The sequence below is a fragment of the Tiliqua scincoides genome, chromosome 12, assembly GCF_035046505.1.
Source record: "Tiliqua scincoides isolate rTilSci1 chromosome 12, rTilSci1.hap2, whole genome shotgun sequence".
NCBI classification, from domain to species: Eukaryota; Metazoa; Chordata; class Lepidosauria; order Squamata; family Scincidae; genus Tiliqua; species Tiliqua scincoides.
The window spans coordinates 17842154-17960510 of NC_089832.1; the positions used below are offsets into that span (position 1 = coordinate 17842154).

Below are 118357 nucleotides of genomic sequence, written 5' to 3' on the forward strand. Positions count from 1 at the left end.
ATAAGTGCAGGGACTCTACCGTAGAGTACAAGCAAGGGCAGGGACTGTACCACCAGCCTGCCGTAGCAGCGTCCCTGGCCCCTTCAACCTGCAGGAGCAGCGCCCAGAGGGAGCCCCTGCCAGCCACGTGGAGTGTCCTTTCCAGTGCGCGCATGCGCGTTGCCCTTCCAGGCGTCTCGGAGCCACCACTGGCCCCGCCTCTCTCCTGGCAGGATCACGTGGCCTCGCTCAAGGGGGCGGGCGGGCGCTGACGGGGCGGGGCGGGGCCGAGCCGAGCCGAGCCTGGGAGAGGGTGGCAGGTCAGTTCGCCCAGCAGGCGCCTTCTGACGGAGCGCGGAGCCAGGAGGACGCGGCGGAGCCCGGTTGCTCAGGTGAGGCCCGGGGGGGGGCACTCTGCGTATGCGCAGGAGCTCCTCCACGCCGCTCTGTGCTCAGGGGTGCCCTTCCCCCTTCTCAGGTGGGTTGCACTCTGTGCGTGCTCAGAGGTGCCCTTCCCTTCTCAGGTGGGTTGCATTCTGTGCATGCTCAGAGGTGCCCTCTCCCCCCTTTTCAGGTAGGCAGCTCTGGGAAAGCTCATTGCAAGGGGGCTTCTGGGGTCTGTTTCCAGCCCTTAATGAGCCTGGGATTTATTGTTGGATGCTTAGAGAATGTGCATAGCCTGATTTTCAGGCTGCTGCTACTTCCGTCAGTGACTTGCATAAGATACTATATACATCCACCTACATATCTATATATAAGTAAGAGTCTGTCTGTCCCTCCCTTCCTCTCCAAATTGTATTTGGGGGGGAGCTTCTATCTATATATCCCTTTCTTGCCCCCATACCTGTCTGTCTGTCTGTCTTTTCCTTCCCTTTCCTCCCATCTCCAAATTGTATTTGGGAGGGAGGCATCTATCTATCCCTTCCTTGCCCCCATATCTACCTACCTACCACTGTGGCAGTGGGAGGAAGTTGCAGCCAGGTGAAAAAGTTCAGTGCATCCCAACCAAAGATCTGAAGGAATGGAGGTGGGTTAAGGGAGAGGAGGACAGGGTGGGGTGCAGTTTGGGGCAAGGTAGGTGCTTCTCCAGTGGCTGCTGTCAGAATTGCTTTCTCCGAGAAAGGAGGACACATCTGGCCCCTTAAGAGGAGAATGAACTGGCTAGTAACTGCCTTTGCTGGCATCCTCTCCATGGGTGAATCTGTAGCTGGCTTGAGGCTGGTTTTGGCCAGACTGGCTGTGGGTAGACTCCAAAAGCAGCTTCAAGCCAGATACAGATTCGCCCAGGAAGCCTGGGATCACAGTTACCAGCCAGTTCATCCTCCTGTTAAGCAGCCAGCCTGTGTCCTCCTTTTTAGGAGAAAGAGGTCCTCTTTTTTTTGATATGTATGTACTTTATTTAACACACACAAACATACAAACATATAACATACATTTAGGAGTGCTGGTTACCATATGCCATTACTGATTAATCATATCTCCTAATCTACTTACTCATCTACTTCTACCTCTTATTGATTTATCCATTTATTTATATCATATACAATAAATTCTTCCTAATACCCTATACTATTCATTCTAAATATTCATTCCATCAAGTGTAAATTAAAATAATCTAATTACCAAGATATAACAAAATCAACAATCTCATATAATCAATTCTTTACTCCATTCTAGTGTTGTGTGTGTGTGTGTGTGTGTGTGTGTGTGTAATAATAACCACATTTAAAACAATTCTTCCATCTACTTCTAACTCTTATAATCATTTATACATTTCTTATATCATAAATTTATCATTCTCCAATCTAATTACACTTTTTCTTTGACATAATAGCGACATATAAAACAATTCTTCCACACCTTTACATTTCCAACTGTTTTTTTAAAATACATACTAATTCATGTTTATCAATTTTGTATATTTTTAAAATCAGTTTGGGTCATTATTATTAACTGAATAGATCCTCCAGTTTCTTTAACTCTCAGGTTAACCCTCAGGTTTGTTTTTCTTTCTCACTTTCCATTTTTTCTCCTGCAATATCTTTAATGATTTATCTCTATAACAGAAACTAATGGATCCACATTTTCTTATATAGGATGTATTCATTCTTCCAGTTGCCTGGGATGTATTAGGAGAAAGAGATCCTGACCGCAGCCACTGCAGAGACACATGGCTTTGTGTCCCGTCCCCCCCTTTTTTACAAAAAGAAAAAGCTGGTGCTAGATGTTAAATTCTTAAGTCTGCTAGTATAAATCCTGGAGTTCTGGTCAACTGAGAATACCTCTCTGTTTCTGGGTTCCAGGAGGGGTTGGAAATACAAATAGAAAGTGCTTTCTAGGGGGTAGGGAAATGTGCATTATCAGGTAAGGCTCCTCAAATGAGTTCACAGAGAGTTGCTATGTCAAAGTGCTGCTCACTCAGCAGTGTATCAAAGTCTGTTGCTCACTAGGAAGATTTCAGATCATGAAACATAGAACCAGAAGTGAAACTGTTAAGATATAATGAACTTAACTCTTCTTGTTGAATATGGGATAGAGAACTAATTCCTTTCTGACTTAAGATGCTATACTTATTTCCAGGGAACTTTGGAATGGGTCATCCTGGGCTCGAAGTTTGTGTGAGCTCCTGCTGAACGCCTTGGGGATGATGGTGCTTGAGAGAGAGTAAACAGAGATAATGGTATGGAACGTGGGCTTGGAGCCAGAGAACAGCCCTGTGTTCTGCAAACCACAATAGTCATGGAAACTTTGGACTTCTGTTTCTCAAACTCCAGTCCCTCAGTCCATATGACAAGCTGTCTGTTTTTGGAAGTGGAAGGAGCTATTTCAATTTTATAAAATCAAAAATCCCTGTAGGCGCCCTTAAAAGTGCTCTTTGGATCCCAGCCTTTGCATTGAGATAATTTGCAGATGATTTGTTCTTCTACCCTGCCATTGCTCTTTTTGTCTTTATTGTTCTGCTCTGCTTATTAACACTGTCCAGTGCATCTATCTATCATGAAGTATAGCGTATTTCTTAAACGTTGTACAAATGGCATGGCACCCTCAAGGTATTTTGAGACAGTCATTGAAGGAATCAGAGTAGACATGTGCTATTTTGCGTTGGAGTAGTGTTAGTAGGCAAGAGGATAGAAAAATAAAAATAGAGAAGCAAAGAAGCAATTCAGGAAAGGAGGGTGAGTGCAAGTCTTTTGCATTGCCTCAGTACACAGTCCAGGATCCAAAGAGCAATTTCAGGCAAACCCACTGGTGTGTTTGATTTCTTACCTTGTAGTAGACACGGCACCACCTGCTCCTTATCATAATCTGCTTTGGAGCAAAACAGCTTCTCATATGATTTGAGGGACTGCTGTTTTAAAACGAGAAGTCCAAAGTACTCCGGTTCTGGAGAATGTGGAAGTCGTGTGTCATTTGGTTCCTCCTGGGGAAAAAAAATACAACGGGGTACTGCGTAAAATAATGCAGCTGGGAAATTTTTCATCATAAACCTTGACATTTACTGAAGCAATTAATAGAAATATTTATAGAGCACTTTTCAAGAAAAAAAATGATTTATGCTGCAGAATGAATGAGCAGACAGCTTCATGTCCCAGCAGGTGTGCTGTCTAACAACAGATGCATTAAAAAGACTAGGAAATAGGGCTGTGCGCCCAAGTAAATAGAGAGAGTGGCTCTCCCTTTGCTAAATGTAAGAGAACCACTACTTAAAAAGGTGCCCCTTACCCAGTTTGCAGGGTTGAATTGTTAAAGCAGCGCGAACTACCACATTCCTTTCTTACTCCTGTTATCTGCCTGACAAAGGGCTTTTGTGCTTCAACTAGAGCTGGCCGTGCAACAGGAAAAAACCACCGGATTTTATATTCCCAAAGTAAGGAACACTCATTACTGTACCCCCAATGGTTGCTGTATTTTTTTCTTTTTGGGGGAAGAGGGAGATAAATGAAAGTTGGGACACTGCACTTAAGAAGCCAGTGGAGATGCTGGAGTATGTTTTTTTTTTTTCTGTATGCAGTTCAAGGTGCTTATCTTTGAAAGCCTGTCACTGTTTCTGACGTCAGAGATCCACTTCTTGCACTTTCCTGCAGCCTTTAAAATCCAGCCACGAGTGCCTTCTTGATTATGCCACTGTGACCAAGTTTAGATGGAAAGCACACGTAAAGCAATGATTGTGGGTTCCCCACAATTGTGGAACTCTCTTTTCCTGGAAGTACATCTCTAAGCTTAAGCCCAAGTATCTTCCAGAAGAGTTCTAAAGCTTTTGCAGCCCTTGTCGTAAAGGAGTTATATTTTTTAAACTGGTGTTGACAGTGGTCTTGCGGAAAGCTAGGCTAGGACTGTGCCATCTTTTCCCCCTTCCTCCCCTCCCCCCCACTGTCTTTCAGCTGAAACTGAAGGTGATACTGGAGGCCAAGTGAGACTATGAGGAATGCATGGCCAGCAACATGAAGGGGAATAATAAAAGCTTCTTCAAATATGTTAGAAGCAGGAAACCCGCCAGAGAAGCGGTTGGCCCTCTGGATGGTGAGGGAGGGAAAGGGGAGATAAAAGGAGACTTAGAGATGGCAGAGAAATTAAATGAGTTCTTTGTATCTGTCTTCACGGCAGAAGACCTCGGGCAGATACCGCTGCCCGAACGGCCCCTCCTGACAGAGGAGTTAAGTCAGATAGAGGTTAAAAGAGAAGATGTTTCAGACCTAACTGATAAATTAAAGATCAATAAGTCACCGGGCCCTAATGGCATCCACCCAAGAGTTGTTAAGGAATTGAAGAATGAAGTTGCTGATCTCTTGACTAAAATATGCAACTTGTCCCTCAAAACGGCCACAGTGCCAGAAGATTGGAGGATAGCAAATGTCATACCAATCTATAGAAAGGGAAAGAGGGGGGACCCGGGAAACTATAGGCCGGTCAGCCTAACATCTATACTGGGTAAGATGGTGGAATGCCTCATCAAAGATAGAATCTCAAAACACATAGATGAACAGGCCTTGCTGAGGGAGAATCAGCATGGCTTCTATAAGGGTAAGTCTTGCCTCACAAACCTTTTAGAATTCTTTGAAAAGGTCAGCAGGCGTGTGGATGTGGGAGAACCCGTAGACATTATATATCTGAACTTTCAGAAGACATTCGACACGATCCCTCACCAAAGGTTACTGAAAAAACTCCACAGTCAGGGAATTAGAGGACAGGTCCTCTCCTGGATTGAGAACTGGTTGAAGACCAGGAAACAGAGAGTGGGTGTCAATGGGCAATTTTCACAATGGAGAGAAGTGAAAAGCAGTGTGTCCCAAGGATCTGTCCTGGGACCGGTGCTTTTCAACCTCTTCATAAATGACCTGGAGACAGGGGTGAGCAGTGAGGTGGCAAAGTTTGCAGACGACACCAAACTTTTCTGAGTGGTGAAGACCAGACATGATTGTGAGGAGCTCCAGAAGGATCTCTCCAGACTGGCAGAATGGGCAGCAAAATGGCAGATGCGTTTCAATGTCAGTAAGTGTAAAGTCATTCACATTGAGGCAAAAAATCAAAACTTCACTTATAGGCTGATGGTGACAGATCAGGAGAGAGATCTTGGGGTGGTGGTGGACAGGTCAATGAAAGTGTCGACCCAATGTGCGGCGGCAGTGAAGAAGGCCAGTTCTATGCTTGGGATCATTAGAAAAGGTATTGAGAACAAAACGGCTAATATTATAATGCCGTTGTACAAATCTATGGTGAAACCACACCTGGAGTATTGTGTCCAGTTCTGGTCGCTACATCTAAAAAAGGACATAGTGGAAATGGAAAAGGTGCAAAAGAGAGCGACTAAGATGATTACGGGGCTGGGGCACCTTCCTTATGAGGAAAGGCTACGGCGTTTGGGCCTCTTCAGCCTAGAAAAGAGACGCCTGAGTGGGGACATGATTGAGACATACAAAATTATGCAGGGGATGGACAGAGTGGATAGAGAGATGCTCTTTACACTCTCACATAACACCAGAACCAGGGGACATCCGCTAAAATTGAGTGCTGGGAGAGTTAGGACAGACAAAAGAAAATATTTCTTTACTCAGCGTGTGGTTGGTCTGTGGAACTCCATGCCACAGGATGTGGTGCTGGCGTCTAGCCTAGATGCCTTTAAAAGGGGATTGGATAAGTTTCTGGAGGAAAAATCCATTACGGGTTACAAGCCATGATGTGTATGCGCAACCTCCTGATTTTAGAAATGGGTTATGTCAGAATGCCAGATGCAAGGGAGGGCACCAGGATGAGGTCTCTTGTTATCTGGTGTGCTCCCTGGGGCATTTGGTGGGCCGCTGTGAGATACAGGAAGCTGGACTAGATGGGCCTATGGCCTGATCCAGTGGGGCTGTTCTTATGTTCTTAAGCTCCTCTTGCTCTTCTGCAGCACAAGGAAGGTTATCACAGTGGCTTATGTGGACCTGAAGACTGGACAGAATCTTGTCCATCTGCAGTGTTTTCTAGGCTGCAATCCTGTGTGTAAGTATTGAGATCAAACCCCATTGAGCAGAGAGGGATTTATTTACTTCCCCCTAAATGCACACTGGAACAGGAATATTCTTCTAGACAAATTCGATTGACTTCTATAGATTGCTTTAGAAGCTTTTGATGGTGCAAGGATATAATGGAGGCAGTGAGCCTAGATTTGTACTGTCTGAGCAGAAAGTGTTAGTGTTCAGTGTGATTCCTACAAGTGGAAGAAACTACCTGTTCAGGTGGGAAACAGCACAAGATTTTGAAATCTTTGCATGTATATAACGAGATATCTTGGGAATGGGACCCTAGTCTTATTCATACAAGTATCTAACAGTAAAATATATGACATGCTATTAATACAGCGAAAGAATAATGTGTACAGGGTAACTAAGCAGCACACTAGAATATCTGTATCAGCTATTAAACATCAGCAACAACAAACAGCAGAGAAGAGGTTTTGGATTTTGAAGCATTTCAGGTTTTGGTTATGGGTTACTCAACCTGTACCTTCATTTTTCTAACATTTCATTATAGGGGTCGTCTTGCAAGAGTCACAAAGAAATGGTCATAGGTTTTTATAACACCTCCGGGTGAAGTCCAGAACAGATGCTTTTCAATTTTAAATACATTTATGGGGAAGACAAAGTACAAGGAGCTGCTACATGATGATACTTTCTGCAGTCAGGGTTTTCTTACCTTCACTAGGCATAAGGAGATGGAAGTCTTACAGCCCAGTCCTGACTATGTTTGGAGTACCCATAGCGTGCCTATTATTCTAACCCAAATCATTTTTACTCCCATGTTGCCTTGCTCTTTACCTGCATTCATTAAAAAAAAAAAACAACCGCAAACCGTGGGGCTAATTTTCGATTTTGTTAAAAAATGCCCCATTTAGTCTTATTTAGGGTGTGGTGCTCTAGTTTGGTCACTGAGTTCGGTCTAGTTCGGTTATACCTTACAGTAAACACCAAAAGGTCAGTTAAATTAGTTTGTCTGGTGAAATGTGGTGCAACATTCTAATTATGTACTTTCATTGTAGTAGTGAACCTGTTGGCCTGGTTTGTAAGCATGTTCTGTGGCTATGGCACTCAAGACTTAGCTTGCCAACCAACCTTTTATTCCATATGGTGTTGTCTTTATTTTATCTTAGACTCTTTGTATGTAGTTTCTTACAGCATTTTTATCACTGTATTTCACCTGATACGTGTAAAAAAATAATTCAAAATAGGTGATGGCTTGAAGAGCTTTGTTCTCTAGGCTGAATACTTCAGTAATTCCAGGTAAGGATACTTGTTAGGCTTTTCAGCCCAAAGGTCTTTAAACTCATCCTCAGTTGTCTGATGAGGTTTCAGCAGCCAGAACCCACTAAGACTGTCTCAAGCAGTTCCTTTCAGGAAATTGTACTAATTATCCCTGAGGACGAATCTTTGACTTAAAGATGTTGGGCCTCTGTGAAGAGCATAATTCGTTGTGGTTTTTCCTCTTAAGGAAACCTTAAGGTTTTTCCTCTCTTGCTCTTTGGATCAGTGCCTCCTTCACTTCCTGATTTTCTCTTAACATGGAGGCAGACTGGATGATTCAGCAATCTTGTAAGGAAGGAGTGATGAGCCCCAAGCACTCCTTCTCTTCTTCCTACATGCACCCAGTTGAGTGGAAAGCTTACTGGTTTGTTGTTCTGGTTTGTAGGGCACACTTAAACAACAAGTACCTAGTTTGGACAGCATGGGAAACTGGTTTAGCAAACTGGGAAGCTTTTCATTTGGCTAGATGTGTGGGGAGAGTATGGGCTTGTAGCTCGTTTTTCACTTATTCACAGATCAACAAACCATGGCTTGTTGAATCATCTGAAATGAGCCTGCTTTTATGTGAACAGATGTGATTCTCTCGATTGTCTGAACCAGGCAGCTCCTTTGAAAGCATACTTCTGAAAAAAGGACCCTGTGGACCTTGACTTTTTTGGTGGAGTGACAGATCATAGCATTGGATGCGGGACTGCTGCAGAGGGCATGTCTGCTTGCATTGGGGTGGCTGAAGCTGGAGGTGGGTTGATAAAACAATAGAGGTTTGGGATATGTTTTTCACAACTGGACTGCGGTGTTTGTACCTGCTGTTTGTTTCTCTGGTCTTGTACAGGCAGCTTGTTCCAGATGTGTTAGCTGGACTTTGTCATACAAAAGAGGAAATGAATCTCAAGGAAGTACAATAAAGATAAACGGACAGGACTATGTGTGAAGCCTTTCAGGTGAAACGAGCAGCTACGTTTTCTCCTTTGCACTAGCTGCTGTGGCACAACAGAGAAAGTAGCACCTGCACAAAGAAGATAAGGACAGATTTCTCCTGCTGAATGACTAAGTGGCTGCTAGATTTCTGTGCCCCCTGACCTATGTCTGATGCTGGTCATATGAACTGACCCAGAGACAGCACTGAGATTTTATTTGAATCTCCCTCCAAAAGGGGCACCCAAGGTGCCTCACAGTTATAATAAATACAATTATAGTATGCCGTCAAGCTGCAAGCATTCATGGTTTGGTTGCTCAAGGAAAGCTCTGTTTAATCAGCCAAATTGAGAAGACAGTTTTGAATAGTTGAGGATGAGAGTTGTGGGAGAATTGCTTCTTTTCTGAGGCTGTTCTGTTGTGTTTCTGTAATAAGGAGTGGCATGGCAGAAGAGACAATTTCATATATTTAGTTTTATATGCCATCCTCCTAGTGAGACATTCAGGGGGGTTCACAACAGTCGGGAAGACAGCCAATCAAATGATGGTTTTATTGGAACTACTGTAAAGACCAAGCGGGCCGCTCAGAGGCCAGGGTTTCCCACCTGTTGAGGGAAACCCTGGCCTCTGAGTGGCCCGCTTGGAGGCAGGCTGTGCAACATGGCCTTTCCCAGTTTGAAGAGACACTTGGCCAACAGTCTGAGGCTAAGAGGCAAATGAGGAACGCATGGCCGGCAACATTAAGGGGAATAATAAAAGCTTCTTCAAATATGTTAGAAGCAGGAAACCCGCCAGAGAAGCGGTTGGCCCTCTGGATGATGAGGGAGGGAAAGGGGAGATAAAAGGAGACTTAGAGATGGCAGAGAAATTAAATGAGTTCTTTGCATCTGTCTTCACGGCAGAAGACCTCGGGCAGATACCGCTGCCTGAACGGCCCCTCCTGACAGAGGAGTTAAGTCAGATAGAGGTTAAAAGAGAAGATGTTTCAGACCTAATTGATAAATTAAAGATCAATAAGTCACCGGGCCCTGATGGCATCCACCCAAGAGTTATTAAGGAATTGAAGAATGAAGTTGCTGACCTCTTGACGAAGGTATGCAACTTGTCCCTCAAAACGGCCATGGTGCCAGAAGATTGGAGGATAGCAAATGTCACACCTATTTTTAAAAAGGGAAAGAGGGGGGACCCGGGAAACTATAGGCTGGTCAGCCTAACATCTATACCGGGTAAGATGGTGGAATGCCTCATCAAAAATAGGATCTCAAAACACATAGATGAACAGGCCTTGCTGAGGGAGAGTCAGCATGGCTTCTGTAAGGGTAAGTCTTGCCTCACGAACCTTATAGAATTCTTTGAAAAGGTCAACAGGCATGTGGATTTGAGAGAACCCATGGACATTATATATCTGGACTTTCAGAAAGCGTTTGACACGGTCCCTCACTGAAAAAACTCCACAGTCAGGGAATTAGAGGACAGGTCCTCTCATGGATTGAGAACTGGTTGGAGGCCAGGAAGCAGAGAGTGGGTGTCAATGGGCAATTTTCACAATGGAGAGAGGTGAAAAGCAGTGTGCCCCAAGGATCTGTCCTGGGACCGGTGCTTTTCCACCTCTTCATAAATGACCTGGAGACAGGGTTGAGCAGTGAAGTGGCTAAGTTTGCAGACGACACCAAACTTCTCTGAGTGGTGAAGACCAGAAGTGATTGTGAGGAGCTCCAGAAGGATCTCTCCAGACTGGCAGAATGGGCAGCAAAATGGCAGATGCTCTTCAATGTCAGTAAGTGTAAAGTCATGCACATTGGGGCAAAAAATCAAAACTTTAGATATAGGCTGATGGGTTCTGAGCTGTCTATGACAGATCAGGAGAGAGATCTTGGGGTGGTGGTGGACAGATCGATGAAAGTGTCGACCCAGTGTGCGGCGGCAGTGAAGAAGGCCAATTGTATGCTTGGGATCATTAGGAAGGGTATTGAGAACAAAACGGCTAGTATTATAATGCCGTTGTACAAATCTATGGTAAGGCCACACCTGGAGTATTGTGTCCAGTTCTGGTCGCCGCATCTCAAAAAAGACGTAGTGGAAATGGAAAAGGTGCAAAAGAGAGCGACTAAGATGATTATGGGGCTGGGGCACCTTCCTTATGAGGAAAGTCTACGGCGTTTGGGCCTCTTCAGCCTAGAAAAGAGACGCCTGAGTGGGGACATGATTGAGACATACAAAATTATGCAGGGGACGGACAGAGTGGATAGGGAGATGCTCTTTACACTCTCACATAATACCAGAACCAGGGGACATCCACTAAAATTTTGTGTTGGGCAGGTTAGGACAGACAAAAGAAAATATTTCTTTACTCAGTATGTGGTTGGTCTGTGGAACTCCTTGCCACAGGATGTGGTGCTGGCGTCTAGCCTAGACGCATTTAAAAGGGGATTGGACAAGTTTCTGGAGGAAAAATCCATTACGGGGTACAAGCCATGATATGTATGCGCAACCTCCTGATTTTAGAAATGGGTTATGTCAGAATGCCAGATGCAAGGGAGGGCACCAGGATGAGGTCTCTTGTTATCTGGTGTGCTCCCTGGGGCATTTGGTGAGCCGCTGTGAGATACAGGAAGCTGGACTAGATGGGCCTATGGCCTGATCCAGTGGGGCTGTTCTTATGTTCTTAAGGGAGGCCCATAGCCAGGGAGACAGAAGGGATTGTCACTCCCGAATTGGCCTTTTCAGCCACACTAGACGCTGTTCCAGAACCACCTTTCAGAGTACGATACCATCGTCTTTCGAGACTTAAGGTTGCCAACAACATGTAAAGACCAGTTAAATACATCAATAAAAGGCATTAGAACCTCACTAGATGTCTTGAGAAAATAAAGTCCGTCTCCTGGAGCTGAAAATGCATTGTGAGGGTGCCAGGCTAGTTGTGCAGGAAAGGGAGTGCCATGAAAAGTTGTTCAGTTGCCACTCATCACATTTCAGCCAGTCAGGAATCCAGAAAGGGGCCTCTAGTATTGGAATAGGCATTCTCTCCGATGACCTTTCCTTCAAGTGAGACTGGCAGCTTGTGTGTTCCAATTGTCATTTATCTTGCCCTTCCTTTAATGCCCCCAAAATGCACCTATATTGATGAATTAGGTGACTAATAAACCAGACATTCTTTCTTTTGCGTACCAGCCTGATATGCAGGTGACTTATTAGCAAATACAGTAAGGCTATAAGATAAGCTATTTAGAAAAAGTTTTGCTCATGATAGGGGTTAAAGTGTCTCTTTAGGTTGGTGAGCTGTAGTAATTTGTACTGCTTGCTTGTGAATAGAAATACAAGTTCCCTTGACAAATATTTTTGAAACTTGTTGAATGCTGCCATTCTGTGCAGCTGCCTTTTGTTCTTTGATTGAATTTGTCCTTTGGGAAGGCAAGAGAGAAGCCAAGTCCAGGGAGCTTGTGTCTGCAGATACCTCCTAGGACAATTTTGTGTCTGTTTTTTCAGTTTTTTTGTGTTTACACTTTGCGTTTGCCTTGGCAGAAAGGCAGTGTATAAATGCAGGAAAGAAAGAACTGAGCTGCTCTCATGCAGCAATTTCGTCTGGTGTGCCACGGCACATTGGTGCGCTGCGAAAGGTCCACAGATGTGCTGGAGGAATTTGGAGCACAGCAGTTGAAAATTGCGGAAAAACTCTTCTGAGTGCTGTGGCTCTGTTTCTAGGGCAGCTGTCTGTAGTAACAAATGGTCTGTCCCTCTTTCTTCTTCATCAGCAGAGTCAGTGCGTCGGCAAAGCCAGAAGGACAGACCATTCATTACTACAGACAATTGCCCTAAAACCGAGTCACAGAACCTGGAAGAGTCTCCTGGAAGCCAGAAGTGACTTCACAAGGAAGTGACATCACAAGAGAAGAAGACCATAGAGGTCAGTGTGCCTTGAGAAGAAAAATGTTGAAAATTGCTGCTGTAATATAATGTCTCCAGTTCGTACCCCAGACCTCTTGGTATTCCAACTATGGCTGTTGCTCCTCAAGGGCTGATTCTCCCACTCCAGGTGCACGGCCACAGGGCTGATGGTAGGTGTTTGTCCCATGGTCTGGGGCTTCCTTCAGCCACCTTTTATGGAACCTAACAATAGTATTTGAACTGAGAGGATTTTTATAAGGGATTGCAAGGTATTATATGTTACGCATTTTGAACAAAACAGTACTCTTAGACTTAGTAACAATTGCAGTAGTACTGAACTGCATTTTTACCCTAAGAGCTCTTATGGACAGTGCTTCACAAATCTGGTTGCCCTTTAGAGAAGAGAGAACTTCAAGTTTTACGTCCGCCAGACATGTCAGCATGCGAATCTGATAAACTGGATATGTGTTATAAGAGTAATATTGACCTTGAAGCTGAGAATGAAATGAATTACTGTATGTATCTAAAGTACATGTAGCCAAACTTATTTTTTTGGTAGTCTTATGTCAAATGTTGAGCATTAGTAATAATTATATACCGCTTTTCAACTGGAGTTGTTCACAAAGCGGTTTACATAATAGAAATAAGTGATTCATCAATACTTTCCCGGCCCCAAAGGGCTCACAATCTAAAGAGATGCAGAAGAGAAACACCAGGAACGGCCACTGAAAAAGACCCTTTACTGGAGGGAACAGGGCTAATTGCTCATTCCATGTTAAATAGAAGAGGGCACCACTTTGACAGGTATCTCTTTACCCAGTTAGCAGTTGTGCATCTTTTACACAGATGGCCGTTTAAAATCATGCTTCTGTTTTGATTTAGAATGACACAGCTTTTCTGTCTTGCAGATAAGTTCTTCCTGTTATCAGAACAATGATTAAACTTGTAAAATTATTAACTAGTTCTTTATTGTTAGCCTAATCAATGCTGCCACTAATGGGATACCAAGTCTAACAGAAGTTGGTTTGTGAACAATGGATTTATGGACCAAGGCTGCTCTGGTGTGTTCTTGAAAACACTGTGACATTGAATGCATGTTTGAGCGTTTGGGTTGTTGACATGAGATGTGCCAGTCCAGACAGTACAGAAAACAAAGACCTGATCTAGAAGACCCCTGTGCGTCTTGTGTCCACCAGGCTGAATACAATGGACAAACCATGTATCACCTGCCAGGTGCTTGATAATGCAACTGCACCTGCAGTCCTAGGTAGGCAGGTGCTAAGGGCTGAGCAAGGCCTTGAACCTGATATGAAGAAACTGCTCCACCCTAGGAGTTATCTAAAGCACTTGCTAATCCTGGTTGTGTGTTGGCTGCACCTTTTTAACACACTTCTAAGAAGGAAATTGTAATCATGTAATCAGGGCTTGGCTGGGCTTGGCTGTTGTGGCAATCTCTAGTGCTGGGTATGACCGTCTCCCCCTCTGGGAAGTCTTTGGTGCTTCTCCCCAGCCTGAGATAACTGCATATACAGTCATGCCCTGACTGCGCATAGGTAGGAAAAAACTGACAGCCCAATCCTAGCCGCCTTGGGTCCCTTCGGGGAGAAAGGCGGGGTATAAATAAATCATATCCACTATCGTAAAATGTCTAACAATGGAGCCTGCAGTGTTCCTGTCTGATCTGTAGTCTTATTTACTTCATTCATGAAAGAACAAAGGGACAGTCTGCTGCTGTCATGAAAAGGTAGTGTGAGTGTTTGGAGAGTCTAGGCAGCATCCATTCATAATTTAAAAGGCATTGAATGAAAAAGGTTTACTCTGATCTCTTGCCCCACCCACTAAATTAAGTGTAATGTGGATACAGCTGAGGAATTCTTGATTCACAGCTGTTGGGGTCAGAAAGACTTTTCCTGATAGCCTTCCTATGTCAAAAAATTAAAATTCTTCTATTAGCAACTTGAAATGTGACATAAAAATGGTGATGATTCAGCAAGCTGCAAAACTAGTTTTATTTGCTTCTGGTGCTTTGGATTTTGGTTTCCTGAACAGCAACCCTCTGCGTCTGTTGTCAAGGCACTTTTTGAACCTTCATAGCGTTTCAAAAGTATCTGAACTTTATGGGTGTCAGTGCTTTGTCTGAGATCTGGAATTGACTCCGAAGGAGAGAAATTGAGAGTGTTAAGGCCAAGAAATGTTGAGTGGGGCCATCTAGCACAGTGATATTACTGTATCAAATTGGTGTGGTTGGTTGGCAACCTTCAGTCTTGAAAGACTATGGTATAAGCCTACAGCACCTGGTATTCCCAAGCGGTCTCCCATCCAAGTACTAACCAGGCCTGACCCTGCTTAGCTTCTGAGATCAGACAAGCTTGGGCATGTGCAGGGTAACAGCTAAGAACAAGCACCCAGCTGGATCAGGCCTTTGAGGAAGAGGAAAGGGTTGTGCTCTAAACAGGCCCAGTGACAGAGGAGGAGGTACATAAGAACATAAGAACAGCCCCACTGGATCAGGCCATAGGCCCATCTAGTCCAGCTTCCTGTATCTCACAGCGGCCCACCAAATGCCCCAGGGAGCACACCAGATAACAAGAGACCTCATCCTGGTGCCCTCCCCTACATCTGGCATTCTGACTTAACCCATTCCTATAATCAGGAGGTTGCGCATACACATCATGGCTTGTACCCCATAATGGATTTTTCCTCCAGAAACTCGTCCAATCCCCTTTTAAAGGCGTCTAGGCTAGACGCCAGCACCACATCCTGTGGCAAGGAGTTCCACAGACCGACCACGCGCTGAGTAAAGAAATATTTTCTTTTGTCTGTCCTAACCCGCCCAACACTCAATTTTAGTGGATGTCCCCTGGTTCTGGTATTATGTGAGAGTGTAAAGAGCATCTCCCTATCCACTCTGTCCATCCCCTGCATAATTTTGTATGTCTCAATCATGTCCCCCCTCAAGCGTCTCTTTTCTAGGCTGAAGAGGCCCAAACGCCGTAGCCTTTCCTCATAAGGAAGGTGCCCCAGCCCCGTAATCATCTTAGTCGCTCTCTTTTGCACCTTTTCCATTTCCACTATGTCTTTTTTGAGATGCGGCGACCAGAACTGGACACAATACTCCAGGTGTGGCCTTACCATCGATTTGTACAACGGCATTATAATACTAACCGTTTTGTTCTCAATACCCTTCCTAATTATCCCAAGCATAGAATTGGCCTTCTTCACTGCCACCGCACATTGGGTCGACACTTTCATCGACCTGTCCACCACCACCCCAAGATCTCTCTCCTGATCTGTCACAGACAGCTCAGAACCCATCAGCCTATATCTAAAGTTTTGATTTTTTGCCCCAATGTGCATGACTTTACACTTACTGACATTGAAGCGCATCTGCCATTTTGCTGCCCATTCTGCCAGTCTGGAGAGATCCTTCTGGAGCTCCTCACAATCACTTCTGGTCTTCACCACTCGGAAAAGTTTGGTGTCGTCTGCAAACTTAGCCACTTCACTGCTCAACCCTGTCTCCAGGTCATTTATGAAGAGGTTGAAAAGCACCGGTCCCAGGACAGATCCTTGGGGCACACCGCTTTTCACCTCTCTCCATTGTGAAAATTGCCCATTGACACCCACTCTCTGCTTCCTGGCCTCCAACCAGTTCTCAATCCACGAGAGGACCTGTCCTCTAATTCCCTGACTGTGGAGTTTTTTCAGCAGCCTTTGGTGAGGGACCGTGTCAAACGCCTTCTGAAAGTCCAGATATATAATGTCCACGGGTTCTCCCGCATCCACATGCCTGTTGACCTTTTCAAAGAATTCTATAAGGTTCGTGAGGCAAGACTTACCCTTACAGAAGCCATGCTGACTCTCCCTCAGCAAGGCCTGTTCGTCTATGTGTTTTGAGATCCTATCTTTGATGAGGCATTCCACCATCTTACCCGGTATAGATGTTAGGCTGACCGGCCTAACATGACCGGTACAAGTCATCTGTACATGCCATGACCACCGAATCCCATCTTGCAGATACTCTGGGACGGGCTGGAGGCAAAAGATGGTTTGTTGATGAGAATGATGACTTGTGTCTACATCCTCCCTGCTTTATTTTCATATAAATCAGACTTTGAAGAGACCTTCAAGGCAATCGAGTCCAGCCACTTGCCAGTACAGGCTGTCCACAACTATAACAGGCAACACTAATTGTTTGCAAAACATCTTCAAGTGCTCATTTCGCACTTAATCACCCAAATAAAACTTGTTTGTATCATAACAGTTTCAGGAAAGATTATTTCCCCACTGGGAGCGCAGGCACAAAATAAGAGTTTGAATTAACAGCAGGTGTAAACAAACTCTGACAAAAGATGATTTTCATATAAATAGGTCTAAAATATAAAAGGAGGAAGAGTCAGGCTGTTGTATACCCAAACCCACGGATGCATCACAATTGCTTCTTAACTTGTGCTAAACCAAGTTTGCACAGATCTTGATGTTTTAAATACAACTCCTCCTTATTAGGATAATTCATGGTTGGCATTTTTCCTGTAAATAATATTCTCTACTTAATTTTGCATAATATAACCTTCATAGCGCTAAGAGCAATGTACTACTTACTGTTAAGAATATAAACTCCTTGCTTCCTCAGTGACATAGAATTACAAGCTAAAAATATAATGAGGAAAGTTCCACTCAGAAATTTAAAAACCTGCAAACCTAGCTCTAAAAGTAAGGAAATTGTAAACTATAGTCAGAGTGAAGCCCAACGTGAAGCTTCATTAGCAGTTTGCCACTCTGCCAGCAGTGATCTGTCCCCATGAGCTGAACAGAGACTCTTGCCTAGTTCTCTCTGCTACAATAAAGTATATCATTTTGGACTGTATGAGGGGTGCATATGATGGAGTCTTTTTAGGTCTTCTGCACATTGAAAGTTGACACATCAGGGACAAGACTGGGCTAGAACTCTTCTTTCTTTTAACTAGTTTTCTGTGTGTAAGAGTAGCATTCAGTTATGTGAGTCTCTACCTCCAGTCTGTGGTAGCGTAGTCTAAACCAGTGATTTTCAATCTTTTTCATATCAAGGCACACTGACAAGGCACTAAAATGGTAAAGGCATACCATAAGGTTTTTGGTAATTGACAAGACATACCATGCTTCTAGTGGGAGGCTCACATCCCCCATTGGACCTACTAATAAATGACCTTGCCCCAAATTCCTGTGGCACACCTGTGGACCTCTCACAGTGCACCAGTGTGCCACAGCACAGAGGTTGAAAATGGCTGGTCTAAACACAGACTCATTGAGAACTATTGTATAGTCAACTGCTTGAAACATACTTCTGTGTGGGACAGCTTGGCCTCAGTGTCACCATCCTGTAAACCCTTAATCTGCCAACCTCACCTTTCCCTTTGGGGAAAGCACAACTGTTGCTTCCGGTCGGTCTTGTTTTGGGGTCGAATTGCATCTGGTTCTCTGATGAAGGGCTGGTCTCAGGTAGTCAGTCAAGCCCTATAATTTCTGGAGTCATTAAAGGAAATGAAGTTATGAAGGAAATGAAATGTCTGAAGTTATATATCTGGGGAAGTGATGTATAAATTAAAAGACGATCTGTATTTTCCTTTGCTGATATATCCAAGGCTGTAAATTACCTCTGAACGTTCTGTTTCTCGCAAGTGATCTTGGCAGGGTAATCCTGAATCAGTGGCAGGATGGAAAATAGTTCTTAAGTCTGTGGTCACTTTCTAGGGATTCTTAAATATCCATTGAATAGAACTGGGTTGGTTTGGTGCTATAGTCACAGAACTGAGAGTCACATTCCTTTACCAAAGCAAAGTTAGTTCATCTCTTTCCAGAAGACTAGCACAATATCTTTACTCAATTGTTGCTGCTGATCTCCTCCAATTTAGCAGCACCCAGCTGCTTCCATGTTCCCTAGTGGGTTGTGCGCCTGGTTTTCCTGGCAGAAGTGGCTGGGCACAGCAAACATTGGGGGAGACTGGAGGCAACAATGGCAGCCTCCCTGGTGAAATGGTAAACTCCAGTTGCACAAAGGAGCCGATTTTCAGCCTTTTCTCCAGTGTGGAGTAGACCATAGAAGTCACTGTGCTGTGAGAAGGAAAACGTTTGCTATTCTGTGTTCTTTTTAACTACACGTGTGCATGCTAAGACTTGAACTCAGTGGTGTGGGACAGAGTAACTTTTTGAGGAAGCATTGTCTGTCTGTCTGTCTAGAATATTTTGTATGCATTGTCACTGCCAAAGTTTACAAAGCAATTTACGTTGCCAAATAAATGAAAACAATTGTTCCCTATTCCCGAGGGGCTCAGTTTAAAAAGAAAAATGCACAAGAGAGACACGAGCAAACAGCTACCTGGAAGAATGCCATGAATAGGGACAGGTGCTCTCCTCTCAAATAAATATAATGGAGCCACCACTTAGGTTTCCCATTTAGCAGGAATGGTGTAAATTCAGGTGTAGAATGTAAGATACTTCAGTGACTTGATATCTTTTTCTTTTGTTTGTCTCCCCCCCCCCCCCGAAATTTAGATCTCATGATTGTGGTGTGTTTACGTTGGGGACGCACATTTCTTGGGGGGGGGCACATATGAAGATGAGAAACAGCTTTATTCTAAATCAAACCATTGGCCATCATTCTCTACTATAACTAGCAGCCTTTCCAAATAAATAAATCTTGCAGCTTGAAATCTTTTTACCTGACGGTGGCAGGATTTGAACTTGGCACATTGTTGCATGCAAGATTGTACTTCACTACAGAATTATGGCCCCTCCCACAGTGTAGAATTTGGCATGGAAATTTAGTAATGTCGAATACAGGAATTAATTGATCCAATTTGGTTGCAAACTTCTTTGTTTAATGTGGTCACAGGTGTTTTTGCAAATGGCCTACTCAGGCACGTATTGGAGATGGAAGCTTTAAATGAGTGCAGAAAGCCTATTTTCTATCCTAGAAAATAGAATATCCTGTATACACATACATTTTAAATGTTTTGCTCCTTATTTAGCATTCTGGCTTCTCCAGAATTTTGCACAAGCTGCAAGTGATGCTTTAATTGGGCTAATGAGCTGGTGCTCTCCATTTTGGAATTGTTGTAAACAAGGGCTTGGTCACATGAAATGTGGGTTGCAGAGGTGATTGTGTGATCACCATCTACTACTTGCATTGCTTAGGGAAGCCTCAGTCTTTGCACTTGTGGGTAATCAAGTGGCTGTTCTCTGAGCTCCCAGTTAATGGGTTTCTCAATCCACTAGCAGGGAACAACAAAGACTTCCTGTGGGCTAGCGCTTATATAACTTTGTTTTAGTGATGTCATCAAGTAGCTTGATTGGAGAAGTGGAACCCTCCTGGCCACTCTCTTGACCTAGATGGACAGATTTGACTGCCCAGTTGCTAAGCACATGCCAGTCCTGGTGGGGTAGTCATTCCAAATAGGAAGAAGAGCCTGTATCTAGCATATGGCAGGGGAAGAATGGTGTTTCTAAACAAAGAACAGCAATACCGCAAGAAGATTTTCCAGTAACTCTGAAAAGAAACTCAGGAAGATTTTCCAGACCACGGAACCTGTACAGGAGTCCCTTGGGAGTTCAAAATTGTCCAAAATTACAGAAAAAATGGGCAAAAAACGGCCTCTGGGGCTCTGTTGTACTTTTAAATAAATAACTTCAGTGATTTCTTCATGTGCAAAACATTTCTGTGCGTGATAGTTTTTGGTTAGTTCTCTATATAGCACTGTCAAATATGTGGCACTTCAGAGATTCAGGAAAAGAAAGGGCTCCACAGAACCCAAGTCTCAGTCTTGATCCCAGGGAGACAGCCAAGGTCTTGGCAAGAGACACATGGGAGCAAATGCAATTTTGCATCCTGGGGCTATTCGAATGTTTAACAGCTACCCTCTGTGGTTTTTGGCTAACTTCAGACAGTTGGACTGCTGTTCTTGTCAGTAGCATATCAGAGCTGTCGGCATAAAGCTGGCAGGTTTGCCATGGAGAAGTAAACTTCCTTCCGGCTTGAGCAACTTTTCACGCAGGCCAGGAAATAGCTCCACCTTACCTGACTACTCCCACTAACTTGGGTGGTTAGAAATCTACTGCTCTAGATACTGATGTGGCTAATTAAAATGTGTTGACTTCTACATAGCCGTGAAGTCCATAATAAACTCAGGAATGCTATTCCTCAGCAAATGTAATGAGCAAGAGAAAAAAATTGTGTGGTGGGGGGAACTGAAGAATTTCCTTAGCCTTCTCTTGAAGATTGAATGGCCTCACAGTGCAGTCTTGTGTATGTTTACTGAGAAATATGGCCTGCTGTGTTCAGTGGTGCTTTCTCCCAGATAAGTGTGTGTAGGATTATTACAGCCCGGGTGTGCAGCAGGCCCAAGGGCTTTCCACAGGCCACTCTCTACCTAACTTGGCGTATGTTTGTCACTCTTGGAACTCTTCATTTGTGCCATTATTTCCCTTGCTTTCTTCAGGAATGTGAAACTGTAAACAGAATGGATCCAACATCTGGAGCTAGATCAGTTGTTGTTTGTGTGGAAGGGATGACCTGCAATTCCTGCGTGCAGACCATTGAGCAGCATATTGGAAAACTTGATGGGGTTCATCACCTAAGAGTAAGTAACTGGATCTACTTAGCAGATCTGGGTCCAGGTGGGGTATAATGGAGGAAGATTTTGCTTTTAGGTACCTGGTATAATCTACCTTCTCACTTTCTGAGAAATAGGATCTCGCTGTCTACTTAGGGGGCTGGTTGTTCCCTTTTGAATACCCTAGAATGTAAAGGGCAGAGGGGAAATGATGCAGCTAATGCTGTTTCAAGAGCCTGCATTTTAGTTATCTTGCATGTAATTTCAAGTAACTCAATCAAGGGCTCCCTAACCAAAGGCAGAATGGCAGAATAGCTATTGTGCTTAAAGAGATTATGTTTGTGTAATTGGATCAGAGGGGTGCCCTCCTGGTTGTGCTTTGCCCCAGGAAACAGTGAAAGTGAAGGTAATGTAATGGGCCTGTGGATGGTATTGGTTTGGCCTTTTGGAAACTGAATTTGGGAAGAAGATTCCAGCCTGCAGGAAGCAAATCATGTTGGAGACGCTGTCCCCTTTCATCTGATATGAAAAGCAAAAGTGGTGCTTCATGTTCAGGTGACTTTCTTCTGCTTGTCATTTATAGAATCCTTCCTTTCATTTTACTTAGCACAGTCCCAAAATCTCCATCCGATTGCCTAAGAACCAGATTAATTGTCTGGCTTAAAAAAAAACCACCCTAAAACTGTTTGGAGAGGAACCAACTTTCTGACACTAATATACATGCTTATGTTTCTCAGAGGTAGCTTATCACCATTGCTGCTTTACCAGGAACAATGGATTTTGGTTAGCCAGTCAGTCTCTAGAGCAGGTGGAGGAAGAGGAAGATCTCTGTGCTGCTTAGGATGGCATCAATGCAGAAGATGTTACTGAACTCTGTTCTCATGTTGCAGTATCAAACAAGTTCCAAACTGTGTTTCTTTATTAGTAGGCATGCTAATAAAGATACTAGATACTGGACTGCACTGTATTGTTCTGTATCAAACGCTTTGACTTGCTGCTTCCTCTTGCCTTTGTCCTTTAACTGTTAATTCCACTGAATCATAACTCTTCCACAGTTCTCTTTTTCATATATCCACACTTGTTGAAACCTTTTCCTTATACCAGTGAATAATCTCCGCATTAGGGACCTCAAAATGCTTCTAAAAAGCAGAGATCTCTTGGTTTGGTTTGAAGCACCAAATGTTGGATTTTTTTTTTGCACAGTAACCAAGCCATTTAGATTTCTGTGCATAACTGCTAATCTAGGTTGTCAGGACTGTGTGTGGACTGTAATGTACACTTAAAAGTATTGAGAAAAGCACTGTGTGAGAAATGTATACTGTACTGTGTTGTTGTGTGTGGGATTCTGAAATCGCCTGGCTGCTTCCATTGTGGCTCATCTTGTAGCCAGTCATCTTGTCTTACAGATAAGTCCCAGTTAATTTGTGGTTTCATACCTTATTCATATCTTCTCGGCTGAGCAGAATCGCTGAACAAAGTGTCACAAAGACAAAGCTGCCTGCCATTAATGCCACCTTAAGGAGAATTTAATCCTGGTTTGGCAAAGTGGGCCGATACGTTTGTTTTCTCTTGGTCTGCCAGGTTTCGCTGGAAAACAAGAATGCAGCCATTATTTATAACCCCATGCAGCAAACCCCGGAATCGTTGCGGGACGCTATCGATGACATGGGGTTTGATGCTGCACTTATGGATGCAAACCCACAGCTGGTTCCACTGGACACCATTTTTCTTACAATTCCCACTCAGTCGGTTTTAACGTGCGAGCAGATCCGTGCCAGCCTCCTGAAGGCCAAAGGCGTCTTGGACGTGAAAACCTCTTCCGACAAGAAATCACTAGTTGCGACATTCGTGTCTTCCATTATCAACGGCGAGCAAATCAGCCAAATGATGCCGAGATCGAGTTCAGATAACACAGCAACACACGAGAGAGTTCGCGAAACGCATGAGGATGTGAACGTATCCCAGACAAGTGATACTGTGCTGAGGTTGAAAGTAGAGGGGATGACCTGCCATTCCTGCACAAGCACTATTGAGGGAAAGGTCGGCAAACTGCAGGGGGTCGCACGGATTAAAGGTAATCTAGAGATGATAAAAGGTGTTGAGTTTTTAACTCACCAAGGGGTTTCTGCCCATATACATTTTAAGATCATTTTCTCACAGGACTGGAGCCCTTTATTTGCCATAGCCTCCTGCAAGTCTAAGTGTATGTAAGACTAAGGGCACAATCCTGACCCCTTATGTCGGTACTTTCCAGCACTGGCGTAGCGGTGCCAATGGGACGTGTGCTGCATCCTGCAGTTGGGTGTCACTCACGGAGGCCTCCTCAAAGTAAGGGAGTGTTTGTTCCCTGACCTCAGTGCTGCATTGCCCTGATGTCAGTGCTGGAAAGCACTGACATAAGAGGTTAGGATTGCGCCCTAAGTGTATGTAACCGAACTGAATGCACATACAGTTGACCCTTCTTATCCATGATTTTCAGTATCTGTTGATGACGAACCCTCAGCTGGGAACCTCAGAGGACCTCCTGGATGTGACTGGAAGGCACTTTTGGTCGTGTTCAGGAGATCCTCTGCAGCCCAACTGCGGATTTAATTATTTGCAGAATTCAGTGTCCATGGAGGGTCCTGGAACTGATCAGCTGCAGGTACTGAGGACCTGCTGTACTTCCCCTGATCATGCTTGCCTCCATCCTCCTCCCCTAGTTTGTAAACTCCTTTGAAAAGGAACCCATCTCTCTCTTGCTGGTCTGCAAAGCATCGTTCATGTTGATGGGGCTTCAGAAGTAATGCCGTTGCATCTGAAAGCGGAAGTATGTATCAAAGACCGCATCCAACCTTCTGCCACTTCTAAATACCCAAGTAATAGAACCCAGGCAGGCTCCGTGCAGTCATAAGTAGGATTGGTTCTCAGTAGTTGAGAAACAACCAGGAAACAGCCCAAGGTTGTGCCTTGCAGAGTGGGTGGTTTGTCTGCCTTCCCCTTTAGCGGAACCCCTGCCCACTTTCCATGGCACAATTGCGTTTACATTGCCAGCAAAGGGGCAGGGTTTCCTATAGTGCCCTTCCTATTGGGACTGCTAAACTCTGCCCCAATGCATGTGACTCATTGCAAGCTATCGTAGCCGGCCTGCAGCTTTGGTTTGGCAAGTGTCTTTTCTCCTCCTAGCATTCAAGTAGCACCTGACGTTTCACAGGCTTGCAAAAGGACTTTTTTTTTTTTCCAGGCTTTGCCACTAAAAGTTATATTAGACTCTAACTTGGGGTGGGAGACTACCTTTAAACCAGCAGTTTCCAAAGTGTGGGTCGTGACCCAATTTTTTGGTGGGTCCTGTAGCACGGAGCCGAGCCTCCAACGAAAACATGGGTGAGAGAAAGATCAGATACCGAACTGCCGCAAACCCTGAGGCTATTCAAAAATCAGATAGCTTCTAGCTGCCCTGTAAAGAGCTGAGCTCCTGCAGTTTTCAAGATATCTGCTAATTGCCCTGCAAACGGTTCAGCTCTGCAGTTTGTAAGAAGCTGAGCTCCTGCAGTTTGTAAGCTTGTGTGAATGTAGGGGAATAAATGTTTGAGCATTTCTGGTTGTTGTTACTTCTAAATAAATATATTATTCCTTTCTGAATATTTTTTTAAAGTCCCATAAACCTAGATGAGTCCCAAAAAAGGGTTGTTTTAAAGAGTGCATCCCAGTGCTAAAAGGTTTGGGAACCACTGCTCTCTGGACTATTTCCATTTTTTAAAATTTTATTATACTTTGTAATAAGCATTTGGATAGTACTTGCTGAGTAAGCCAAACACTTCCCATGTATTATCTTGATGTCATCTTCACGAGAATCCTGAAATATGCGTACTATCCCCATAGCACAACTGAGAAGGAATGGCTTCCCTAAAGCCATGTAGTGAGTTTATGGCAGAGGTGAAATTCAAGCTGGGTCAGTCCCGATTCATACCTCAGTCTCTCTCCACTGTACCACACAGGTTTTAAGTAAAATATCACAGAGATGTGCCCTCAACGTATTTTTCCTTTTATCACCTAGTCTCCCTGGACAATCAGGAAGCCGTGGTGGTTTATGAGCCGCACTTGATCACATCGGAGGAAATAAAAAACCAGATTGAAGCTGCGGGTTTCACGGCCTCAATAAAGAAACAAGCTAAACCCGTCACGTTGGGCGCTATTGATACAGAGCGACTGAAGAATACGCAACCCTTGCGCTCAGAAAGAGCTCCGCTGGGCAACCCTGAGCACCTTCTCAATTTGAAGACCATCGCTTTCCGCATCGATGGCATGCACTGTAACTCATGCGTTCGCAATATTCAGAGCACCATATCAGCACTCCCCGCGGTATCTACCGTAGAGGTTTCCTTAGAGGGAAAATCTGCCATTCTAAAGTACAACCCCAGCCTAATCAGCGTCGATGCACTGAGAAGAGCCATAGAAGCCGTGTCCCCAGAGACTTTTAAAGTCAGCCTTTCTGAAGGATGTGAAAATGTGGAACTTGTAAATACTCCCAAATCTCCGGTGAAATCACCTGTCAAAGCCAACAACAGCACTGTCCACCCACTGACGCACTTCACTGTCATAAATATAGAGGGAATGACCTGTAATTCTTGTGTGCAGTCCATTGAGGGAGTTATTTCCCAAAAGCCGGGTGTGAAGTCAATCAGCGTGTCACTTCTGAAAAGAAACGGGACTATTGAATACGATCCTATGCTGATCTGTCCCGATGACTTAAAGAACTCCATTGAGGACATGGGTTTTGATGCATCCTTAGCAGGTAATATTGACCTCAGTGTTTTTCGTTCACTCTCAAGAGCAGGTGCTTCTTTAAAAATTAGTATTTTCTGGAGGAGAACGTACAGCGCTGCATAGTTCATTACTAGCTCTTTGATTCTGAGATGGGCCAGCCATGAGAAAGGTGAGGATGCTAACACAGGTTACAAGTTGGGTGCCATTAAGGGCCACAGACAGTGCTGTGAAGCTACATTTATTCTGGGAACAGGTGGCTATGGCTAAATATGATAGAAATTATTGGATATACCTTTGTTCCTTGTAGGGTAGATATTAGGATACAGGGGTGTGTGTGTGTGTGTCCCAGCTCTGCAGATCCTGTATTCACAGATACACTTATCCATGGTTCTCTGCCCCCTCCCAGCACCTATTACTTAACTGTTTTCCTTTACTGTGGCAACAAGTACTCATCTCTCTTCTTGTTGCAGAGAATGCCAGTTATAGAATGCTTGAGGAGGAACGCGAGAAGCAGCCATCCAGAGCGCTAGAGGAAGGAGACTAAGGTCACAATCCTATGCATGTCTACTCAGTTCCATTGTGTTCAGTGGGTCTTACTCCCAGGAAAGTGTGCATAGGATTGTGCTCTAAGAGAATGCTAAGAGAAAGCAGGAAGATTTCAGATGTATAGTTTTTTTTTTCTGCCTCCTCAATTTGAAGATGGCTGCACTTGGTGCTTATTTCAAAATGGGAGAGTCTGTTGACTATAATGGTGGCAACAGTTATTAATATTTTGTGATTTATTCTTTTGTGTTCCCAGCACCACCCAGCACAGAACCTGTAGTGCTCATAGCTCAGCCATCCCAGGAGAGGCCAGTAGAATCTCAGGATAATAAGTTCTCCCGGACGGAACCTCGCTCCAAGCTGTCGCCAGTCCACCAGAAGCAGGATACAGAGGCACCCTCCAAGTGTTACATTCAGGTCACTGGCATGACCTGTGCATCCTGCGTGGCGAACATTGAAAGGAACCTCAGGCGAGAAGATGGTGAGAGATGCTGTGGCACGTCTGATCTAAGGTTCCTGACAATGACTTGAGTGGCTCTTTATTGGTGGTAGTTTTGTTTTTATTTAGCCCCATTTATGTTCATGGAACTTTTCTCTCTGTGCCTCGAGAGTTTTGCAGTCTAGGTATTGGTAAAGGGAGACAACAGAGGGATGGTGAGAGAAGGTAAACAGTACACATGTCATTGTTTTGGTTGCATGTACTTTTGTGCTTATGTGTGTAAGGGATGGGGCTAAAGAGCTATAGCAAAGTCTTCATGGAAAAAGTGGGTCACCTGAATACAGTGGACCCTCCTTACCTCTGGGCTCAGCATCTGTGGATTTGAGCATCTGTGGATGCCAAACCCTTGGCTGGAGGGCCTCAGAGGACTTTCGGTCTCATCTGGGAGGCCTTCCGAGGAGGCCAGGAAGCCACGTGCCACCTCCTGAGGGCTGGGTGCAACTCCCAGGTAAGTTCTTGCACCCTCCCCCAGATTTAATTATCTGTGGATTTTGGTACCAGCAGGGGGTCCTAGAACTGATCCCCTGTGGATACCGAGGGCCCACTGTATTTAAAAACGAATCTTCAATCACTACACAGATGGGCCATTTGAGTGTTCGAACTGCAAGACTTAAAAGTCTGGCTGAATTTGTCCCCTGGGGCAAGGATGAAGGGGATGTGGAGGGAAGTGAAGCAGTGGGTTCTTTGCCCTTCTCTTTCCCAGTGGTTTTCAGACATAATGTCTTGAGCACTTGTTTTGTGGCCTGGTGCTCTCTAGTGCATGCCCCTGCAGTTCTCCTAAAGATTGAAGTGTATCAGGGCAGTTGGAAGGGGAGCATGTTCCAGATTCTTGCCACTCTTGCTCAGCGCTCATGAACATGTGCAAACAGTATAGCTCCCAGAGCAGCCTTGCAATCAACGTTTCAGGGAGCAGTCACCAGTCTCCACCTGAATCCCCTGATTGATAGCATTACTGTTAGTGGTAGAGTTTTGCACAGGGAGCCTGGTTTTGGGTCATCGCAGGAGGAAACCCACAGAAAAAGATTTCCCCGTGTTCTTGTTTGATCCAAAGAGGAAAATGTGATTTATTTAAGCTGCTCCTCATTTCTTCACCAAATGTGACAATGCTTGCCTTTGCGTTTCTAGGAATATACTCTGTCCTGGTGGCCCTCATGGCTGGGAAAGCAGAGGTGAGGTATAACCCTTCTGTCATTCAGCCGGTAGCGGTAGCAGAACTGATTCGAGAGCTGGGATTTGGAGCGACAGTCCTGGAGAACTGCGGCGAAGGGGATGGCACCCTGGAACTCGTTGTAAGCAGATCCTTTTAATAACAGTTCAACACCAGCTGAATGCAGCTATCTGTTGTCTAGGTGAACCCTTCCAATGAGTCTTTTTTACAGATACAGTTAGTGAAGATAAGTGCTGCCTGGTTGGTAATGTTGCAGGAGTCCATTTAGTCTAACTCTCAAAGCACTGAGTGAATTTAGATTGAGCACTCTTATTATTATTATTAACAGTATTTATATACCGCTTTTCAACTTCTTAAAAGTTCACAAAGCGGTTTACAGAGAAAAATCAAATAACTAATGACTCCCTGTCCCAAAAGGGCTCACAATCTAAAAAGATGCAAATGAATACCAGCAGACAGCCACTAGAACAGACAGTGCTGGGGTGAGGTGGGCCAGTTACTCTCCCCCTGCTAAAAAAAGGAGCACCCACTTGAAAAAGTGCCTCTTACCCAATTAGCAGGGGTAATTCTTCCTCCCATGCTTCCATAGTTCAGGGTGGGGTTTTCCATTCCACTTGACCAGAAGTGTAATCTCATTTTGGTTTTCATAGCGCACTATATGAAAGCATGCATAAGGTACTAAAAAGATCAGATTCTATTTTTTTAGTCATTTAGATTCCAAGTTCATTGGGGTCTTTTGGATGACTGCCCAACCTGGTGGGAGCCCCACATTCCTCTTTCAAACACATAGGTTTCTTTTCCTTCCCCCGTGTGCTTTTCCCTGCAGTGCCTGCTGCAACTTTCGCTTGCTCAAGAGGATGTGGCTGTGTGTCCCACCCAGAGCAGGGTGAGGTGGCTGACCTTGCACTCCTGCCTGGGCAGGAAGTACAGCTGCTGACAGACAGAATGAGAGAGGTTGAAATATTGGGGAAGAAGGTCAAGTGCACAAATATGCAGAGTTTTGGCCCTTATCTTTTCTGTTAAGAGAGAGTTTAGAAATGACTGGCAATGACACTAATGACCTTAACATGAGCAGAAATTTCATTTAATCCCCCCCCCCCATTCAGCCAGTCACTAGATTATCAAATGGTTGGCAACCTTCAGTCTTGAAAGACTATGGTATAAGCCTACAGCACCCAGTATTCCCAGGCGGTCTCCCATCCAAGTACTAACCAGGCCTGACCCTGCTTAGCTTCCCAGATCAAGGACATCTGCAAGAGGGATCTGAAGGCCTTAGGAGTGGACCTCAACAAGTGGGAAACCCTGGCCTCTGAGCGGCCCGCTTGGAGGCAGGCTGTGCAGCATGGCCTTTCCCAGTTTGAAGAGACACTTGGCCAACAGTCTGAGGCAAAGAAGGAAGGCCCATAGCCAGGGAGACAGGCCAGGGACACACTACACTTGCTCCCGTTGTGGAAGGGTTTGTCACTCCCGAATTGGCCTTTTCAGCCACACTAGACGCTGTTCCAGAACCACCTTTCAGAGCGCGATACCAGAGTCTTTCGAGACTGAAGGTTGCCAACATGCTGCTGCTTGCCAGATTATCAAATCTAATTCCTTATGTGTGGAAAATACGCTTGTTCTGCTTCATGCATTTCTATGGTAAACATGCACAATTTTTAAAGGCAGCATTAAATCATTATGAATTTAGTATGTGTGTCTGGTTCATAGCTGAATTGCTCAACACTGCTCTCTGTTGCCCATGTGGTCTGATTTCTTGATGCATGTGATAGTCGAAGGTTCCAGCCATTCTACAGTTCCTGTCATTCTACAGCCGTAGCTGCGGGGAGCTCACAAATTAAAACACAAGCAATTGCAGAATGAATACTGTAAAGCAGCTATAATAGTTCTTATTATCGCAACAATCAGCTGCCTTCCTTTTACCAGTTTTCTCTTGTCTCAGTTTGTTAGTATTGTGTACAGAATTATTCGTTGAGAAACCATGTTTTGCAAACAATAAATGTGTTGCTGCCCTTAACAGGTGAGAGGAATGACGTGTGCCTCCTGTGTTCACAAAATAGAGTCCACCCTTATGAAGACAAAAGGGGTTCTGTACAGCTCTGTGGCTCTTGCGACCAACAAAGCGCACATCAAGTATGACCCCGAGGTCGTTGGTCCTCGAGATGTCATACGGATTATAGAGGTGCATCTTCTCCTTTGAATATATTGGTTTGTGAATTATTATTGAATGATTAACAAAGCAAAAAGGGGGGAGGCGACATGAAGTGTGTAGTCAAAACTTGATTTGTTACATTTTCATCCTTCCCTTGGTCTAGGAAGCCCAGGGTGGCATGCACTGGTTCTCTTGCTCCCCTCATAGGGGGAAAACTTGAGGGTCCTTCACCTTTTAGAGGAGTTGCAGCAAACAGGCTCCTGCTACCAACTTACTATCTTACTAGAAGAATCATACAAACATGGTGATCAAACACTGAATAGGGCAGAAGTTTAATACAAACCTGAAGCATTGCCAAAGGCACCCAGATCTAAATACAGTAGACTTCCAGTAATCTGGCATGTTTGCGGCCTAGGTGGTGCCACATTATCAGGTGCCACAAGAGGTCTGTGGAGGAGATGGAGGCCTGTGGAGACCAAGTTGTCACCATTGTAGCTCAGCGTAATGTTGCAGCAGTTGAGAGTGACTGTCAAATTCTGTATGTTTAGGCACTCAAAATTTTAAAGACTTTATTCTGTCTTTTGAATCTACCTTTAAGATCTTTGGGAGAAGCTCTGTTCTGTGTGCCTTCATTGAGTGAGGCTCTACACGTGCAGGACAGAGCCTTCTCTGTGGTAGACCCCCAGATGTGGAACTTCCTGCCTCAGGAAATTTGGGAGGCCCTTTCTCTCTCTGCCTTTGAACAAGTGCTTAAGACACACTTGTTCTGCCAAGCTTTTGGCTTTGTATCTGCTGCTGCTGGAGTGTGGTGTTTCTGTTTTAAACGGTTGAATTTGATTTTATGTTTTTAGATGCTTGTTAGCCACCTTAGGACTATGTAGTGAAAGGTGGTATAGATAGGAATTAAGTAAATATCCTAGTTCAAAAGATTGTGCTAAAAAGTAAATCTAAGTCTTTGGCTATCTTACCAAAGGGCTATGCAAATTACTAAATGTTTGAAGTATTTTTTCTGACCAGACCTGGGGTGTGTATATATCAGCAGTTTTCGTGGCAGGATATGTGTGTGGCATTCTTATATTAACACAAGTTTGTACCTGTTTCCAGAATTTAGGGTTTAATACTGAATTGGTGAAGAAGGATAGATCTGCCAGCCACTTAGATCACAAACAGGAAATAAGACAGTACGTATTTTCTGTTCCTTCTCTCATTTGGGCTTATACGTGTTTTGTGATCCAGTGAAGGTGAAGCCACACACCTTGCAACTAACATCTACTGTCTGTTGTTCCTGGGAGCTGTGGATGTGGAGGCTGCTACAGCTTTAAGATCCAGTAGCAGCCATAGCCAGAAAAGTGATGGCAATAGTATGTAAGCCAGTTTGAGGGGCCTCGGACTGAAAGGGAGGATATAAATAAGTGGCATAATTCAACTTCTCTGTTAAAAATACAGTACTTGGGTTTGTTCTGCACACAAAGTGTGATAAGTGTGAGGTTTTGGCTGATTAGTCAAGACGTTCTATCCAGCTTTGCATAATTTCACTCACTGTGATTATTTTGTGTCTGTGTGTGCGCCCCTCCCCTGTTCTTTTACTGTTGCCTTAGATGGAGGCGGTCCTTCCTGATCAGCCTCATTTTCTGCATCCCTGTAATGGGGCTAATGATTTACATGATGGTGATGGACAGCCACATGTCGGCCATGCACAAGGGGAAAAACATGACTGAAGAAGAAATGGAAGCCTATCACTCCTCCATGTTTCTGGAGCGCCAGATCCTCCCTGGGTTGTCCATCATGAATTTGCTCTCCTTTCTTCTCTGTGTTCCTGTGCAGGCAAGTAGATACGTGCTGAATATTAGCATGATAACATTTAAACGTTGTGCCTGTGGATCAGTGCTCTGCTTAAGGACCTGTGCCAAAACTTCCATTTGCACTATACGGGCAGCTGAACTTGGTTAGGCCACTGGGAGCCTTTAAGGCAGCGATTTTCAATCTTCCTTTGCTCGCAACACACTGTCCTCTATGGTTTTCTTTATGGTCTTTGCCACTATGATGTCACTACCGGGAGACTCTTCCAGGTTCTGCAGCTCTATTTCTAAGGTTGCTGTCTGTAGTAATGAATTGTCTGTTCCTCCGCTGGGTAGAGGAAGAGGGACCAACAATTTATTACTACAGCATTTCTCCAACTGTGGGTCAGGACCCACTAAGTGGATCGTGAGCCAATTTCATGTAGCACCTAGTTCAACCACAATTAAAAATACAGAACTGAAAATGTGAGTGCCTGAGTATCTGTGTTGAGATTTGAGTCATAACTGTTGCTTTCCTTGCAGTTGTTTGGAGGCTGGTATTTCTACATCCAAGCATACAAAGCGCTGAAGCACAAGACTGCCAACATGGACGTGCTGATCGTTTTGGCAACCACCATTGCTTTTGTCTACTCCTTTGTTATCCTCCTGGTTGCAATGGTTGAGAGGGCCAAGGTCAATCCCGTGACCTTCTTTGACACGCCGCCCATGCTCTTTGTGTTCATAGCGTTGGGGCGATGGCTGGAGCATGTTGCCAAGGTGAACTGAAAAACAGCTGCTCAGATTTGACGTAGGGAGATAGAAATGGCTAAAGCACTTTCTGATGAGTTACTGATAATCTGCAAGATGCTCTTAGCAGAAATCCAAGAGTAAAGTCAGCTATTCTGTTTTACGTTGGATGGAAATAGTTCAGATGTTCACTGATGCCACTGAAAGCACACTTTCCCCCATGCTTCAGTGTCTGTCTTCATCTCACATCAAATGAGAGGGAAAACTGTATGTAGAATCGTAATTGATTCTAAACTTAAAAACAGGTTTTAAGGGTCTGGCTAACTGAACCAAGGGTCTCCCTTGGCTAGGTTGTGATCAGCATTTGTTTGAAAGGCTAGCTTGTGTTGCAGGTGGCTCTGCAGCCTGCAGTACCCTTTTGGTGCTACTTTGAATGCTAAAAGCACAACTCCATGTTTTGTAGGGTAAAACATCAGAAGCCCTTGCGAAACTAATTTCACTGCAGGCAACAGAAGCAACGATTGTAAGCTTAGGCCCAGACAACACCCTCTTGAGGTACTGTGTTTTTTCTAGTATGGTTTTTTATTAAAAATTTAAAACACTGTAAATACACTTCTGTGTATAGTGGTTTAGCTTGTGTAAAAATAGTGCCACGTGGTCCATGACATCCTACAGACTGGACCTAAGCAAGTGTCTCTCCTGAAGAGTTTACAGTTAAATGATAGATATGGAATGGGGGACAAAGGGAGGGAAGGATGAGAATGTGCCCAGACTGTGAATGTGCCCAGATTCAGGCACATGTTGTTACGTGTTGTTTTAACTGGGGCTAAGCAGTGTGTGAATTATGGGAGGAAAGGTAGAGGAATCCTTAATGAAACTTGTTCTATTCCTAGTACCTTTTTAAAAACAGTTGTGGGGGGAGGGACTGGGCCGCTTCTGTGTTCCCCTGTAATTCAAGCCCATAAAATAAGCAACTAGGCCAAAGATTCCATGGAAGAGATGGATTTGGAGGAGGACTTTGGGGAACAGGAGGATGATGGCCCAGGATCTTCAGCCTGAAGTCTTGCTTCACATTCACATCGCTGGCTTGATGGTATTTTTATGTCCACTTCTCAGCGAGGAGCAAGTTGATGTGGAGCTGGTTCAGCGAGGCGATGTTATCAAAGTGGTCCCAGGAGGGAAGTTTCCAGTGGACGGTCGTGTTCTTGAAGGTCATTCTATGGTGGACGAATCACTCATCACAGGCAAGCTCTGTTGCTTTATGTCTCTTTCTGGGAACCAGTTTGTGGCACTCGATGTATGGTCAGTAGGGATGAGGAAGTGTTGCAAGCATTGTCCCCTGATGTTTTCTTGACTTTCTGCTCGTGCAGGAGAAGCAATGCCTGTGACTAAAAAACCTGGCAGCACCGTCATTGCAGGTTCCATCAATCAGAATGGTTCGCTGCTGATCTCCGCAACCCATGTGGGGAATGACACAACCCTCTCCCAGATTGTCAAGCTTGTGGAAGAAGCACAGACCTCCAAGGTATTTTCGAGAAATAATAGTAGGGCGGAAGCAAAGGGTTTCATCCAGTGTTTGGCTGTGATTCAGCATTCATGCTATACGCATCCCAGTGGCATTAGTGCATACTGAAATTCTGTGCAGGACTGAGCTTAGGGATGGAGATTACTAGCAATTCTTAACATTCTGTCTCTCCTGTACTTCACTCCTGGCATTTGGAATGCCGTAACAAAAAAGCTTGGACTGAATATCTTCAAGTGTTGTTCCAAGAAAACACCATAAACATGGCCACCTAAATGAGTGACAGCAGCAGCTGTTACCTGCAGATCCCCAATCTCATCTGATCTCGGAAGCTAAGCAGCATCAGGCCTGGTTAGTACTTGGATGGGAGACTGCCTGGGAATACCGGGTGCTGTAGGCTTATACCATAGTCTTTCGAGACTGAAGGTTGCCAGCCAACCAAATGAGTGAGATGTGAGCATCCCTGGGGAGCCCCTGCCAGTCACAGTAGAGGGCTAGGATGGACCAATGGCCTGACTCTGCATAGGACAGCTTCATATGTTGATGTGACTGCAGAAAAAAAGCACCAGTGCAAGTTTGGCAGTGGTAGAAAAACATCAGTTATTCCAAGTTGACTGCAAGTCTGTGTGTCACCTGCCAAAGCCCAACAGGCTGGTGAAACTGATTGCTTGTGTGTTTCCCCCTCTCTCAGGCTCCAATTCAGCAATTTGCAGACAAACTGAGTGGCTACTTCGTTCCTTTCATTGTTGGCGTCTCTGCAGTTACGCTTTTTGCCTGGATCGTGATTGGATTTGTCAATTTTGACATCGTGGAAAAGTATTTCCTTGTAAGTTTCTGTTTTTATGAAATGTTTGATATAAGAATATGGAGACTTAGTGCTTTCTATACCGCCTCTGGAAGGTTCAAAGTGCTTCGCGTGAACAGTTAAAAGCTTTGTTAATTGGCATCCATGGGAAGCAGAGGCTGCTGGTTAACCAGATATGCTGATTATCAGAACTTGTGCTTAATGAAATCTTTCTGCCTGCCAGCCAATCGTCATCCCCCCGTTGCTTACTAAACAGGGCTTGGTTCTGCAGGGCTGTTCCATGCTCCTTCTTCCCTCTCAGGGTCCTCTAGGAATGGAGACCCTTGGCTTTCAAAACAGGGCCCTGGAGAGGAAGGAGTGGGGCTGCAGAGTTGAGCCGGGGCTGGCAGGTTGATTTTGTTAGCTCAGCACCTCTGCCTCAGGCAAGCAGAGATGTCGGTTAACGATGTCCTTGCAATATTGCCCTGATGCAATCTGTCCAACAGTTCTGCAAGGGCAAGTATTGTTATCATCATCATGTCCGTATAGCGGGTGGGTGGAGTTCGTGGCAGAGGTGAGATTCAGACCATCAGACGCCTAACGCACAGCACTCGTGCCCAAGAATCTGTTCGTATGATAAATTATTCCTGCTCCTTTTCTTTTTGTACCAACAGGGATACAACAAGAGCATTTCCAGAGCTGAAGTGATCATCCGCTTTGCTTTCCAAGCCTCCATCACCGTGCTCTGCATTGCCTGTCCGTGTTCGTTGGGCTTAGCCACACCAACAGCCGTCATGGTGGGGACTGGCGTGGGAGCGCAAAACGGCATCTTGATCAAAGGAGGAGAACCACTAGAGATGGCGCACAAGGTGAGAAATCCGATTTCCTTCCTGATTGGGCCGAAAGGGGAAAATCTGTCATGATCTGTTTAAAAACATCAGCCTCACCTTTTGTTTGAGCTCCTGAGTAACAAGAGGGGTGTGTGTGTGTGTGCGTTTGCAGGTTAAAGTTGTGGTGTTTGATAAGACAGGGACCATCACCCACGGGGCTCCAGTGGTCATGCAGGTGAAGATGCTCGTGGAGAGTAACCGGATGTCCCGCAACAAGATTTTGGCGCTGTTGGGAACCGCAGAGAGTAGCAGTGAGCACCCTCTGGGAGCGGCTATAACAAAATACTGCAAACAGGTGGAGTGGCAAATCTGTTAGATAAAAAAAGATAATGCTATTTGTTTTGTGGTGGGCATAAAACCATGTGAGGGATTCCATTGTCTAAATTGTTCAGACATACTGCAGAGTAGCTCCTTCACCATGCTTTTGCATGGTAGAAGCTAATCTGAAACCTAAGAGAGTGCCAGAATTCTTTTCACTGTGCACATTTGGAGTCCAGGTGAGCAACTTCCCAAAAGTCTTGTGGGGAAGGCTGAGAATTTGACTGTAGAGCTTGGAGCTCATAACCGATGCTCTTAACCACCATGGGTGCAGTAATGCAACAGTCACGGTGTTCAGAGAAGGAGAGGTATACATGCTTCAGAATGAGGCGTAGTGCTTGGTATATATTGGACCAGAAGCAGTGAGGCCTACGCTGAAAAACCCTATGGTGAAATGCGCCAAGTTGTTAAGACAGAAATGGGGAGTTTGCGCCATGTATGCAACCCTGAGATGTACAGAGGAAAGGTAGCTCACAAATCCAATACATACAATCACAAAATGTGTACCAGACAGGTGAATTATACAATTGCATTTTATGTGGATAATTCTTGCCTAGAAACAGACTTTATTGAAGTGTCTTTTAATTTAGGAAGCTGATGTGCTGCCCGGCCTTGTGTGGTGCTGTACTTTCAGCCTCCAAAATGCAATTGTGTGTATTATCATCTCCCTTTGAGTCGCAGTCTTGCATTAGGACATGTTGCTTTTCTGTAGGATAGCTTTTTAAATTCTTAGTAAAGTCAGGTTGAACTTGGCACAACCTGTGAACTTGGCACAACAGTGTCGGACTCTTTGCTTCCTCTTTAGGAATTGGACACAGAGACCCTTGGCACGTGTACGGACTTTCAGGTAGTCCCTGGTTGTGGCATTACCTGTAAAGTCACCAACATCGAAGCTCTGCTCTACAGCAGGAGTGAGTCAGTTGAAGAGAACAATGTCAGGAACGCATCCCTTGTGAAAATTGATGAAGAGCTTGAGGGATCAATGCAACCTGCCTTGATTATTGATGAGCAGCTGCCAAGTAAGTGGAGACAAACTTGTGGAATATGCTCCGTGCTCCCCTGAAGCCTGCCTTAGCCAGGGCATTGCTAGGGTAATGACAAGGAAAGAATTTACTGGAGCCTGTGAATGTGTGTGTATGCAAGGAAGAGCTGATAGGGGGGTTAAATATGTGAGAGCATTTGATTAAGGCACCAACTGTTCAAATTCACCTTTCCTAATAGAGCATTACCTCTAAAAAAGGTACATTCAGACACTGAGGGCATATTCAGACTTGTAACTCCCCTGTCTGCAGCTTGAAGTGGTATAGTCTGGCTCGAGCTTGGTTGTAGCTTGTACCATGTTTGTTGTTGTTGTTGGCAACCTTCAGTCTCGAGAGACTATGGTATTGCGCTCTGAAAGGTGGTTTTGGAACATCGTCTAGTGTGGCTGAAAAGGCCGATTCGGGAGTGACAATCCCTTCCACACCGGGAGCAAGTGCAGTCTGTCCCTGGTCTGTTTCCCTGGCTATGGGCCTTCCTTCTTTGCCTCTTTGCCTCAGACTGTTGGCCAAGTGTCTCTTCAAACTGGGAAAGGCCATGCTGCACAGCCTGCCTCCAAGCGGGCCGCTCAGAGGCCAGGGTTTCCCACCTGTTGAGGTCCACTCCTAAGGCCTTCAGATCCCTCTTGCAGATGTCCTTGTATCGCAGCTGTGGTCTACCTGTAGGGCACTTTCCTTGCACGAGTTCTCCATAGAGGAGATCCTTTGGGATCCGGCCATTATCCATTCTCACGACATGACCGAGCCAACGCAGGCGTCTCTGTTTCAGCAGTGCATACATGCTAGGGATTCCAGCACGTTCCAGGACTGTGTTGTTAGGAACTTTGTCCTGCCAGGTGATGCCGAGAATGCATCAGAGGCAGCGCATGTGGAAAGCGTTCAGTTTCCTCTCCTGTTGTGAGCGAAGAGTCCATGACTCGCTGCAGTACAGAAGTGTACTCAGGACGCAAGCTCTGTAGACCTGGATCTTGGTATGTTCCGTCAGCTTCTTGTTGGACCAGACTCTCTTTGTGAGTCTGGAAAACGTGGTAGCTGCTTTACCGATGCGTTTGTTTAGTTCGGTATCGAGAGAAAGAGTGTCAGAGATCGTTGAGCCAAGGTACACAAAGTCATGGACAACCTCCAGTTCATGCTCAGAGATTGTAATGCAGGGAGGTGAGTCTACATCCTGAACCATGACCTGTGTTTTCTTCAGGCTGATCATCAGTCCAAAATCTTGGCAGGCCTTGCTAAAACGATCCATGAGCTGCTAGAGATCTTTGGCAGAGTGGGTAGTGACAGCTGCATCGTCGGCAAAGAGGAAGTCACGCAGACATTTCATGTAGCTTGATTGAAAACACATCTGTGCACCAGACAGATGATTCTGGCGGCTCTCCTGTAATTTCTCGACACACAGTTGATCTAGCAGTGAACAGAGATTCCTGTGAATGTGGCATTCTGGGACCATTTATTTGATGTCTTGTGTTTGGATAATGATAATATCTTTTTTCTTTTACTGCTTTCCTTTCAGCAACCTGGAATCCACACAAGTATTCTGTCCTCATTGGAAACAGGGAGTGGATGACGAGAAACGGCCTTCTTGTCCGAGCTGATGTGGATAACACCATGATTGAGCATGAGCGTCGAGGTCGCACTGCTGTGCTTGTTGCAGTAGATGGTAAGATTGGTACTTGATTACTGTGGTCTTCATTGAAAGCTGAAGCAATTAAAGTGTTGAGAATATTGAAACAAACTAATTTTGTGCTTGCCGTCTCACTAGAGGGCTAGAGAAGCTAGAGGGCTAGAGAAGCAAGGGAAGAAAAGAGAGTCCTTGGTTTTCTGTGTTCTCCAGAAAATGGCAATGGGGATTAATGGAAACCTGTTCATGATCTCCGTGTAGGAGAACTGTGTGGTCTGGTTGCTATTGCTGACACCGTGAAACCCGAAGCGGAGCTGGCAGTCCGCACCTTGAAGGCCATGGGCTTAGAAGTGGTTTTGATGACTGGCGACAACAGCAAGACAGCTCGGTCGATCGCCTCTCAGGTAAGCAGCTAGGCATTCTTGTGTCAGTTTGTCTCGCATTGCTTGTGCTTCAGTAAATTTTCTAAACTTCCAGGGCTGAAGATAGTAAAACCGAAGATTAAATGAATAAACTCATTCTTTAGGAATGCACAGCAGCAAGTGAGAACTGACAGTGTAGCTGTTTCACCTCCAAGCAGCATTTGTGTTCTGTAGGCTAATAAAATTCTTTTCTTTTCTGGCCTCCAGAATTTAGTAGAATTGTGCAGTGAATTCAGTTATTCTCTCTGTGTGTGTTAACAGTTCAGTAGGCAGCATAAATGCCACTGACTGGAACGTTGTTCCTGCTGCACAGAGAATCAGCATTTCTCTTGGGTTTTGCTGCAGTATAGCATCGCTAGATCTCTGCTCATTCTCCTGCAGCCTCTATTGTGCCCTGGTGGTCTTCTGACAGAGTTCTCATCTCTCTGTTTCAGGTTGGCATCACAAAGGTGTTTGCAGAGGTGCTTCCCTCCCACAAGGTGGCCAAAGTGAAACAACTGCAGGAGGAAGGGAAGCGGGTTGCGATGGTGGGGGATGGGATCAACGACTCCCCTGCTCTTGCCATGGCCAACGTGGGCATTGCCATCGGGACCGGCACAGATGTGGCCATTGAGGCAGCCGATGTGGTTTTAATCAGGGTGAGTGAGGGGATGGAGCTGCAGGGCCTCCAGAAGGCAATTTCTCATGTGTATAAAATGCATTCAGGAAGCTGTCTGGAAGGAATCAAACTCCCTACATGCTTCTGTGCTGTAAAGGGAAAAGTGACCATGTGTAAGATGGGTGCATCCTTTTTAGTTGACACGCAGTGCATGTATTTAGCATTTTAGTACTTCAAAAAGTGAAATGAGGACTGCCCCCCAGCAGTGGGGCTGCTGTTTCCAAGCTGGTGCCGTCTCTCTCTGTGGGTGGTGGAGGAGGGGCCTTGGGTGTGACCAGTTGTATTAATAGCCTGTGAGCCCAGTATGAAGTGTGCATTTGTTGTACTTGATAAGAACTTCCACTGTGGTGTAAAATGAGCCCATTCACTGATGTGACTCTTCTTGTAAATATTCATTTGGCAGAATGATTTGCTGGATGTGGTGGCAAGCATAGATTTATCAAGGAAGACCGTGAGAAGGATACGGATCAATTTTGTCTTCGCTCTCATCTACAATCTGGTGGGAGTTCCTGTGGCTGCTGGTATGTGACTTAAGGTGACAGCAGGAAGGTGCAAAAAAATCAGTTTTTCTTGTTTGTTGTATTTGTTTGAGAGTAGGTGCCAAATTTCTGGGGGACAGATTAGAGAGGACAGTCGACCCATGGCATCAGGGTTCTGTTCCCAGAAGCCCCACAATTGCCAAAACTTGTGGATAAACAAATCCACGGGTATCAGCACCTTTAACCCTCCAGAGGAAGTGGATCTGTGCTTAGGTTGCCTCTGGAGGGTGTTCTGAGATCTTTGGGAGGTCTTAGAAGGTTACTTCTGTTTTTTTTTGGGGGGGGGGGGAAACCACTTGCTGCCTCCACAGACCTCAGAACACCTTCCAGAGGCGACCAGAGCGCAGCTCCAGTTGCCTTTGGAAGCTCCAAATCAGGCTGATCCTGCAGGTTCTGGACCCACAGAAAGTCAAATCCATGGGTCCCAAATCCACAGATAAAGAGTCCTGGCTGTAGATGCCAAATTTCTTGCATCAGGCAGTGGAATTTTGTGATTACTAAAAACACATCATACTGGAAAAGGCACACAAACAGCTACTGTTTGCCTTGGTCCTTCGGTCTAAGATGCTGCTCAAAGCAATCTTGAGAACAGCAAAGGTTTCTCAGTCCTTTTGTAAGCCACACGAAATGGTAAAATCTGTGGAACGGCATACAGACTGTGGTGGTCCACACCATCTCACATTTTACCCCCCCCCCCCGCCAGGCATTTCAGTTATGTTCACTAACCCTGCTGAGTTGGTTTAGGATTCCCTGGTGTTGTTTGTTTTGGGTTTGATTATTGTTAGGATACTTTCAATGGCTTTAATTATTTTTATATTGAGATGTATACATTGTTTTGTGTGTATGAACACCTGGGGAGGCCTTTTGGGGGCCAAATGATGGGATATCCTCGTTGGCATCTTTCAGTCTCGGAAGACTCTGGTATCGTGCTCTGAATGGTGATTCTGGAACAGTGTCTAGTGTGGTTGAAAAGGCCGATTCGGGAGTGACAATCCCTTCCACACTGGGAGCAAGTGCAGTCTGTCCCTGGTCTGTCTCCCTGGCTATGGGCCTTCCTTCTTTGCCTCTTTGCCTCAGTCTGTTGGGAAAGTGCCTCTTCAAACTGGGAAAGGCCATGCTGCGCAGCCTGCCTCCAAGCGGGACGCTCAGAGGCCAAGGTTTTCCACCTGTTGAGGTCCATTCCTAAGGCCTTCAGATCCCTCTTGCAGATGTCCTTGTATCGCAGCTGTGGTCTACCTGTAGGGCGCTTTCCCTGCACAAGTTCTCCATAGAGGAGATCCTACAGTGCCCTTCATGTCCTCATGGAAAGAACAGATGATGCTAAGGAGCCTGGGTGGACATCCAGTCTTAGGGAGAATCTTGAAGAGGCCGTCCCTGCTGACCAGGTTGAAAGCCTTCGTGAGATCTATGAAGGCTATAAAGAGTGGCTGTCTTTGTTCCCTGCATTTCTCCTGCAGCTGTCTAAGGGCGAAAAACCTTATCAGTGGTGGACCTGTTGGCTTGGAATCCGAGATATAAATCTGATATATAAATGGTGGGATATAAATCCCTAAATATGTAAATGTAAGATGCTTGGTTTCCTAGTTTATACCTCACTTTTCTTAGTGCCTTTGCTGTTCACAATCGTGTTTGAGCATTTGAAATTGGACTCTGCCTTGAGCTCCTGCGCGTTCCTTTCCTAGGGGTCTTCCTTCCCATTGGTGTGGTCCTACAGCCTTGGATGGGCTCTGCAGCAATGGCTGCTTCTTCCGTTTCTGTTGTGTTGTCTTCACTGTTGCTGAAGCTGTAAGTATGACCTGCTTGCATATTAATCCATTATCCTCCCTTTAGTGCTTCTTGGCGATTGTTAGCTGTCGAGAAAAGTCCTTGGCTTCTCAGAGGGAAAGACTAGCAACCTGTGCTCCGTTCTGCCTTTTGGGAATGCAGGCAGAACTGCCCCCTGTGTGTCTGAGTGCCCTCTCTTCTAAACTGCCACCCAAAGAAGTCCCTTTTGAAACAAATGGAAATGGCCTGGGGAAAATATCCCCTTACCCTGAGGAAACCTGTAGCTGCCTCCTAACCTGCACTGGATACAGCCCAGGCCATGCAGTCTCTCTGTGCCAGTGCAGGTTAGGATTGGCCTGTCATAGTCACAATATTACACCAACAAGCTGAACATAAAGCTATTTCCTTACTGCTCTTTCTTGCCAACTCCAACCTGATCTGTGTAGTTCTGGTGCCCCTGGGGACCGGAATTAAATACTCTGGAGACTGCCGTTGTGGACCCTGGAGCGTTTAGGAGGTTGGAAAGGTGCACAGGAGGCGAATAGGAGAATATAGAGTTACGGCATGGGAGTAATTGCATTGACTCTCTAAGACACAGGGGATAGAATGTGGTGGAGAAGGCTTCCACTGGTCCCTCCCCCTGCCCAAGAATGCCTCCCCCACCCCCTGCTGCTGCCCTCCCCATGCCCCTGCACCCACCGGCACTGAGGCTCCTGCAGTGGCAGGGATGGGCTGGTGCAGACTTCCTCGCCAGTGCCACTTACTCCAAGGGTGCCACAAGTGTACTTTGCAGCACGTCTGCAACTCCCAGAGCTGGTGGTGCGAACGTAGGATTGGACCCTTAATCAGTTAAACATTCCAGCCCAGTTTCAAACAGATGCAGAACAAAATGTTGTGTCCTTCTCCCCACACTCCTTTAGCTACAAGAAGCCTACTTGTGAGAAATATGAACGCCAAGCCACCAGCCAGATGAAGCAGAAGAGCCCTTCGGTGATCAGCGTCCACATCGGAATTGACGAAACCAGACCGGAGTCCCCGAAACTGAGCCTGATGGACCGAATTGTCAACTACAGCCGGGCCTCCATAAACTCCCTCCTCTCGGACAAACGGTCCCTCAGCAGCATCGTCCTCAACGAGCCAGACAAGCACTCTCTTCTAGTTGGGGACTCACGGGAGGAAGACGATACCGCTCTCTGAAACAGACTCCTTTGGGGTGGGGCAGGCCAGGCCTCTTTTCCTGCACTGATCTTTTCTGGACGTTCGCTGTCTGTACTGTGAGTGCTTTTTAGAATTCTTGGGATTTAAATTGCTCAGTCGAATGGGGCAATTTTCCCCCCCCAACACATTCACATCTTACTCATAAGAGAGTAAGTGTATCTGCACTGTTTTGTCAGTATTAACAAGCCAGAGCAAACGGGAAAAAAAACCCCAAGATGGAGCACACACTGGACGCCAACAAACTGAGCAATTTGGTGGAACAGTGTTTGCATCGCCTTCTGATAAGTCCCCCTAACGTTGGGCATCCTCTAGGATTAGGGCAAGGAAGCCACCAGCACTTGGATCCAGCTTTGTATGTTGCTGGTGTTTTAGAGCGTGAATGAATATGAATGGAACCAAGCTGGGAGTAGGGGTGCCTCTCCCCCCTTCAAAACAGATGTGCCTTATTACATGACTTCAGGACTTCTTTGTAATCCACTCCATATAAAAAAGGCATTCCTGGAGAACTCAAACTGCAGGTTTTTCCTTTCTCAAATGATATAAATCCTGCTGTTTCCTTCTCTCCTTTCAGACTAGTACACTCCTGCAGTGGCTGTCAACCAGTGACCACTCCGGGGTACCCAGTGTGGTGGGAATGGTCTGCTTTTGGCTCAATCTCATCATACAAAAAAGCAAGGTGTGCATGTCATGTTTTGTCCTAACTTTTCCTCCTATTTTTCTTGAAACCGCTGAAAGGTGCACATCATTATAACTTGAAAACAGGCAGATTTGAGCCAAGATCCAAGACTGTTCAGAAGTCCCAAAGATGCACCACTTCCAACTTTGCTTCCCTTTTCGCACTCTGAGTGTCCATATTAAAAAGGAGATCTGAAATTTTTCTCCATTTCTCCCTGATAGTCACAAGGTACCTTTTGTGAAGCACTAGACTGTTTTTCATGAAAATGACCTGAAATTATCCCAACTTGGTGGTGCCCTGGCTGCAGTGCTGCTTCTGCAGTTGGGTGACCATAATTTGACTGTTTGCTATTTTGTTTTGTGTCACGATAAGAATAATTAGTCGTGTCAGCACTGCTAGGATTACATAAAGACAGATGCAGGATCTGGACTTTTCTGCACTAGTGACTGTTTAAAATGAAGCTAATATTTTCTGACAGAGGCTCGTATCGGTAATATGTTTATTGCAGATTTTTGAATGCATTGAGTGGTTTAGATCATGAATTTTTAAAATGAAGACAAATTGGTACTTGGTACACCACATTTCTCACTAAAAATTTACTGAGTAGGAGGTGCTAAATTTTATCTCTTTACTATGGAGAGCTGCCTGCTCAGCATAGCGGAGGAAGTAGTACAGTGGGCTCTCCTTGTCCACGGCTCAGCATCTGCAGATCTGAGTATCTGTGTATACCGACCCTGCAGCTGGAGGGCCTCAGAAGGCTCCAAAATGTTTGTGCCAGCAACTTCAGGTTGCATCAGGGAGGTGTTCCACTGTGCTGGGAGGCCATGTGTGGCATCCCCCCACCTCGAAACCCCTCCTGGACATGATTGGAAATACTTGGCGCAAAATGCAGATGCCCTCTGGTTGCATCTATGAAGCCTTCTGAGAAGGCCAGGAGGCTGTCCATGACCTCCAGAAGGCCAGGTACAGCACCCCAGGCAAGTAATTGCTGCGCCGGTTCCCTTGGCAGATTTGATCTGTGAAATTTAATATCCGCAGGGGGTTCTGGCATGGATCCCCCAGTGATTCAAAGGACGCACTATATGTTCTGGTCTCTCTTAAGCAGATGATGGAAGCATTTATCTCATGTTTACATTACTTAAAGTAGTGAGGTAATGTCCAGCAAGCCCCGATGTTCAGGAAGTGCTGGGGGAGGGGGGTCTTGGTTTTTAACCTCTGGATGAGAGGTGAATGAGCAAATCCTCAGCATTATCCAGCCAAAGTTAAGCATTGTATGTATTTTGGATATCAGTAGGACTTGGGGTGGAACGTAGATGTTTGGCGGCAAAACAGAGGATTCCCAATTCTAATTTTGCAATCAAATGATGACCACAGCGTAGACAACTGTTGCCAGTCCAGGTCAGACTTCTATAGGGACAGCCGTAGGTGATACGATAGCTAAAGCTTGTGAAGCGCTCTCAGTCATTGATGGCATTCAGAATCATGGAATCTGTATTCGGGCATCTCCAAGCTACAACCCTGATTCAGGCAGAATATGAACTCCTCCAGGACTAACTGAACACCCACCCTTGGATTATAGAATCATAGATTTGGGCCTACTGGATTGAGGCTAAGCCCCTGCCAGTGCTGGCTGTCCACAGCTACAACATCCCTGATAGGAAGCTACGCAGCCTCTGCTTAAAGGCTTCTTCCAGTGATGGCGAATCTACCATCTTCCGAAGCAGTTGGTCCCAGTGCTGAGAAATCGGAACTGTCAGGAAGAGGAACAGAAGCCAACTGTGTGTCACTGCTGTTGTTCCAGTTTGGTTTGGAAACTGGATTCCTGGACAAATAGGAAAAAGGAGGCAAGGGGTGCAGAAGCAAAGCAGATAGCAGGTGAAGGATTGCCCCTCCCCATTCCTGCTGTTTTTGTCTTAAGTGCCCTTCCCCCCCCCCCACCAACTGCTGGAGACAAACAGTTAATCCTCTGTTAACCATCAGACATCTAGTTCCAGTCTTATAGCTTGGTATGTTCCCCAACAACTTGTGCATGTTAATCAGGTTTTTATGAAAAACTATTACTTTTACTGTCTGGCACCACATCAAGAAAACTACATACATCTAATCGTAGATCATTTGAAACTCTCCTATCATGTATCATACAGTGTGTTTCAGTTCTCCCTGTGACAGATCAGGAGAGAGATCTTGGGGTGGTGGTGGACAGGTCGATGGAAGTGTCGACCCAGTGTGCGGCGGCAGTGAAGAAGGCCAATACTATGCTTGGGATCATTAGAAAAGGTATTGAGAACAAAACGGCTAATATTATAATGCCGTTGTACAAATCTATGGTAAGGCCACACCTGGAGTATTGTGTCCAGTTCTGGTCACCGCATCTCAAAAAGGACATAGTGGAAATGGAAAAGGTGCAAAAGAGAGCGACTAAGATGATTACTGGGCTGGGGCACGTTCCTTATGAGGAAAGGCTACGGCGTTTGGGCCTCTTCAGCTTAGAAAAGAGGTGCCTGAGGGGGGACATGATTGAGACATACAAAATTATGCAGGGAATGGACAGAGTGGATAGGGAGATGCTCTTTACACTCTCACATAACACCAGAACCAGGGGACATCCACTCAAATGGAGTGTTGGGAGAGTTAGGGCAGACAAAAGAAAATATTTCTTTACTCAGTGTGTGGTTGGTCTGTGGAACTCCTTGCCGCAGGATGTGGTGATGGCGTCTGACCTGGATGCCTTTAAAAGGGGATTGGACAAGCTTCTGGAGGAAAAATCCATTATGGGGTACAAGCCATGATGTGTATGCGCAACCTCGTGATTTTAGAAATGGGCTATGTCAGAATGCCAGATGCAAGGGAGGGCACCAGGATGAGGTCTCTTGTTATCTGGTGTGCTCCCTGGGGCATTTGGTGGGCCACTGTGCGATACAGGAAGCTGGACTAGATGGGCCTGTGGCCTGATCCAGTGGGGCTGTTCCTATGTTCTGTAGAAAAATTGTAATATTTATAATCAAGACGAAAAGTTGTGGAGTTTTAAAGAAAATGATGTTTGCCTTTGCTCTACAAAACAGAAACCTTGGTGCACCTTTTCCAGTTCCCTCTTGTTCTGTTTGGATCAGTTCCCTCCCTTCTTTACTTCTACATTTTGAAGAACCAAACAACTTAACACTAGTTGAAAGGTCCTTCCTTTCTTTGAGGCTGGACAAGCATGGTTTATCTATGCATAATTATCTATGCATTTCCTCAGTTTACAAAATGCTTCTTAAACGTTTGTCATTTCTGAATAATTTTGATAAAAGCAAGTCTCTGATTCAGTTTTTACAGAACTTGGGGCTGCCTCATCCACTGCTGATTCAGATGGCACAAGTAATCATAAATCATGTGCAGGCAGCAGAATTCCTCTGCTTGTTCTCTGCCAAACCTGATCAGGATACCTTGTGGATATCATATATTCACAAAAAACATATTCTCAGCTTTAATTGGAAAAACCAAAACTGTTTTCATGCCTTGAATGTATATAGTACTCATGGAAAACGTCTATGTCCTATGCCTGTAAATATGTTTGTTTCTTTGTCTTGAGTACACTTCTTTATCAAGAGTTCTAATATATTGTCGTGTGTGTGTTTGGAACAGTCTCAAAAATCTGACTGCAGAAAATACTATGTATTGCATTTAATTGTATTTATTTTGCCATTTTTCACCATTGGATATATGTTAAGACTTTGCTTTCTGATTTGTTTAAGATACTGGACAAAACATGGTTTTGTAGGTGTGTATGTTTGTAGGTATGTATTCAATTTAGAATTCACACTTCATCCACAGTTCACACAGTTCCCTCCCCCGCCTACATTTAGTAGACAACTGGCCAGTGAACTGAATACTGTCCTCTTTTTTTAGTTTTTAAAGTGCCACATGTACACTTATTCAATTAAATACACGTTCCATCCCATTTCTGAGAGCAGAAGGCCTTTTTTAAATGTTGAAAGCATGCTTCAAGGGGAAAGTTTGGTTGGTTGGTTGGTACACTGGTGCCTTCTGCCATAAATACACAAAAACACTTTGAACTTAGACCAGAGATTGTACATTTAAACAGAACACGGTGAACACGGAGACTTCCACAGCAGTCTCACCGCTCAAATTACTCTGTGCCACCATAAGTTTAGTTTGGATTTTCCTATTGCCTTTTAAATAAAATAAATATTTTTAAACTATATTTGTGGAATTATGCTACAATTTTGCAACTGTTTTTCACAGGCCAAGACTTGGTGAAGTCTCATGACAATAGGTTCCTTTATATGCTATATGGCGTTAAATGCTCCCAGCTGGCAAGTGTAGATTTTGCAAGTTTCCATTCTGTGTGAACCCAGAGAGATTTGTAAACAGCCACTTGCTCAGTCAGTAAGAATTGCTTCCTCTGGTCTCTTCTGTGAAATGGGTTGTTCAATTTTTATTGGAAATTAACAATTGAGCTTCTTGCAAAGTCTGTTTTTGTCCCAGCCGTAAGTAAATATATATATATATTTGTTTTGATTTTCAGGAAACACTTGGAGGTTATCGAAAAGAAATATAAACACTGTGCAATATTAGTTTATAATACATTTTATTTTATATTTGTGTATGTCACAGTTATAATCCTGTCAAGAATGTGCCTTCAGGTCTGTAAATGTTATGATGTAGCATTAAAGGACAGGTTGCCTATGAGTTCCTTGTTAATCTTGTCAATTCAGTTTCACACAATGTAGAGCTATGTGGTCTCCTTCCTAAGCATAACATTATAGTATAGACTCCCCAAATTACGGCCAACTGTGTCGGGGCTTTTGTGCAAGCGCATTGCATGTGTTCCAGTGTTTATGTTTGGGTTTGATAGTGCTGGGTCAGCAAAAGCTGGCTGTTTCAACCTCTGTATGTTCCAATTTCTAGGCAGACCTTTACAACAGAACCAGTATGTATGTCACAGACTTGGTGTGTTTGTTGCACAATTAGAAAACAAATAGAGCACTCCTTCTCCACCCACAGAAAACACTCCTGTTGAAAAGCCCTTCTGAGTTGGATGCCAAGTGAATGTGGAATTCCTCGCAGGAGAGGACAATCCAGATTTACAGCCAGTACTTGTTAGGATTCTTGTGAAAAGGATGCTGGACAACGTGGCCCCCTAGTAAGAACCTCAAGGAAGAGGTCAAAGGCAGGACCTCCGCCACTGACCAGACCCGAATGTCTGAAAGCACACAGGTTGAAGAAGGAACTACTGGGAGGGAAAACTGTAAACAGCTTTTGGGAAGGACAGAGAGGCCTATTATGGACTGCCTGGACTTGTGCTCCAGCCAGTTGTCAAGGAAACCTGAGGGCTTCTTACATCTGAGAGACTTAAACTCAGTTCTGCTGGTGGGGGTGGGAAGACCACCACTGTGGGGTTCCTGCTGAAAACTCACTTTCTTTTCATTTGCAGCTAATGAGTCTCTGAGAACAAAGTGCTTATGTTTGGCCATCATCTCCTTAATGACACCACCTCCTGCTTAATTATGTCACTTCTGGTCCTCAGCAGGTACCATGAATGCTGTTTGGCCTGTTGTATGAAACGGGTTAGACACCCCTGGTCTAGCTGCATGCTGGCTTTGCACATCGGGCCCCCTGCCCCCCCCATACTGCCTTGGTCTTTCAGCTTGACAGTGAGCCTTTCTGCAGAAATCTGGTGGGTGCAACTTCCCCCTCACCTGCTAGAGCTGCACCTGAAGACTGTCTGCCTGATGCCTTTCGATAAGGCCCCCTGCTTCCTTGTAAGGCCACCTGTTACTGCAGTGGAAGTTCTGGCAGAAATGGAGCCTCATTGTTGGGCCAGCACACTGCCGAAGCCTGCAAAGTGTTGACAGCTCACCTGGCTTAAAAATAAAGGGGAGTGAGAACCTCCTAATGTGGGATGTTTGTGCTTTTCAGAGCAAGAGGGGAAAGTGCCATCAACTGTCTTTGTTTCAAACTCTCCCTTCTGGCGTTTAGTGCAGTGTTTCTCAGACGATGGGTTGGGACCCACTAGGAGGGTCATGAGCCAATTTCAGATGGGTCCCCATTCACTTCAAAATTTTATTTTTAATATATTAAGACTTGATGTGACTGCATTTAGGAAAACGTAACAAACCTGTACTTTGAACAAGCTACTATGTACATTCTTTTAACTGGTCACTAATGGAACCTACTCCTGGGTAAGTGTGGTTAGAATTGCAGCCTAGGATTGTTAAAAATGTTTCCTGCTTGGTGATGTCACTTCCTGTCATGGCGTCACTTCTGGTGGGTCCTGACAGATTCTCATTCTAAAAAGTGGGTCCCTGTGCTAAATGTGTGAGAACCACTGGTTTAGTGTCTTTAAGGTGCTCACAGCCCAATCCTACCCACACGTCCCCTGGAGTAAGCCTCACTGACTGTAATGGGGCTTACTTCTGAGTAGCTCTGCATGGGATTGGGTGCAGGCAGAGCACTTCTTTTTGCTCTTGGCTGCCTTTCCATGCAAAACCAGTGCACAGCCTACTCAGAAGCAAGCCCATTGAGTTCAGTGGTCTTACTCCCAGGAAAAGCGTGCAGGAGCTTGCAAGGAGCACACTGCAAGAGGCAGCCCGCCCTTCCCACTTTCTGGCGGGGGGTCCACCTTCCTCCTCCCCTTTCCGGGCAGCCTCCGTGCAAGACGTGACCAGCCTCCTGCAGCAGCCCGGGCACGCCTGCCCGACCCGGGCACCCGCGAGCCAATCAGGAACCGCGCCTGGGCCTGCCGCCCAATGGGGGCGCGCCTGGGGCGGGGCTTGCCCGGGCCGTCGCCGGGGTGACCCTGGTGCGGGCCGCGCGCTCGGTCTTTGCAGCCGCTGCGCCAGGAAGGAAGGAGAGCTGCAAGCCCGCTGCTCGAGCAGGACCGCGCCAGAGCCCAGCATGTCTCTCTCCAACAAGCTCACCCTCGACAAGGTGGACGTGAAGGACAAGAGGGTGGTCATGAGGTGAGCAGCAGCCCCCGGGCGCGTTTGCACCGTCTCGACCCCAGCTGCATTGCAGGCCTGCTCGCTGGCTTGCTAAGATCGCAGGCCCAGTCTCTTCCCTGGGTCTTCAGGGCACTTGGGGCCCATTCACACGTTACGCGTGCTTTGCGGGTCTGGTTTTAAGATGCACCGCAGTCTTGGTTGTGTCTACTCAGAAGTAAGTTCCATGGTTAGCCTAAAGCCTAACTCACTAGGGCTTGCTCCCAGGGAAAGTGGGGGGTTGCAGCCTTGAGCTGTGGATGAGGCTGCACTGCACGTGTGCTCCAGCCTCTTTTCTTGTCTAGATGGCCAGGGTTGCCTTTGGGGTAGAATGTGGGGTGGGAATCCCTCGCATCATGGCCTGATGTGGGCTGAGCCAGCTTGCCAGGCTGGGGCTGGAGAGACCTCATTTCAGTTCTTTACTTGACCTTGATGGTTAGGCTTTCTCAGGCTAGCCTGCCTTGCAGGGTTGTTTTGCAGATAAGACCTGTAGCCTCCCTGAGCTATTTGAAGAAAGGGCAGGCTAACTTTAGATAGCTTCAGATGCAAACTCGTTTCTGGATGGGTTTAATAAGCTGCAAGTCTTTTTTCAGTGCTCAGTGTCAGCCATAAAAAAGCCCCTGTTTTAATAAAAACACCGCTGCATTTTAACCTCAAAGCAGGTGGAAGCCGAACTGTGTGAATGCGAAGGGAATGTGTGTGAACTTCTTGTGGTAAGGTTTGCAGGGTTGTTACAGAGCTTGCTTACTTGTTTTTTTCCTTTCTTCTGCTGCAAGCCTTGCTCAGAGCCTGCTCTCTTCTGCAGCTTGTTCTTGATTTAGCATCCCACTAAGTATATTCTGAGAGTTGCACAGCCTCTGTATCTGGCACAGGATCTCTGTTCCCAGAAATTGTTGCTGCAAGCAGGCAAACACCACAAGATCAGGATTTCGGTTGCCCTTGGGGCATGTAAACTGCACAAATGATCATTAAATAGCTGTTCTTCCTGCATGATAACAAATGTCTTTAGAATTCGTTTTGAATTAGTCCAAAAAGTCTCATTTTTGTGACTGTGACTTTGATTCATTTAATGAGCTGAATCCATAGATGGAAGGAAGAGGACTCGCCTTTCAGGCCGATACTTGATTGACAAGGAAGGGTGGAAATAAGGCACTATTTCAATCCTGGCAGAGGATCCTGGGAGACGCTGCTGCTGGGGTGTGTGTTTTAGATGAGGGGTTGTAGGCTTGATGCCGGGAACCAAAACCGACCCGAGAAAATCTTGTTATGAATTAAATAACAGTTATTGTTGTGCCTGAGTAAAACCAGCCATGAGATGACCTTCTTGGCCAGGCAGAAGGCTGATTTAATTGCAGGTGTTCACTTCTGGGTCTGGAAAGATTGTTGTACAAACCTCTGTTCAGAAATGTTTACCGTTGCATGTTCTTCTGCAGCAAGTAGGTGGGCTTTGGATTGTCCAAGCCTTGCATATGTGGTTAAGTTTGCAAGGCTTCCTCAAGGTCATCTGAGTTGGGAAGGTCAGTTCATTTCTCTTATTGGAAGAGCTTCTTCTCCCTGGCTCTGCATCTGCTTTCACCATGCCTGTCAGACCTGGGGCCTTTGGTTTGATTGTCCTGTCTGCACAGATTAGAAGCATCCAGCTGTAGCCAGAATCAGACTAGGGAATACATCAGCACTGAGTTTCAGATGGGAGTCCTGAGCTGGTTAAACAGGTATCAAGGAGACACCTTCATGTGAGCAACTTGGATGGGTGCAGGGTCCTGCCTGGGTTGTAAGTTGCATGAGAAAGAAAGGCAGGGTGTGAACTGGAGGAGCTGGTCATCCTGTCCTTGCTGCCGGACGGCAATCCTCCTTCCTAAACAGAATTTCTTATTTCCCTTGCTCATTTTGTAGCCCACATTGTCACCTGATCTCATTCCCCTTGAATTTGGATGATCTTATAGCTTGGGGCCTCACAGATAGGGAAATAATTCCTAATAATAAAGCTTGTATAATAAAAAGGCACATGCAATTGTAAGAGCCTATTACCTTTTCCATCAGTGCCACATTTCCATGTTATAATTGCTCAGAACTGACTCATCTATACAAAGTCTAGAGATTCAGGAGTTCCGCAATCCTGTGAGTAAGTTTCATCCCTTTACTGTATTATTACACAACCCAACTTCCTGTCTCCTTGAGCATTGGGCATGCGCTGTAGAAATGGCTTCTGAAATTTCAGTTCCATCTGGCCTGCTACAACATGTGCCAGTTTGCTGCTGAGTAATGCTCTCCACAGCCTTGTGAGAGGAGCATTTGATAATGTAAGTCACTGTTTCGTTGAATTTGTGCTACAGAGTCCAGGAAACTCCTGCTTGGTCAATAGTGAGCTGTGTGTGATAAAACCTAACGTTGATCTGTGGTTGCTCAGGTAGAGAGCAGGGACATTTTTGCTAAAAATTTTGCTTAGGCCTTACCCTTGCCTTACCTTTCAGCTGTATCTTTCTTTCTAGATGCTCCTTGGTATTTAAGGCTGCATCCTTTAAAGCAGAGGTGTCCAAACATTTTGGCAGGAGGGCCACACCATCTCTCTGACACTGTGTTGGGGGCTGGGGAAAAAAAAAGAATTAATTTACATTTAAAATTTGAATAAATTTACATAAATGAATTTATTAGAGATGGAACTTATATGAATGAATGAAGGTCTTGCAGTAGCTCAAGGCCTATAAAAGACCTTGCATAAAGCAAGGCCAGCCTTTCCTTTGCTGCCACTGCTGCATCACAGATGTGAAACAGCAAGTAGTGGAGGAAGCCCTTGTCCCACAGCTCAGGTGAGAGGTTGAACAGTCGTCCTCGTGCTGAGAGCAGTTGCGTCGGGCCAGCACGGACTCCAGTAAGTCTCTGGAGGGCCAGAGGCTCATTGGACACTGGGGGCTTCCCGAGGGCCGGATTGGGAGCCCCTGAGGGCCACAAGTGGCCCCCGGGCCGAGGTTTGGGCACCCCTGCTTTAAGCCATAGCATCCTTAAGGTATTTAAGGCTCAATCCTTAATGTGCATCCTATGTACTTTTTCCTGGGAGTACACCCTGTTGAACACAAGGGAACTTACTTCTGAGTAGACATGCATAGGCGTGTGCTGTACGCCAGGGTTTCCCAGACCTTTACTCCCCTCCTTGTGTGCCTGCAGGAAACCCAGAAGTGTGAGACCTTTAGTTTCCGCATATGCACTGTTCCTGTAAATGAAACCAGAGTTCCCATGCTCCTGGTTTTACAGTGGTGCACAAGGAGGAGAATGATCAGCTTCTTGAGCAAATGAGCAGGAAACAGAACACTGCGGCCTGCATTGGCGACAGGTTGGAGGGTGGCAGAGTTGGCCAACTTGGGGTGAAACGCACCCAGAATCGCTGTCCCCTTGTAGTCTGCCACTGATGCAGCCCTCATCTGGTGGCTGCATGGATGGACTAGCCATGCTACTTGGTATCGATTTAGAAATTTGTATGCCCGTATGGAGAGGGAACCGTGTGGCACAAGAACCACTGCAAAAATTTTGAGAGTGGGTTGGGCAGGCGGGCGTGTGTACCTTACCACGATACAGAACGGTGGAAATTGTGATTGTGCAACATACAAGACCCTCCCCTGCAAATATAGCCTTGAATTTTTCCTTTAAAAAGATTTTACATTGTGTGTTTTTATTTTGTTTAGGGTTGATTTCAATGTCCCCATGAAGAACAACCAAATAACCAACAACCAAAGGTAAGAGACCTCCTGGAAGTTCTAGCAGGAGCTGTGGTTGAGCTCTACTTTATTTGGCTGACTGGTTTTTCCAGTGGAGTGCAACTCAGAATTATATCTACTATTATTTGTTCCCTTAAAAGTTCCAGATTTGATCCCTGGAGGGGCTGAAAACGGAGAGCTCTTCTGCATTGGTGAACCTTCTGATTCTGTCATCTGTGGCCCCTTGATTCTGTAATCGGCACGCATAATTTCTCCTTTTAAAACCTTAGTGTGCTCAGCTTAGTGCTCAGGAGAGGCCACTGTAGGAACATCCTACGCCTGAACTCCCAGATTAATCCCTTTACAACATTGCTTTTGAAGGATCAAGGCAGCTGTCCCAAGCATCAAGCACTGTTTGGACCATGGAGCCAAATCCGTGGTGCTGATGAGCCACCTGGGCAGACCTGATGGTGTCCCCATGCCCGACAAATTCTCTTTGGAACCGGTGGTTGCAGAACTCAAAACACTGCTGGGCAGGTACGGTTTGGGGACTGTTTCGGGGTGGGGTTTGCTTTAAATGGATTCCTGTGAAGTATCCTTGATATTGGTGAACTGAGGCCCTGTGTCTGGAATCCTCTCGCAGGGATATTCTGTTCCTGAAGGACTGTGTGGGCCCAGAGGTGGAGAAGGCGTGTGCCAGCCCTGCTAATGGCTCAGTCATCCTCCTGGAGAATCTCCGATTCCACGTAGAAGAGGAAGGAAAAGGGAAGGATGCGTCAGGGAACAAGGTGAGGCACCTGTCTTCTGTTCCGTTTTCTCTGTTGCCCCCTTTCTCATTCTGCCATATGAGCCACACTCGGCGCTCTTGGAAAGGCCATAGCAAGTTAGTCACTCCCAGGAAAGTGTGTACAGGATTGCAACCTAAAGGCCTACTTGAGTAGCTCTTGGGGTGGCAGTGGGGAGAGAGTGGGAGCAGGCCTTGGGCTAGCACACTGTCTCCTGCACTGTGGAGAGAAGGGGAAGAGTGAGCCAGGGAGATCTGCCTTTGTTGTGAACTAAGAAGCTGGTTTTTACTTTAACAAGAGGCAGATAATGCCCTTACACTTGGAAGTTCTTTCGTGCATTGGTCTGCCTGATCACTGCTGCAGCTCAGACCTGCAGCTAACTAACTTTTTCCTTGATGTTACCAGAGAGTCACTCTCGTCTTCTAGCATGTAGTAACGCTTGGCTCTGCTTGCCAGTTTCATGTGCAAATATGTCAAAACACGTGAATGGCATTCTACGCAGCTTGCCGTTTAGGATGGTGTTAGGACAGCTGGGCAGAGCGTGCCAGCAAAGCAGATAAGGGAGGAATAATGAAATGGTTGAATGGCAATACTGCTGGATAAGGAGGTGTTTTGTGTGGCAGAAAGTGTGCTCGGGCAAAAGAGGGCTTTTTCCTCTTTGGGGCCTGTTGCTGGTCTGATGCTCTGAGCTTCGTTGGGATTTTTCAGCCCTGTGCTCAAGTGCAGAACTCGCTTCTGCTCCAGGCAGCCGTTGGGTGTCCATGCCATTTGGTGTCTCTGACATTTTCTTGAAGGTCATCAAGAGCACTTGGTCCCAAGTGGTGTCTTTTCTTAGCCACCCTGACCCCGTTACGCCTCCAATCTTGGCTCCTGTTTGGTGCGGTGAGGGTGTAGGACACTGATACACAGTACGATGCCCTTTTCACAGGTTGATACAGAACACCGCCCATAGCAATAAAAATACGTGCAACTGAACTTCTGGAGAGAGAGAGAGGGCTTGGATTCTGGCATCTGACCCCTTGCCATGACCTTTTAGTCTTGCTCCCCAGCTGAAATGAAGCCAAATTTCCCCAGCTGAAATGAAGCCAGTCTGTAATTTGGATTCATCCTTGTCGTTTGTTACACTGTAAATTCTAATGTATGCCACTTGCTCTGAATGACTACTGAATGTGAAGAAATGGCCCTGTGCAGCCTCCTTTGGCTGAGCCTTGCACATAATTGGCTCATTATGGGTCTTGATGAAGACACACATCCATTTAGAAAAGGGATGGATGGCTGAAGCAAAGGCAACAACTGGCTGAATACGCATGAGACAAATTATTTTTTCTTCTCCCACCCCAGACAAGGGGGAGGGCTCAGGTATGATAGAAATGCGTACCCCACCCTCCCAGTGATTGAGGTCCCTTTGGAAGGGTGAGGAGAGAACAACCCTTGACAATAGCTTAGAATGCAGTGCGTTCAGGACGCAGCTCATGTCTCTCTAGAAAGAAGCGATTCCCAGACTGTGGGCCCGTGGCCCATCAGTGAGTCGCAACCCAGTTTTTGGTAGTTCATGAAACTGACAGGGTAGATTATCCTATGTGCATCAAGGGTTAAACAACCTGCAGCTTGGGGGGACGGGACACTGCTCTTCAGTCACCATTATAGCACAGAGGTTTGAACGGCTGGTAAGCGAAACTTTTTTTAGGAGGGTGCTAAAAAGTTTGGGACCCACTAGTTTAGAAAGTCTTCCCTCCGCCCCTTTTCAGAAGCATGATGCTTGTGCTCTTGTCTTGCATCTTAAGAGTCTTTGTAGGGGTTGTCTACACTCCTGGAATGCTGTTACGTTACTTTTGGGCAGCAAAGCGAAGGGCGACTGACTTGGCAGACCTGAGGCAAAAAGGGTACTTGGTTGTAAATGCCAACGAACGCTGTGGCAAGAACAAACTGGGTGTGTGTCTCAGCTAGCAGAGTGTTAGTTGCTGTTGAGAAAAAATGAAAATCTTTTGGCTTCTGCATCTTGCAGCAGAGCCTCCTCCTGGGTCCAGCAAGAGCGGTTAATCTAATTAAATAAAGCGGATTGGTTGAGGGGACTGAGAAGCAATTGACAGCATTACTGTAAACCAAGAGTAATGGAGAAGACTCATTCTACAGAACGAAAGACTTCATTGGGTCCTTGGAACCCTGTGGATATCATTCCCAGACCCTGTCGCAAATGCCAAAATCAAGCCCACTTTAAAAATGTTTTTAAAACAAACATGACCAGAAGGGCTGAAAAAGAGTTTTTGGTGGATGGGAGTAGGAGTTATTTTTCTCTTGGAAATGTTCCTTACTCTTAAGGGTGTCTCATGTTGTATGTGCACACATTTTCTCAGTGATTTGATGACTTGTAGTGCATGCTAATGAAGTAAAATAATCGTCACACACTTACGGGTTTGTATGCTCCCAGAGGCATCTGGTGGGCCACTGTGAGATCCAAGAAGCTGAACTAGATGGCCCTTGGCCTGATCCAGCAAGGCTTTCCTTGTGCTCTTACGGATGTGTGTTCTCTCTTACTATCCCCAGATCAAGGCCGATGCAGCAAATGTGGATGCTTTCAGGGCATCGCTTTCTAAACTAGGAGATGTTTATGTCAATGATGCTTTTGGAACTGCGCACAGAGCCCACAGGTCAGTTACCTCTGCTTTTGTCATTGGGGCTGGCTTCTGCCTGCCCTTGAGCCGCCCCTTGGATATGTAGGTTGGCTTAACCTGGCTGTCTTATGCTAGTGACTGCCCTTCAGAGTTCAGCAAGGAAGCTCTGTATTGGAAATACTAATTCTGTTGTAAATGAACCAGCTCAGTGCTCATCTTTGAGCCTTAGAAACTAGCATTCCATTCTCCGAAAGGCTTGATTTCCACATTTGGATCACTGCCAATATCCTGAAACAAGTTTCTCTTGCAGTAAATATAAATGAGATCTGCCTGCAGTGACAGTGTAGCATTTTCTGGCATAGAGACTGAAAAAACCACTTCTCACGTGATCACTTTAGTCTTCAGTGACTCAGCTATGCAGACTTAATTTCCCCTTCCCTGGTGTCCAGTGCAGGGCCTGAAGTGCAATTGAAATCCAGCCTAGTGGAAAATTTTGGTTTCCGTAGTACAGTAGACTGTTGAGCAGCAAAAACCCACTTGCATTTTCTTTCCAGGGGATGAGGGCGTGCTTGTTAATTGCTGCACACATTCTAAATCTCATCTGCCAAGTTGACAGGATGCCTCTCGGCCAAGGGCTCTCCAGATTCCGGCCCATGGGCCGGATCCAGCACCCTGCCTAATCCCCCCCCCCGTGTGTGGGGTGGTGTGTCGACTGCACAGGGGTGTTGCAGGATGCTTTTCTTTCAGCAGCAAGCATATGGTGTGACCCAGAAAATGACAGTAAGAGATGTAGTGAGCAGAACTCCATGCATGGGATTTTTGCTGCACAAACAGCCTGTCAGCCAGCCCAAACATCTCACCACCGTTTTCCAGGTCACGCTGTGTGCTTGTAACCCAGAAGTAAGTGGCATGTGTGTCCTTTGTAATTGCCAACTACTTCTGGGTGCTGAACTCTGCATGTGCAACACAGAGGGCAGTGTGACTATGGTAAATTTGGCAACTTCTGCCCTCTGGGATCCAAAAAATATGAACAGGGATCAATCTGTAAACTGTAGGTTACAGAGTGATTTTTTTTCTCCCTCTTCCACTGCAACAGTTCCATGGTGGGTGTCAATCTTCCTCAAAAAGCTGCTGGCTTCCTGATGAAGAAAGAACTGGACTATTTTGCTAAGGCGCTGGAGAGTCCGGAGCATCCCTTTCTAGCAATCCTTGGAGGGTAAGAACAAAACCATTTTCTCCATCAGTGCATCTTTCTGGGTTTATCTTAAAATGTCTTTGAACAGTTCATGTGTGTTTAACGATGAATGATGAACAAGGAATGATGAGATGATGATCTCTGTAAAAGCCAACTCTTTTTATAGCCTGTCTGCGAGGCCCTGTCTCAGTGATGCTGTGTTGGGCAGCTTTTAAAATTGTTTTAAAACTCCCAGGCTTGGTTGATGTATGCAGTTATGGGCCAGATTAATCAGAATAGTCTGTGTCTGACATTTCCTCCAGGGTTCAGAGTACAGAGGCCTTACTCAGCCGTTCTGTTTGTAAATTGACACTGCCTGTTATGCAACTATGGCCAAATGCAGATCTAGATCTAGATGCAGCCTTGTCTACTAGTGAGTCTTAAGGTGGATTTGCTCAATGGTGGTGACTCTTCTTTTGAAATTGAAGGAGTGGATTGCAGCCAGTTCGTTGCAACTAAAACCAGATCTGGGGATAAAAATGGCAGAAAGCCATAAAAAGGCCTGGTAGAATAAGAAAGTCTGCCTTTCAGTGAACAGGTTGAGGAAAGCACCTGTAAAAACTGCACACTTGTTTGACCCATATTTGGGTTTGGGTCTCCTAGTGATGAGCAACATTGTGGTTTGTGATGGGCAGTTCTGATAATTTGTCCGTCTTGCACACATCTAGAACATGAAAAGGAATTCTGCTAACATCCCAGAGCCCTGTCATTAATTATCTGTTTAATGATTTGCTTTTCATCTTTTCCTCTTTCCTCACTTACCCTGATTCATCAGAGCAAAAGTTCAGGATAAGATCCAGCTGATCAACAACATGCTGGATAAAGTCAACGAGATGATAATTGGAGGTGGAATGGCTTTCACTTTCCTGAAAGTACTCAACAACATGGAGGTATGCAGCCTGTGATGTCTAAATTCCTGTGTGTGCTGCCTGCAGTCTTCTTAATGAAGACATACACATTATGATTAGGCTGTTGGCAAACCGCTAAATAAAGTATTCGTGCTTGCCTTGAATTCAGGGTGCAAGTTAAGAAATCAGAGTAATTGTGTGCTGTTTAGAAGAATGACTTTCACCCCCAGAACTTCTAGGCTACTATAAGCCTTTTGGTCAATTGAAACCAACTTGGACTTTCAGAAAGCAAGCAGAAAAGGGGCTTTCTCTGACCCTCTGGGCTCATTTGCCCACAAGCAACTCCCATCAGTAAAGAGAGAATTTTAAACAGATCTTGCTTTTGAGATTCTTGGTTTGCTTCTTCCCAACCTTAGCAGGCCAATGGCTCCATCATGCACTCTCTTCTGCTTCCAGATTGGCAATTCTCTCTTTGATGAAGAAGGATCAAAAATTGTCAAGGATCTAATGGCAAAGGCCGAGAAGAATGGCGTGCGGATTACTTTGCCCGTCGACTTCATCACTGCGGACAAGTTTGATGAGAATGCACAAACTGGAGAAGCCACTGTGGCCTCCGGGATCCCTGCTGGGTGGATGGTAGGTGAAGGATGGCAGAGACGGGCGCTGCCTGGCAGAGAAGCTTTGAGGGCCCATGGCTTGTCTCATCTTACAGGTGAAGTGACAGCAGCACTTATTCCTCTTTCCGGTCTCAGGGTTTGGACTGTGGTCCTGAAAGCACCAAGAAGTTTGATGAGGCTGTGGGCAGAGCCAAGCAGATTGTGTGGAATGGCCCGGTTGGTGTGTTTGAGTGGGACAAGTTTGCCAAAGGAACCAAAGCCTTGATGGATAAAGTTGTGGAAGTCACCAGCAAAGGCTGCATCACCATCATTGGTAAGAGCTCTCTGTTCCACCTCCCTCTGCCACCTCTTGGCTGAACAAATAGGAAAATCTTAGCTCCTTTTTTATTTCAAAGGAGTGTTCCCTCATGATGATATAGAAGTCATGCTCTATTTAAAGGCAGCCATGCTGCACTTCTGCACAGGTGTGATGGCTCTGGTTTTTGTGAGGGACACTGCATTTTGTAGGCACAAAAGTGGTGGGTAAAGGAAGTACAGTACCGCAAGTCCTCACTTAAAGTTGTTGATAGGTTCTTGGAAACCGCAGCTTCCAGTGAAGTGACTTATAACACAACTGTATTGATCTATGTAAACAAGAGCCGCATTCCTACAGGATATTTCTGGTCACGAAAACATCACCAGACTTCTAATAAAGACCCAAAACACTTCTAATATGAAGCACTGAACTAAATAGGAGCTTTCTAAGCCAGAGAAAAGTCACACAGACATATTGGGGGGGGGGCATGCAATTCCACACAGATAGTGACCCCGGCCAGAAACTGATTTGTTTTCCTCATCAACTTTATAACAAAGCGACATTAAGTGAGGATTTGCTGTACTCAGTAACACTGTACTTGTGTTCCTCTCCAACTAGTACAAATGCAAATAATAACTTGTTTTAAAATACAAGTTGTAAATAGAAATGCAGCCCCATCTATGCTCCTCTAAGTCCAATTTTGTACACTACACAACAAAAAAGCATGGTTACCACAGTGTACACTCACTAAGGCATAATTTATAGAAATATTTATATCCTGTGTTTCAACCACTACAGAAACTTGTTCAAAATGTTTCCGTTGCATAAATAAATGTTTCAGGTGGAGTACAGACCTCTGGCACTTAAGCTGTACTTGCGTAAGGGAGTGTCAGTAGGTCTTTACTGAAACGTCCACGTCCAGGAGACCTTGTCTTCAGTTTGAACAGTCTGGGTCTTCACTGGCAGCAGGGTCTCGTTATGCATCCAGAGCCATCTAAAATTTCTCCACTGTGCTTTGCTGGGCAGGTGGTGGAGACACTGCTACGTGCTGTGCCAAATGGAACACCGAAGATAAAGTTAGTCATGTGAGCACAGGAGGGGGTGCCAGCTTGGAACTTCTAGAAGGTATTGTGTCTGTTCCTTCATCTTCCTTGACAATCCCCAGTATAGTGGTTTTCAGTGTTTTGCTACTTGGCCTCTTGCGATGTCACTCCCAAGAGACTTTTCTGGGTTCTGCAGCTCTGTTTCTAGGGCAATGGTCTGTAGTAACAAATAGGCTGTCCCTCTTCCTCCACCAGCATCCAGAACCTGGAAGGGTTTTTCAGTGGTTTTCTACTGCTGTGCTCCGTATTCCTGGCTCTTAAACTATTTTCAGTCCTAGCATGAGTAGAAATAGCTTTTCATGGCTAGCCACAGTGTACAGGCTAGTCATTTCCTTCAGACTTGACCAGCTCTGGGTCCATGTCTAGCAAAACAACTTAAAAGTTATTCAAAATCTTGAATAATGCCCCCCACCCATCCCCAGCAATGAACTTAATCATATTACACACACACACACCCCTGCGGATAATGAAGGAGGCCAGCATAGTGCCACAATCGTTTACCTGGGAGTCGTGCCAGGCCCTCCGGAGGTCATGTGTGTCCTCCTGGCCTCCTCAGAAGCATCCAGGATGCAACCAGAAGTCACTTCTGGCTCACACTGGCAACATCCATTTGCGTCTGGGGGGGTGGGGTACTCTGAGGCCCTCTGGCCACTGGTTCAATATCTGTGGGCTCAGAATCCACAGATTTGAGTATCTACGGATAAGGAAAGCCCACTGTAACTGACTCTCCTAAAAGAAGGTGCATATCGTATATACAGAGAGAGCTAAGTACTCTCTTAACCAGTGAGTACTTTTTGATACCATATGAAGAGCATATGTGCTTGCAGAATTTTTAAAACAGCGTTTTAAAAACCACACAAAAGGGTTCACAGCTAGCCTGCAAAGGGTATAAAGTCTGAACACCCAACACATGTAACAGCCCAATCCTATGCGTGTCTACTCAGAAGTAAGTCCCATTAGAGTCAGTGGGGCTTACTCCCAGGAAAGCATGGATAGGATTGGGCTGTTAGTTGGCTACCAGTTTTTCCCTGGAGTCTAGTTCAAGTTTCTGGTCTTGATACTTCAGAGATGAAGTCTCCCAAATACGCCTCTCTGTTGACCACTCCCAGGAAATGAAGGGCTGTTGGTGATCACTTGCAGATGCTCAGAAAGCAGGATGGTTTCTTAAAATAAGCTGATTGCTTGTGTGTGTGACTGCCTACAGGTAAAGTTCTTCCTGGTGTAGCTGCTCTGAGCAATGTGTAATGGATGGAATCTGGGATGGATCGAGACCCCTTCCCTAGAACGTTCCTCTGCACTTGGCCCCTAGAGCAGCCACTGCGACCGCCTTCTGTATCTCGGCAAGCAGCAGAATGTAAACTGGAAGCAAACAAGATGAGGATGATGGAGAAGACGGCTTCACCTTGCAGAGTCTGTAGTTTACCTGCTGCTGGTTTGTCCATGGTTACTCCAATCAGAACTACTGTAGTGCTTTAAATAGTTTTTTTTGTGACTCAAACCTGTATATATTTAAATTTTTGCCTTCTGAACGAAGCCAAGTTCGCCCCATAGTTATCGGTTTTGTCAGGACAAATTCCTCTGTTCAGCTTTAACAGTGTTTCTAGCTGCTGTTGTTTGTTACTTCACAGCCCACAAGCAAGAGGGAACCCCACAGTTGTGGATGTCAGCGGCAATGTTAGCTTTTCAGTAAATGTTTACAGTGCAAATAGAGTTGGAAGCGCCTGCGTTCTTGTTCCTTCTCATTAAGTGTATATAGTCTGTTGAACACGCAGCTTTTTAAGTTGCTTCACGTATAAGATTTGCCTTGCGCATTTATCTGTTTGTTGCAATGAGATGGATGAGAAATACTAGGGTAGTGGCTCCCAAACTTTTTAGCACCAGAATCCACTTTCTAAAATGACACTATTGTGACCCACCTGCTTTAGAATGCGTTCACCTTACCAGCTGCTCAAGCCTCTTGTTTTTTATCCTTTTTTACTTTTGTGGGGGAGGGTCAACTTCTGGAGTGTGAGTTGAGCTCCATATTCATCAAATTGAGGCACACTTGACTACTTGTGAGTAAACACGCACATCAGAAGTCCATCAAATTCCATTAGCACAAGAGAGCAGGACACGATGACAGGTTATAGTGTTTGTGCAACTTCTCATTTAGACTGGGAGATAAACCTTTGGATTCATTAGTTATCCTTCTTTGCCACAGGTCACCAATTATGTCTGCAATTCAGTCCTTCCTGGCCTGCATTGTTCTCTTGTATATTGAAATACCGGTACTATATTCCTGAATTTGTCTGGAGAACAGGCACCTTAGGCTTTTAAGATTGTTGCTCCAAAAAAAAAAAAAAATCCTTTTCCTCTAGATGCTCCATGTTTATGTGGTTGCAGCTTTGGGAAAAAAATCTATATAGTTTAAGAAGGGAGAAAGAATTCCCTATAGCTTTGGGGGATTCCACAATTTTCAACTGAAACTCAGTCACTTGCATGGTTTTGTATGTTTTAAGTTGCATAACAGGATGTAGCTGCCAGGAGTCTGTTGAAGATAATTTCCCATTCAGGAAACATAGTTATGCTTTTCATGGGTTTTTTAATGGGGAAGGGTTGAGCGTAACCACAGATTAGGCCAGCTCATGATGCAAAATACATTTTTCCCTACATAAAGGAATTCTGAATAGCCACAAGCTCTCTTCCCCTTTACCATCTCTGCTTGCACAGCCAGGAATCTTGATTTGCGAAAACCTTGGTTAATATGAAGCTGAGAATTGAGACTTAACAGGTTAGCAAGTTCACATAGGAACATCAGAAGAGTTCTGCTGGATAAAGACCAAAGGCTGATCTACTCCAGCTTCCTGGATTTCACAGTAGCCCACTAAATGCTTTGGAGCACAGGAGACAACAAGAGACCTGTATCCTGGTGCCACTCCCTTGCACCTGTCGTTCTGAGACACGCTACTTCCAAAAACAGGAGATTGTGCATACTCCTTATTGCTTGTAGCCTGTGATGGATTTTTCCTCCAGAAATCTGCCCAATCACCCTTTAAAGGCAGTAAGGCCAGATGCCATCACTGCATCCTGTGACAAGGAGTTCCAAAGATTAATTATGTGCTTCATAAATAAGTGTATTCTTTTATCCTAACTCTCCCAGCACTAAATTTTAGTGGATGACTCCTAGTTCTGGTGCGAAACCAGAGTTTGAAGTTGGTTTTTCACTTTGGCTTCTTAACTTTGGCTATCAGTTCCTGACTTCCTACAAATTGCAGTTTAAACAATACAGGATCCTCGGCCAGGTGAGTGGGAGGTGGTGGGAGATGAGAAAGGACATGTACAAAGATGTGTTCCTGTAGTGAGGAACTTCCTGCTACAGTTGCACCAGCTCAAGGTTTTGCCTTCTGACTAAATGCAAATATGCAGCTGGACTTTTGACAACAAATGGGACACAAGTAGCAATTGGGTGGAGATATGTGCAAACATTCTTTATGAAAGTAAGCAAAAGTAGTACAGGTGGTGAGTAACTGAAAGGAGCAAGGTCACAGCAGCCTTCCTCCAAGCCAGCTGCCAGGAGTCTGAATGTTAGAGGGCACAATCCTAACCAGATCTACTCAGAAGTAAGTTCTATTTTGTTCAGTGGGGCTTACTCTCAGGAAAGTGGTTAGGATTGCAGCCAGAGTTGATCAAGCCATTTCTGCACAACACTGCATATATGCAACGGACCAAATACGTACACCTGTGGGCCAGGTAAAAATTGCTTAAATCTGTCTTCAGAGGCTGTGATTCTCTGTGCTGTTCCCTGGCACTTGCTTCTAAGGAGACATGCATAGGATTCTGTGGAGATCAGTTTCATGGAGATCCAAAATATTCCACAGGCCAACACACATTTTGCTTGCTTAAACGTTACACTAATTCCTGGGTATATTTGGGGTGCCTGTTCCAAAAATGGCATCCGTTTTGCCCTCTCACGTCTAGTTTTGGCGACACGGCATAGCTTCTTTAGTGAATGGTTCAAGCAGCTTCCTCGTGAGGAAGTCTACACCATGGCTTTCTCATGAGGAAGCTGCTTGAACCATTCACTAATGAGGCTATACTGTATCTCCAAAACTAGACGCGATGAGGCAAAACGGATGCCATTTTTGGAATCTGCACCCCAAATTCATATCAAACTCCCATAAAACTTGGGGGAAACTTTTCTGACCCTCAATTTTGTAGGCCTGTGTTATTGGTGAACCTTCTCTTAGAGAGGAGATGAAGATAAATGGAGGGGAGGAGAGAAAGGAAGGGCTCTAATAACGGATGCAGAGAACCTGAAGAGGCCAAGAAACACATTCCCATTCAAAGATGTCTGCAGATTTATTATGAGGGAGTAGATGTGACACCAAAAATACCGGTTTTACCAACAAATTAAAAAAATGGCAATAGACCCTTATTGACCCTAATTAATCAAATAGACCCTATTTAAGTGGGTGGGTGGGATGTTGGCTGCACAGTGGCTGCTTCTGCTTCTTAAAAGCCATGTGTGTCTTGCCCCTCCCCCCTGCTCTGCCCACTCTTGTCACCAGCCTCCCCTGCTCTGTTCCCCCCCTCCCTTCAGGCATGGCACTCCATGTCACCATTTCATGTTGCTGCTGGCAAGGTTGCCCTTGCTCAGTGCCATACAGGTTAACACCTGAGCTGCTACATATCAGGGATTCCTACATAAAACTTTAAAACTGTCCAGCTGAGCTGCAGAGACCTAGGAAAACTAACCAAGGGACACACCTATTTTACAGGGGAGGAATACAGGTGCTGAGAGGAAGGGCCCAATCCCATCCAACTTTCTAGGACCTGTGCAGCCACAATGAAATTTGGAAGCCTCCCTGACTACTCCCCCATCACAGGATGCAGCGAACACCCCACTGGCATGGCTGCATCAGTGCTGGAAAGTGGGATAAGAACATAAGAACAGCCCCACTGGATCAGGCCATAGGCCCATCTAGTCCAGCTTCCTGTATCTCACAGCGGCCCACCAAATGCCCCAGAGAGCAGACCAGATAACAAGAGACCTCATCCTGGTGCCCTCCCTTGCATCTGGCATTCTGACATAACCCATTTCTAAAATTAGGAGGTTGCACATGCACATCATGGCTTGTAACCCGTAATGGATTTTTCCTCCAGAAACTTGTCCAATCCCCTTTTAAAGGCATCCAGGCCAGACGCCAGCACCGCATCCTGTGGCAAGGAGTTCCACAGACCAACCACACGCTGAGTAAAGAAATATTTTCTTTTGTCTGTTCTAACTCTCCCAACACTCCATTTTAGTGGATGTCCCCTGGTTCTGGTATTATGTGAGAGTGTAAAGAGCATCTCCCTATCCACTCTGTCCATCCCCTGCATAATTTTGATAGGACTGGGCCTGCAGTTAGTATGAAGCCAGCACAGGCACAGTTTTTTTTTAACTTGCCATTGTGAAACAGTTGGGAGTCAGCAACTCTGGTCGATCTCTGCCTGTCACTCAGAGAACTGCCCGAGGATTCTGACCACTGCCTTCTGCACAACTGTTTTTAAACTTTTGGGTGTTTGATGCTTTCCCCTGCCCTTCGCTGCGGTAAGTCATCTGTGCAGCCACTTATGAGCAGTAGGTGGCGCTGCTATTCCGAGCTATTTGACCTCTCCAGAGTATAGGAGTCCAAGATGTCACTGGACTCCTGCCACTATCTGAACTGTGCTTAGTGGTGTTTCTTTTCTAAAAAGTGTTTTTCTTTTCTTTTTTTTTTGGGGGGGGGGAGGTTGTGTGTAATGCTGAGCCTAAAAGTATGAAATAAAAATCTGAAACAGATTTTCAACCTTTGTCATCTCCTGGCACACTGGCAAGGCAGTAAAATGGTAGAGGCACATCATCGGTTTTTTTGGCAACTGGCAAGGCACACTGTGTGGTCAATAGGGGGCTCACATCCCCAATGGTCCTATTGGTAAATGGCCCTCTCCCAAATTCCTGTGGCACACCAGTGTGCCACGGCACAGTGGTTGAAAATGGCTGGTCTAAAACTACACTGTGTGACCGTCCCCAAAAGGGCAACTGCCTGCTCAGACTGTTTTAAGAACATCAGAAGAGCCCTGCTGCATCGGGCCCAAGGCCCACCTAGTCCAGCTTCCTGCATCTCACAGCGGCCCACCAAATGCTCCAGGGAGCACACCAGACAACCGAGGCAACCTTGTTGGCTGCATGTGCCCAGAGAGACTCTGCCTGAAGTTTCTGCACACGGAATGAGCTGATGCTTTTTCCTCACTGGAGACATTTCCCAGCAGAGCCTGGCCTGCCCCACCTGGCTGGGACAGGGACGTGGCATTCTCCGGATGCCTCCCAAGGTGTCAGCAGAGTTTTTAGTTGTGCCACCAGCCTGCAGCTGAGATTGCCCAGTTTCCCAGCAGCCGTGCCAGTGGGGTGCAGGCTGCATCCTTTGGGGGGGGGGAGGCAGGCAAGGGAACCTTTGCCCCCTTGCCTTGGGGCCTGCACTGCAGCTGGAAAGGGGGGCTGGGGCGGGCTGGGCCCCTGAGATCCTCTGGGGCTCCTGGGTCAGGCAGGAAGGACCTCTCCAGAAACTGGGGGGCTGTTCCTCGGTGCGCGCGAGCCCGGGCTGCCCGCCCCCTCCGCAGCCCTCCGGAGGTGAGTGGGGGCGGGGGACCCCGGGCCCCCCCGGGCAGGGCAGGCGGGCCGGGGGCTCCCGGGCAGCCCCGCACGTGCCGCTGCTGCTGCTGGCGCAGGGGGAAGCCTGCGGGCGGGCCGCGCCCCACCCGGAGCTCCTCCGGGGCGCAGGAAGCAGGGCAAGGGCGCCTCCGCTGGCGGTGGGCGGGCGGAGCCCCCTCCCCGCAGCAGGCTCGGCCCCCGCGCAGGCGCCGCCTCCTGCCCGGCCGCCTTTCCGGCCAGCCAGCGGGAGGAGAGCGCGGCCTCCCGTCCCTCCAGGAAGGGGCCTCGCTTCCTCGTCGGGGGCCAGGCAGGCAGGCAGGCAAGCGCCCCGCCCGGACCTCCTCGGCGCGCGCCCCGCAGGTTGGCATTCCGCTGGCGCCCCTGGGTGGGGCACGGGCCCCTCGCCACCCCCGAGGGCCGTGCGCGGAGCGGGAGGAGCTGCCCTGCCCGGCCGGGCCCCCCGTCCTGCCCCGGGGACTCTCAGTGGTCCCTGGGCGCCCCCCCCCCGCCCAGGGGGCTGGGCTGGCTTGGGGTTTCCCCCTCCTCCCTCTGCAGGGCAACCGGGCTGTGTTTCTCAAACTGGGGGTCGCCAGCCCGTTTCAAGTGGGTCCCCGTGAATTTCGGTGCTTTCGTCTTAACGCGTTAGGCTGGATGCTGGCAGGGCAGTGACTGCATCTGGGGACGTGTTGCAGGTCTGTGCTTTGAACAGGCTACTACTATGTTGATGCTTGTAGCACTGAGAGGAAAGGGGGATTTGCAGCCCAGGATTCCTGCTGGATGATGTCACTCGCGGTGGGTCCTGACAGATTCTCCTTCTAAAAAGTGGGTCCCGGTGCTCAAAGCTTGAGAACCGGTGCTTTAGGGCACTCTTTGGCCCCTGGTACGGGTTGAGTGACCCTCATCCCGGAGACAGAAAGGGGTCTGGACTGGGGATTTGCCTGGATGTCGGCACCCTGGCATCCACATAATGAGAAGTGGTTCCTCTTGTCACTGTGACCCGTCCAGGTGTCCTCCAGCCTCTGGGACGCTTTTCACCTTTGCCTGCACAGGTAGGCACCGCTGAGCAGAAAACTGCACTTACAGCCGGTCCCTGCCCTGCACGAGGGAATCATTGGTCTTCTGCTGTGCCCAGGACAGGAAGTGTTTTTTTAAAAGTCTTGGGCAAAGATGTCTTGATTTTGGAACAGTCCAGATAAGGGGGCATCAATCTGTGCCAGCCGGTGGAGGGAGCAGTGGGGGCTGTACACCTCCTTGGCTGGCGTTTCTTCTTTCTCCTGGGGCAGTCGTGTGTTGCACAAGGTGACTTGTGCAAACTGACCCCCAAAATGGCACTAAATAACAACTTTAAGCCATGCAAAAAAAAGAACAATTTGGAACTGTATTTTAAGTGTTTGGATCCTGTGAGATCATCCAAGCATCCTTTTTCTGTAGCAGCCTTGGGATGATGAGTGGTGGTCTTTTTCTGGACTGTTTCAGATTAACTTTGAGTTTGGACTCTGACTCGGGGCCCAATCCTATCCAAGTTTCCAGCACTGCTGTGGCCATGCCATCCTATGGTGGGAGGGTAGTCATGGAGTCCTCCACAAGGTAAGGGAATGTTTGCTCCCTTGCCTCGGGGATGCATTGCAGCTGTACCAGTGCTGGAAAGTTGGATAGGATTGGGCCCTTAATGGTATTTTGGATGCCTGTCGCTTCTTTCCCACTGTTGCAAGAAAGCAAAGTTGACCGGCTGCTCGGCTTTCCCTATTCTCTGTGTTGATGCTGAGTGAGAGTTCAGGCATCTGGTCTCGTGAGGCCTATTGTGTTTCTGCTGTGTTCATACACACCTCCTGTAGTTATGGAGGGGGGAAGTTGGAATCCAGTAGAACTTCACAGCTAGTTTTGATGGAGACTCTTCATGGGCTCAGATGGAAGGTGGAGGCAGTTATTTTCTGTAAGCATGTGGTCTTGTTCAGTCTGACATTAGTGCAAGAAAGCAAGTGCCCTGTTCCTTGCACAGATCTGCTTATTTCTTGTGCTAACATTTCCCACTAGTGTTGCACCTCTTTACCCATTTGGATTGTATGGGAGCCTTGTTACCTGGCCATGCAGTCCCGCCCGTCCCCCATAAACTGTGTTTCTTTTCATTCAGTGATTCCATCTTTTCTTGCTCCGGGGCCCTGTCAGAAGGCTGTGCAACAGGTATTCCACCCCTTGAACAGCTTCCGAGTTCCCACAATGGGGTGTGACACCCTTTGGCTTCTTCCAGCACAGTGAAAAATCCTTCCGGGATATGTGATAGACTTTTTGGGACTGGCCAAATGGGTGAGGCTGCTAAATGAGCATTTATTTTCACATTGTTATCCTGCCCTTCCTCCAAGGAGCTCAGGGTGGTGTATGTGGTTCCTCCCCTCCTTTTGTCCTCCCCTCCTTTTGTCCTTGTATCAACCCTGTGAGGTAGGTGAGGCTGAGAGTGACTGGCCGGCCCAGGAAGCTTCGTGGCTGTGCGGGGGTTTGAACTTCCAGGTCAAACTCCTGAACCACTGCACCATCCTGGCTCTCCACCATTCGTTGGAAGGCAGAGTGCCACTTGGCTGTGTTCTAGGTTGACTGGGAAACGTGTTCACTTCAAGACTTGGAGTCAGTTCACTTTCTCTTGTGGACAGAGAAATGGTAGTCGTGTGACCCACATTTGCTGCTGATGTTCGCTCTGGTGCCCACAACTCCGTAGTGAGTATGGTAGGTCTTCAACAGGTCTGCTTTTTTCATTGTGATTAAAGTGGAGGTTGAATGAATGGCATTGGAGGAAGTTGATGTCCGGTAAAAGTGAGGATGAACTTAATATATTTGGACTTAGAACTTCTGATTAAAGATTTGCTGGGATATATAACGATATATAAATATTTTAATAATAATCACATGCGTTTACTGGATTGGATAAAGTTGTATATAAAAATGCAGAACATAAAAACTTTAGCTGGTAAGCACCATTTAAAAAAAAGCAAAGAGCCTTTTCCCCCCCTATGTTTTTAGTTGTATTTGTTACAGCCATTGACATCCTCCCAGAAGAAATTCCCTCTAGGGAGAGTGAACAGGAAATGGTGGGGTTGCCAACTGCTGTTTTAAGTAAGCACTTGTAGACTTCGTGTGTGTGTGTGTGTGTGTGTGTGTGTGTGTGTGTGTGTCTTAGTGAAATGAAAAATGACTGTCCAGTTAATTGGGACACTCCTAACTAATGAGCTGGGCAACCTGGTTAGTCTATTAAAAATGAAGTAGAAGTTGCAGCCCTGACATAAATGAGCTTGGAGGAGGAGATGGCAGAAGCTTGTTCCAGTTTAGCATCTGAATATTACCCATGAACGTGCAGCATGTACTTGTGGATTGCAGCCTGGATTGGGCAGTGGGTTTCGGCAGTTTTTCTCCCCTAAATGAGTGAGGGAGGGGCTTCGGAACGGGATTTTGAAGACATCAGGAACCTTGTTTAAGACAGAAAGTTGCTTCCCCAACTTCTCTTCAGCTTCTTGGCTGTGCTAAAATGTGACAGGACCTTGGGAAATGATGCTGTTGGATTAATCTCGTTTAGCTGTCCAACCTTAAATGCCTGTCAGGTTTGGTAATGAAGATGGAAGATTCTGAGTTCTTTGCGAACTGAGTTCACCCCACCACCCCACACAACAGCTAGCAAGTACAGTGGGCCCTCGGTATCCACGGTGGATTTGTTCCACGACACCCCACAGATACTGAAATCCACAGGAGGGGGGCCTCGCATGGCGCAGCAAAATTTGCTGGGGGCTGGCCCTCTGGAGGTTGCACATGGCCTCTTGGCCTCCTCAGAAGCCTCCGGATCACACCGGCGACTTCTGCTCACATCTGGGAGGTTCCGTAAGGCCCTCCAGCTGTGGGCTTGGCATCTGAGGATACTCAAATTCATGAATGCTGAGCCCATGGTTAAGCAGGGCCCACTGTACTCAAATACCCATTGTCATAGTGGGAAGCCTATGTGGGGTGAGACTAGGACGCCCACTATCCCCAAACTCCACACCTCACTTTTTCCCATCAGGGCTAAAGGCAGGTACTTATTCCTAAATGCCAGTCTCATTCCCAGCCGTAGAGACTCTGCCCTGCTCCCATCGCTAGGGGCCCATCTTGTGTCTTGATCTGGCCTATCTTGGAGGAGTGTGTTGGAAAATTGAGAGCAGGGGGTGGGGTGTTGGGCACTGGCTTCTCCTTCTCTGTGTGTATGTAGCAACTCTCTCCATATCTTATCAGAATAAAACTCTCAGGCATGTAGCTGTTATCAGGAGAGAAAGAGGCGGATGAGATAGCAAGTATAGAATTAGGGGTTTGGGTAGGTTTAGTGGTGGGCTGGCTTTCCAAGCCTTAGCATATCACAGACTTTCCCCAAGTGTAATTAGGTATGTGTGTGTGCTTTAGGAGCAGTGTATTGCAATTCTGCAGTTCATTAAAATTATGGAAACTGCGCAGTGATACGCGTCCGAGTCTCTGGCACAGTTCTTTGTTTGCCAGCTCTTCTGGGAGGGGCAAGATACTCTGTGTGGTACGGTAGCCTGCACCCAACCTTTGTAAATCTTCTCCAGCCTCCCTTTTTCTGAGATTTCTGCAGGCATTAGGCTTGTGTTTTGATAAGCCGATCCTTCTTGTCCTGAGGACTAGAAACTTGCTTTTCTTTGCCAGGGAAAGCTGATTTTCTCGGAGCTCTGCAGTCAGTGCCGCATTACATGCTTGTAATGATAGCACCGTAGCTGTGCTTCCTTTAAAGCTGTAATGAATCAAGAAAAAAATTCTCAGTACATTAAACTTGCCATTTGCCTAATCCTGGCTGTCCAAATTCTTTTTGTCTTTCCTGGTCCTCTCCATTTCATTGTAATCCTACACTAATAATGTCCTATTTATTGAGATAACACTTTGTGTTAGTCTTTATAAATATCAGAGGTTTTGCTAACTTACCTTTTTTTGCCTCCTCCATTGTTCTCAGGATCATGAAACCTTCTTTACTTAAACCAAGTGTGTCTTCATTTTGTGCTTCTGTTAACTGGGGAAAGAGGCACTTTTTCAAGTGGTGCTCATCTTATATTTTGCAAGGATGGAGTAAGTGTCTCTGTTTATCCCAGTATAGAGTCTTTCCTAATGGCTGTTTGCTGGTGTTTCTTCCACATTTTTTTAGACTATAATCCCTTTGGGTGCAGGGGACCATTTTATTTATTTCATTTCACTTTGTAAATAATTTGTGAACTTTTTTGTTGAAAAGCAGTGTATAAATATTAATAATTCTGAAATTGGCATAGTCTAGCAAATTATATGTCCTTTCCTTTTTAAATGTCTTAAAACTGTGGTTTGTTTTCCTTGGTGCCTGAGGGGAGGCAATCAAGCACTTCTGTTTGCTGTTTGTTTCAAACTGCAGTTTTCTCTTACGCCCAGATGTGGGAAACTGATGTGTTCAAAACACAGTTAGTCAGGATAATAGGATCAGATCTTAATTTGTTAACTTCAAGTTTGAACAAATCAAGTTTCCTAAGCATGGAAGAAGCAAGAAACTGCAGTTTGTTATAAACTTCAAAAGGAAGATTTTTGCCATGGCGTGTATGTCCCCCCCGGTGCATGTGAGTATGAGGTTCCTGTTCTTACAGCAAGCTGTGAATTTTACTTGCATTTGAATCAAGACTCTGAGTTCTGCTTCTGAAGATCTTCTATCATATGTGGTTGTTCTGGACATTGAGAACAAGTGTGGTGTAGTGGCTAATTATGTGAGTTCCGAGTTCAAATCCAGTTTCTTCTGGCCAGCCACTATCCCTCCAGCGCACACTATCATGTGCAATGCAAGAATTAGAATATTGGGCTTCCTTAAGAGTTGGGGATAAATGAGATAATTTATTTTGTTTAAATTAGCATCTCAGTTGATAAAAGTACTCAAGGAAAAAAAGGCCTGTACAAGAATGCCTGCTTAAATACATGTGCTTATCTACGAAGGTGTGGTGCTCTGTTCTGAACTTAAAAGGCAGAAAGAACGAATGTAGATGTTCAGCTTTGAACTCTCTTCTCTTCATTGCAGCGTAACCATTTCATCCCATGAATAGGGACAAATGATTTGCCAGAAATGTTCAATCACTCTTGGTTAATTCAGATGACACTGATTTCGAGCACATGAAGATTCTCTTGTAACCTCATGTGGCTTTCATTAAGTGAGATGCTGGAGGAGAGAGGTCTGGACTGAATCAGCAAAGGAATGGCTGAACCACGTAAAGAAAGGAGAGTGACGTTGATGCATTCTTGGGATATTTGCGGGATGGGGTTGCTAACAACTGAGAACGAGAGGGCCCAGAGTGCTAGAGAACAGAGGAAAAGAAGAGACACTAATAAATAAAGGATGGATTCTGCTTTGTGTTGGAGACACCGGGTCTCCATGGGAGCTGGACCTTGCCAGTTAGGCTTTTATACTGTCTGGAACAGTGATTTTCAGTGTTTTCTTTCTCATGGCACACTGACCTCTATGGTCTTCTCTATGGTCTCTGCCTCTTGTGATATTACTTTTGGCTTCCGGGAGACTCTCCCGGGCTCTGCAGCTCTGTTTGTCTGTCCCAATTCCTCTGCCGGCACCGTGAATCCAGTTGTCTTAGACAGTTGCCCTAAAAACACCACAGACCTGGATGAGTTTTGCAGCTATATTCAACTCCTGTAGCACACCTACGGAGCTTTCACGGCACAGCAGTTGAAAATTACTGGTCTGGAACAACTTCTAGAGGAGTAGCTTTGTTAGGAAGTTTCCTTATTCTGAATCAACCAATTGATCTATCTAGCTCGATATTGTCTGCTCTGATTGATATCAGGTGCCCCGAGTTTTCCACGGGGTCTTTCCCAGCCTTGCCAAGAGATTGAACTGGGCACCTTCAGCCCACAAAGGATTCTGTTGCTCATGCAGCCATTTTAAAAAATGTACCTTTGTCTGTATTGGGTGTGCGTGGTGTTTTAAAAGGTTCCTGTTCTGGGGGAAAATGTGACCCGAGGAGTCAGCAGAAGGAGGCAAATGAAGATGGGACCAACCGGAACTGTGTGTTTCAGTTACAAGTATTTAACTTAGCTGCAGCAGGGGTGGGGTTTAAAGACTCGAGAAGTTTATAATGTCATGGATTCATGTGGACTAGATGTCCTCCATTGGCTGATGTGTATTTTACAGGTATGGGAGTGCCTGTATTGCTATGGTGAGATAAAAACATTTGAGTATTATAATTATGAGCACCCTCCCTTGTCCTAAAATTGGTACCCTGCATCCAACTCAGGCCTGAAATTGTGGAGTAACTAGGTCTTTCTCTACCACTTCTCCAAATCTGGAGCAGATCACTTGAGAAATGTGCATGAGAGAGGAGAGTAAAATCTTTACGTTCACAGTTCCACTGTACTGGTGGTGAATCCTTCCATCCCGCTCCCCGCAATAACTCCACTTCCTTTGGGTTTAAGTTACTGAAATGGTTGTCAGAAAATCCTTTTTTTTCTTTCCTTTCTCCTTCTTGGAAGCATGTTATTTTGAAGAAAGACTGCTGAGTAGTTCTTTAGAGTACTTGTCATTTGAAATCCTGTTGTTTTCAGGGACCAGTTCCACTGGCATTTGGAATACATGTCCGTTTGAGGAGATTGTCAATCTTCTGATCTTTTCTTTGACCTCTGTGTGTGGTCAGAATTGCTAGTGAGCTGTCCCCACTCCATCCTCCTGCACATTCTGTATAGCCGCGGATCCTGTTTGAAGAGGGCTACTTAATTCCGGATTCCTTTGCTTTTTTCCCACTCCCAGCAGCCCCCTTTGTACTGGTCTCTCCTTGCAGGGTTTTTGTGAAACTAAAAGCGGGAAGGAATACTGCATATATCGTCCTGAGCTCATTGAAGGGAGGCTAGGCTATTACCATCCTAATAACACTGAACAGAGCATCTCTTCCACACTGTCTGGGCCAAAGTAAGGCACTCTGCACATGCCTTAGGTGCCCCAGGCTGCAAATGTTTGCACTACTTCCCCTAAACTATTCTTCAATTGGGAAAGAGAGATATCACTTTTCCTATGAGTCAGTCCCTTGATCGCAATGGAGTTACTGCTCTGTGTGTGTGTGTGTGTGTGTGTGTGTGTGTGTGTGTGTGTGTATAGCATCTTTAAAGTAGCATGTAGGTCAGCTTGCTGAATTCTCCTAGAGAGGAAGGTCTGAGCATATAAAATGCTGGTGACAGTTGCAAAAGCGGACAACAGGTAGGATATTGGCCTGTTTTACACCAGGATCGCACCTTTTTGTCATACAAGCAGGAAACTTGGTGAAAGTGTCACTTACAGCATTATAAGCCATCTTGGATGTGAATTCTACTCCACCAAGAGTCTCCTCTTCTCCATATCTGTGAGAGAACATGGAAAGCTGCTCGTTTTGAATAAACCATGGTTTCCATTGCATCAAAACTCCAGAAGCTATGGAGTTACACAAACCAGGATCAAATTGTGGTTTCAGATCCTGATTTGTTTCTCAAGTTTGGACATAATGGAAACTGTGGTGTGTTTAAAATGAGATTGGAACTTCCAGTTTTCTTCTCTGATGAGTGAGAAAAAGGAGGGATGCGTGCAAACCGGAGGCTCACTGTGATGTGTTTTCATGACACGTAGTTGTGGTTTGCTATTATGATAAGTGTGGTCTGTAGCAGTCACATAGCTGTTTACTTGTTGTGATCTTATTTGTTCTGCAGAATGCGATATTTGGGGCTGATTAGAAAGAAAATAACTAGACCATGTTGAGTGAGACCACATTTCAGCAACAAGTTGTATGAATGCAGTGGTGTGTTGGCTGCTTCCCTTGTGCAAATCACAGAGAAGAAATGGGGGGGATGATGATTGCCTTTGTTGGCTGGGGTTTTGACTTGAGGTTCTTGTAGGTCTTCCAACCCTCTGATTCTAAAATTGCCCTTCTTCTCTGACTTGGCTTGTTTTCAGACAGGTCTTCCGTTTTCTGCCAGTGTTTGTCCATTCTTAGCATCGTGATTAAACCATGCATACCAATGAGTCTATTTAGACTTGGGAAGGGGGCTGGAGCTCAGTGCCCCTGTTTTGCATGCAGAAGGTTTGGTTCCTGGCAGCATTTACAAGTAGGACTGAAAGCTATCCTATTGGAATCCCTCACAAGATGCTGCCAATCAGAGTACATTGTGTAGGCAACCTTCAGTCTCGAAAGACTCTGGTATCGCGCTCTGAATGGTCGTTCTGGAACAGCATCTAATGTGGCTGAAAAGGCCGATTCGGGAGTTACAATCCCTTCCACACTGGGAGCAAGTGCAGTCTGTCCCTGGTCTGTCTCCCTGGCTACGGGCCTTCCTTCTTTGCCTCTTTGCCTCAGACTGTTGGCCAAGTGTCTCTTCAAACTGGGAAAGGCCATGCTGCACAGCCTGCCTCCAAGCGGGCTGCTCAGAGGCCAGGGTATCCCACCTGTTGAGGTCCACTCCTAAGGCCTTCAGATCCCTCTTGCAGATGTCCTTGTATCGCAGCTGTGCTCTACCTGTAGGGCGCTTTCCTTGCACGAGTTCTCCATAGAGGAGATCCTTTGGGATCCGGCCATCATCCATTCTCACGACATGACCGAGCCAACACAGGCGTCTCTGTTTCAGCAGTGCATACATGCTAGGGATTCCAGCTCGTTCCAGGACTGTGTTATTTGGAACTTTGTCCTGCCAGGTGATGCCGAGAATGCGTCAGAGGCAGCGCATGTGGAAAGCGTTCAGTTTCCTCTCCTGTTGTGAGCGAAGAGTCCATGACTCACTGCAGTACAGAAGTGTACTCAGGACGCAAGCTCTGTAGACCTGGATCTTGGTATGTTCCGTCAGCTTCTTGTTGGACCAGACTCTCTTTGTGAGTCTGGAAAACGTGGTAGCTGCTTTACCGATGCGCTTGTTTAGCTCGGTATCGAGAGAAAGAGTGTCGGAGATCGTTGAGCCAAGGTACACAAAGTCATGGACAACCTCCAGTTCATGCTCAGAGATTGTAATGCAGGGAGGTGAGTCCACATCCTGAACCATGACCTGTGTTTTCTTCAGGCTGATTGTCAGAGTACATTGGGCTCTTGGTATCCATGGAGGATCTTTTCCAGGATCTCCCATGGATACTGATTTAAGAACATTAGAAGAGCCCTGCTGGATCAAGCTACTGATCACTGCCCACTGTAGACAGTTCCGAACTAGATGGACTGATGGTCTGGCTTGTTATAAGGGAGTTTCCAACATTTGTTCTTTGAAATTGCAAGGGATAACTGTAGCTGTGCTTTTGTGCCAGCTCAGCTAATCCTGAGAGCAGCTCTCGGCACCGTCTCTTCCTGTAGGCTCCTTGTCTTAGAAGCCGGGAGTCTGAGCTCATGCAAATAAAATGTGTGCAACTCCCAACCAACGGATGACTTCTTGTTTCGAATGAACAGGAGGGGGTGCTTCACTCTAGCACGGGTGACTCTGTCCCTCTGGTATGAGGATGTGTAATCCTGGCCATCGCCCATTGCACCTGCTGGGTGCCACACCTGTGCGGTCACCTGAGCAAGTTGGCAAGTGTAGGCAACAGGGAAAGGGGTAGTTGAATTTAAGTACAGGAAGCACCCGCTGCTTCTGCAGTTCGTGGTCTCTCTCTTGAGTGTTCAACCAAAATGCTTCCTTAATTGGAACAAACTGTTCTTTGCTTTTCACTTTTTCAGGTGGCATTAACCATCAAAGGAAACCCTTTTTGCATTTTTCCTCAACAAACTGAAACAGGAGATTTGAAAATTGCTCTCACTTGCAAGAATACACTTTTTGCATAACTTTTTATCATGGGAAAATTTGGAAATGTATTCTGCTTCAGCAGAATGACTATTTTGCGCCTTAGGGCGCAGTCCTAACCAACTTTCCAGCATTGACATAGCTGTGCCAATGTGGTGTGCTCTGCATCCTGCAGTGGGAGATAGCTAAGGGGGGGTCTCCTCAAGGTAAGAGCATGTTTGTTACCTTAACTTGGGCCTTTATTGCGGCTAGGTCAGTGCTGGAATATTGGTTAGGATTGCGCCCTTAGTCTTCTAATCACAAACTCTACACTGATTTAATTAATGATTCTTCTCCCCCCTCCCAAGAGATGTTCATAAGGATTTTATGGGCCCAGCATCAGGTGCTGCCATGTCTCCTTAAGTTGATCCAAGGCTGTTCCACTGGAAGCATCAGTTTTCAGCCAGTGTGCCACAACGCACTGCTGTGGGACTTTGAGGGAGAGTCGCTCCCATTGCCTCCAGAGGGGGCGTCTGACATCCGCCTCCAGCCTCTGCTGGGCTCAGACTGAGCTGTAGCGCTCAGAACATGTGGAGGGCTTCCCAGGCCTTCCAATGCCCTATAAGGCTTTAAAAAGTCACTTCTGCTTTCTCCGTGAAACCGGAAGTAGCTTTTCCTCCTCCTGAGCTCAGAAGCCCTTTCGGAGGGGAGCAGAGCTTGCCTCTGGAGGTGGGGGTGCCCACTGGGACTGTGTGGATGGGTGTTCACCCATATCTGCGGTTTCAGCTGTTGGGGGGGTGGTCTTCTGGAACAGAACCCCTGTGGATAAGGGGGCACACCTGTATAGATGTAGAAAGCTTGTTGCTTTTGATTCTCTGAAAGTTGTGCAGACATTACATAGTGGATAAAATTGAAGTCATTTTGTGTCCCAAATGAAGGTCTGTCTGATTCCTACATTTCTGAGATTGAACATGAGCCTTTTGAGAGCAGGATTAACTCCCTAGCCCTCTGTTGTGGAACTAGAGCAGCAATTTTCAACTGGGGGCGGATGCTATGGCACATGGGTATGACGCGGGAGTTTGGAGAACGGCTGAAAATTGCAGAAAAACTCTTCCAAGTTCTTTGGTTGTTTCAAGGGAACTCTCTGCACCTAGAAATTGTCTGTCCTCCTTCCTCCACTGGCAGAGCTGGTGCAGAGCTTGCAGAGAAATAGGGACAGACAGCTTGTTGCCACAAGCAGCTGCCCTAAGAACAGAGCTGCAGAATCTGTATGAATGTCCCGAAAGTGACATCACAAGAAGGGAAGACCATAGAGGTCAATGTGCCGTGAGAAGGAAAGAGTTGCAAGCCACTGAACTTGAGGCTTGCCCCTCATTTTCCTTGTTTATATGGATTAGTCCCAGGAGGAAAGATGCTTACCTATACTTTTGCCCTTCCCAAGAGGAGGAAAACCTGTTCTCATTCCCATGTTTGCAGTATGACCTGATTAGACTCTTGGCTAGGCTGGTTTGCTTTCCAAGGCAGGTAGCTTCAGGTTGCACCGAATCAAGTGCCCCACTCTTTTTCGTTTTGCAATATTTGGGTTCACTTGTCCTGATTGTGGTCAGGGTGGAGCAGACTATCTGATAAATAATTGTAGTATTCCCTGCACTCTCCTTCACAAGGATTGAATGCATTGCTCAATTTATTCCTCATCTTGCAAGAAGTATCTAAGATTTAAGGTTATAAATTGGGAACTACAGTGTATGAAATGTACATGGGGAGCCTTGGAAACCAGCTGGAGAGCCACAGAATCCTCGTGAAAACCCGCCAACCTGTACATTGTATAGATTGTAGCCCTAACGGGGCACAGCAGCCAGTGGCCAGTGGAGAAAGTTTGAGAACTACTGACATAGAGAAATTGTGTATCTTAGGGTACAATCCTAACACCTTTTGTCAGTACTTTCCAGTACTGGCAATGGGACGTGTGCTGCATTCTGCAGTTGGGTGTCACTCACGGAGGCCTCAAAGTAAGTGAATGTTTGTTCCCTTACCTCAGAGCTGCATTGCCCTTATGTCAGTGCTGGAAAGCACTGACATAAGGGGTTCGGATTGCGCCCTAAGTCTTCTAGTTAGCCGCTTATAACTAGAGCAATTTGTTTCTGGTGAATGTTAGGATTGTAGCCTAAATATCACTGAACACAATGGACTTTACACCTGAGTAAAGCAAATAACACCATTTACACCTCTACCTATAACTGGGGTGTTGTTCCTTTAAGTTGTAGATGGCAAGAAGGAAAAAATGTGTGGTTGTTGGAAGGAATGGCCACTTCAGCACTTAAAACCAGTTCCTGCAATTTCCTGTTCTTTTTCAGAACTTTCTAGAGCGTGAAGGAACGATCAAGAAGCCCAGATTATAAGGGAACCAGAGACAGACACTTTTCTTTCTCAAGTTGGCAAGAACGGAGCACCTTGTCCTCATGCCTCGGAACGGTCCCTTCTGACCAAGAGAGGGCACCAAGGCGAAGAACGTTGGTGGGTTGCAATTGATGTTTGTCTTCAGCCATCAAAATATATAATCCTGTGCAGGGTGAGAAGGTATACAGAGAACTTTGAAAGGGCGTCTGTGCAATATTTCCGAGCTAGAACGTGACGGTGAAGTTTGAGGGTGCAGTTTTGCTTTTGCGGTTCCTAAATTGCTGCTGGAAAGTACATTTATACTAATTTGGTAGAGGCCATAAGATAGCCATAAAGTGACTGTTAGACGCAGGAAAAGGAGTGGCACCAGGAACTGTTTTCCTTGGAGAAAATCTGAGTTCTCCTTCCTAGACTGGGCCACTGCAGAGTACTTTTTTTCACTCAGTTGGCTTACAAAGACTGAAGGGGCAGCACTTTCCTTAGCATAAATTCTGGGAGAAGAGCAGCAATTGACTTATTCAGATTCCTGCAAGCCACACACCCGCCCATTTGGGTAGGGAGGTGTAGTGAAGCAAACCAAGGGCTGGAATAAATTAAATTTAGCCACCAGAGGGCAAGATTAAAAAGATAAGACTTTCCCTAGCACTTAAAGGAGAGTAATGAAAGGTTCCAGGTGAAACTCCCTCAAAAGGGAGGCCACCTTTAGAACCCAGCCGCAGAACAGGCTCACTGTCTGGGAGCCATCCATCTAAACTCGGAGGTGGGAGTGCTGGGAGAAGGGCCTCTGGTGACACACTCAGCAGCTGAGCAGGTTCCGTGGGGAGCAGGTGGGCAATCTGGCCCCAAGCAGTCTGTGGCTTTAGAGGTGCTTCAGGTGTGTGCCTAGAAACAGATGGGGAGAACGTATGAGCCTAAGAAGAGCCGCGCTGGATCAGGCCAAAGGCCCATGTAGTCCAGCTTCCTGACTCTCACAGTGGCCCACCAAGTGCCACAGGGAGCCCGCATAACAACAGGATGCTTGTATCCTATACTCCCTTGCATCTGGCATTCAGAGACAGCCTACTTCTCATGGCTTGTAACCTATAGTGGACTTTTCCTCCATAAATCTGTCCGATCCCCTTTTAAAGGCATCTAGGTCAGACGCCATCAGCACATCCTGTGGCAAGGAGTTCCACAAATTAATTGCACACTGGGAGCCTGCACTTACTGATGAGCTCCTGTCAGCAGCCTGGCTGCTGTCTTGGAAGATGTGGCCTGTAATGTGCATTAGGGGCGGACACCAAAATTAATAAGTTTTTTTAACACCCAATATGAGCGAATTTGTGCTGTGAAACCTGCTGAGTCAGATCACTGGTCTGACTAGCTCTGTGTTGTCCACACAGCCTGGCAGATAGACTTGGAGTTCTCCTTGGGGAGGCTGGATTGCAGTTTGGAACCATCAAGTCCTCCTTCAAGGGCTGAAGGTGCAAATGACTTAAAAAAAAATATAAGTATTTTTGTATTCCACCCCTTTGATCCTCAAATGGGGAGAGACGTGGGCTTGCAGTGGGCAGACTGATCACCTCCTCTTCCTTCCGCTTCAGGTCACGGGCAGCTTTTGCATTCCACTCGCAAGGCCTTGCAGCTGAGATGAGGAATTCCGAAGAGCAAACGGCCACGACAGTTTTACAGCGCCTGCTGCAGGAGCAGCTCCGATATGGGATCCCGAACGACAGCCGCAACCTCCTTGCTTTGCACCAGCAGGCCACGGGCAACACGCCTCCTTTTGCCAGTGGTGGGAGCCCCGGGGTTCCCAGCGAAGGGCTGAACCCCCAGGACCACCAGGGCGGGACCCATGTTGCCCGCCAGGAGCCCCAGGGCCAGGAAATCCAGATGGACAACAGCATCATGGAGAAGCAGCTCTCCCCGAGGCTCCAGAACAGTGAAGACCTCCCAACGTATGAGGAAGCCAAAGTCCAGTCTCAGTATTTCAGGGGCCAGCAGCACGCAAGCGTCGGGGCTGCTTTTTATGTGACAGGCGTCTCCAATCAGAAGATGAGGACCGAAGGGCGCCCCACAGTGCAGCGCGTCAGTCCTGGGAAAGTTCACCAGGATGAGGGACTCAAGGACCTCAAGCAAGGCCACGTGCGCTCCCTGAGCGAGCGGCTGATGCAGCTGTCCCTGGCTACCAGCGGGGTGAAGGCCCATGCGCCGGTCACAAGTGCCCCCCTTTCCCCACTCTCTTCCCAGCAGACCAACGACCTGTATAAGAGCTCTCTGCCAGCCCCTCCTCAGCCTAGCATGAAAGGGATGGAACACAGGGGGCCCCCTCCCGAGTACCCGTACAAAAACATTTCCACACCGCCCATGAGCTGTAAGCCTCAGGACCCTGGGCACTTCTATGGAGACCATCGCTTGGGCCAGCAGGGCAGAAGTGACGGGCCCATGATGAGATATCAGCACCCTCCAGATTATGGGTCAATCAGGTAAGCGGCCTGGCTCCTCGCCTCTCTCTGGGAAAGGTTCCAAAATGTCCTTCTCACACTGGCTGTAGTCTGACAGTAAGGTAGAATTTGGACAATCTCCATATTTACTGTTTTTTTTTGGGGGGGGGGGAAGCACTGGTCTGGGTCGATGATGGGAGAGGGGCATTGTGAAGAACTGGGGGTGGGGAATAGGATTAAAGAGCCCTTCTCTGCAAACTTTCAGTATCATTTTGCAGAGAAGAAGGAACTTGAAGGGTTTGAGTGAGCATGTTGGTTTTTAGACCAGCAGTTCCCAATCTTAACAGCACCACGACCCGCCTCATCCTCTGCAGTGGGCCTCAACGCTCCAGGTGGTGCTGGGGAAGCTTCTTCTGGGTCGTGCTGGGCTGGCAACCCTCTCTACTGGTCTCTGTGAGCCTTAGAATGGCCTACGGAAACCTCCAAAACCACAAACCAGAAGTAGTCTCTGAAAACTGGAAGTAGCTTTCAGAGGCTTCTGCAGGCCATTCTGAGGTTGCTGGCCTGGCGTGACCCCAGAAGAAGCCTCCAGGATGCCCAGTGCATCCGGAATGGCTCAAAATTCAAGCCATTCAGATGCAAGGGAGGGAGGGAGTTCCCAGCCTGTGAGTTACCTCACCCCTCTGGGTCGCAGCCCACACTTTAAGAAAGGCTGGATGTAGACTGAAGGCTTGGAAGCTTCCACTAAAGAGGTGGTGACTTGTCCAGATGCAGAATCCAGACCTTCTGTTCAGAATCCAGACCTTTCTAAGGGCAGCAGGTGTGGTCCAAGATGGGCTGATGGTTCTGTTGGCATACTTTAGGAATGGGCAGAGTCAGCCAACCAGGGCTCAAGGAAGAGGTGAGAGGCCCCTTTGCTGGCCTTGCCAAGCAGTGACCCGGCAAGGAGTGCCTGCATTTCCCTCCACCCAGCAGGAAGCGTCATGTCAGTCATCCCGGATGCCTTAATTTAGAACAAAAACAAAACTTAGGCATGAAAAAAGTACAAAGTAGTCATTAGTGGGGTTTTCAATGATAGGCAGAAGAAGCTTTTGAGTGTGGTTTGGGGGAATGGAGTTTGTGTTCCTCACTGACCCATTTGCTCCTCCCCATTGGAAGATCTTTTCTGATTTGGTCTGCATGCATGGCTTCATGTGGTGAAAGGCATTCTTTGATCTCTCCAAATATTGAGAGGTGCCAGGAAAGGAGAGGGTTCTTCTTGATTTTTGGCTGGAATATTCTGAATTTTGTGGCTAGCCCTTTGCTGAGAATCTTTGCATGTTTGGGGACACTTTTCCCTTGGATCCTTTTATTAGGAGAAAAGAGCTTTGTTTTCCTTGGAGCCGAGACAGCCTGCAAATGCCAAGAGGGATCTGAGTGCCAGGAATCTTGGGTGTCACCTAGATTGAACTTCTCACATGACTCATCCCAAGGGTCAAGGGGAATGACTGCAGGCTCATTATTTTCTGCCCAACCTCCTCCCATTTGTGGTACCAAAGCCAGCTTGCTTAAAATATTTGCCCTGCCTCTAGAAGATCATGATTTGTTGGGTTGAGAACACAATAGCACAAACCTCGAACTTGTCCGCTCCTGCCTTCTTCCTGTGTGAGAAGAAGAGATTTGAAAGCGTGCTGTTGTGGTTTTGAACAACTGTGAAGTTCAAATGCAAGGATTGTTCAAATCTATTTACAAATCAGGATATCAAACCACTGTTTGACCCGGTTTTAAGCCAGGCTAGAGAAGTAACCATGATTTGAATTAACCACAGTTCCCCATATTCAACTAAAATGGGAACTGTGGTTTGTTTAACCTCTCAGGAGGAAGCTTCAGTCTCCTCCCCTCCCCTCACATATATTAAAGAGAGAAAGAATTGTAGGGAGCATGCAAATTTTAGACTTTTACCAGTACATTCTTGTTTCTGCAAACCCCTGGCTCATGTTTTACTGGTAAGAGTGCCAAAGCTAGAGAAATGTGTCCCTGTGAGCCCTTGTGGTCGTGACTTGGCTCATAAAGGTCATAGTGAAATGTAGGAATAGAGACAGTTGCTTAGGAATGTAGGCTGTGGAGCAGTTTTGAGAACTCAAGTTGGCAACGTTTAGGGGGGAAAGCAACACTTCTTTTGTTTAAATGCAGCAAAGAGGTTCTGGAATGTCAAGATGGGCCTTCAGGAGATGGGACCTTTCCTCAGGAAATGGCTTCTCTATGTGCAGGGTGCTTGTGTTTTTTCTTGTTTTGGGGTTTTTTTCTGCATATTAGGCTTAAAATGTTCGTGTGTCTTTATTTTTCACATTTTTCCCCCCATCAGAATAGTTAGGGATGGTTTCCTCTGTCCCGGAAGCAGCTGAAATCTAATCTTTTGAGAACTAACAGAGCAGCTTTCTAGAAAACCTGAATAACTCCATTGTGAGGGGAACTGTGGAAAGGCCGAACAATTGGAAGACTTAAAACTCTTCAGTGCTAATCCATAAATCATGGAAGAAAGCAGCCGAAGCAAGAAGGGAGGGGGGAGAAGATGCCCTGTAATGCCCAGATCTCAGTTCATTAGCACAGTGCCAAAAAGCCAGCAGGGTGAGGGGCTGAACAGTTGGAGTCCAGAATGTTTTCCACTGTGCCAGGTGGAGGCCTTGAGAGATTGTAGGATGCCCCAAAAGCTCGGCGCCCTTTTTGCCTTTCCAGCAAGATTCAGCAGGATTGGGCTTACCAATATGTCATGTGGTTTGTGACCTATGCAAAGGAAACAGATTTTTCCTCCCTGTTGTTGAAGCTGTACCAGTTGCTTTTTGTGTCCTTTTCCTCCCCAGGGGAAAAATTCCGTGTTTGTGGAATTCCAAACCCACTGGTAGAACAGCCATTTTCTTTCCTTTGCAAAGCTGTAGGAAGTTGCTGTTTTTATTAGGACTTCACTTGTCCTTGTTTATTAGGGGTAGTGATTTGAAAACTGATTAAGCCATTTCTACCCAACATTGCATATACACAACAGGAATCAAAAGTGTACACCTGTGGGCTGGGCAGAAATGGGTTAATACAGTGGTTCTCAATACAGCCTCCCCTGATGCTTGTAGCCGTTGGCCACGGCTCCCCATTACAACACCTCACCTCAGTTACCCCCAAAATGGGGATGAAGGCGTTATAATGATACACTAGAAACAAAAAAACAGCTGCCAGCACTCTGAGGCTGCAATCCTAACCACACTTACCTGAGAGTAAGCCCCATTGAACAAAATAGGACTTGCTTCTGAGTAGACCTGGTTAGGATTGTGCTCTGAGTTTGTTAGCAGCATACCTGGAGGGTTTTGGAAAGGGAGGGGTGTGGTGATGAATTTGCTGGGGGAGGGGAAGACTTTGTTTTGTGTGTATCTGCTAATTGCAAACTGATGCAAACTGAGACCTGGAGACTGTTTGGCTGGAATCCCAACCCCACTTTCTTGGGAGTAAGTCCCATTGAACACAATAGGACTTACTTCTGAGCAGACCTAGCTAGGATTGTGCCTTTCTTCTTACAATAGCAGCCAACAGAGTACATACCCCCCCCCCAAAAGGAGGCAGGAGGAAAAGGGAATGGCTAAAAAGGAATGGGGATTTTTGTTTTTAATCAATTTTTAGAGAAAAAGCCATCAAGAGTGGCTTTTTTTCTTTTTTGAAGGGGGGGCGAGGGGGGGCGAGAAAGATGAAGATCTCCCCACCCACCTCGTTCTCAGCCTTGGAAAAGCAGCAAGTCAGGAGGCAGCCAGTGCAGCTGAGCAGAGCAGAGCAGCTGCAGCCACCTCTCTCCCGGAGATGCCTGGCGATGCCCCTGGAGGTTAGCCATGCCTCACTAGTGAGGCGGGACACACAGATTGAATACCTCAGGGTTAATATACCAGGTTCTTAGCCTTTCAGCTCATCTTACCAAGATTCCAGTTAGGAATCTGTTTTTAATTCCAGGCCTGAGCCCTAGTCTGTAGAAGAAAGACTAGCTCTGGGCTCATGCAGAGTTCTGTTTGTTTTCCACCTCAGTCTTCTCCTCTCCACACACTTGGAATACAGGAGCAGACCTGAAGATGTACAGCCTAGACCTGGGTTTACAGCCTCCTTGAGAACTAGGGATATTTGGACAGTAATTAATCCTTGGAACTCCTTGCCACAGGATGTGGTGATGGCACCTGACGTAGATGCCTTGGAAAGGGGATTGGACAGATTTCTGGAGGAAACGTCCATTACACGTTGCAAGCCGTGATGGGTACAAGCAGCCTTCTGTTTCTAGAAGTAGGCTGTCTCTGAATGCTAGGTGCAAAGGAGTGGCAACAGAATGCAGGTCTTTTGTGGTCTGGGATGCTGCCTGAGGCATCTGGTGGGCCGCTGTGAGATCCAGGAAGCTGGACTAGATGGGCTTTTGGACTGATCCAGCGAGGCTCTTCTTATGTTCTTAAATGCTCCTCAATTTATATCTCCCTACACTCAAAACCTAGCATGTCGGGGAGATTTTTTTAAACTTGGCCTTCTTCCTCACATGCTAGTTTTCTGTGTGCAGGGAGTTCGGGGGAGGGAAGCAATTCAGAGATATAGTCTTAAAAGGGTGACTTTATGCTGCATGCAGGTGTATGAGCAGCAATGGACTTGAGTACATGCCTCTGGCAGCTGGCTGCTTTTGTCAGATTGGTCCAAAGAAGCTGCTCCTGTTGTCTTGCAGGCAGAATCCAGATCTCCCACTGCAGTTCCAGCAGAGGCCTCCACACCATCACAGCCCAACATCCTCGCTGACCTCCCTGGGATCCCTGACTCTGCTGCAGTCCCTGCCACCGTCCCGCTTGTCTCCTTCTCAGCATCCGCCTCTCCTCGCTCCCAGCCAGGCAGACCCCTTCTCTCTTCCTCGGACGCAGCCACTCTTCCTGCCCAACCAGGTCCACCAGGGAGATCTTTACCAGCTGTGCCAGCCTGTCCTTGGGCACCAGCAGCACCAGCAAGGGGATTCCTACTCAGCAATGCCACGGCCACTGCCAGCCCCTTCTCCATATCAGCAGGTGCCGGTCGACCCATTTGCCATTGTCTCCAGGGCCCAGCAGATGGTGGAGATCCTCTCAGATGAAAACAGGTCTCTGCGGCAGGAGTTGGATGGGTGCTACGAGAAAGTGGCGAGGCTGCAGAAGGTGAGGGGCTTGGCTTTCTTTCTCCAGCTGGCACGAGGGAAATGCTTGTATTGCACCCTAGAACATGCCAAGACTGCATTGTATGAGGCACACCTGCAAGCCCCCCAAAATGTACCTCCTGATGGAGTTAGCATATTGCTAGGGCACGTCTACGTTGCATTAATTATTATGGCTCCTCTAAAGGAACCCTAGATAGTTGACTTTTCTCCGTGTGTTTACTCCGTGTGCATCTCTGCTATAGACCCACAATTCTTTGGGAAGAGCAGAGGGTAACCAAGAATCAGGCCTGGTCTACACATGCTACGGATTGTGGTGGCAGATGAGACTATGCCACCTGGAACTGTGGGTGCAGACTATCTGTGAATGCTCTCTGACACTGGAAAACTCTTTGCAGGTCTAAAACAAGCACTGTAGGGAGCAGGCTAGGCTGGTGCCAATCTCTTTGAACTGTGTTTTTTTTTTCCTTTTTAAATTTCAGGGAGCCTTTTTGCATGGGAGGAGTGTTTGAAAGTAGCACCTCTTCCCAGAAATCCACTTTAACACTTTCAGGTTCTACCACCTCATTCATCTGCATACGTAGACTAGACTGTGCCTATGTGGTGTTCATTTGTTACACCTCTGTTACATTCTTTTTGTCTGAAGACGCTCGTGTATTCATCATGAATATACGAGCCTTTTCTCATCTAGGTATCTTAGTGAATTGGCAGCAGTATTATTAACATTATTAACAGTATTTATATACTGCTTTTCAACTAAAAGTTCACAAAGCGGTTTACAGAGAAAAATCAAATAACTAAATGTCTCCCTGTCCCAAAAGGGCTCACAATCTAAAAGATGCAAATGAATACCAGCAGACAGCCACTAGAACAGACAGTGCTGGGGTGAGGTGGGCCAGTTGCTCTCCCCCTGCTAAAAAAAGGAGCACCCACTTGAAAAAGTGCCTCTTACCCAATTAGCCGGGGTTACAGTAGAACCACTGTTTTGTAGTCCATTGGGTCAAAAATGTGCATGCCTATTTCGGATGTGGCTGACGTATGCTTTTATCATATTAAAAAGGTGCAGGCTGTAATTTGTTCATAGGAGCTCACAGTTTATGTCTGTATTCCCTGCTGAACACTGTCTGCAGTAAAGAATTAAAATCCATATGTGTCAGCCTTGTTTGTTAAACCATTACTTATAATAGCTGGAAACAGAAATTCAGCAAGTTTCCGAGGCTTACAAAAACTTGGAGAAGTCCTCCTCAAAGAGAGAAACCCTGGAAAAGGCCATGAGGAACAAACTGGAAGGAGAAATCCGCAGGCTTCACGACTTCAACCGGGACCTTAGAGGTAGGACTTTGCCCTGTGCTCCTGTTAATTGAGCAATATGTGCCGTTGAAGTTATTGATGCACTGGAAAGTGTTCCTGCTTGTCTTAGTGTTGTTGTCTACAGCAGCAGACAACGCATATAAAAGCAGACAACAGCTTAAAGCTGAGGTTCCCAAAGTGTGTGCCATAGTGCCCAATGCCACAAGGCCTCTTCTTCCCAGCTTTTCAGATCTTGTGCTGTTCTCGTGAGATCATACAATGTCGGCATGGCAAGCCAGGAAGAAGAGGCCATGCAGCACCACTGTGAGTGCCACGGACCCGATAAGTTTAGGAACCACTGGCTTAAAGGTTTATCTGAAGAGTCAACTTTAGTCCAGTGTCTGAAAGGGTGCGGCATTGTGTTCTGGCCAGTCTGCCTAATGCACACACAGCTTTGAGGCATTCTAGCTCATCCTCAACAAGAGACTAATAACTGTGGCTTTTGGACTGTTTTGTATTGTATTAGGGTGGGGTAAAGACCTAAGACTTGTAAAGACAACTGTTACCCTGCACATGTCTGATCTCGGAAGCTAAGCAGGGTCAGGCCTGGTTAGTACTTGGATGGGAGACCACCTGGGAATACCGGGTGCTGTAGGCTTCTACCATGATCTCGGAAGCTAAGCAGGGTCAGGCCTGGTTAGTACTTGGATGGGAGACCGCCTGGGAATACCAGGTGCTGTAGGCTTATACCATAATCTTTTGAGACTGAAGGTTGCCAACCAGGGTGGGGTGTCAATATCAATGATACATGTTGACGATCCTATACCAAGAGTAGGCAATCTATGGCCCAGGGGCTGGATACCAGCCAAAATCATCCGGCCCATAATCTCCCAAAAAGAGAGATCCACCCAGCCTGTGGCGATCCTAAAGAAGAATTCAACTTTTTAATTCCATCCTTGTAAGGCTTACAGTGTAAGCAGGCCAAGGGCAGAAGTTTACTTTGAGCATCATTCTCTGTCTAGGCATGTGTCTCTCCGCACTGTTCTCTCTTAGCTCTGTGGCCTATTCTGGAGGTTCTTGCATACGTATTGAACACTCCTGCATTCTTCCTGTTGACCGATTTGATGTCTGGCCCCTGTACAGAAGTTTGCGGACTCCTACTATAGACAGTTGTATTTGATGGAGCCTACTTCTGAATAGACTTGTGTTGGATTGCACTGTTCTGAATTTTGTAAGGGCGCATATCAGGTCCATTGTCAAACCCACCTGCCTTTTTTGCAGAACGTATGGATACAGCCAACAAGCAACTTGCGGAGAAAGAATTTGAGGGCTCAGAAGACAACAGGAAAACCATCTCCCAGCTCTTTGCCCAAAGTGAGTCCAGGTTTTGATCTCATTTACAGCCATTCTGATGCAAAGGGCAATGTTGAGACCTGTTGCAGATGTGGGTTCGTGGAGAAAGCAGCACAGAAGTAACTTGTGCAAGGAGAGGGTAGTTTTGAGAATGAGTAAGCGTTGCATCAGGTGGTGATTTCCTCTTTGATTTTAAACAGAATTGTGACTCAGTTTGGGAAACTCGGATGCTTCAACTGGGCCTGTCTTGTTGCACTGTCCTTGTTTCCTTGCCCGCCACCTAGCTCTCTTTGAAGTACAGTATGAATTTCTCAGAGGATAACGGCTTCAGTCAGACATAACACTAAACTGTAAAGCCGTGTTGCCTCTGAACCTCAGCCAGCTGACAAATGGTGGTTTGAGAAGAGCGGCCAAACCTGTTGGATAACAAACCGTGGTTTGTGCTGACCATCATTTGCTGTTACATAAACTGTTGTCATACCAGAGTCGTGGCTGTCACTCCATCTCAAGAGGCTCCAGCATTCATGGTGTGGTTTCTTAATAATAATAATAATAATAATAATAATAATAAACTTTATTTCTATCCCGCCCTTCTCCCTAAAGGGACCCAGTGGTATATTAGTACATACCATTGTTTTGTGTGATGTCTGAATTAAAGTCGGTTGCACCACAATCCTGTGTGTGTTTACTTGGAAGCAGATCCCACTGTGTCCAGTAGGGTTTACTCTGGGGCAAGTGTGTGTAGGATTGCAGCCTTACTCACCCTTCTGCCAATTTTCACTATAAGCTTTGAGGATTTTGTTCCCCCTCCCACTTTATTTGAACAGACAAAGAAACTCAGAGGGAGAAGGAGAAACTTGAGGTAGAACTGGCAAATGTTCGCTCCTTGAACGAGGAGCAGCGAAGGCACATTGACATTCGCGACCAAGCTTTGAACAGTGCGCAGGCCAAGGTGGTGAAACTGGAGGAAGAGGTGAGAAGCCTTTGTCAGTCTGTTCACATGACCTCTATCTGCTGTTCGTTCACACTTGTGTTGTCATCTCAACAATGAATGTAATAGAATTATGCAAAACTAATAGAAGATAAAGGCCTTGTTGTTGTTACGCTACCGATAAATGATTAGAAGGCAGAAACCTGGACTGGTGAAATGCAGATCTACCTGTTTGGGTGCAAGGGAGTGGAAAAAGCAGACTTTGTAGCGTTCAAGACCCCTGGTCCGTCTCGGTTCATATTGTGGTCTGTGATCGACTGGCTGCTACTCTCCAGGGCCTCAGGCAAGGGCTTCTCCAAGCCCCAGCTGGAGATGCTACCAGGGGTTTGAACTAGCATCTCCTGTGTGAAAATCTGTGTTCTAATCACTGAGCAATGACTCTTTTTAAAGGGGGAGCATGTCAGGTGTTCAAGTGGTGCAAGGGGGAAGGCTTGTGGATGAAGCAAAGGGACTAACTCTCAGCTGGTGGTTCTCCCTCCACCTCCGCCCTTCGAGCCTTCCTTGAAAAAAGGACTGGACACTCTTTTCTCCCCCTCCCTGCTGTGCTGTGCTGTGCTGTTTCCTCTGTCTCTTGTGCCTATAGAAACCTTTGTCCTGAGCATGGGACTCTCAAGCTCCAGTACCCAGGCATGAGGTGCCCCTACTTTGGCCTGTTGAAATGTTGGTGTTGTGAGCCAGTCAATGCTTTTAATTTTCTTTGCAGGATCTTGGGTCTCTGCTAATTCTGACAAAGTCCACACAATTGTCTTGTATCATTTAGGGCAGCAATTTTCAATCTTTTTCCTCTACTGGCACACTAACCTCTTTAGTCTTCACTTCTTGTGATCTCACTTCTGTCTTCTGGGAGACTCTTCTGGGTTCTGTGGCTCTTTTTCTAGCACAATAATCTATCCTTCCTCCACCAGCTCTGCAGCTGGGTTCTGTAGCTCTGCTGGCAGAGGAAAAGGGACAGGCAATTTGTGACTAACAACAGTTGCCCTAGAAACACAGCTGCAGAACCCGGAGGAGATTTTTTTAAGCACTTTTTAATCACAGTGCCCCAAACTCCTGTGGCACAACTGTGAACCTTTTCTGGCACACCGATTGAAAATTGCTGATCTAGATCCAACCAGCCAGCATATTGCTGAAGGGCAGGCATTGGTCCAAATGGTTCTTTGCCAGATTGAACTCCTGCTTTTAAGAGTGGCTGCTCCATTCAAAGATGTGGCAAGCGGAGACGTAATTCACAGATCCCTTTGCCTTTGGAGAATGGAGCTCCACCACTCACAGTTGCTTGTTAAAAGCAGAATATTTTTAAGAAGGAAAAAGTTCCCTTTGCTCTCTCACACAGTTGACATATTGCAATAGTCTCAACTGTGCAGAAAGCTCTTGCATTTTTAGCCAGACCTCACTTGAGTTGGACATTCCTCAAGGGGCAAAAAGCAGTGCTTTTTCTTCCTTGCGTCAATATACTTGGAAGCTGCTCTGTGTATGGGGACCAGCTGACTTTTAGGATCAGCACTGTAAGGGAGAGGCAGGTATAGAAAGAAACGGAATTCCAGTTCCATTCTTCCTGCGTCTGTTTTACTGAAACAGTTGCTGAACTTTAAGAAATGCCGTTTTCCAGCCTAGAAAAAGATTTTGAACAACCTGCGAAGGAGAATTAAGCATCAGGGCTGTGATTTTGAGTGGTGGGCAGTGAACACGCTATTGCTGATTGATCACATTCTTTGTGTGCTTAGTCTAGATTCTTGAGCCCATCATAGCTAAGAATTTCTGAGTTAGGACTGCAAAAGAGGGTGGGTTTAACTAAGCGCTTTTTTGGCACAGGTTGCAGTCGAAGGCCTGCGTGTGCTTTGCATGCAACCGATGGTTTGGGTTTTTCTGTCTTGGCTTCTCTTCCTTGCTTAATCTTTTCCAGACTCTTTTAAAAGCAAGTTTGCATATAGTGTTTTTTAAGGCCATATTGATACAACAGGACTGCTGGTCGCTTCGTGATTTGGTTACTGACATCTGTGTGTTGAGCGAGAGCTGGGCTTGTGACTTCCTTCCTTGCTCTGTTTTGTACTCAAACAGCTAAATTAGAGGGCTGTGCAAAAACAATGATGTCATATCCCCACTACATCTTCTAGGGACTGAAGTGGTGGAGATTGGATTGATTGAATCGAATGAATTGGATCAGTTTTTAGCTCTGTTCACAGGTTTTCTCATGTGGAATAAATGCACAGCAGAGGGGCAGAACTATACCTGCCCTCCCACCCCATAACAATGGTTTCATGTTCGTTGCAGTTGGAAACACTGTGTGATTGGGGTTTCTGATCCTTTCGAGTGCTTACATGTGTACAGGCATCTGTGCCCAAGAGTCCCCTCAACACAATTCAATTGAATGCATAGATGTTGGTAGCAGGAAGATAGACAAGGGCCCTCTTTCCTCAGCCCCATATCTCTTTTGACTGGGTGCACATATGTGAGAAGGTGGCTTTCTGAAGAATGAATCTGTACACCAAAGAGCTGGCAGGATGTGCCTGTTTTTGAAGGCCTCTGTGTGTCTGTTCTGACGCAAACGTGGCTGTTTTGAGTGTGTTTTGAAAGGGCTTTCTTTAACTCTGCATTTTGGTCTGTTAACAATTTTCCAGAGGTGGTTCTTGAGGGTTAGAAATTATTTTAGAACAGGCAAGCAAAGCGGCGCTTGTTCGTAAGAAGGAAGGTTTACCAAAATTGGTTTGGCGTGAGTTGCTGCAAGGGCACAGTGGCGCCTTGTTGGAAGCCAACCCGTTTGTGCGGAGGGCTAACCAGCACCTCCTCGGAGCAAAACAATCCAGACTGTACATCTTCTAGCTCGTTGGCAGCTGTGAGCCGTGGCTGCCCGGGGAGCCACGGAAACCAGCCAGGGGAGCCACGGAATTCTCACAGAAAAAGCTTCTGCTCAGTGCAGTGTATGGGGCCGTAGCCCTATTGGCGAGCCTCAACCAGTGGCCCAGTTGGCCAAGCAAGCTGCCAGTTGGAAGTGTTTGAGAACCACTGGTCTGCAGGATTGAGCTGATCGGTTAGATAAGTCAATTAAAAGGTACTTGTGACTAATTTGACAGCAGATACTCTTTAATGATCTTCTTAACAAGAGGGGGCCTACACCAAACTGTTGCAATGTATTGGTAGCCACTAAAATGCCTGTAAGTTCAGTTAGATTAGTAGAACAGATAGGAAATGGCATTTTCTCATCTGCTTCCCATCTCTTCCCCCATTACATTTTCCCATTTTTTTCTGCCCCCACCTTTAAGGATGTGTTGATGCCCCCTCACTTGGAAGGTTTTTTTTTGAAACCTCTTTAGACACAGCCATGGAAGAATAGGGTCAACAAGCCACCGTTAGCCATGATGCCTGAATTGAACCTCCACAGTCAGGGGAAGTTTATCTGTGACTAAGGCCTGCTGGGCTGGGGATAGCAACAAGGTGATTGTTGCTGGGTGGGGAGTGGGGAGAGTGTGGGTGGGCTGCTGCTTCAGCACCATGCCGGGAGCCATCGGGTGCCCGACCCTTGCACATTCAGTGCCACTTGACGGCAGAATGATTTTCTTTCTGAATTAGCTGAAGAAGAAGCAGGTGTACGTGGACAAGGTGGAGAAGATGCAGCAGGCCTTGGTGCAGCTGCAGGCAGCCTGCGAGAAGCGGGAGCAGCTCGAGCACCGCCTGCGGACCCGCCTGGAGAGGGAGCTGGAAAACCTCCGGATGCAGCAGGTAGAGAGAGCGCAGCAAAAGCGCAGCAAAAAGCCAGCTTCGGTTTCAATTTCACAATAATAATAATAACAATAATAATAACAATAATAACAACAACAACAGGTATTTATATACCGCCTTTCTTGGTCTTTATTCAAGACTTTATTCAAGGCGGTTTACATAGGCAGGCTTTTATTTAAATCCCTTATTCAATAGGGATTTTTACAATTGAAAGAAGGTTCTTTCTTTCAAGAACCACTACATTCAGGTGTTTCTTTCTTGATCTGGCTTCACATTCTGGCCTCCATCCTCCCACGCTCAGAGCAGATGGAATAGCTCGGCTTCAGCTTGTCAGCTGCTTCAAGGTCGCACGGTGCCGGTGGCCTCGAACTGGCGACCTTGTGGATGTTATCTTCAGGCAGACAGAGGCTCTACCCTCTAGACCAGACCTCCTGCCCTCCTTCTAACACTGTAGAAGCACGAACTGCTCTTCTAGCACTGACGGCAGCCAAGGCTGGGCGTGGATTTCTGTTTCCTGGCGAGTGGTTAAAACGGCTTTGCGCTGTGTCTTCCCGTGGGTCTGTCTTGCTCGGAAATGTCTGTGCTGAATGGCAGCCTCTCCCCAGCATTTTGGATGGGGAACTTTCCCAGCTGTGCCTGGAGAAGCTGCCAGGGACTGAACCTGGGACCGCCTGCAAGCAAAGCAGGGTCTCTGTCACTGAGCTGCGGCCCCTTCCCCGCGAGTTAACTGGGGCGCTTTCTTCTCCATGCACTATTCTTGTGCCTTTCTTGTGCAGTGTGTTCACTATGCATCCATGCTCAGCAGAGCAGTTCACCGGTGCTTCTGTTGCATGACCAGAATAGGTTCCATGGTATATTGTGCCGACTGTTAAGTGCATGGAAGGCTATTTATTCGTACTTCCTGTTTAAAAAGTGGTCAATATATATTTTTAATAAGTCCTGGGTGAGAAAACCCAGGCCTTCATGGTGCACCTTCGATTTGTCAAAGGCCAGTTTCTGGACGTGTGAATTCGCAGGAAGCCACAGCGAGTGTGCCGTACGTGTCTCAGTGGGCACGCATGGTCAGAGCCCAGTTCCAGTTGATTGACTCGTGTATGTCTCACCCATTTGCTTCAGCGCCAGGGCGCATCTCAGCCTGCCAATGTCTCGGAGTACAGCGCCACATCACTCATGGAGCTGCTGCGGGAAAAGGAGGAGAGGATCCTTGCTCTGGAAGCAGACATGACTAAATGGGAGCAGAAGTACCTGGAAGAAAGTGTCATGCGGCAGTTTGCGCTGGATGCAGCTGCCACGGTTGCTGCCCAGAGGTAATGGTGTGGTGGGAAGTCGAGGCTGGTGGTGATGGGAAGACAGGCAAACGCCTCGCGCAACTGTTGTTGCTTGTATTTCAGAAGGGTCCTGGGGGTAGATTTACTGCCGCTCTTGATGGACTTGACAGCTCCACCTCAAGCTTTTCTTTTGGCCTAAGGGTTAGCCAGTAACCAGGCTGCCACACCTTTGGCTGCCACCCGTGTTGTGGCCAGAGCATACTTTGGTTGTGTTTAGCGGAGGAATCCTGGATGCCTCCACTGAGCCCAGCCAGGTTCCCCGGAGGGATATGTGCCGAGGGGGTTGTTGTGGCCATGCTCAGCTGAGGCACCCTGGCTGTCTGGTACATATTCCTAGAGGTGTGTGTTTCCAGTGAGGACAATAGGATTACAGTCCAAGTCTTACTGAACACAATGGGCTTACTTCTGAGTGAAATAATCACACCGTTTTCCAACACCTCCACATATTTCTAATGGTCATTTTAACTTTATAATGTCTCTGAAACGTTCCAGTGTTCTCTCTTTCTGTTGAAGCCACCAACTTTGCCTGGCTACATTTTAGAGAGTGTGGCTAGAACCCCCTGCACTTTAAAACTGGCGCATTGGAACCCTTCCACTTGATGGGCTGTTTTTCTGTATATAGGGAGTTCCCTTATTATATGGAGTGGGTGTACATTGTGGCTATCTTCCTTCGCACCCCCAGCCCACAGTCTGGGGCACGGTCCGCACCTTGTGATTCTGATGATAGTGTAACAAGCTTGTTGTCAAACTGGTTGAACTCCCCCTCTGTCTGTATGCAAGTGGGCATTTTCTGTTCCTTCCAGCTACTTGCCTTCCAGCTTCCGTTCCCTTCCAGCTAACAGCCCTTCTCTGCTACTCTTCCTGCTCTCAGGGACACCACCGTCATCAGCCCCTCTCCCAATGCCAGCTACGACACCTCCCTGGAAGTCCGCGTCCAGAAGGAAGAGGAGGAGATCCTGACGGCCAACAGGCGGTGTCTTGACATGGAGGGCAGGTACGCCTTTCGATCTTTCTCCTACTTCTTGCCAAGTGTGTGTTGCAAACACAGGTCTGTGTGCAGGGACAGCAAAGGCTTCTGTTTCTGCTTTGTTTGAAGGCTTTGCTTAGCCACCTGTTACTGTGTTTTCCAGTTATCTCCATAGTCTAGTGCAGTGGTTCTCAAAGTTAGGGAGAGTTTTACTCCCTAAGTAAGTTTTTGCGTGGGAGGGGCTACGGCACTAACACAACCCCTAGGATCACGTCGCTAATGGGGGTGAAAGGGGGCTATTTTTACTAACTGAGGTCTGCTGGCAGCTGCAGGAATTGCAGGGAGCCCCAAGCAGCCCTCCGCAGGGCTCCCCAATGCTTCAAATGTTGGTGTAGAATGTTAAAATGTTGAGAAAAACTAGTTGCCAAGTAACCAGGAAGTTGGGTCGCAAGGCAATTTCAGGTGGGTCCCCATTCATTTCAAAATTTTATTTTTAATATATTAGGCTTGATGCTACCGTGGCACGTGATTGCATTTGGGGAAATGTGACAGATCTATACTTTTAACAGGCTACTATGTATATACTTTTAACAATTATAGGCAATGGGGCCACACTGGACAAGTATGGATAGGATTGCAGCCTAGGGTTGCTAAAAATTTTCCTGCTTGATGATGTCATTTCTGGCAATGACATCACTTCTAGGTTAAGGACATCACTTCCAGTGGGTCCCACAAGATTGACATTATAAAAAGTAGGTCCCAGTGCTAAAAAGTTTGCGAACCCCTGAACTAAACCATTGGTCTGGTGGTGGTGGTGGTGAGATGCAGACACAGCAGGTGGTGTGTCTGTGTTGTGGAGGGATTCTCTCCCGCCAGCCACATTTTTGCTAAAGCAGTTGCTTTCTTGGGCAAGAACAACAACTTGGAAATGTTTGTTGCCTTTCAGGAGCCTGAGCCTTAAAGTGCCCCACTCCCCTTGTGCCTTTTATGAAAGGCTGCTGCTTTATATCCCCACTGGAAAGACAGAGAGACCAAGATCTCCTGAATCTGTCTGAGTCAGGGTTAGTGCTGTCCCCTTTCTTGGCAGGGCTTATGTGATTTTAACCCCCATGTGATGAGGAGGAGACGGGACAGAATGAGCCAGGCTTTCCCCGTTGCTGCATTTTCGTGCTGGGATGAGATTTCAATCCGCTCTGGTTTTGGGGGTGTGGGCCAGATGTAGCTCTCTCTCCAGCTTTCACCTCCTTGTCCTGGAAACATCATGTGCTTGCAGCACTGCATCTAGATAATTTGAACTGGTCTGCCTGTTGCCTGACAATGTTCCCTTTGGAGGCGTTTGCTGCGTATTTTGGATTCTGTGTGTGGGTTTTTTCCTTCTTTTGTAGAAAACACTTTTTCTCAAAGGCCTTTAACTTTTTCCCCCCCAACTCCTGCTTCTCTTTTCCCTCTTGGGATAATGGTTGAGTTTCAGACATTTCTGGCTTCAGAAGCTACAGCTTTTCATCACTACACAGATGTGTCCAGGTGCTCCTGAGTGAAGCAGGTCTGACCTACTTTTCTAGAGGGCTGTGCATGTACGCAGACATCCAGAGCTGGCCCTCACCAGCCTCTGTTGCTCTTCCCCCCTCTCACTTCCTGGTACAGTGAGCCTTCCTTATCCACATGCTTGGCACCTGCAGATTTGACCAAACGAGAACCGAAACGTTATTTTCTTTAAAATTTCTTTATCCAGCCATTGCACAGCGCTTGTTTGCCTCACACCTGCCTCACAACACCACTAATGCAAGCTTACGCAATTTCCATGTCTTTAGCTGTTTCTATATGTCAGTGCACGCAGTGCTAGGCAGTGTACGCTAGACAGAAATATGCAATTTCTGTAAATTTCCTCCTGCTAACGTCAGTTTATTACTGGGCTGACTGTCCGTGGAATTTTGATATCTGCAGGGTTCCAGAACCGAACCCCCATGCATAAGGAAGGACCCACTGTTTTTGAAAAGGAGGGGAGTGGGAGAGAAGAATTGTGGGCACAGGGTGTTGGACACTCTGTCCCCCTCCTTCCTTTCAAATCCAGGAAGCAGGCGGAAGAGTGGAGGGGTTTAGGCAAAGGTGGCAACAGCAAAGAGAGCCGTTCTTGTCTCCCTTTTGTAGGATCAAGACTCTCCATGCTCAAATAATCGAAAAAGATGCCATGATTAAGGTCCTCCAGCAGCGATCTCGGAAGGAGGCCAGCAAGACGGACCAGCTCTCGTCCATGAGGCCAGCCAAGTCCCTGATGTCCATCTCCAACGCAGGGTCTGGCCTGCTGTCCCACTCATCAACACTGACCAGCACTCCGATTCTAGAGGAGAAGAGAGAGGACAAGAGTTGGAAAGGCAGCTTAGGTACCGTGGCTTTTCTTATCCCTCCATGAATCATAAAGAGTACAGTCGCAAACTCTGGACCTGAGTGGGATCCACGGGGGTCCAAATGAACTTGCTGCCTTGGTGCAAGTTCTGTGATGGAAAACAGTTCAATGGTTAGAAGACGGCAGTGAGGCAGTGCCCCGGCCCTTTCCCTCTTTCAAAAGCCAGTTGAAATAAAAATGTGTTTAAACCTTATCCAGACTGCTCCGCAGAGGAGGCTGTTTGTAGATCCTCAGGAAACATCTTCCAGAGCTGCGGTACCACAGCAGGGAAGGCTCTGTCTCTTGCCACCATCTTTTACTTTGGATGTTGGTGGAACATTTAGTAGGGCTCAACCAGATGACCTCAGGGAATGAGATGGGCTATATAAACAAACATTTTTGCTTCCCAAAAGCTTTGTCAGGATGAAGATGATGTGTGAGAGTTTGTGTGTGTGTGTGAGAGAGAGATCCTGTGGAAGCAGGCATCTAAAGATATGCTTGAAAGTGCTTGATAATGCCAGGGACTAGTTGCTGAGAATTGCTGAGCAAAGGTTTTCGGTGGTGAATAGAGAGGACATCACTACCCTTATATAGATGTCTCTCTGTATCCACGGAAGTTCCCCTGCGGTGGATATAGAAACTGCGGATACAGGTATATAAGGTGCAATACTCCATGCACCTTATATACCTTTAGATGCCCATTACCTTTAAAGGGTGCAGGGGGCGGGAAGCTGCAGATAAGTGAACCCATGGGTACTGGATACAGGGGGGTGCCTGTTTAGCTCTCTGCTTTTCACCGTGACTGCCAGATGCAAACTAAGGGAAACTGGTGGTTTGCATAATTTGTATGTGGTGGGAACATCCTTAGCCTGATACTGGGAGATCATTGCCAGTCAGTGTGAACAGCATTGGTTGACGACTCATGCAGGGACAAGTACGCTATAAAGTGGTGGACAGTGTGGAGCTGGACACATTTAGGCAGTAGGTGGCAGCCTTGCGTCCTCACTCTTTTCTCTTCCTCTTCCCCCTTCAGGTGTTCTGCTGGGCACAGAATGCCGCTCCGAATCGATCCCTTCCACCCCCTCGCCAGTCCTTCCCTCCACCCCATTGTTGTCTGCACACTCAAAAACCGGTAGCCGGGACTGCAGCACTCAGACCGACCGGGGGAGCGAGCAAAACAAGCCCCCCTCCTCTTCCGCCACCCCTCCTGTGCAGGGGAGACTCCCTGCAGTCAACCTAACCTATGGTTCTGACAAAACAGGTAACTCGCCCTTGCTTGTGGCTGCACTTGTGTTCTGGGAGTTTCTCAAGGAACTGAGGCAGGACGCTTTCTTTGCATCTTGGAGGACAGGGATGGGTCTGTGATGTGGGTGGTGACAGAGATGACAGGAGAAGGTCAGTGCAATCTCAGGGCACGTGTATCATCACTCTGCTGCTGTGCACATCAACATCACATCAGTAGCTTTGACAGAGAAGTTGGTAAACACCATTTTGTTGGCCCCAAAATCTTGTCCTGTTTCTGGTGTAATTGTGGTGACAGTGAATCAGTTTAACTTGCAGGGATGATCTCTCTCTCTCTCTTTTTAAGATTGTATGAGCTTTCAGTCTCGTGTCCTCCATTCCCTCCCCCGCCTTGTGATATAGAGCAGGAATGCCCAAACCCCGGCCCTCGGGCCAGATGCAGCCCTCGAGGCCTCTCAACACGGCCCTCGGGGAACCCTCAGTCTCCCATTAGCCCCTGGCCCTCTGGAGATTTGTTGGAGCCCGCACTGGCCCGACACAGCTGCTCTCAGCGTGAGGGCAAATGTCTGACCTCTTGTGTGAGATGTGGGATGAGGGCTTCCTCCACTACTTGCTGTTTCACATCTGTGATGTAGTAGTGGCAGCAAAGGAAAGGCCAGCCTTGCTTTGTGCAAGGCCTTTTATAGGCCTTGAGCTGTTGCAAGACCTTCATTCATTCATATAAGTTTATCTTTAATATATTCATTTATGTAAATTTATGTAATTTTATTCAAATTTTAAATGTAAATTAATTCTTTTTTTCCCCGGCCCCCCGACACAGTGTCAGAGAGATGATGTGGCCCTCCTGCCAAAAACTTTGGACACCCCTGATATAGAGAAATCCAGAGATTCTCCAGATGGAGAGCTGCCTGTCTAGCGTGAACCTCAGACACCCAGAGGGTGCAGAAAAGAACCCCAATTCCCATTCTATCCAAAGTAAAACCAAACTACAAAGCAGTTGGTGGAACGTCTCCCGTGCATTGGCATCCATATGATCTAATGGTGCTTGTCCAGCCGCAACTTTTTGCCATAAGTGACAAATCCCTCAAAATACGGAAAGGCTGCAAAGTACACCTGAGGGCTGTCCTGGTGCAACGTGTTAAGACCTTGCCTAAAGGACTGACCCACCCTCACCCCTGGTTCTATCGCACTCTTGGCAGGACCAAGTAACAGAACACAGGATGGAGGATACACTAGGAAGAGGACAGGGGTTGACTTGCAACGGCTTGGCTACCCAAGTCCCTTGGTTCGGTGGGAAGGGGCCCTAGCTAGTAGGAGAGGGTCTCCCTGGCATGCAGGGGGTCCCAGGTTCAGTCACTGGCAGCATCTCTAGGTAGGGTAGAGAAAGATCCCCCTCCATCACACTGATTCCCCCTCCATCACAGTGTTGTGAATTGAATGCAAAAGTAGAGAAGCTTGTTTCTATAGCACAGTTATCTGCTTCATCAATGATTATGGTCTCTCTTGCTTGTTTTTTTTCCTTCTCTTGTTTCACAGATAGCTCAGTTTTCCATTCCAGCACTCTGGAAAGAAAAAACCCAACGCAAAACTTGGGGCAGGACCTCAGCGATGCGGAAATGGTGGAGTATCTCATCTGAAGAAATACACAACTGGAGGCAAGGAGGTTTTTAAAAAAAAAGATTTTTCAGAAAGGCAGATAGTTGTAACGGAAGTATAGAGGAAGCGACAACTTTGTGTTTTTTGTATAGACTTTCTCCAAGGCACGGACAAGTCAACTTATAATATGTTCCCAAATGGTAAAGCTGTTTTGTTCTTTTTAAGAAGATCTTTTTCCTCTCTCTTTTTTAAAAGTACTGGATCTGGTAGCATCTGGATAAAACCAAGGTCTTAAATGCACTAAATTTTTAAAGTGTCAGTATTTTTTTAAGAAACTTGTACTTAAGGAAAGGAAGAACCTTGTTGGGCATTAAGGTCTACAATGCCCTCACAAAGCCTGTCACTTCCAGGTTTTTCAGTGGCCATACGGTATCCTGGTGCTGTCATTTTTTTAAATGTTGTTTTTCTAAAGTGTCCTGAAAAGTCATTTATTCCTGAGAAACTTTGTATGACTTTCCCAGAAATGGGGAGGAAAACTTTCTCATTCTTTTCCCTTCTTATGTGAGAGTTTGTCCATTTTCACAAAACATTCCAGGACTGGTGATTTTTCCACAATGTGCCTGTTCTTTGCCGGATACAATAGTTGTTTCCTTGTTCTTTGCATTCTGTCTTTAGATATCCTTTGGATAGGAAAGGGTCTTTGTCATCTTTGAATATGTCGGAGGGCTTTTTCCCTTTCACAATGGGATAACAAATAATGTACTCCATTCAGGGTTTCAGCGAACAAGCTGTGTGAGCCTGTTTTGTATGTAGTTCTGTTCCTTTCCATTCATCATGTCATTCAGCTGCAGTTACTCCTGAGGGATGAAAGGAGAGCCCTGGAGCTTTGGAATGGATGAAGCTCAATTCTTCTTGTGACTGTAGTGGATGCTCTTCTGTGCTGTAGTTATCCCAGAATGCCTTGTCAGACTGTAACCACCTCATTCCAGAAAGCAGCTACTTTCCTCTTAAAAACTGTATATTAAGGTATAAGATTTAGTGCCTTAATCAAGTTACACTTGAGGTCAGCATTTTTTTAAGAAATCAAGAAACCCTCCCAGTTCTTGCATTTTTTCCCCCTGAAGCATGTCATTTTTTCTGCACAAATGAGAGAGAACAGATTGTACGTTAGGAATACCAGAGAGTTTTATCATTCTCTCTCTTTCTCTGCTCCCCCCCTTTAATTTTTCCTCTTGAGAGCTGGCATAAATCTTGCAGCACCTGCGGAGCAAATGCTGGTGAGATGAATTAAAAACCTTTGCACAACATTTGCAGTGTGAGTTTGACACTGCTAGAGGTTCATTTTGTCCTGCGGAGAAACAGCTCCGGAACCAAACTCGCTCCCTCCTCCCATGCTCCTGCTCTGGGGTAGGTGTTGTGCAGATGAGAGTTGTGCAGCTCTGTAGTTAAGAGCATCCCAGTGCTGGGCAGATTGCACAGCAGCTTCTTAACATGGACGGTGCTTTACATGGGCATAAAGACCAGTGAAAAATCGATAGTGCCTTTAATGATTCTGGATACTGTCCTTTAATATAGGACAGAGTTAAACATGGTTATGAAAACTGTATGAAAGTCTCTTCACCTCAGGCACAAACCAGAACTGTTCCCTAGAGTTGCAAGTTCCTTTCTGAAATCATTTTGTAGTTAATCAGCTAGAGTAGGGCACCCAAGAGAGACTTCCTCATGAGTAAGGGCAGGTGTTTTCTCTTGATTGTGCCTCTGCTGGCCATTCTTTACTCAGAAAGGCAGTCAAGAATCCTGCTAGGGATGTAAGGTGATCTCTTCTGATCAGGTGCACTGAAACTTTGCTCCAAATGTTTGGAGAACCCTCTCCTGGGAAACACCTTAAATTAGCCTCTGGCATCAGAAAATGGAGTATTTTATCTCACCTGTTGGTTGTAAGGGGTCCACCCTTTTTTATTCAGTTTATGGGACCCTAGACTGCTTAAGCTGTGCCTGTCAAGTAGGGTCTCCTAGGAGAAAGTGCTTCCCCCTTCAGCGAATCTGAATGGAACATCCAAAAGGGGCCGCTCACCTTTGGCTCACGCACAACATTTGACCTGTGTGAGCACAATTAAGTTTGAGTTTAAGCCAAATCTGCTTTAAAATAAGCCAAACTGCCCACCTCTTTTTCTTTTTTCCTGCAAAACCACTTCATACTGGAAAGAAGACAATATAAAATGATGACGCCTTTGTGCTCAAACCAAACTCTAGACCAAGAGTTTAACAGGAACTCGGGTAATAGAAGCAGTGCCGTAGATTAAGTTCTTTTCTAAGTGCAAATCAATGGATGTTAAGCTGGTTCTCCCACCCCAAGTGCTCTGGGCATCTCCCCTGTACCCTGTACACAGGGGGAACAGCTGGAGACACAGACTCCAGATGCTGGTTGCAGGGGAGAAGCTGACAAGTTAGGATTCCAGCCTCCTGGGAGGCTTTGCCAACATGTCAAATGTCATTGCTTTGTGCCTCTCTATTTTAATTCTTCTGTACTTGTATAGGAACTTGGCGCGTGTTTATGTCTAGAATGTAAACCTCATGATACTGTAACTGTACTGTATTTATGAAGAAAATAAATTTCTTTCTGAAAAGATGTTGGTCCTCGGCTGGTTGCTGGTGCTGTCATTTTCTCCAGCCCATCATTCCTTTTCCTTATAACATCTCTGAGAGGGTTCTTCACCTCTTAATCCCAACTGCAACTACCATTCCCCCCCCAACCCATGGGGCTCCTGTTCATTTTGCAAACAAACTACACAGTTGAGTCTTTTCTGTCACTGCATCTCATTGCCATAATTACCTTCACCTGTTGCATTTCTGCCTGTTCACCTAAGGACAAAGAAGGCTTTCAGAACCTCAGTGGTTTCAACTCGTATATCCTGACTGTAACAATTGAACTATGAAAGAGACTTCTGTGAGTCTGCCCTGCTTGTACTGATTGATGAGGGCCAATGGAATGTGGGGGTTGGGGAGGTGGTGGGTTCTCTTTTCTGCCCCATGAGTGCTTCCTTTGGAGGTTTGCTCTTGTGGAGCCTTTGTGGCTTTCCACGCTCACTTGATTTTTGGCCTGGTACATGTGCAGGCAGATACTTGCCTGGCAGTGACCCAGAAGTCCACCACAGCTGTGAGTTTGCCCTGCTTGGTCCCATCTAGGTTCCTCAGTGGATGGTGTCAGATCTGCAGAAAGGGGTGACCCCAAAGTGCTGTGAAAATACTTGTTAAGTATGCACAGTACAACACATGCGTGTCAGAAGGTCGTGTGCGAACCCTTGCACTCTGGACAGACCTGTGGCTGAACGGGTGTGTGCTGGTGGTGGTGCTGGGTGTGTTGCACAGAGAAGTGTGTGGGAAGCACTGGAATAGGGAGGAGGGTCTGGAATGCTGCAAGGAAGCCCATGGACAGGATGGCTTGAAGGGGGACATGCACACTGCAGTGCACAGCAATGTGCATCAGAAGGTCCTGTGCAGGCCCTTGCACTGTGCACAGACCTGTGGCTGAAGGCGTGGATGTGCTGCTGGTGGGGGTCTGCAAGAGGCGCTGCAGAAGACAATGGGGGGCTGGAACTGGTGAAGTTTGACTCTGCAGCCCTGCACTTCTCCCGTGGCGCCACTAGGGGGAGCAGTGGAGCTGGCTTGCGAAGCAGGTGCTGGTGCCCAGGCGTCTGTGTAGCGCAGCTCAGTTCTGCCCTGGCGGTCTGGTCGGGAGTGGACAGCCCCCTGCAGGGGTCCCTACCCTTCCCCCCCACTACACGCAGTGCTTCCTGCAGGACGCCTGCACAAAAGCACTTGCAGCAGCCAGCAAGTCTGTCTGTCTGTCTGTGGGCTCACTGCTGACCCTTCCAACTGGGCAAGACGCACTGGATCAAGTGCTGCTCCTCTGATGGAGAGCAGCTACCCTCTTCGCCCAGCCCATCCTGGCACCTTCTCCACCGGCTGTTTGCATCTTTAACTTTGGGAGCCCCTCGCAGACAGAGACCCTTCAGTCATTTCATTTGACCATCATCATCATCGGCACCAGTAGAGGCCAGGCAGGCAGGCAGGCAGCAGCCCAACACACAATTCCCAACCCCAAGCAGGCTGGGGGCACTGCAGCCTCACCCTCCTCTTGCCCTCTCCTCTTTCGGTATCCACACAGCGCTCAATGGTGCCTCCTCCAGGCCAATGCAGGCAGGCAGCAGCCCAACACGGGACTCCCTCTCTCTCTCTCTCTCTCTCTCTCTCTAGGCGGAGGGCACTGCTGCCTTACCAGCCTCTTGCCCACCTCTCCTTTTGGGGCATCCACACAGCACCCAATGGCATGGAATGAGGCACAAACCGATCTTGACCTTGTGGGCCAATGAAATCAAGTCCTCCGACGATGCACCCAGGCTGGGCTTGTCCACAGCTTCCTTGTTCTTAGAAGAGCTTGGCTGGGTGGCTCTTTGTAGACTTTCTGGTGTCAGAGAAAAAAGCCCTGTTTGCTGCCGTCACCGCCACAAAGCTCTGTTGTTGCTGTAATATTATTATATTGGATGGATTGCATTTGAATGCCGCTGTTCTTGTGAAATTGCTTATGGAGTTGATTTGTTTTCTAGGCTTCTAATAGAGTTATTCTGAAATGTTGTTACCGCCCGGTGATCCTGAATCATGATGCAATTGGTTTTATTCATTTACAAGAGGTAACCATCCCACTTCATTTCACACCAGGCAGACCCCATTTCATCGGGAATAACTGTCCCTTTTGCTAAACAGTGTGCCTTAGAGCATAAACAGCATGCTTCAGATAACTGCAAATGCCCTCTTGTCCGAGGCTAAAGAACGGGTGGTCCTATAAGAAAGACCTTCACAAAAGAACACGTGCCAGGAAATAGCTGGATTATTGAATTGCTTTAGTGTAATAAAAGAAGGAAGATAAATTTTCCTTTTAAGAACATGAAACTTGCTGTCAAAATCTGTAGCTGATGTAACTTGCTTAGAAGCAGTATAACTAGCATGCATTTAGCTGGCGCAGATCTTGAGTAGCCCCATCCAGTAGGCTGGGGCTCTACATGGGGTAAGGGAACAAATGCTCCCCTATCCCGAGAGACCTCTGGCTTGCTCCGTTTCAGTGCTGGATATGGCATGGGGCCTACAGCCCTGCTGTGCCTGCGCTGGATAGGATTGGGCTGTCCAAGACTTGCACAAAATGTTTACGTTACTTGATGCAGGTCGACTCATCATGAGAGCAAGTCTGATGGAAACCTCTGGCAGCTGGAAGTTCGGGGACTCTTGGCTGAGATATAAGGGCCCCTCTAGTTCTTGGCTTCTATTGTTGTTCTTACCTTTAATTAGAGTCTGATGAAACATTTGCATTGGACCGTTATTATTTAATGCTTGATGTTGTATTGTATTGGCAACCTTCAGTCTCGAAAGATTATGGTATCGCGCTCTGAAAGGTGGTTCCGGCACAGCGTCTAGTGTGGCTGAAAAGGCCAATCCGGGAGTGACAATCCCTTCCACACCGGGAGCAAGTGCAGTCTGTCCCTGGTCTGTCTCCCTGGCTATGGGCCTTCCTTCTTTGCCTCTTAGCCTCAGACTGTTGGCAAAGTGTCTCTTCAAACTGGGAAAGGCCATGCTGCACAGCCTGCCTCCAAGCGGGCCGCTCAGAGGCCAGGGTTTCCCACTTGTTGAGGTCCATCCCTAAGGCCTTCAGATCCCTCTTGCAGATGTCCTTGTATCGCAGCTGTGGTCTACCTATAGGGCGCTTTCCTTGCACGAGTTCTCCATAGAGGAGATCCTTTGGGATCCGGCCATCATCCATTCTCACGACATGACCAAGCCAACGCAGGCGTCTCTGTTTCAGCAGTGAATACATGCTAGGGATTCCAGCACATTCCAGGACTGTGTTGTTTGGAACTTTGTCCTGCCAGGTGATGCCGAGGATGCGTCGGAGGCAGCGCATGTGGAAAGCGCTCAGTTTCCTCTCCTGTTGTGAGCGAAGAGTCCATGACTCGCTGCAGTACAGAAGTGTACTCAGGACGCAAGCTCTGTAGACCTGGATCTTGGTATGTTCCGTCAGCTTCTTGTTGGACCAGACTCTCTTTGTGAGTCTGGAAAACGTGGTAGCTGCTTTACCGATGCGCTTGTTTAGCTCGGTATCGAGAGAATGAGTGTCGGAGATCGTTGAGCCAAGGTACACAAAGTCATGGACAACCTCCAGTTCATGCTCAGAGATTGTAATGCAGGGAGGTGAGTCCACATCCTGAACTATGACCTGTGTTTTCTTCAGGCTGATTGTCAGTCCAAAATCTTGGCAGGCCTTGCTAAAACGATCCATGAGCTGCTGGAGATCTTTGGCAGAGTGGGTAGTGACAGCTGCATCGTCGGCAAAGAGGAAGTCACGCAGACATTTCAGCTGGACTTTGGATTTTGCTCTCAGTCTGGAGAGGTTGAAGAGCTTTCCGTCTGATCTGGTCCGGAGATAGATGCCTTCTGTTGCAGTTCCAAAGGCCTGCTTCAGCAGGACAGCAAAGAAAATCCCAAACAAGGTTGGTGCAAGAACACAGCCCTGCTTCACTCCGCTTCGGATGTCAAAAAGGTCTGATGTGGAGCCATCGAAGACAACAGTGCCCTTCATGTCCTTGTGGAAAGATCTGATGATGCTGAGGAGCCTGGGTGGACATCCAATCTTGGGGAGAATCTTGAAGAGGCCTACATGCTTGATGTTAATCTATCATTAATGTATGCACTGCTGAAACAGTATGCACTGAAGCATGTATGCACTGCTGAAACGCCTGCGTTGGCTCGGTCATGTCGTGAGAACAGATGATGGCCGGATCCCAAAGGATCTCCTCTATGGAGAACTCGTGCAAGGAAAGCGCCCTATAGGTAGACCACAGCTGCGATACAAGGACATCTGCAAGAGGGATCTGAAGGCCTTAGGAGTGGACCTCAACAGGTGGGAAACCCTGGCCTCTGAGCGGCCTGCTCGGAGGCAGGCTGTGCAGCATGGCCTTTCCCAGTTTGAAGAGACACTTGGCCAACAGTCTGAGGCAAAGAGGCAAAGAAGGAAGGCCCATAGCCAGGGAGACAGACCAGGGACAGACTGCACTTGCTCCCAGTGTGGAAGGGATTGTCACTCCCAAATCGGCCTTTTCAGCCACACTAGACGCTGTGCCAGAACCACCATCCAGAGCGCGATACCATAGTCTTCCGAGACTGAAGGTTGCCAACATCATTAATTTCTTATGACTTGTTTACAACTTTGTTCTGAACCTTGACACATATGGGAGTTAGGAAGTCCCCAAAGATGCCTGGTTTCCTCCCAAGTGGATCTTTGGGGCTGTAATTTGGGGAGATCATTTGGCCAGAAGGACTGAGGGCAGCCATGAACATAAGAACATAAGAACAGCCCCACTGGATCAGGCCATAGGCCCATCTAGTCCAGCTTCCTGTATCTCACAGCGGCCCACCAAAAAATGAAGCTCAACATGGGCTCTCTTGCATTGACCCTGGGTGGACATCCTGGTCACTCACCCCTAAGGCCAGCACTGGCTGTGATCATGAAAGTGCCTACACCAAATACCTGCTGCTGTGAGGTCTATTGGCTTAGCCTGGACTGTATTTGGACGAAACTGCAAAACTTTCAGAAGAAACGATTCTGTAGTTAGCAAACAACAAATATTGCATGGAGTTCAACCAGGCGCTTGGTGAGAGGGCACTATATTCTGCTGCTCTCCAGCCAGGCGGCGAGTCTGATTATGTGCTGGAAAAAAAGGCATTGCTTGACCTTCTCTTATGCAGGCTCTACACGATTATCTCCATCTCCTGAAGCAATTTCCTCCATTCACGTTGCCATTGAAGGAAGTCTGTTTTCTACAATGGATCTACTGCTCCACTGCCCACATCTTTCACCAAAGGCTATTTGTCTCAATGGAGATTTCCAGACTCTGCCTAGATGCTGGATCTGATAGATTAATTTCCCACCCACTCAGCTCCTGTGTCATCTTTAGTAATTTTCAGACCATAAATAGGAGGTTAAGGTTGACATGACATTTCCATGGCAGCAGAACTTAAGATAACACTGAAAAGTGTATTTCAGGCTAATTCGGTCTGAGTGCTTGGATAGGAGCAAGGTCTCAAACCTGAAAATCTGATGGAAAAACTCTAGACTTTCAACCCCAGGGAATCTTATAAACATCTAAAGTAGCAGGAAGTGGAGCTCGAACAATCCCTGCAATATTTAGGTGCCAACTTAAGTATTTTGCTATTCCTTGACAGTAAAGTTGCAAATGGACCTGTATTCATTTCTTTGGCAGACTCACACGTTACATTGCTTTATCTCGACATTTCCCAAGTGGGTTTGCAACCCGCTGGTGGGTTGCAACCCCATGTGATTTCTGGTTGCTTTCGAGGGGCACTCTAGGGCCCACAAAGGCCAATGGAGTGGGTTGCCGGCCCAGCACAACCCCGAAGCAGCCTCCAAGGCTTCCCAAAAGGACTGTGGTGCTACAGCGAGCATTACTCCGCAACCCACCATGGAAGACGAGGTGGGTAACAGTGCTAAAATGCTTGAGAATGCTGCTTTATCTGAATTACCTAAAATAACATTTTGAAGTGTATACCTAAGTTAAGTATGAACAAATGGGAACAAACCTGCTTTCAAATACAAGTATCCTATTCAACTTTCCAGCATTGTTGCAGCCGCAATGAAGCTCCAAGGTAAGGGAACAAACATTGCCTTACCTTGAGGAGGCCTTCATGACTGCCCCCTCCCAACTGCTGGATGAAGTATTTTTCACTCCATAAGACGCACCTGACCATAAGACGCACCTATTTTTTAGAGGAGGAAAACAGGAAAAAAAATATTCTGAACCAAATAGTGTAATAAAATATTTAATAAACTATAACAGAATAACATTTGAACCATGTAAAGTGAACAGCAGTCAACAGTGGCATTAAGAACCATTATCACTGTCATTAACAAATGGAGAGACTTAAAGGTTTGAGTACTCTAGTTTTCTGGAAACCCCAAGAACTCATCATCGCTAGAGTCAGAATTTATGAAGCTCGTTTGCTCACAATCACTGACATCACTTTCTTGTGCTAATGCCACATTTTTTGAATGACATTTTTTGAATGTGAGCATAAACTGGCATGAAGATCCCCCCCTTCTTAGGGTGAATGGGATCATAAACTGGCATGAAGATCCCCCCCTTTATTAGGGTGAAAGGGATCATAAACTGGCATGAAGATCCCTCCCTTTATTAGGGTGAATGGGATCATAAACTGGCATGAAGATCCCCCCTTCATTAAGGTCCCCAACGTGCACTCTTTTTTGCAGTATTCTCTCCATAAGACGCACACACTTCCCCCCCACACTTTTTTTGGGGGAAAAAGTGCATCTTATGGAGCGAAAAATACAGTATATGCCCAATTGGCACAGCTGCCTCACTGCTGCAAATCTGGATAGGATTGGGCCCTTTGTGGACACCACAACATAATTATAACCGCATGTGATCATTCACAAGATCAGCTGAGTTCTGAGGATCTTGACAAGAATGCCCCCAAATCAACCTGAATTCATTCATGCACTCACACTCCTGGGGGACCTGGAATGGCACACTGGTACGGTCTGAGAATTGAACACAATGTCCAAGAGAGCATGAGCAAAATCTGTAGTCGGAACCATCGGAAGGCTGTGTTTGTAAGGCGAGAGAAACAGCCTCTTGTAGGGGTGTGAAAGACAAATCTGAGGCTGAATCAGTCGGAAATTTAATCCCACCAAGGCAGTTTTCCATTACCAGAAAACACAGTTCAACCATCTGGATCATGACTGGATTGACATCATTGTCCACTGGAGCTCTAGGAGACTGGAACATAACGGACCACAAGCCAGCACTGACCGTACCTATCGATGTTCTGCTCAGAAAAAATAATTGCTTTTATATGGCTGTTGAGAGGATTTCTTCCGGCAAAGCAATATATTTCATGTCAATGCACTAAGGCTGATAAATGCTTCGTAGATGTCTTTGCTGACAGAGAAAAAGAGGAAATGTCTAAAGTGCATTAGAAAATGACAGCCTGCTTGCTCTGAAATATTTTGGGGGGGGAGGGGGGGCTTTGACCCTGCATCATTCCGTCTTTCCTCTTGATGTGGTTATTTGTGCTCCATTTCTTTGTTGCACCATTATTGTTCTGCAATGGCCCTACTCACCTATTTAATTTTTTTTTTAAATCTGGAAGAAGAAGAAGATCGCACAGCCCCTATCAGCTCTTGCTCATGGCACACCAGCCATGACACACGTAAATCACACTGATCCACTTGATTCTCTGCTCCTTTGCTGTGCTCCACTGCATGGTTTTTGCAAACCTGGGACTGAAGGCGCTCTTTTGTTTGCATGGTGTCTTTAAATAAAACTAGAAGATATGCACTTCTGAGTGGGGGGGGGGGTGGAGATGTGCCCCAGTAGGCCACATTCCCTAATATCTTCTTTGCATTTCTGGATAGTCCCACACATTGTTCAAACTGTAAGAAGTACAAAACACTTCTGGATCTCAGAAGATACCTCCAGAATATACGCCAGGCTGCTGGCATGGAGACCAGCTTTTGAAAATTATGACTTTTAACACCTCATGGTCCAAATGATTGCAAGAACATTGAATAATTCTCTTTCTCCATCATGAATAGAGGCCTAAATGAGATAGATAATATAATAGGTTTCATTTTGCTAAAGAATCTCTGGCACTGGCTGTACTGTAATAGCTGTCCTTCGCAATTAGATATTCCTTGAACCTGACCACGTTTTTTTACGGTGACTAACAAAAGCATCTGAATAATGTAACAGGGTTTATGCATTTTGCAGAGATAAAAATCATCCCAGCAATCTTTGTAGAGACTGAATGGGCACAAACTAGAAAATGACATAATGCATGCAAGAGCATTTTCTTTTAAACTACTAAGCAAGTGTGCTATTAACAAAAGGCATCTCTCCCCCCCCCCCCCCTGCAGTGCCTGCCTTAGTAGATTTGAACATACTAAGAAGCTTGCCATGGACAATCTCACTGGCTAAAAATTTCTTTTTCTCTCTTAAAGTGTTCAAAGGGGAAAATACAGGATTGGGGAAAAAAGCTGCATTGTGATATTGAGGACGGCATTTTAAATTGGGGATGGTCTTGGCTTCATCAACAGTGAACTGTTCTCGATACTGGTAGACCACTAGCTACCATTCCTACAGTTTATTCTGCCCTTTTTTCTTGATGCCAGACTTCATGGTGTGTACTTCTGTCGCCTAGCACTAGTAACTCTTTGGCTAGTTAGTCTGGAGACTAACCCAAGAATGGGAAAAGACCAGCTGTGTGTTTTGTAGGGTATGGCGGAAAGCATTCTGGCAAGCCATTCATCACTCTTTAGTGCTTTCTCTGGGTGCCAAACAGGTCTATCTCCGTCCCCCTTTGGTTTTGCCAATTATGAGTTGAGCAAACAGCACGTAACGCACTATCCTGGTGCCCGGGGCAGTGATATTGTGATGTCACTTCTCGGTTCTCCCCAGATGAGGGAGCATTAGCTATGGTGGCTTCACACCTCCCCCCCCCCCGTTCTTTCTCCTATGGAGGCTCCCCTTGAAGAAGAAACAGGGGGTGCAAAGCCAACAGTGGCTCCTCCTCCACTTGTAGCACAAGGCAGTCACTTCGTGGATTCTCCCCAGATGAGAGAGCACTCGTGGTGGCTTTTCGCTTCCCCATTCCTTCTCCTGTAGGGGCTCCCCTTGAAGGAATGGGGGGCATGAAGCTGTCAGTCCCTCCTCCATAGCTAGAGCAGAATCTGAGGGGCATTTATGCACCCCCCCCTTGGCATAGCACCCAAGGCAGATGCCCATCAGGCTCTGCCCTAGTTACGCCTCTGGACCCAGCCAGGTACCCTGTGAGGTCCAGTTGACCCTCCATCACTGCATTTTTTAATCTGTGGCTCATGGTTAAACGTGGGTGTCTGATGAAATGCAGAGAAGGGAGGAAGCAATTAAACTCTTCTGTGTTAAGAGCTTTTCTTGCTGTTTATTATTTTTATTATTATTATTATTATAGTTGAAAAAGAAAGCACAGCAAAACAAGAGGGGACCAAATGCGATCCTCATCATCTAATTGTTAATTTTTGCTCCATTATCATTAATGAATTATGTTCTGACTGAGCAGCACAACTAGTTTTCATATATGAGAAAGTTTATACAATTTTTAAAAAATAACAAGAGTCTCAGTTAATTCCATAAGAACAGCCCCACTGGATCAGGCCATAGGCCCATCTAGTCCAGCTTCCTGTATCTCACAGCGGCCCACCAAATGCCCCAGGGAGCACACCAGAGAACAAGAGACCTGCAAGGCTTCCTGGGAATTGTAGTTAAGAACATAAGAACAGCCCCACTGGATCAGGCCATAGGCCCATCTAGTCCAGCTTCCTGTATCTCACAGCGGCCCCACCAAATGTTATGGCATCCTAATTCTGATTTTGAAAGCCATGTGCCCTCCCCACAAATAGCAGAGCTTACTCTGCACCAAAGCAGTCTTGCCACGTGACCTCCCATACTGAGCATATAAGTGATGATAGGAAATGATGCTTAAACAGCAAGTCACAACCCTTCCGAGTTCTGGAAAATGGACTGATGAAATTTAAAAAAAAAAGGGAAAAAAAGCACACATACAACTGTTTCTGAATATCTGAACTTTAATCTTATTTTGGAAAGAATTTCAATTAGCACAAATGAATCACAGTGTACATTCTTTGGTTTAATGTTGTCCTTGAAGCGCATTGCCTGACTTTCAGCTCAAATGAATGGAAAGCGCTACCTTGATTTACCAAGTAGTCTTCCAATCCAGTGAAAGGAACAGAAGTGCAAAAATATGTAGGTTAGCCCTGGTGGGTTGAAGAACTGTGGCTGGAGAAGTTGCACTATGGTAACCTCACCACCACCCCATGTAGGTGCTAAAACTAAACACATAAAGACATATTTGAAAAATCATGCTGTTCAGGGGGGAAAAGCAGGTGAGGAAGAATTAACAGTGCAGTCCTATATGTGTTTACTTACAAGTAAGCCCCACTCTGTTCAGTGGGGCTTACTCCCAGGGAACTGTGGGTTGGATTGCAGCCCCTGGTGACAGCTAATGTTTGCAATTACCGATTTGCAAATATCCTGTTCTATCCTAGCTCCTCTGTGAGGCACACTTTTGGAGCGGGGCTCAGTTCTGCTATGATTGATAGAAATACTTCCATTTTCTTCTGTGGTGTTGACCAAGACATTTGTCTATTCTGCTTCTTGGTTTAATAAAATAGCTTACTGGTCACCAAACAGCTGTTTGCCATTTCATATGAACCAAAGTTGTGCAATGTGGAATTGGATGGTTTTTTGGGGGGGAAAAAAAATAAAACAAAACTCTCAGCACTAGTACTTAAAAACGACACAATTAAGAACGTAAGGAGAATCTTGTGGAGTCAGGATTAGGGTCCATCTAGTCCATCGTCCTGTATCTCATAGTGGCCCTCTAGCCCAGTGGCATAGCTGTGCCTGCATGCAGTCTACATGCTCAAGGAATAGCACAGGAATACTTGTGAAAGAGAGTCCATGTCAGGTGGAGGGCTAGGATCTCTTGCTGGGTTCCAGATTCCCAGCCTCAGGCTGACGATGAAAGAATCAGTCCTGATGGTGGAGTGTGCATCATGGTCTGTTGTCCTACAACTGTCTTGCAGACCAGTGTTCCTA

The 118357-nt window shown here is 46.4% G+C and overlaps 3 protein-coding genes across 8 annotated transcripts; all 3 read left to right on the forward strand.

The window, feature by feature from the left end:
• Nucleotides 1-296: 296 nt before the first annotated feature.
• On the forward strand, nt 297-48913 carry ATP7A (ATPase copper transporting alpha). Of its 3 annotated transcripts, none has more exons than XM_066640278.1 (24): nt 299-371; nt 2560-2659; nt 21032-21172; nt 22727-23219; nt 25182-25919; nt 26691-26915; nt 28059-28222; nt 30119-30280; nt 31355-31431; nt 31849-32074; nt 32572-32805; nt 33239-33330; nt 33892-34019; nt 34146-34300; nt 34989-35123; nt 35756-35950; nt 36084-36266; nt 37095-37308; nt 38837-38983; nt 39206-39348; nt 39801-40004; nt 40428-40545; nt 42246-42348; nt 43248-48913. In XM_066640278.1, the coding sequence occupies exons 2-24, from the start codon at nt 2657-2659 to the stop codon at nt 43522-43524; spliced, it is 4557 nt and encodes a 1518-aa protein (XP_066496375.1). In that variant the 5' UTR covers nt 299-371; nt 2560-2656; the 3' UTR covers nt 43525-48913. The 3 variants fall into 3 exon arrangements, with proteins under 3 accessions (XP_066496376.1, XP_066496375.1, XP_066496377.1); XM_066640280.1 differs by having other exon boundaries at nt 36108-36266; XM_066640279.1 differs by lacking the exon at nt 2560-2659 and having other exon boundaries at nt 297-371.
• Nucleotides 48914-51010: 2097 nt separating this feature from the next.
• On the forward strand, nt 51011-64097 carry PGK1 (phosphoglycerate kinase 1). Its single transcript, XM_066640041.1, has 11 exons — nt 51011-51186; nt 54882-54932; nt 55275-55430; nt 55537-55681; nt 58223-58326; nt 59387-59506; nt 60300-60414; nt 60829-61008; nt 61125-61302; nt 62311-62409; nt 63592-64097. The coding sequence occupies exons 1-11, from the start codon at nt 51122-51124 to the stop codon at nt 63630-63632; spliced, it is 1254 nt and encodes a 417-aa protein (XP_066496138.1). The 5' UTR covers nt 51011-51121; the 3' UTR covers nt 63633-64097.
• Nucleotides 64098-69279: 5182 nt separating this feature from the next.
• On the forward strand, nt 69280-107244 carry AMOT (angiomotin). 4 transcript variants are annotated; one of them, XM_066640035.1, is made up of 14 exons: nt 69280-69399; nt 82125-82284; nt 83550-83630; nt 83751-84632; nt 89299-89755; nt 90939-91083; nt 92323-92415; nt 93222-93367; nt 96950-97099; nt 98216-98406; nt 99299-99421; nt 101543-101775; nt 102811-103038; nt 104556-107244. In XM_066640035.1, exons 4-14 carry the CDS (start codon nt 83797-83799, stop codon nt 104654-104656), a joined length of 2703 nt encoding a protein of 900 aa, XP_066496132.1. In that variant the 5' UTR covers nt 69280-69399; nt 82125-82284; nt 83550-83630; nt 83751-83796; the 3' UTR covers nt 104657-107244. The 4 variants fall into 4 exon arrangements, with proteins under 4 accessions (XP_066496132.1, XP_066496131.1, XP_066496133.1 ...); XM_066640034.1 differs by lacking the exon at nt 83550-83630; XM_066640036.1 differs by lacking the exons at nt 69280-69399; nt 83550-83630 and adding an exon at nt 69679-69731.
• Nucleotides 107245-118357: the final 11113 nt, after the last annotated feature.

Coding starts and splice junctions, on each gene's coding strand:
- ATP7A (XM_066640278.1), top strand. Junction 25,920..26,690: donor TTTTGATGCATCCTTAGCAG/GTAATATTGACC, acceptor TTGTGTTCCCAG/CACCACCCAGCACAGAACCT. Junction 40,005..40,427: donor CCGATGTGGTTTTAATCAGG/GTGAGTGAGGGG, acceptor TTCATTTGGCAG/AATGATTTGCTGGATGTGGT.
- PGK1 (XM_066640041.1), top strand. CDS start 51,122: ATGTCTCTCTCCAACAAGCTCACCCTCGACAAGGTGGACGTGAAGGAC. Junction 59,507..60,299: donor TTTCTAGCAATCCTTGGAGG/GTAAGAACAAAA, acceptor CTGATTCATCAG/AGCAAAAGTTCAGGATAAGA. Junction 62,410..63,591: donor CAGCTTGGAACTTCTAGAAG/GTATTGTGTCTG, acceptor GACTGCCTACAG/GTAAAGTTCTTCCTGGTGTA.
- AMOT (XM_066640035.1), top strand. CDS start 83,797: ATGAGGAATTCCGAAGAGCAAACGGCCACGACAGTTTTACAGCGCCTG. Junction 84,633..89,298: donor CCAGATTATGGGTCAATCAG/GTAAGCGGCCTG, acceptor GTTGTCTTGCAG/GCAGAATCCAGATCTCCCAC. Junction 99,422..101,542: donor TGTCTTGACATGGAGGGCAG/GTACGCCTTTCG, acceptor TCCCTTTTGTAG/GATCAAGACTCTCCATGCTC.